Source organism: Rhinichthys klamathensis, unplaced genomic scaffold (genome assembly GCF_029890125.1).
Source record: "Rhinichthys klamathensis goyatoka isolate OS25496 unplaced genomic scaffold, OSU_Roscu_1.1 h1tg000968l_1, whole genome shotgun sequence".
In the NCBI taxonomy this organism is placed as follows: domain Eukaryota; kingdom Metazoa; phylum Chordata; class Actinopteri; order Cypriniformes; family Leuciscidae; genus Rhinichthys; species Rhinichthys klamathensis.
The window spans coordinates 140,454-265,435 of record NW_026607283.1 but is presented as its reverse complement, the minus strand read 5'-3'; the positions used below and the strand labels follow the sequence as shown (position 1 = coordinate 265,435).

At 39.0% G+C, this 124,982-nt stretch overlaps 1 protein-coding gene across 41 annotated transcripts; it reads left to right on the top strand.

Annotated features, from left to right (window-relative positions):
* Positions 1-3,336: 3,336 nt before the first annotated feature.
* adgrl2a (adhesion G protein-coupled receptor L2a) lies at positions 3,337-119,689 on the top strand. Of its 41 annotated transcripts, none has more exons than XM_056244363.1 (27): positions 3,337-4,013; positions 26,742-26,926; positions 49,792-50,005; positions 57,529-57,638; positions 64,292-64,306; positions 65,310-66,110; positions 80,354-80,647; positions 81,115-81,218; positions 81,744-81,929; positions 91,359-91,397; positions 93,016-93,199; positions 94,189-94,311; positions 94,908-95,113; positions 95,843-96,016; positions 96,836-97,045; positions 98,610-98,830; positions 100,582-100,648; positions 106,646-106,737; positions 108,456-108,500; positions 109,054-109,080; positions 111,591-111,759; positions 111,875-112,003; positions 112,982-113,078; positions 115,022-115,150; positions 115,803-115,820; positions 117,012-117,047; positions 118,576-118,716. In XM_056244363.1, exons 2-26 carry the CDS (start codon positions 26,818-26,820, stop codon positions 117,044-117,046), a joined length of 3,798 nt encoding a protein of 1,265 aa, XP_056100338.1. In that variant the 5' UTR covers positions 3,337-4,013; positions 26,742-26,817; the 3' UTR covers position 117,047; positions 118,576-118,716. The 41 variants fall into 41 exon arrangements, 38 of the variants coding, with proteins under 38 accessions (XP_056100338.1, XP_056100336.1, XP_056100339.1 ...); XM_056244361.1 differs by having other exon boundaries at positions 117,009-117,047; XM_056244364.1 differs by having other exon boundaries at positions 117,012-117,061; positions 118,576-118,715.
* Positions 119,690-124,982: the final 5,293 nt, after the last annotated feature.

The following is a 124,982-nucleotide window of genomic DNA, read 5'->3' as shown; positions in this document are numbered from 1 at the left end:
TATTAAATTAAGGAATTCATTAAATTTAAATGGATACATTTAATGGCCTTCAGTTCGTTGTGAATGAAATGCATAACATAATCTAACAACAGCGAAACTCAAAACAAAATCAAATAACTCAAATTATTATTATTATTATTAAATTGAGCCCTTTTATGGTTTTTGGTTCTGCAATATTATAGACTTTATTCATTTTAAAGATGATATCTGGATTGTATAAACATCAGATAATTGTACAGTTTGGATAAGACATTGAGTCACCCCGAGCTTCCTAATAGGTAGGGGACAACGTTATTGCAGAATGTGGTTTGTTGGCCTCTATTGTAAATAGTATGATTTGAGTCTCGCAGGTCATCGTACGGCAGTTGTATATGCTAATGTCTGGGCTATATTAATTTTAACTGGCGGACCTCAGAGAAGGGTCTGAGCTGTCGGCTAGTGCTGGGTCTGCTTTTACGCCACATCTGTTCCACTTGGCTGTGGACGTCTTTGCATCGAGCCTCCAAGTTCAGACGTAACACTGACTTTAAATTACAGTGACCTTAATAACAGTTGCTAAACCATTCAGCACTGGTTCGATTTGTTTCACAGATATTTGTTTTAGCAGATATCGTGTTTCGGAGAGAGAGAGAGAGAGAGAGAGAGAGAGAGAGAGAGAGCGAGAGAGAGAGAGAGAGAGAGAGGAGAGAGAGAGAGAGAGAGAGAGAGAGAGAGAGAGAGAGAGAGAGAGAGAGAGAGAAGAGAGAGAGAGAGAGAGAGAGAGAGAGAGAGAAGAGAGAGAGAAAGCGTTTGAGAGAGAATGCAAAATTGCGGGCGTAATACAGTGACATACACGTAACTGTTGAAGGCTGTGTTAGTGTTACATGTGGGAGAGTGGCATTTGTTTGTATAAGCCATTAGCTTTACAGGTCAGTTTATTTGACATTTGTGTAATCCAGAAACCTGTGGTCATGAAGGAAGTAGAATGTGAACTTCCTCTGAGGCTTGGGACTGTTCCTCCCGTTCTCTCCTGAGTAAACAGTGAAATTGGCGAGGAGACATTTGAGGAGGGGTGGTTTTACTTGATAGCATTTTGAATTTATTTAAAATAGTTTTGGGGGTTTATTGCAACTTTTTCATCTTGTTTCTGTCAAAAGCAGTTGGTTTTGTGGTCTGCATGAATTTCACTTGATTTAAAACGCGGAAAAAAAATATCGTTCAGTTTTCGCTTTCATAACTCAGGGGAGTCGGAATTTAAGTACCGACTTAATCTAAGATGTTCTCCTAAAATTCCTTGGGAGAAAAGGAAACGGTGGATGGCGCAGAGAACAACATTTGGGCATTTGAAGAATTTGATGAGAAATCTTTAAGCTTATTTTGAAATCTCTGACTTTGGTATTTTGGCAAACCTGAGGCATGTTTGTGATTTTCGTGTCCGGAGCAATTGTTCATAGTTTTATATCTTAAATTGCATGCCTGCCAACCTTTCAAAAATCATAACGCTCCAGTAACAACATCTAATTGTAGTTATAAACATTTCTAAAGGGTTTATGGATCTCTCTCTCTCTCTCTCTCTCTCTCTCTCTCTCTCTCTCTCTCTCTCTCTCTCTCTCTCTCTCTCTCTCTCTGTATAGGCTATCCTGGGGGATAATGCATAAATGACCAAGTTTAACAGAAAGTGATCTGGTGTGTGAAGTCCTGTGAACAGTTGCTTTCTGCTGGTATTGTGAATGTCAAATGAGGCACGATATATTTACTAACATACACATTTACGCTCGCAACCCTCATGTTTACTGCAATAAAATCAGTTTGATGATGAAAAATCTGTTTCCCATATCCAAAATGTAGAAACCACAGATTATAAAAACATAGAAATGAGAAAAACACAAGCACAGACCAATGTAAATAAAACATTACAAACAGAAGACTGGGAGGGTTGTTTGCTTGATATTTCAGAGGAATGTTTCGGGGGGAGTGGGGGGTTGGTCTGATGTGACATAGCAAAGACAGCTAAGCAGAGGAAAGCGGACATTTTCTGATGATCATGATTAGAAGAGTGTTACACAGCTAATAACCTGCACTAATCCTTATTTAAGCTACAATCTGCTGTGCTACATAACATAAAGTGCAACTAAAATGAATAGAATTCCTTCCTGAAATGATCAACCAGTGTTATTTTCATTAAGTCAATCCGATTAGAATACACCATAGTTCAGCTGAATTCGTATTCATGTGAAAATGACAAATATCTGTCACAGGTTCTCCTCTGCACATATTCATTTTACAAGGTCTGTTTCTTTCAAATCCACATGTGCAAAATTAAACATGACATTTTATGTTGCTTTCTAGGATGATTATCATTATTATTACTATTATTATTAGCATAATCTCTTCTCTTATGAATGCTTTTAAGATTCAATTACATTTCGTAGAGATTTAGATTTGTATGTACTTGTCACTTGGATTGTATTTTCCTGTTTGTAAAGTCTATTGATACTAAAAAGTTTATTTTCTTTAGTTTAAGATTTTGTTCTGAGTACTGAAGAAATAAATGCCATAATAGCAAAAGCATTTAATGAGCTTTTTTTGAGGAGACAACCCTAGCATATTTAAATAGATAAAATCAGTGGTGTGTAACAGAACTGATGTGTTATTATTATGTGTGTATGTGAGAGAGTGTGTAGTTGTGTAATGTGATTTTGCTAAACCCATCGCCTTCCTTTGACTGCAAGAATGCAACACACATGTGGTTTTACTTCAGCAAAACTATGCATAAACATCAGAAAAAAATATCAGAATGACCTTTACCACATCTGTTTTCTCTTTTGTCCCTCAAAATGGATCTATTACTATGTAAAGTTATGCATATGGAAATATAAGTGTGCACTCTTACACTGAGCTTCACCTGCTGTATGAGCGAAACAGAGAAATGCGCCCTCAGAGTTGCTGTATTTGACTGAAATATTGCTCTAAAGCTTTATTAAAGCCAGGTGTATGGGGGGATGTGATCCAGTTGCATGCTTCCTTACATGGCCTTTTCAACTCATTCTTTAACAGTTCTAGGATGTGCATTGCATTTAAGGGTCACTGACTGTGAGGATGGTCAACAAATGAAATAATGGTACGCGGTTGGTGAAAATGGCATGTATGCCCCTTTGTTCTGTGGATTACTGATCCAGTTGCAGCATGGCTACAGTCACTTTCTGATTGAGGCCAAGTGAGGGAAAAAAGGCGAAAATCTGCACTTTTTCTTTTTGATGCAAGCTAGAATTACAGTGAGAAAACATGTACTGTCATTGGCTGAACAGGCCAGCCTGCCCACAGCATGAGAGGAATCTTTCTCTATGAGGGGCACGTAGAGCAAATCCAATGGATAACGGCCAAAAAGTTGTATATACAAAACAAATAATGTGCTTTGCATCCCTCCTCAGCTCTGCGTAATCGTCTTCCGCAACAGCCTTTGCTTAAGTTGTACTCACGATAATATGGTTATGCGATCATTTTCTCGCCGACTCCGTATCCGTGTGATCCAGGAATCCAGCTCCAGGTTTTAAGTTCTGCTCTCTCTCTCATCTCGGCTCAGCTCGCACAGAGAGAAATCCCTCAGCCGCGGGCCGCTCTCTCTCGGCTGGAACGGGACTCAACAAACCCGAAGAAGACGCTCTAAGGACTGAAATAAATAAAGAGGACTGCTTTTGTTTGTTTATTTTTCTTGCGTTCTTTGTTGCTCTTTTTTTTATTAGTTGCCTTGCGAACAGGTCCGCGTCCTCTCTGTCTCTCTCCTCCAGCAGGACAGACGCACGGACTCTCTCCGTACTCGCATCTCTTCATCCCGGCACGGCGGAGCACAGGACTGAGCGCGGGTCTGCGGGAATGTGAGCGCTCGCACTGAGAGAAAGGCTCGGATGAGCGGAGCATGTGTGCGTTGTGCGCTGAGACGCGCTGCTCCTATCCTAAGACCTGCTTGTAATTGCCTCAACTGATTCATTAACTTTCCGTCTGATTTTCTTCAACTCTCCGTTCACTCTCAAAGGGTAAGAAGCTTTTTGTTAACGATCATAATGCGCGTATACTGATAAACCCTGTTGCTCTATAATGGATGATTATCAAGTTTGGGTTGGTTACTCAAACTTTCTGTGCAAAAATATATTAACGAGGAATTAATTATCCGGGTCATGCATGTTGTAAGGTTAGGCTATATCAAAGTGAGTATTTTAAATATATAGGCCTATTACATTTTATTTAAAAAAAAAAAAAAATTATGAGGAAAAAAAATATATATGAAAGCATTGAGTTCCAGTCATATGACTCGAAAAGAACAAAACTACTCTGTTCAGAGTAATTAAAATGATGGAAAGGGGGACCATGGCTAATTGAGAAATGGTTAATCAAAACACAACCAGATGTGGATTGATTTGGTCGGCTGCCATTTCTCTCTTTGTCTTATTTCTTTCTTTCTCTCACTCTCTCTTTGAATGGAAACTGTTAGTGTGGGAATGGGGGAGATCTAGGGGTCTTCAAATAAATCCCATAGAGATATTTCATTCCATTGAAAAATTCTTTAAAGGTGTCGGTGAAGTCTGCACACTTTAATTTATTGTCATTGCCTTTTGCTTCCTACAACAAGCATGTGGTGACCTACATCAACTGTTGAACTCACTAAAGCTTGACTTGGGTTGTTAAATTGAGGTCTTGTGTCTATAATTAAAAGCAATTTCAGGCTCTTTTTGCTGGTTTTTAACTCTTCAGGATGATTAATGTGAAAAGAATGGTTCAGAGTGCACCGACAGCAGTGATAGAGTGCTAACTAGGGGACTATAAGAAGAACCCAGTGCAGTTTAAATCGTCTGAACCTGACTTTCTCTAAATGTAACATCGGACACTTGTGAGCAGCCGCTGTTAAATTAGATCCTTTAACCCCACATTCATAATTAATCCGCACCCGGGCCCCTGGTGCCAACAGTGAGATGAGCAGAATCCGGTCGGTGGCACTTCTTTGCCCAAACACACTCTGAACTGCTCTGAAACGAACATCTTGCCGGGGCACAGAGAAACTGGCAAACTTTGCATTAGTATGCATGTTACATTGTAATTACTTAAGTAATGCTATTGTAATTAATGTATTATAATTATTTACGGTTCTGATAATTACACATTATTATTGTCATTATTGTAGCAATTAAATATAATAGCATATAATATAATGTAGCTGGACACTGCAATTTGAAATGTTATCAAAACACTGGGCAAATCACAATTGTTTTCGGGTAAACATTGCTGTAGTGTGTAAGACCCTACGAGTCAATGCATGAGCGCAGTGTTGCTTGAATTGCGGTGCATGACGTGAGAGACACTAAAAACTGAAGGGCGAAACATATCGAGTCACCTGAATGAAAATCTCGCCTGCTTGTTTCAGATCGGTCTAGACCTACATATGCTGTTTATGTTGACGGGAGCTGTGTTTTAAATTTGAGTTTATGATTCAGGCCAATCTAATGTTTTTCTTAATGTTTCCATTGTTACATTCGTAACATTGAAACATATCTTGTAAAATAGTATTTAACTAGAAAAAAAAGTACTAGGCTTATATTTGATCTCATAAAGCTACAAATACCCTATTTTAAATACCCAAGTCCTCCGAATTAGAACTTTAGATGAGGATGTGGAGTTTTACCATATGGCATGTGGTTTTTGGTCTGGATTCTTGCATGTCACCATTTGTGCTTTAAATAGACATTCTCTGACCAAATTTTTTTTTGAATTTGTATAAGTGTGAATGGACTCTGTTTGAAGCCGCTCCATTAGCATTTCAAAGTGGCCTGAGCTCTATTTGAGCCCTGTGCTCTATTAGCTTCAGCACAGGCCCGGAGAACAGGAGGGGTGAGAGGGGACCAGGGCTTGTAGTTCATTTCTCCTCGTCTTTGTGTTTGTGTGTGAAAACACTATCCCATCCTTTTCATTTCAAAGGAATATTTTCCTTGGCTCTGTTTCTTTCTGGCCCCCTTCCTGCATCAGAGAAATGAAAACAGCCAAACATGAGCAGGATTATGAGATCCACCAGAGAACTTGCCTAGGTATTTTCACTCAAAGCGGAAAAGTAGTGTTTTTCTATACGTTTCCAGTAATGCAGAGATGGATGAATGCTATAACACCTACACAGAAATTATTCTCACAATTGTGCAGGTTTATGTTTATGAGAGTTAATCTCACATAAAGCTCGGCAGATGTCTGATTATTCACGATTCACCTCGTCTTCATAGGGCAAACATTTTATCATAAAAATAATGTGGATTTTTTTTTTTTAAAGTCAGCTTTGAAAGTCTGGGTTTCATTGTGTATCCGTATATCAATCTGTTTTAAAAATTAATTTTGTTTTCGAGATTGCATAGGTCTACTTTGGGAGTTCTTTGTCCTCGACCTCCATATTAATGTCCTTATATATATCTCTTCTGTTCTCATTGAATAATATTCAGATTTATTTTTTTATTGATATATTTATTTTTGGCGATCTGGAAAATATGATTTGTGGCCCAGTGTCCTCATTTCAATGTTATGTTCAACGCCATATGGTTAATATCAGACACATGTGGAGAGCATTTGAATGGTTAAATGTATAAAATATGAGCATTTTGTCACGTCAAACTAAGTAAAAAAAAAATGTTTTTATATCACAGTTATGGCTTGTGGTATAAAGCTATAAAGCTTTTGTTCAAAATGTGGAATAACTTTTATTAGAGCCTTAGTACATGTTATTGTGTGCGTGTGTGTGTGTGTGTGTGTATGTGTGTGTGTGCGTGCGTGCGTGTGTGTGTGTGTGTGTGTGTGTGTGTGTGTGTTTTGTGTGTGTGTTTTGCACAACAGTGTAATTCCACTGACAGCCATTGTTATCCGAACATCAGAGCGTTTGCACAGCCGAATCAAATAATCGGACTCACTGAACAACAGATATGCCATGCAGCTTGTAGACTTGAACTATGGTTTCTGAATAGTGTTTAGAGAATTTAATGCCAAAAAAAAAGAAAATATAAAAAAATTAAAATTAAAATTAAAATAAAAAGTATGTGCTTAAGGAATTTGAGGAAAAAAACAAGTGGACCACTAGACATGCCATTTGCTCCATAGGGCAATATTGTTACTTTCGAGACACCGTGAAACAGGCCATATACGCTGTGGTTACCAAGCGCATAAAACCGAAAACACATTCAGTTGTGCAAGAATATCAAATCAGATGATTTCTTTCCCTGTTTTTGATTCAGTTGTGTGTTTACAGAGCACCCTGCTGTGCCGATAAACGCTCGCCAATTTGCGGGGAATAAACAGCCCTGTTACACTTGGAGTTTTATGTAAAGTGCTCAACTGCCTTTGGTGGGTCAAATACCTGCATTTTACGGTGGTTTTTATTTTACGATCAGTAATCAGTGGAAGGCAGGGCGCCTTCTCTGCCATTTTGTCAAAGCGTTTGTTTCTGCTTGCGAAAGGTTTTGTGTGACAGTGGGACGGCAGACTTCATACACAGGCTGCCATTTTAATCAGCTGCAGACTGTGGGCAGCACACAGCACTCTGAACACACCCCGACTCCAGTGTGTTCACACATGCAATCAGTCTCATTCATTTCAAAATATCTGTATATGTCATATAAATCATTTCTAAACACAAACAAATGTCGATTAAAAAAGTAATTGAGTAAAAAATAAAAAATAATAATGATATTTCAACATAGTATCACTTTAATTCTTCACTGTTAAATAATAATAGTAATAAGCCACTAATATTGACAGTAAGTCAACAACAAATAAAGTGGTGCCGGAGTGATAAGTTCAATCACTTTTTACATTCAATCATACTAAAACTAAATGAACTCTGGCATGTTTATTTTTATTTAAATGTAAATGAAATCCACAGCATGGTTCGTGTTATTTCGTTTTCAAATTCAGAACTACACATATTTAGTTTGGTGTACACAGGAGGCATGACTTATCTATCGCAGAATTGGTATTTAGGAAAAAAAATGAAAAGAAAAATTCAATTTCTCATCAGAGAGGAGAGGGTAGGAACCCAGGTACAGGGTAAACAGTATCTGTGAGCAGAGAGAGAGAGAGAGAGAGAGAGAGAGAGAGAGAGGGTGAGAGAGAGGTTTATTAGACGTCTGGTGGTAGGGAGAAGGGTTGTGTCTCGGATGGCTTACAGGGCCACACTTGAAAGGGCTTTTTAAGCAGACACACCTGTTATTTCAGTTTAAGCTGCAGTGTCATTCTCCTTTTGTTAGTTATCTATGGCAAAAACTTCTCCAAATTTCAAAGATTATAAAAATGCTAACTTTCAGAAGTTTCATGCTGTTTTTTTTTTTTTTTTTTTTTACATTTATTTATCATTTATTTACTAATTATTATATATTAATCTCTACCAAATAATATTAATCTTTACAGTTTACTTTTAACCTTACTTGTTTTACTTTAAATTGTCCATTAAAGGTTTCAAAAATGTCAATGGACATTTGGGAATTATATATGAATCTAATATTTCAGTTTTTTCGGTTAAGTGTCCGAACATTTCAGTGATGGTGTAAATTCTTATCAGAAAATACCGAAATAGAATAATGGTTAAGACATTTCCTGCGGATTCCACTAATCCTCAAATAACTAATCTAATCTGGGGTCAACAGTGAGTTGTTTCTTAAAAACATTCCGGGGTCAGAGGTCAGACTTATCTTGTGTGGTTCACCGGGGCAGATGTAGCCAATCACGAGGGTGTTCCTGGATCTCTTGACCTCCTGTTATAGATAATTTTGCTTTAAATTATCTTTCCACATGTTCAAAAACTGCAGCAGGTGCTGATTCAGCTGGAAAATGGAGCAGATGTATCAGAATGAAAGTGTGTGACATGAAAACGCTGATTGTTAAGGTGAAGGATATTGAAAAGATCTGAAATTAAAATATTGGACTTAAAAAAAAGAAAATGTTTAGCTGTCCAGACAAGAGACAAAAAAAAAAAAAAACTGTGGTCTGTAATTATGCGACGACAGCGCAGTGATGTTGTAGACAATAGGGACGGCGGGATTTCTGCTTGGGTTGAGTTGCTGTTCACCACTGGCTGATCTTTGGCATTTATTTATTTTTGTTCCTCCAGTGTTGTACTGATTAAGCTCAGGAATTCAAAAAGGATACTGTTCCTAGATCAGCACTTTGGGGTCGTTCCAAATAGAGAAAGCTAGAGAACTCTTCATTACGACTAAATCAATGTTGTTGCTACCATGCATTAATCTAAATTCAGATATAGAGATTAGCAGTTTATTAAGGTGTGAAACCTTTGTGCAAGCCAGAGGTGTACACTGATTGGATAATCAGTCTGCGAGTGACACCTGACATCTCCGCCTCCATTGATTTTCCAAAAGAGGCCATTGGCCACATTGCGTAAGATGACACATAATGAGTGGAGAATTTAATTCAGACCAACAGCCAGGTTGCAGAGCTAAGTTAATTACATTATGGTAGCAGTCATTACTCTTTACTCTAGTGCTGATGTGCCCAATACAAACAGCCTTCAAGTGTCTTTCGCTCTGACACACTCACCTGGCCGCTCGGGCTCAAATGTAACTGTCAGCGGCATTGTGTTTTGTGTGCTTATTTAATGCATTGCATCAGCCATGCTAGGCTGAGAAATGACAGCTGCAATATTTACTTCCCGAACAAACTGGATTCATGTAAATCCCTCTTTTTTTTTCTTTTCTTTTTTTTTAACATGACTGACATATTAATACAATACAAATCATCTGCTGAATGGTATCAGTGATTTTCATCCAACTAGATATGTAAGTTGATCTGACACCTCTTCAACATAATATAAAACCTGAACCAAATAATTTTCAAACATTACAGATTTTATTGTGAATGTTTATCAGTTCATATTATATATATATATATATATATATATATATATAGGTTGTCGTCTTCTTTCAAATTTAATGACTTCAGAATCTCTGGGGGGGGGGTCCTTAAAAAGTCTTAAATTTAGTTTTAGGAAATTTAAGGTAATAAAAAGTCTTGCATATCTTAAATGTTTGATTAATCTTCAAAATTCTACAATTGAATGAAATAAGTAGTGCTGCACATTCAGAGTCAGAATGCGGTGCTGTTGCACATTACAGGCGGTTTCATAGCAGTTCTCCATCAGTGAACACTGCACACGTCAAGCGATTGCTTATGATACTACTGTTAATGGATAATGACAATGCTCATGTAGATGGTAAATAGATGAGTGTGTATTTGATCTCCCTCATCTTTTTGAATGGCCAGCTTGAAGTAGTAATGCATAAACATTTCAAAGTAAGAGTGCTGGGGTATTTTTGACTTATTTAAAATGAAAGTCCCACATTATGCATCAAAGATTTTTTTTTTTTTTTTTTCTGGTTAAGTATTTTAGTGACACAGTCAATGATGTATTTGTAATTTGATTCAACAAAACTTTGTCTGGGCCACTCAATCTATATATATATATAATCAAATGTATTGATATATTGGTGCTTATATAGCAGTATAGAAACCTTGTATAGAAGGTTTAGAGTTAATTTAATTTAGTTAAGCTATCAAGTTTTGTTAAGTAAACGATTATGAGGTACGTGATTAATTTTGAGATTGTATGGGTTTGTTTGGTATGGACATACATTATAATTTTTTTATTTGTGCTGGTCTTAAAAAAAGGTCTTAAAAAGCGATATTTGTTTCTAAAACAACAACAACAAAAACATGCAGATACCCTGGACTTGTTTCACCTCGAAAATGACTTTTGTTTTTGGCTGATGTTACCGAGGGTCAATCCAAATAGCTATTAACCATTGTTTCAGTAATGCTCTTGGTATTCTAGCCCTTCAAAAATGTTGCCAATAGTTAGCAAATTAGTTTAATGTGATTAATATTAATGTAATAAATGTTTAAGGCAGTAATAGCAAGTAATGATAAGTTTGGAAAGTGAATATGGGATACATTAAAATGCTCTCAATGGTGAATTTGACCTTCAGCCCTCGTGTCCCAGTCAAAAAAAAAAAAAAAAGCCTCCTCAAAAAATTTGAGTTTGCATCCATTGCAAACTCGCATTCAGGTCTGGCACCATTCTGATGTGGAACACTCACTTTCATGCTCCAATGAAATCTCACTGGATTAAATCAAGTCCCACCCCCCATTGAAATAAAAACAAAGAACGGCAGACTAAGACATTATCTTTGAAGAAAGAACCGAACCGAACCAAACAGATTTAAAAATACAGTATATATAAATTTTGAGATCATGTTGAAATTTGGTCTTGTTTGAATTGCAATGTCTTCTCTAACATATAGTGTTTTTATCCTGAGAGACAGGAGTACAGAAGACAGGAAATGATGCGTAAAGAGAGATAGAGTGTGATCGCGTCTTCCACAATGAGCGCCAGTGCTCAGTGTGTCTTGAGCACGTGTTCCACCGGCAGGCCGAGGCTCGGACTGTAAAGCGTAGGATTAAGCAGCAGACGATATAAGCTGACTTCCTTTATTGTCAGGCTGACTATAATGACCACAATGCATTTCCAATGTAAACTCCTTAAGGAGGGGACACAGGTCACAGGCTGTTACAGGCGTAGCATGAAATGACGAAACAAGACTGAGCGGATGAGAAGTAAATATATATATACATGGACTTTTAAGAAAAGCATACATTTTTACACACCTTATATAACACTACAGATCAAATATGTGTATACAATCTCAACAGTTGCTGCCCATGACATTTTAATTATTTAAATAGCATTTTAGCCACATGGCAGTTTTGATATCTTTGGTTTGTCACACCTGCTGAAATGGCTCTGAATGCCACAAAACTGTGAAGTGTCAAACACTTCCTAATGGCATTTGCATAACTCACACATGCCTGGTGTGAATTTCGCCCCTGTTAACACACAAACAGTGGTGGGGCGTCTTGTCTCGCGGCACACACAAGAGAGTTATATGAGATAATCATAGATATCTTGCAGATATCTAACTGAATATCTGTAAAGAAATGATTCCAAAGAGGAGATTCAGTTTATAGTGCGTTTTAAAACACTGCAAACATCAAACGTGAAACTGTTGAGCAGTCTTTAAAAAAATAATGGCATCATTAAAAATACATTGTATATATTCTATAGTGTGGGAAAAATATAGATAGATAGAACATGCACATTATATATATATATATATATATATATATATATATATAGTAGTACAGGATAGTAGTATATAGATATATTGGACAAAGTGAGAACACACACACACTCACACACGTCTGGTTCGCCAGGGGACTCTCCATAGACGTAATGGTTTTTATACTGTACAAGCTCTATATTCTGTCCTCTTACACAATCCCTAGCCCTAAATCTACTCATCACAGAAAACTTGCTGCATTTTTACATTTTCAAAAATCTCATTCTGTATGATTTATATGCTTGTTTCCTCACGGGGACCTCAATTTAGACACACACACACACACACACACACACACACACGTTGGTGCACCTATCATGTACGTTCCATAGACGTAATGGTTTTTATACTGTACAAACTGTATATTGTATCCCCTAACTCTAACCGTACCCCTAAACCTACCCATCACAGAAAACTTTCTGCTTTTTTACATTTTTAATAAAACATTGTTTAGTATGTTTTTTAAGCCATTTTAATTACGAGGACTCAGGAAATGTCCTCATGAACCACATTTACGTTGTAATAACAGTGAAACACCCATGTCATTATACAAATGTATGTCCTCATAAATCATATACACAAGCACACACACACACACACACACTTTTTTTTAATGATAACTTATTTATTCTAAAATATTTAAATGTTAAATTCAAAAGTTACATAATGCTGACAAACAGAACAAAATAAAATCATTGCGTTTATAATTAATAGGCATATTTCTAACCGTCATTATCTCCCGGGATGGACAGCGCTGCTTTATCTTCATACTCTGCGAGTGTGTTTCTACGAGCCCACGGCCCAACCGGCCCCCTGTCACCACCACGGCTCCAGTGGCCTCTTTTGTTGTATTCTGATAAGATCTACTCAGTGTTTGCTTCACCAACCTCCAGTGGTGTGTCTGGTTACTTCACTGCAATTAAGAGAAAGGAAAACATGCCCAACCAAAGGGTGGAAACATATTTTGTGTGCGCGTGTGTGCGTGGGCTTTCATTCACAGGGTTTAATGTGATTCATAGATTATGTCACAGAATACATAAGGATGGAAGATGTCTTTTGTGGTGCGGTTGTATTTCCTATTGGACTTTCTGTCCGGCGCATGCAGCGAATCGCAAGCCCCATCAAAGCAATTACCTTTGCTAAAGCCATATTAGTCTTATAATTGGATAATCTTGTATTGCTTTGGCTTAATTCATTATGTTGCACCAAATGGTTTCCTGTCCTCAATAACATTTTAGACTCTCATGTTCTTAGAGAGAAACTCCCTTCGTCTCATATTGTAGTTTTTTTTTTTCTTTCCTGAAAGCACAACAGAAAAAATGAAATACCAGAGAATGTGAATAAACACATTAGAATCAGAGACAGTGACTGTGCAATGACTATTACTCTTTTCCAAAATCTACTGCGCTGCCTTGCTATCTACTACCTACATAGGCAGCTGTCTTCTTAGGCAGCATCCAACAGAATGGAACCTCATAAGACCATTTTGGAGTGCTCTACACAGGCAGCAGTTCTGAGGGGTTTTTTTTTCAAAGAGCTCACAACAAAGCATTCCTATGACGCCTACGTAGGCAGCTCACTAGGTTTCGGAACACATCTTATTAATTATTAAATAAGCACAAAAGTTTGAGGTCAGGAATGTGAATACTTTTCTTCTGCAAGAACCCATTAAATGGATCAAAAGTGACAGAAAATACATGTATGATGTTATAAACAGATTTCTATTTCATTTAATGATGTCTTTTGAATGTTCTATTCATCAAACAACCCTGAAAAAATGTTTTATGCTTTCTACAAACTGTTTTCAACATTAATAATAACAAGAAATATTTCCTGAGGATCAAATCAGCAGATTAGAATGACGTGACACTGAAGACTAGAGTAATGACTGCTACAAATTCAGCATTGCCATAACAGGAATAACTTTTTTAAATAGACATTTTAAATTGTGGTCTTATTTTACAATATTACTGTTTTTACGTTATTTTTTATCAAATAAATGCCTTGTTGAGCATAAAATACATATTTCAAAAACATGAAAAAAAACTCTCAGACACCAAACTTTTTAATTGTAGTGTATAAGTATAAAATAGTATATATTTAAGTGAATTGAAAAATATTACAATAAATGTTGTTTGAGAGTATAGGGAGTTAAACATTATTTTTTTAATTAATACATTATATATATATATATATATATATATATATAGGGAGTACATTTGAGAGTATAGGGAGTTAAACATTATTACTTTTTTAATTAATAAATTAATAAATGACATAACCTTGCAGCTAATGGTAGTCTCATATATAATCACTATAAAATCAATATTACCTCTGAAGATAATTAATGTTTTTCTTCTTCTAACACTACCGTTGCTCTCTGTTAACATTAGTTGTTATCTTTCACTGAAGGGCTAAAGCAAAGCTATATGCACTATACGATAGATGGGTGCAAAGACACGGAGCAACACTAAGTCTGCGTGAATGATGGATAAATAATTTAATGGCATCATTTGCATACTGTATGTTCAGCTCTTATTAAAATCTAAACCTACGCCTTGATCAGAGGGAAGCGCTACTTGTTATTTTTGACCTCTTGGTGAAGCAGGCTTCCTGAATTGATCCCTGCTTTCATACAGTTGCGCTGTCACCCCCAAGTGTGCTCATGATATCCTCCTTTGGACTCAGATTGTGGAAAATTACACTGAATGGCAGAGACCTTCACAACATTCCAGAGCTGAAAGAACACGAATAAAGAGGCTAGTGAGATAAAAACGACAGACAGAGAGAGGCAGAAAAAGGAATTTTCTGCATCTGCAGCCCTTCCGCGGGTGGCAGAAGACAGCTGAAATACTGCTAATCTATTTATATCGGGAAGATTCCTCGGGACACTAAAGGCTTTGATATCTGGACAGGTTCGGAGTCCATTGTAAGGAAGGTTGTTTCCCTGGACGCAGGTCACTTATATGACATGTCTCCCAAAAGAAAAGCATTCTGGCTCCACAAAAGCCATTTGAGGATTGCATGAAACGCTGCAGGAAAAGTTAGATGACATGAAACCCATCAATGTCACATCCTAGCGCCAGTATGCTATCGTATGCTTTTCCGATGCACCCCAGCTAATTTCTGAGGAATATCATTGTTCAGACCGCATCATTGTCCCAAAAAAATGAAGTGTAACTGTGAGGGAACTTTATAAACACAACATTATTGGACTGAAATGAGCTTAGAAGCAGCCCTGTATTCCTGCTGGTGTTGAATGTCCTACATTATCATTGTCAGATATTTATGCACTCTATTTAAGACATAAAAATCCCTTTGAAATACATGAGATAGATAACAGCATCTATGTGACAGTGAATTTGTCACAGTTGAATTGTAAATAAACAAAATGAGGTTGAGAAACCATTTCACAACAGTTTCGAAAACCTTTCCTGAAAACATTTCACAACTGGTATAAAATTCAAGCTTCAGGCCCTCCAGCAAACTGCTGTTCCCAATCCCATCATGCATTTATTACACTATAAACAGGAAGAAAATAGCAAGAAAACATGGTGTCATATTATGTCACACATTCTCTGCATGATTGCTGCCTGTTACGCGTGGGCTTGAAGGACCGACGGAGCACAAGACGATGAAGATACCGTTCATTCAGGCTAATATAGCATACAAACTCTTCAGTCACTCCAAGCTGTGTCTGTTTGACTGTTGTGTTAATGTGTCGATTTAACCTGTGTGAAAAACACAACCGCCATATCTGGTGGTTACATTCTCTGATCTGCTAACTAGCTTCTAAAAAAAAACAAGTTTTGCTACCGATAACAAACAGCCCTAAAGCCACTTCACAAGCCTGCAAGAATAGCAAATAACCAAGTGTCTGGGTTCCAAAATAAGATATTTCAGCAACAAAACTTTGGGAAAGTACAAAATTTCTGTAACCACAGTGACATGGACAGTACAGAAGATGTATTGATTTAGTACCATTAGCAACTAGGTGCTAATCTGTGAAATATTCTAAATTCACCATGGTAATTATTATTTTTATTATTATTATTTAGATGTGTAATAAAAATTACTATAAATATTTATTATTAATCAGTGCGGTCAAATCGATTAAGAACGTACCATACGATTAATCACATGTAACATAAAAGTTTGTTTACATATGTGTGTGTATATATAATTATATTTAAACAGTATATTATATTATATAAATGTCTCTCTGTGTATATATATATATATATATATATATATATATATATATATATACTGTATACACACACATAACACACATAACACACACACACACACACACACACACACACACGTCAGATCTAGATCAGATATCAGATATCAGATACAGATGTCTGCCTAGACCTAATGCATCACATTGTCATAATCATTAACATGCTAAAATTATTGTGAGGGTTGTCATGATTTAATTATTAATATTATTATTTTTGGAATTATATAATGTACAAGTCATGTATTTCATTGTCCTAACTATGTGTTTACAGTTTCCAAACAACATAACAAATTTCTCAACTATCAGTTTTATAATAATCCATTAATAACTGTAAAACCATTAGCATAGTCACATGACAAACACTTGTCAGGTAAATTGGCCTTTTCGATGTTTCGACTGAAATATCTAGAACTGACAATTAGCCCTTCAACTTCCTTTAAAAGTTTTAAAAGTGTAGGGGGGTCAAATGAGTTCAGTCTCAATCTAGTGTAAGGACATCTGCGTCTCAGCTCCTCTGCTCACAGTGTTAGTTAACACATGTAAATGAGGCTAACGATCCAGACACAATCTCTCATAGCTTTCTTCTCCTGAGCCTCGAGCCTAACAGCTCAGAATGAGATATCACCAAAGAATCACCACACAAATAAACCAGAGCCATATAAGAGACTGGGTTTGAGGCTCCTTCCGTCCACAGAATTTCCCCCATTCACTAGATTTAAAATGACTTTTGCTTTCATAATCATCAAGCAGTTACTGAAGTTTTGAAACCATAAAGCTGTGGATATGTATTAGACACTTGAAAGTTTATCATTTTTAACATATGGGCCAGGCAATTCTATTTGCAAGTCAAATATCTTCATCTTTCCACTAGAAAAAAAAAAAATATTTTTAGAGGTCTGAGAGATTGAAGTAATATAATAGAGTTCATTATGATCCAAACTGTGTTAAAATGAGATACAAGGGAGAGTATCATAATAAGATGGTGATTTTGAATGCAAAACCTGCAGGACCACAAGTTTGTCCTGTTTAACCACAGAAATGGCAGAGAGTCGACTCTCGGTGACTCTTTGCCAAGCATCCGACTGTTCCACTGAGCTTGTGGGAGGCGGGGGACGTAAAATGAAAGTCACTTCTTTCCTAAACTGTTTTGCCTTCTCACTCTTCAACCAAATACACACAGCAACTCGACACAAGAGAGACGCACAAATCGGCCGGCGGAAGGCAACAGTAAAAATTTGCAATTGTTTTTTCACAAGCAAAAAGCACCATTAATGGCATTAATTTTTCACGTGCAAAAACAGGTGCAAATTTGAAATCAAAAGTGAATGGCCTTGACGTTTTGATGGCGCCTTTGTAAAAGGTCAATATCGTAGCATCAGGTTTAGCATGAGGCCTTAACTGGTGGTTGCGTTGTCAGGAGAGATTTAGACCTGACACTTGATTTCTCTCCGGGAACAAACTCCGCCCTCCTTATCTGTCTGCCGATTTTTAAACGATTTACTGTCGAGCTTGTTCTCACCCTCACACCAGTATGCTTGCTTTTATCTGGAAAAGTCACACACACACACACAAAAAGTGTTTTTGAGGATTTAAGTGAGGCTTTTGCTAAGAATTTATATGTCCAAGAAAACCCATCTCCAGTTTTAGCTTGTTAACTTTAATTAAAGTAAGTGGTCATTAATTAAATGAGTTTGTGGTTTGTGGAGGAATCCTGAATCATCTATGTTAGCGTGTGAACTATCAGAGCTCGAATCATCTACAAATAATTTCCTCTCATAAGAAATCAATCAATCAAATCAACCTGCCCAAATCCATCATCGGTAGATTTCTGCACCACCCCGCTTTTAATGTCACCCATTCAAGACGTTCTTTTAATGCCCCTCACTTTATGTTTTGTGTTCACTTCTGCCATCTTAAAAATTAATCATCCTGTTGAATAATGGCTCACGATGGAGCTGAATAATTGATGATCTAGTGCTTAATAGAGGGACAGAGGAGGCGTTACGCTCACACAACTGCTGTTGTCTGAGAGAGACAGGCGAGTTGGATTGTGTGTGTGTCTGCATTAAATAATCAATAATCAAATGACAATGAAGGAAAGACAAAACACATATGAGTGAGTATATTTATCAAAGCTGACATGAAATCAAATTTGATAAACTTTTTTAATACATGTTCCTGATTTTATTGAGTACCCCATCAGCAAACATTATCCAAAAAAAAAAAAATGTTTGTCTTTGTAAATTTTTATCAAAATGTAAATGTAACTCTGAAACAAATTTTCATTTTGGCTCCGCCTCGCCAAAAAAAAAAAAAAATAAGAATAATTTTATATCACAGTTACAGTAACCAATTCTATTTAATAATCCAGTGACTTAAATACTTAAAAATTCAAATGGTAGTTTATTTTTTTTATTTTTTTTATTATTATTTGGAGCGCTCTAGGTGAGGTCAGTATGAATATATCTGAACAAATCATGCTGGATGACAGAACATGTTTGTGACTGTCCCTCTGTACACACACACATACACACACACACACACAGAGAAAGAGAGAGAGAGAGAGAGAGAGACATGCACGCATTTCCACCCTTCGCTTTTGCACCCTTTTGACAGCAGCAGTGCTTTCATTGCTTTTGCAGGGATTAAAAATGTATGCATTTTGTTGAAACTGAGATGATGAGTCTTTGAGAATAGCAGAAACCCTCTTGTTTTTTTTCTCTAGTCTCTCCTGATGTTTTATGACCTCTTACATTGGGTGGCTCTCTTTTTGTAGCATGAAGACAGAAGTTGTTTCCCTGTTTGCTCTCCTTGTGCCAGGCTGTTGCAAGAACACAGTGCTGTCACTTTCCATGAAACATGTTCAGAATAAGGCCTTCAAAATTAAGTTTCTTTTTCTTTTCTTCCTTTCAACAAATAGTCAGTAAAAAGAGTACTAAATATTAAACTAAACAAAATATTAAATATATAATATATTAAATAAATAAGCCATTTTTTGCGGTCCTGTTACTGAAATATGTGTTTAAATACAGCCAAAACAAGGTTGAAATTTAGCCTAAATTAGTAGGGGCTAACTAGTCATGACCAAATTTTGGTTTGTAGTCATTGATCTATTTATATTTATATTGAATAAAAAGAAAACATCCTCGTTTTCGCAATTTAAAACATGTATTTAACATGGTTGAATGGTGTAGCTCAACAATTGTAGTCAGCGCTACAAATTGTGTAAATTGTAATGCATTTGATTATTTACATGTTTAGAAATTGCCTAATATATGTTTATTTCTTAGAAGTCACACTTTTAAGTAATGTTACATTAAATGCAACCTAAAGGACAAAATCGTACAGTAACATTTGGCGAATGCAAAATGGGATTATATTTTTAGTTATTTAAAAGGATATAAAAAATTATGTATGTTAGACAATAGATTGTCCAATATATCTAATAGTTCTAATGAATAAATAAATAAACAAACATTTGTGCCGATAATGCTTTTAAAAAGGCATGGAACTCCAAAGTGTACCGTTTTCGTGTGAAGTGCTCTCTGCATTTTGCTGCCAAAGAAAGTCTGTTTCCCTCCCGTATCCCCGTAGCTGAAGGGGAAACATGGAGTGTCAAGGACTTCTTTCTTCTGATTGGCAGGTGCAATCCGTGTAAGATACCTGTATAATGGTGGTCCTCAGAATTTTTTTGACCTTCTTAGACGTCTCCCCATATTAATGTCACTCTATTACCGTTAAAACGGAGGCTTCTCAGGAAAACACGACGGGACTGAATCCTCCTTATCGTCGGCAACCTGAAAGGAGGAATTTGGCGCTATCAGTTAATGGAAATGACATTTTTAAATTTCATTTTCAGATAATCCACTCCTTGTCCACTAAAACATCAAAATTACTGTTAACAATATGTGAAGGCCATATTAAAACTTACTTACTCATAGCAGTCGAGTCCCGTTATAATCGTCTTAGAGAGACACCGTGCCATTTTAATAGGATTCCGGATGCGTTCGGCACGTTATTACGCCGGTGTGCATGTCATTTACTGTTGGAATTAGAATTGTGTGTATCGGAATAATGAATAGATGAGTAAACTACCCCCTTCCTGCAGAGTATGAATGTGGTGTTCGGTATTCTCTTCTAAAAAGGGGCTGTTCAATCTATTTCCAGAAACTTCTCCAGAAGCTCCAGCTTGTACTGAGGAATTTGGTTCTTCTCTGGTTCTGAGTCGAGTTCTCGTCTCTTGCTTGTGTGGCGGCTTGATAGAGGCCTTGATGACTCTGATTAATGGATCACAAGCATCTTCTTTCAGAGAAGGATGAAAAGAAGTTAAAAAGAGTGAGATTTCATTCACGGAGAGTGATTACCGTATTTCACCACCACTCAAAGCGTTATATACGCCTTTTTACCATGTCTGCATGCTTTCATTAAAGTAGTTATTCAGGTCATGGTCATGAGGCAGTTTTGTCACACAGGTTTTCATGTATCTTTTCCAGGTCTTAAACACAGAGCTAAATGGCTAGTTAAGATGATACATTTGCAGTTCTGGTGTAGAAGCCAGCTGTGCTTGTAAGGAATCAACACAGGAATAGGAACCGCAAGAAAATGAACGATTTTGTTTTCTTTTATCATTCAATTCTGATCCGATTCCGGACCACATACATGATTTCATGAACAAGTCCTTTAGTCAATTTAATGGAGCTGGTTCATGATTCGTGAGTTGTTTTTTGTTTGGTTTTTGACTGTTTTACTGTTGCTAACGGTCAACTTAACTTACAATGCTTTGGAGAAACACAGCCCTGTCTCTAAAGTTAATAATTCACATATCAGACTATCCATAACACTTCGTGTTTGTTGTTGTGCACAATCAGCGCAAAACACAACAGAAAGCTATATTGTCTATTGATTGTCTTTGTAATATTTCACATTGCCCAGGCTTTCTTTCTGATTACGTTTAATTTAGGCAGCAAACTAACAAAAAGATAAAACATAATTTATTTTGTGTTGAAAAGTGCTGCAGGATACACTGTATTTTAGTAAAGTGTCCCATTTGTATTCATGAAAGAGGTTTAAGAGCTATTAACGGATTAGTTTACCTAAAACTGAAACATCTCTCATTTTTTAATCACCCTTATGTTACAAACTATCTCTTTCTTTCTCCTGTGTTGCAAAAACTGAGAAATTAAGAAATTGCACTGGTCAGTCTTTTCCATCTAATTGCAATGAACGAAGACTGAAACTTTTAAGCTTCATAAAGAATGCAAAAATCCCCTGTTTCTGTCCCACACACACAAAAAAGAAAGCCAAATTTATTTGATTTGCTTTTCCTGACAATTTAGTTCATTATGACATATGTTTCCTCATTCATTGCTTGCACAATAGCATTTTGAGTTTTTTTTTTTTTTGTCATTTGCTCATTTAGTGTTTGACATTGCCGTCCATCTGACCTTAATACATCCGTCACCCCTGATATTATGATGTTTGTCCTCTGGTTTTGAGATGTAGACAAGCTGCATCGTCCAGATGGTAAAGGTGAATGTGTGACAGTGGAGTCAAATGGGATGTGTTCAGAATGACTCATGTGTTGCTGTGCATTAACTAGCCCACCCCTGGACCGCTGATTGATTTCCTCTAGCGTTTCTGGCTCAATGGGACACTGTCATCTGATCACTGACCTGATATTCTAGCACAAATATGCAAACATCGAAAACAAACTCTTCACTGGCAAATGTTCATGAAAGGGTATGTGTTGTTATTATGGGCCATTCTGTAAAACTGGTGACATTTGTAACCCTCATAAAAAAAATGAACAAGAAGTTACTTGCAATACCAATATTTGGTTACACTTTATTTTAATGTGTCCTTAGTGTAATTATACACTGTAAACAAATCTGTAGAAATTACAGTATTACTGGCAGCTGCTTGCCAGTAACTTACTGTAGTTTTAAATTGATGTTATTTACTGGCAACAGTTTGTTCAAAGTTAAATGAACATTAAACATGAACAAGTCTTTATCTTTACAGAATAAAACTAAAATAACAGCCTCATGCAAAGCATTCTGGGAACCAAAATCTGAAGGAAAAAAACTGAAAAAAGTTGATGAAGATTTCTGGTTCCCAGAATGCTTTGCATTAGATTGTTATTTTATAATTTTATTCTGTAAAGACAAAGACTTGTTAATGTTTAATGTTCATTTAACTTTGAACAAACTGTTGCCAGTAAATATACATCAATTTAAATCTACAGTAAGTTACTGGCAAACAGCTGCATAACTACAGCAATTTTTTTACAGTGTATATTTAAGTACAGAGTAATATTAATTAGGATTAGGTTTTGGTTTAGGGTTAGTTGCATATAATTTACTGTTATTACTATAGTAAGTACATGTAACATCTATAACAAGGACACGAGGTAAAATTACGTTAATACCCTTTCACACATTTTTCTAAATGCATGGTAATTGTTTTATCATTTCTTTGTCTTTCCCCCTGTTTCTCCAAATATATTCTAAATGTTCCAGATGTTGAATTTTTCAGTAATATTTAAATTGAAGCTTATGTTTTGTCTTTATTCGGTCGCTCTCTTTCAATTGTTATCTTTAATTATTATTAGAAAAATAAGTAGTGTCTCCAGGTTATGGGTTACAATATTAAAATAACAGTCAACTCTGTTACTTTAATACTGTTCTATTTTATACAAATAATAATAATGAAGTGAATGCTTTAAGGATGTGGAGGCTCTTCTTTTATAACTTTATCTTGTTTTACATGGGGACTGCCCTAAAATGTTGCCCTAATGTATTTTTATTGTAAACAACTGATAACTGTATGCATATTTGTAGAAATATGACTTTAAATTATATTTTAGATAGCACCTTGTAATTTCATGGCCTTGGAATGTCACTGTCAAATTGAACTGTAAAACTGGCAACCTTGTTACTCTGTTACATTTCTGAAGACATAATCTATGCCAACATAACAATTTAGCTAGATCATGAAATGGAAGATATAATCGGTCTGATGGAATGTAAAAAAAAAAAAAAAAAAAAAAAGTCACCTTATCTAACTGGAAAAGATATGTTTCACGAATTCCCCTTTATGAATATTTAGCTTGTCAGCTTGTGTGCTTTGTCCCGACGTTGGTGTGTTTGAGTTCTATTGTGCGAATGCGTGTCCCTGTTTATGGGCCCATTTTTTATACACTTGTCATATTCTTTGACCATCAATCTCATGGCTCTTTTTGTAGTTCATTGAAGGCTTGGGGGTTAATTCAGAGGTCAAGCGAGACTTGCAAGCTGTCAATCTCACATTGTAAAGTTTGTAAACCCCCCCCGCCCCCCCTTCGGCCTTGCCTCTTGTGCATTATTCCTGCACCCACCCCTCTGAAAGGATGGCTCCTCCTCTATTCTCCGGTGGGTCTCACTCCCGCTTGGCAGAAAGACGGCCGCATAATTACACATCTGCCCTTTGTTTCTCTGTTTTGGCATTAACATCTCAAACTGGCCTTTCAGCTCTGATTTTAACGGCTCTCTTTGCACCCGGAGAAGTGGAATGTTCTTTCAAAGTTCCTCTTTTTATATCATGCAACTGTTTTGTTGAGGAACCCTTAGTGTTGCGGATCTGTTGAAGCAGATGTACACAGCTGTGAAAAAGCCTTCTGGGTCTAGACCTCTCCATCGATCACAGCCCTTGTATAGCTTTGCTAGTTTCTGTGTAAGCAACACGATTCAGTGAAGCTTTCGGCATAAAACGGCAGCCCGGTTTGCTCCATAATCAAAGGAAGTGCCGTATCAAACATCCCGGCCCGGATCCTTTGAAGATGGATGGTTGCTGTCTTAATTTGTCATGATTAGAGTTTTTAATTTGATTTGCGAATACAAAACACACATAATGGCGACAACAGGCTTTCCCGCTGTGCGTTGGAACGGCAGTATTTGTTTGAAGCACTTAACAGGTGTGGATCGGCGGTCTTTTCTGCAGCTTAGGGAGATAAGGCCTCCCGTGGAGGGGAGAGACCTCAACACGTTTAATGAGGAGCGCGGGAGTCAGTCGGGCCGCCTTCGTCCATGGTTCAGCTTCTGGAGACTGATCAGCATGTTAACCGCTCACAGCGTGAGACGGAGATATGAAAGTACGGAGCTGTTGTCGTTGATTTAGTCGAACACCCTTTGACTATGTAGGGATCAACCCTCATCCTTTATGCATTTATTTTCCTCACTGCTAACTGCTGTGAGCCGCCACCACAACGGCTTCGCTAGTTTTTTTTTTACCTCTGCAAATCTCAGCACAGATGATTTCAGGGAGAAAACATACTCTCTTTCAGAACCTATGGGGCTCCACAGTATCACGCTGTTATTTTGCTAATGCTAATGCTAACGCTGCTATGCCCACCATTTGAGTCTTTCCATGAAAGGTGTATTGTTGGTGTCCACAATATTTGATGCGAACCAAACACAAACAAAATTTATTAAGTGTTTTGCCAGTTTAAATATATTAATTATCAAAATTAATTATAAACTTTCTATTAAAAATATTATTTGTTGTGATGTTTAACATGTGCATTCTACATGACTGTATAACCATATAATTTGTATAGTCATATATATATATATATATATATATACTGGCTTTGAAAGGGAATGGGAGATGAGATTTTGATTGGTTTATTGCACGTTACACCCAAAACACACCCATTACTCATTAAGAGAATAGGGACAACCTTTTTAGACCATGGGTTGACCATTTTTCCCGTCGTTAAACTAGCAAAAGTGGATTCGGACACGCCCTAAGTATATATATATGTATATGGTGTTATATAGGAAACTATTTTAACGATCTAAGCACATGGTCTAAGCGTATACAGCACAAGTGTACTTAGGTCATGTCCGAATCCACTTTTGCTAGTTTAACGACGGGAAAAATGGTTGACGCGTGGTCAAAAAGCGTTGTCCCTATTCTCTTGATGAGTAATGGGTGTGTTTTGGGTGTAACATGCAATAAACCAATCAGAGTCTCATCTCCCATTCCCTTTAAAAGCCAGTTGCGCTCGCGCCATGGCGGATTCGCTATTTACATGGCGGAATTTGCAAGCGGAAAAACTGAACGCTTCTCTAGCGAGGAAACGGATCTGCTCGTGCGCGAGGTAAAAGCGCAGGGGGAGACCATTTACTGGACAAAATGTACGTGCGTTGTGGACCCGCCTATAGGCGCATATTATTAACGTGCTCTTTAAATAACAACAACAAAAAAAACGCCATTGACTGTAGACCAGGTTTCAGTTGGCCAATGGCTCAGTCTATTTCAACAGCAACAGTGCGCCTGAACACACCTCGTTTTCAGACCAGCACGCTCATGGACGCACAAATGGGTGCAAATGCATTTGCTATTTAAACAATGTGGCGCAGGACGTGAATATGATAACTGCGTCGCGCTGAAACTAGCAAAACACACTTGCGTCGATATATAACAATACACGTGTGTGTGTGTGCTATTTATTACACACTACACTATTTATAGTCACATTGTTGACTCTTGAATACTAATGATAGGAGGCCAAAACCTTGATACGTTTAATACAATGCATTAGCATTTAGACATTCTTTGTCTGATCATACCGAAATGTACTATTCAGTGAATACTTCTCTCACCTCATAACCATATAAATGACAATCCAAGAAGCACAAATTCCAATACTTTTGTTTAATTTGACTAGACATGAGGAAATGCTCTGTAATGCAATGATGTATTAAAGGGTGCAGAGATATATTTAGTGTATCTTCAAGAAACCTAGGGGGGTGCACACACTGTTTTTAATAGGCTCCTAAGTGGCTCGTTACTGGAGTGACGATGTTTCCCATGAGGCTGTGAGTGTGTTTTATGGGAGGCCGGTGGAGGGTGTAAACATGCAGAGAAGGAACACATTCAAAATATGAGATACTGTATATGACAGAGTTCTCTTTAGCTGGAGAATATGCGCTGGGGGCTTTTGTGGACGAGGAACCTGCTTCCTCTCAGAAAAGGATGGTAGCGGAACAGGTTTGGGAGAAGAGAGTCAGATAAACGGTAACGACAGGCTTTGAGGTAAATGGCTTGTTTGTAATGCGGGAGGTGCTTTTTCAGGTCTCAGTCATCTTCCAATAGATGGTTTCTACACCTGGGAGGAAATCTGTGTGAATTTGCTACTGGAAAATAAAAAAATCTGTGGAGGAACTGAGGCGAGTGAGACTGGAGCAGTTTAAAGGAGGACGTTTTTATGCCGGAGGAGCTCTTCATCGACAGCCAAACACTGACAGTCCACTGTGGTTTTCTTGCAGGCTTGGAGGTCAATGATGGTTATCTCTCAGAGTGACTTTCCTGGATCGTTGTGACTACAGTGATTTCGACCCAGACATGTGGAAAGCGGCAAGTCCAGTCAGAGCCAGCATGGGATGTTCAGAATGGAAGTCTTTGGTCCTCTGTGGCCTGGTGTTCGTCTTGACGGTTGTACAGAGTTCTGACGGTAAGACTTTTTTTCCCCCTTCAAAATATCACAAATCTTCTTGTTCTCATCCGAATTAGTCATCGGTTTAATGCTGTTCTTGTGTTTATGGTGCTGTTTTTTTGTTCTTTTATGAGGTGGATGTTTGAAGCAGACACCATTTCTGATAGCTCAGATAAATAATGACTGTTTCCTTCCAGACAGATAGCCTGAGGTTCTTGGGAAGCTGTGTGCATTAACACAGAGCTTGCCTTCGTTTTCTTTTTGGTTAAATTAAAAGAAAGACCATACAGTGTTTCCGAGTTTTCCCTCATCTCATCTCCGTCTGTTTACTCTCATGTCCTGTTCTAACTATAGGCCTAAACCCTACAACTGCTCATTATAAACAATATCCTCAAGTAAACACGCCTCATTACACTCTGTCCCTGCCGTAATATCTTTTTAATGCATTTTTATAATTGAATTAAATGGGTTACTGCCATAGCCATGGCTGGAAGTTTCTGCTTGTGCAGAAACTTTGAAAGATTGATTGCTTGAGGGTTTGCTCCCTGTTTCTCTCGAGTATATCCTAGAAACTTCAGATCTCATCTTTCTGATTTCATTTCGTGGGCCGAACGCTGTCTATAAGTTCGGATGTAACTCATTTGTATTCCGTGCATCTTCTCAAACTACATTTTCTGGTATTTTATGAAGCTGAAATGCAAAGCAGTGATGAAGTATTGTGGAGCCGTTTTATTGATAGTATGTCTGCCATTGAATGCCATGAAATGTGGCATTGTGCTCTTATAGAAATGAATCAGGGTTGTATATGCTGAATGCTATATTAGTCTGAGCTCATAATGCTTATTTGATAATCGTAGCGATATTACTGCTTTACAAGAGTGAGTCATTTTATGATAAACCTTAAAACTGAAGGAAATGCCATAATATTATGGGACGGATTTTAAAGGCCTGAAAACACATCGAAACTACATGTTGTATAATATGCATAATGATACTTGAATAACACTGAGAATGACCAACTATCTTACATATTAATAATGTAAAAAAATCTTTGTCGGTGTCTTTCCTCAGCCGATAGATCTTTGTTTCATTCACATATGTGAATACAGACACTTTTACACAATCTTAATTTCAGTGTCAGAACATGATTATTAAATATTGTTGCATTCTCACTGCCACAGTTTTGTAAAAATGAAAGTGAAATTTTGGCCAAGCATTTGTGTCTGTATTTTCAGAGTAAAGGCTTTTTTTTTAGTACTTACTATAAAATACAACACCACTCATACTGACTCATTCATGTACAGTAATGTGGTGCAGGTTTATTGCCTGATAAATTAGCATCATTATTTACCAGCAATTACAGTTTTCTTTGAACACACTGTGACTGGCTTATTTCACGATGGGGCTAAGTAGTTCTGAAAGAAAGCTTTGCTTCAAATGTCTGGACAATTTGCCGGTAAGGATTGTGAGTAATATGAGCCGTTCTTTTTTTTTAATTATGGAAAGGACTGAATAATATCCGTCCGTGTCCTACTGCCTTGGGCTCATTCAGAAGGAATAGCAGGGAACCATGGCCTCGACCGGTGGCCACCCGCCTGTATTCATAAAAACACTTCATTTACATCTTAATTCATATCAGAACAGTCTCTGTGTGACTTCCAGACAGGAAAATCACACATTTAAGTATTAACAGCATTCTTGGCGGCTGTAGCCTTTTGACAAAATAGAATTAAAGATTGAACTTTTGATTTACGAAGAGCTAACTTTCACCTGCCTCTATTAGGCAAATATATAACCCAGTTTTTCTTCGAGTGAATAGTTTCCTTTCATGATGTCCTTTTTTCGTGGAAGCCAATTGGAATCTTGACCTATGATGCCTCCATTTCAACTGCGGTTTTTAACTCAGAATTGGAGATTTGGTCAATCTTTTTAGATATTTAAAGGTCTTCCCTATTGATTTTTTTTTCCGGATTCGAAACACGATATGCATAAATACAGGGCTGTAGGTCATTTGCATGTCTCCAAAGCATATGAAAATGTTTGGGCTGAAAACTCTCACCATTAGCAAGAGCTGAACGATATACACCGCATAATGTTCGAAATGTGCCAACACTGTACATCTGCACAACTGTCTATCTGCATGCTTTACTGTATAATTTTACAAAACCATCCTTTTATTATTGTTATTATGATTACAACTACTATTATTTTATTATGTTTTTAGTATTGTTACGTAATGTGAAACTATTTTTTTTTTTATTTGTTGATTTCCGTTCTAAGTTCTAAAAAATAACATTATCAGATTATCTCATATTAAAAATATTCCCAATATATTCCAAAATTTTCTGAAATAACATAAAAACAAAAACATAGGTACAAAAATATACCTTATAAAGTTATGAAATTACTTATACAATGGATTTTGGTCATATCACCCACCACAATTCTACAAATCCATCTCCCAAAGGTTAACACTCTTCCCCATTTAAGTGTAACCTAAAAATCACATTTTCCACCTCAAATGGGCCCCTTATTTGGACAGCTGCTGTCCCTCTTGCCTTCAAACTCTGACTGAAATGAGCTGTCTGTCTCTCTGTCTGAAACGAGCCGTCTGTCTTTCTGGCAGAAATGAGCCATCTGTCTCTCTGACTGAAATGAGCCGTCTATCTCGACTCTTTAAACACCTCAGTTGAATGTCTGCTGATTAACAGTAAAAATATGTCACGGGGACGTCTAGAATGGCAGTTCTATATATATATATATCTGTATCTGTATGTGTGTGTGCTTGTGTGACTCCACAAATATAAGTTGTGTGTTGCATCATGAGAAATGAAGGCTGGTTGTTTTAGTTTTTGTTGTTGTTTTTTTTTTTTGTGTGTGTGGAAATGCTCATATCAAGGTTTGTTGAGTTGTTTCTGTTGCTGTCTAGCTGTCTCACTCTCCCGGTCTTTCTCCCACCCACGTGTCTCTCTCTCATCTTCTGTCCTTTTCTCCATGTCTCTGGGCTGTTGGTCTCTCTGAACTCACACACAGACAGAATTAGAGCTGATCTTTCCAGGTTCTTTGATTGACGAGGTTGTGCATTTGTCTCCTCATGTGTCAAGCAAGTATTTTAGGGAAAAAAATGTGTTTTGTATTGTGATTTTATGTCTATTCTGGGGAATGTAAGTGAAACAAAAATAACAGAACTAGCTATTTTTTAATTATTTTTCTTGATCCGGGATCTAGATCCATTTTGGTAATGTTAACCCTGCTCAAAAAAAAAAAAAAAAAAACACCCTGCCTAAGGGATTTTGCTGGTCTTTGGTGGTTCCCAAGCACGGGCAGTTGAGAAGTGGCCAAAACCCTTCTTGAACCATCAAAATAGACTAGCCTAACCAGCTCAGCCAGTCATGTAGACCAGTTTAGGCTGGTATAAATACAGTGCTGGGTTCCAACTGATTACATGTAATACGAAATCAGTTTCCAAAAATGAAGTAATTGTAATTTGATTATATTACGTGTTAAAATACTCAGACTTACGTTTTTATTGATTACATGATTACATGTTAGTCTCATAATAGGGATTCCACAATATTTTTGTCAGCTGAACCTCTTTGACCTAATGTACTTGAATTACCCCCTGAGATTTAAGTCAATAAGATAGGTCAATAATACAAGTAAGCCAATAACAATAATGAAATTAAGTTCACTGTAATCTGATGTAGGTTAATGGTCACATGACATGCAGGTAAACATATTTTTAATCTTTAGTAAGTATTTATTTGATCTTTTTTTTAGTAGTTATTTAGATTTTTTTAGTAGTTATTTTTTTAATTGATTTAATCAAGCTTTTCATTAAACTCATGATCGACCAGAGAAACCCTGACGTAATGTAATTTAATATATATATATATATATATATATATTTTTTTACATTTACTTGATTTTTGCCTTTATTGTGAAAGGATAGTATAGAGTGGACAGGAAGCGAGATCGGGAAAGGTCCATGAGCTGGGATTCAAACCCGGGTCGCCCAAAGCACAACAGCGCTATATGTCGGTGTGCTGCCCACGAGGCTATCGGTGCCATCAACGTAATGTAATATTTAATGCACTTCATGTTGTTGATAAAGAATAAAATATATTTTCTTTTTCTTTGTGATTTATATCAATACGGTACAAGATTATCCTATTCAAATCAATGTGATAATTGAGTTAGGTCAAAAGTAATCTAAAAGTAATCCAAAAGTAGTCAAATTACATTAATTTAAATGTGTAATATAATGGATTACAATACTAACTAAAATTTTTGTCATGTAATTTGGAATCAGCAACCTACTCAGACTACCCAGTGCAAGATTCGTCACAGATTTGTTTCTTACTCAAGGGTCTGATTAAATTATGTGGATCCTGCTGTGAAAAAGCGCCATTCTCTTTAGAGACAGACAAGTGTGGACAAGCCTTTCACATGCCCCAAAATCCCATCTGTGCAGTTACTTTTTGCAAGGAAACATTTAAACTAGCGAAACTGATTATCTTTGAGCGGCTAAAGCCAATTCCCCTCAGCCTCAGCCCTGTGGCTTTTTGTTCATATCGACGTTCCGTCAATATCAATATATCTGAATTCGCCCGTATTAAGCTTCTTTATTAAGATCTTGGATCCAGATCTCGGATTCCTTTGTTTTCGTTTTTATACCTCAGACTACACAGCTCTCTTTGTGTCTTTCTTCTTCTTGTCTCCTGCTTTTTGTTTTTCCTCTTACCCAGGGGTTTTCTATCAGACTGAGGGATCAGACTTCCCATAATGCCGAGCGGCCGGGGGGTCAATATGCCCGCATTCGTCTTCACCGTCTTTCATCAGCCCTCCTCCTGATCTGTATGATAAGAAAGGAGAATAGTGGGTCGGGGGCAGACTGCTCAGCAAGGTGTGTCTGTTGTCCGACGGCCCCCTGCAGCCGAGCTCTTTAAATCCTCATTAGGATTTAACCGGGAGGAGACGCTGGTTTTAATGGATTAAGCCTCATCACAGCTGCCTCCTGATTGGTGTTTGTCATGCAAAAATCAAACAGGGCCAGTCACATGTTACTTTGTTTCCTGTTCTCCCCGCAAGGTCTGGATGATACAAAACATGGTGTTGTTGGTTTCTGTTAGTGAGCTTGCAGCATGGTTTCGGGATAATAGACTTGTGGGTGTGGATGAATCCAATGAGAAAGTGACTGAAACTCTTTCACGTTGTCAATTCATTCGCATTGTTTTGCATTTAGCCCTAATCACCTGCATAAAGCAGATTAACATTAGGAAGGCCTTTTTTAAACAGACTGAAATTCTTCGGGTGGCATTCAGTTGGGGAACACCTAACTAAAATAGGCAGCAGTAAAAACTTAACAACATTTTTGAGCCGTGCGATAGTGATAGCTGTTTTCCTATAATAGTTCCGGGCTTTTTTTTTAAAAGCTGTTAAAACACTGTGGTAATGTTTTCTATCATACGTTATTTTAAGCCTAAACTGAAACATCCCACAAATGTTGCAGTTTGGTCTGCTTTTGTTTTTGTGGGAAAAATACTACAAATGCCATTTAAAGAAAAACAAGTTGGTAGTTTGGAAGCTTGTTTCTGCCACAGAATAAAAAATAAAAAAGGTAATTGCAAGTTTTTATCTCACAATTCTGACTTTTTTTCTCGCAATTGCGAGTTCACATCTGGCAATTCAGACTCTTTTTTTTTTTTTCAAAATTGCGAGATATAAACTTGCAATTGCTTAAAAAAAAGTCAGAATTGCGTGATATAAACTCACAATTGAGTAATAAAATTGTGTGATATAAAGTCGCAATTATGAGTTATAAAGTCAGAATTGACAGTTTATATCTCACAATTCTGACTTCATAATACGCAATTGCGACTTTATATCTCGCAATTCTGACTTTATAACTTGTAATTGGAAGTTTATATATTGCGAGATGTAAACTTGCAATTGTGAGATAAAAAGTCACAATTATCTTTTAAAATGTTTTAATCTCTGGCAGAAACAAGCTTCCATAGTTTACAGAAGGTCTTATTGAAGTATAAGTTTAGGTAACACTTTATTTCGATCGTCCACTTTAGAGATTCTACCAACTATAAGTAACTTTGCAGCTACATGTCAACTAACTGTCATTAGAGCATTAGTAGACTGTCTGCTTAATATTTGCAAACACTTTATTTTGTTGGTCCCCCAACAGATATTCTACTGACTATAAGTAACTTGGCAACTACAAGTCAACTTATTCTACTAACCCGAACCCTAACACCTAACCACAACCTAACAATCTACTGACAGTCTACTACAGTCTACTAATACTCTAATGAGAGTTAGTTGACATGTAGTTGCAAAGTTAGTTAGTTAGTAGAATGTCTAAAGTGGACTATCAAAATAAAGTGGTTGCAGTTTGGTACTTATCATTTTAGTAGTCCAAATATATCATCCTCATTGGTTTGTGCAAGATAAACATTGCATGAATAAAATTAGTCAACACATGCCATTTCAAGCATTTATGCAGAAGACCTTACATTTTTAGACAACCGAAACTGCAGCATTTTCTTTTTTCAGGCACATTAAAATTGTGCTTCATGTAATAACATTTAATTTATCTAGTTATCTCTACACAAAAAAATAAGTTGAAATAACTAAATTGCTAAAAAAAAATTTACAGTGTATTCCGTCAATATATGCTGGTAGATAATAAACAGGTTCAGTGTAGTGAGGTACCTTTTGTTAGTTATTCAGGAGAAGCTTGACTGTAAATTTAAGTACTTCGAATTATTTGCAGCTTGGCAAGCTGCAGTTTCAAAAGTTGCTTCCTCAACACTGACGGCATTAGAGGGAAATGCCTGCTCTTTCATGGACAGTTTCAGCTGAGAAGACAACTATGCATTGCTTAAATTGACAGTGATGAAGACCATCTCTTATTACACGTTCCTGAGTGTTTGCAGGTTTTTATTGGATGTAGCCCACATGAGTCTCTGTGTGTTGTGTCTCTGGCTCTGGCTCTCTCTTATCTTGTTTGGTGTCAAGCTGGTTGGTGAAATGATGGGTACAGCAGCAGGAGGTCACAGCAGACCCACTGAAATCAGACCTTACACCTTATCTTCTTGTTAAAGCGCATATCAAATCTAAACAGAATTGTGCTGTGGAATATTTACGATTCGGCTCTCTGGCGCTCCTAGGACTGTTTCTCTGTAATGTGGTTGTTTAGGAGATCTTGGGGGGGTGATATCGTGACGAGAAACAGGCCCCTATTATAACCATCTTTGTTTCACTTCTCTTGCTTTTGTTTCGAGTCTGAAAGATTCGATCAGGCTGATGGATGAAGGAGAGAGATGGGGTTGTGGATTCGCCTCTGAGATGTTCTAGTCTCGGATCTTTGAAAACAAAGATGAAAAGATGCATCACTGTTACTCATCTCCTTTCTTCTGTTTTACTCCTGAATCTCTGATCATCGTCGTTGATCTAAATTAAAGATGGCGGTAGAGTGGTGACGCTGATCACACAGACTACGTCTTTCCCGCGTTGACTTTAGATAACAGGTCTCTCTTTCACTTACTGGAACTGAAGTCGTTTTAACAATGACGTGGATAATTCACCCCAAAAAGAAAATGCTGTTGCTATTAACCCACCTTGATGTTATTCTAAACTCATATGACATAGAGTGCAACAGTGCCTGCCCCCTTTCGGGAGTATTTTTTTCGTTTAATTTTTCCCATAGGGATTTAAAAAAAAAATCTTCATTAAAGAGTTATAACCCATGCACCAAGCCAATCAGCTATGAGGTGAACACTACAAACTTTGATTTGAAGCAAAAATGCTTTTGAAAATCAGACAAAGGTACAAGACTGTGTTGGCTACGTAATGGCTTTAGTGAGGGAAAGAACCTTGAAGCATTGTGAACAGCATTTTAATTGAATTAAAAATAATGGAGAAATATAAAAACACTTATTTACAAATGTAATCGATTAATCGCATCTAACATAAAAGTTTGTATTTTCATAATATATGTGTGTGTATATATTATTATACATATATATTATATATACATGCATATATTATGAAAATACAAACTTATGTTAGATGCGATTAATTGCGATTAATCGATTTGTCAGCACTAATATACAGTATATACATAAAAACAATATATTTAACGTTTATTGCAAAATATGCATATATTTACAAACACAAGTGTTTTGAGAGCGTAGAGAGATCAACTCGATTACGTCATGCGCAGTGCCTCATGGACGTGGCGGAGCTAAAGAGCTATTTTGGCATGCATTTCTTTTTTCGACTCTGATTGGTGCAATTTTCTGTACAGCATCATGAGTTTTGTAGTTTTTCACCAGGAATTCACAATTATTTTTCCCAATTATTTAAAAAATATTCTAAAATAATGCAGGCTGACGGCTTCAGCAGAAGCAAATACCACGGATTAACAACCTCATATAGTAGGTCTGTCTTTAAAGGTTTCATTTATTGTTCAAAATCAACTAACCTATGGAGAAAATGAATGGAGTGTTTTCTTCCAGAACCCAGCTGTTGCACTCTATTCTGTCTTCTGCAGAACACAAACAGACAATGGTTAGGATGGTCACACTGCTCTTTTTCATACAGTGAGCAGACACTATCAAGATGAAAAAGAGGGGGGAAAACTGCCTAGATTTTTTTGTCATAAAAGTTTAGAATGATGTGAGTGTCAGTAAATAAAAAAATAATAATTGGTGAAGTATTAATATAACAACAAATATAACATGAAAGTTGTCTTTTGAATAGCTTCATTCTCAAAGTGAGTATTTAAAGACTAGCTAAGCAATCCTCAGTTTCTTGCTATATAAATTAGGACAGTTCCCATTTGTGTGGCCGTCACAGCAGATGTTGCAGTCGTTCTTCAGCAGAGAGTGTATCAGTGATGTCATCTCAAAGATCGATGGCTGAAAATGTGCAGCAGATTCTGTTACTCACAGGGAGGTTTGTTCTCGCTAGTCCTACTAAATGAACTGTATCCTGTTGTAGTTTAAAAAATGCTTTGAGGTAGACACCCAGACAAAGAAACATTCCCAAGAACAAGATTAATCTAAAGGTCGGAAAGCTGGTGTCGTTACGTTTTACTTTGTGCCTTGTGCCTTGGAATTGAGCCTTTTACAAAAGGTTGATGCTGGTATTTGGGACATTCTGTAAAATCAGTCCCTTTTGTGTTTCTCATTAACAGTGTAAATAATTATACATTTAAAAAGAAATGGCTGACTAACCATTTAGGTTTTAAGCAAGGTTATTTTATATAGAATTTCATACACAATGGTAATTCACTTTACATACATGTGTCATGTGTACATATTATCAACCCTGTTACCATCATAAATATTCAATTAAGCAAATAAAAAATAGGCATAATCATTATATATATATATTTTTTTTTTAACTCGACAAGAACAAATACATTTATCCCCCTTTCACTTTATCATATATTTTGTGAGAAGAGGAAAGCCTAACCTGTCAACCCCATTACCATATATATATATATATATATATATATATATATATATCACTGAATAGTATTGGTATGGTTCTCTTTGTTAAAAAATATATTGAAGGAAGTGAAATGACCTTAAATGCAGACTAGCAAATGAACTATCAACCCTGTTACTTTTTAATGTAGATTATCGCCCATTTTAATATTAATTAATTGAGATTGTTTATTAACACAAACATATTTCTTAAAGGAATTTTTAAAATGAGATTTTAAAAAATGGAAAAGGAAAGTCCTTTTGTATTGTCTTTGCTCAATAATATGCATTTGGGATGCAAAATTCCTCCGATTTATGAGAACTGCACATGTAATGTTGTAATTTTTCCTAAGCACTTTTGAATGACCGAGCAAAATGTTTATCTTTCAGATGAAAAAATAAATTAAGAAATCACTGAAGGAGACAACTTAAGACTGTGGGTTTCAATACAAGGTTTTTACCAGCATTCCAAATGATTAAAAAAAGGTTCTGTTTTACTTAGTTTAAAGCTCAAAATTGGTGCTTAAATCCCATTGCAGTATTTGAAACAATATTTTAAAAGAAACACCTTGAATCTGGTTTATGTCCGCATGATTTATATAATCTTTCCTATAATGATAATTATTGAATATGACATTTTAATGTGGAAAAACTCCCAAGTTTATACAGCATTCCATGCTAGTGTATATATATATATATATATATATATATTAGAAATAGTTGAGTCTTTTGTTCAGTCAGTTTTCCTTTTGCTGTAGCATCTCAAGCATTCCGGGCCATCTGCGCCTCGTCTCTGCAGTCTGCAGAGTGACTGACTACATTCTGATATTTTTCAGACAGCGTCAGACACGTTTTCAAACACACTCATCCTTTCAGCCGGACTACAGCGGGGCTGTTATGTGCTGAAGAGTCTGGGTGCATGTGCTTTTACAGAAAAGTGCTCCAAAAGTTAAGAACCTCACATTCATACATTTAAAGTAATGTTGGCCAAAGCCAATTCCCATGAACTTTGTAAAACAGAGGCTCAAGTGCTTTCTTGTACCATTCAGACTGCAAACACGAGTTCTTGAATTTGATGGAGAGCCTATTAATCAACCCAGAGGATTTTTTTTTTTTTTTTTTACTTTTATAGCTCAGTTGAGTTCTTATGTTTTATTAAAGTATTAACTTTGTCTCCAATGTAAGTGAATTCCCATGACTTTTCTAGTTGTCTGTAATAGTAATAATGGTAACACTTTAGTTTAGGGTCCAATTCTCACTATTAACCATTTGTTTATTAGCATGCTTATTACGAGGATATTGGCTATATTTATTAGTACTTATATAGCACATCTTAATGCCTTATTCTGCATGACCTTATCTACATCCCTTAATCCTACCCAATACCTAAACTTAAAATTAGATTAAATAGTTAGTTAACTACGTTACTAACTATTCATAAGCAGTGATTAGGAGTTTATTGAGGCAAAAGTTGTAGTTAATAGTATACGTTAATAGTGAGAATTTGATTTGACCCTGATATAAATTGTGATAATAATAATAATAATATATTTAGATGTAATATCCATAGCTTTTTTAAAGTCTCCGTGTAGTCAATAATTGTATCCCTTAAAACTCATCTTTGGTCACCAAAATGACATATCTAAACGTTTTTTTCCTTTAAAAAAATTATTCATGCCTCAAAATAGCTTGAATGTACACTCTAAAAAAAATGGTTCTTCAGCGGTTCTTCAGGGGTTCTTTGCGGTGGTCATGGTGCTAAATAGCACCACTACCATTTAAAGAACCTGTTAAGCCCAATTTGGTTCTTCAGCGGTTCTTCAGTGGTTCTCCGTGGTTAAGGTGCTCTATCTATGGCACCTCTCAAGGTTCTACATAGCACCATTTGACAAAGATAAGTGCTATATGGCACTTAAAGTGGTTCCCCTATGATTACAAGCCAATGAACCACTTTTAGTGCTATTTAGCACCATTTTTGTTTACTCTACACCCTTGCCTCATTTAGTATATGCGGTTCTATGAATATGCAAATTAGCCACGCCTCCACTCACTCACACCAGCTCAGAGATCCGCTCGTTGACGATCACACGTTGACGTGATTGGTTACAAGGTAGTTTGTGACGTCAGAAACACCAGGGATTTCAAAACGTGTTTTTGAGACAATAGAGAAATACTCACCAATGGTGTTGACTTGTGAATTTGCACATGGTTTGTCTTAAAGCATATTAAAAACACCACATAGACATACAAAAAAAAAAACATTTAAAACTTGATGTTCACCACAGGGGGACTTTAATAATTTTTACATTTTCTTATAAAACGTATAAAGCTCGGAAAATAATCCTCTCTGAAGTCACAGTAACTTTTGTGATGGGTTTCTTGCAGTAATAAGTATTGGTATCAGGAGAGATGAACAAATATTATATATCATGAGCCATGAACACACAGTGGGCCAAATTGCTGCATGTTGAATGTAGCATTTTAGGTCAGAAATCCATACAGCAACACATTATAGGTCAGAACAGTAATCCAGCACATATTTTGTCTATTTCTTTCTCGCATTCATTTATTAGCACATTTTAGCCTTGGAAGTCTTTTGGAGGCATTTTATTTTGTACCGGAGGTGGTGTCATCTGTTTCTAAAGCACATTTTGTGAACCTCAAGGTCAAGAGTATTTAAACGGCATGCAAAGAGCTTCAAGCCTTTACTGAAGTTCACTTTTTTTATTTACTAAGCAAGTGACATTTCTGAGAGAAAGAGGTTTTACATAATAAAACACATTACTTAAAATAAAACACATTTTATTGAAGAATAATATAGCTAGAGCACTGCAAAAGCCTCTATGATTTTAGGGTGTTGTGGGTTGATGCCAGGGAGTCGCAATGTGGTTGCTAAAGTCTTCGGGGTGTTTTTTTTACACGTCTTTGCCGTTCCCAGCATGTTCTGGGTGGTTGTTAAGTAGTTACTGTCACAAATCAAAATAGCCTATCCCGACTCTTTATTTTGGACCCTTCTTTTATGTTAGTCTATTGGATATTCCACGGTTCGTTCTAATTCCAAACTATTTATATTAATAGTGATGGTTCACTTAGCAAACACCACAATTCCCCCCCCCCCCCCCCCCCCCCAACATGTGTATGGTTTTCCGAACTTTACTACATTCTATTTCATAAGGCATCTGTAAGCCACCATGGATGTGGTAACTCAGTTTTCCATTTGATTTTCAGTTATACTAGGCCGGGTGAGGACTTAGTCTAGTCTTTAATACAGTATTAGTGTGAATTGCAATCTTTGATTAGATGGAAAAGGTTTATTAGGATATCATGGACCATTAACTGCGTGTTACCCAAAAATAGAATATTCCAACATGTCTCTGTAAATGTCAGCAAACTCTTTGCCCTGGGTCTTTCTCTTCTGGTGTAGTTAAATGAGAATTCGAACAAGGCATATACGCACTAATTTCTGTCAGTGTGAGCAATTTAAAAGAAGCAGACAGATTCCAGGGTGGAATTATCTCACCGTATATCTTGCTAATGAATACCCATAGCTTGTGAACTTAAAACCATACAGCACAAGTGTCATATAGGCCTTTTTATTCTAGGTTGTCCTTGCATTTTTAGTGTCCCCTCGAGGGTTTTCAGATATGAAGCCGGGTGTGGAAGCCAGACGCTGGCGGTGCAGTTGATGCTTCGTCAATAGACGACTATAAAGGAAGAATTCATGACCTTGATACGGCCCATTGTGCTTAATTAAGTGTAAAGGTTGATTTACATGTGTGAGTCAGTGTGGAGGTTGTTGGTCTCGCTTGTGCCACTTAACAGCACTGAAGAACACAAAGACCTCCGAAATATGGATGGCTTCTTATATAATAGCTGGACTTAGTCATTCAAATGTGATAATAACTATCTTCTTTTTTTTTTCATTGTAAAACCACTTAGTTTCAAGAATATTTGATGCCTGTTTTGAGATATGTATATTATTTATATCACAAAGGTCTTTGTAATTAGTAAAAACATGCAAAAGAAAACAACGCTTATCCTCAGTCATCCAGTGAAAGTGACCGAGATAAAGTGTATAGTTATTGACCGGCCATGTGATCTGAACAATTTGGTCTCCATTAGGTGACCCGCTCCATGTAAAATAAAATGGCTACTAATATTAATCTCATGTAAGCACTATTAATTTCGTTATATTTAAAATTTCTTTATAGTTAAAATGTACTAAGTGCACTTAGTAAAATGTTTTGAAAATATTGACAAATCTTTTTAAAAGCTAGTTTACATCGCATGCCGATCTCCTAGAAATGTAGACTTGTTTGATTCATGTTGCTTTCATATGGTTTTCGGGGGAAAATATACACCATTTGTAAACAGTTTAAAATCAACTGACTAGTAATATGAGTGGGATTTTTTTTTTTTTTTATAATAAAAAAAAAAATAGGAACATGCTCATTTAAATTAAATAAATAATAATTAATTAATAGATAGGCCAAAAAATTGTGTCACACCATGCATAAGTCTGTAAAACGGATTTAATAAAAAAATGTTCTCGGCAGAGTTACGTAAAAAAAGGGGGACGGGCTGGACCTCATGCAAATGATAACAAGCTTGAAGCCAGTTTTACAAAGATGTCTCTTAACAATGTGAGAAGCAGCAGGACATGTTTTATAGTCCTACCCCAAACTAAATGACATAGTGTTTTTTTTTTTTTTTTTTTTTTTTTTACCAGTATGTACCTATATCAAAGAACCTCCTGATAGCCTGCCTGCTGTTGCCATGGAAGAGAAGGATGCAGATGAATTGGGGCAAATAGTGGTGTTGAATACCAATGAGCCTAGGAGCTGGTAGCTCACAAACACGTTTAATGCTTTTTTGCTAAACTACTGACACTGCGATTTTTTTTTTTATTGACCCAGTAATGGGACAGGACAACAGAAGTGGTCAGTAAGAGTGGGCGTGTTGTACGCAATCTCATTGAAACTCAATATATGGATTAATACCAGGCTTCAGTTTCCACTCTAGGCATTTGCCTAGTTAATAAAGTTATAATGCTAAGATTTGGCCACAGAATACCAAAGATGTTTGCTCGGACCCACGCTGAGGGTTGAATCCTTATCGTAGCTTACCGAGCTTCAATAAAAACATTTTTTTTTGTTCCCCACACAAATCTCATTCAGCCTTAGAGCGTCTCCCCTGTTGAGGATATTTGCATTGCCCTGTTGTTCTCCCTCTGGTGAGACCTGACTTCTAAAGACAACATGCCCTTATAAAGGATATTGCGGGATTATGGAAACCGCTCTGTGGGAGGAAGAGTCGTCTCCTCATTGGCGTCTTTGCCTTCCATAGATTTCTCTAGTATTTGGCTAGCAGGGAGCAAGAAAGCAACAAAAAATTGCAGGTATCAAGCTGCGTCTCCTGTGGCTGCAAGCTGATTCGGGGTATTATGGGTCCCTTTCCTCCTTTAAAACTCCCCCAGTAAGCAACGTCGTCAACCGCAAGTGTGTAATAATAGTGGCCAGCTTTGAAACTGCGAGCTCATTTACAAACAGCTGTAGCCATTGACAGGACAAAGCACAGTTCAAACTACATTAACAGGGCTTGGCAAGCATGATGAGGTCCGGAATCTTTTCGGTTCTCGGTGGGACAGCATGCCGTGTCAAGCTTGAATAACCATATTAAAACTCTTTGCTGTCAGCCCCAGTGGCTGTTCCCGGAAGACTACGAAAGCAGTTTAGATCACACCTCAACCTTATTGCAAATACCGAAACCGCTGCATTCTATTATCATACACGGAAATCGCAGAGCATAAGGGACTCTTCCGTGGGCTGTTTTCTTGAGTCTGGTAATATTTCTTTATTAGGTGACATGGTGACATGACTCATCTGTTTGTCATCTGGCTCCTCGGCGGTCGGTACGAGGGAGCTTACAGCAGACCGATGATGGTGATCTTTATCACTCGCGCTCTGTTCATTACCCCTTTGCAGTGACACTCATATCCTGGCAGATGGTCACTTTCCGATTGATTTGCCACGTTGGGGAGATTAAAATATTATGGCTCCGAAGAGACCGTCCGCTGTCCTCGTCAAATTAGCATTTTTGCCTGGCTGTTGCTCACAGAATGGGTCAATGTCACTCCAAAGGTGATGACGGAATTAGAGTAGGATCATGGGAATTGGGCAGCAGAGATGCAGGAACTCCTGATTTACCGTCACAGGGACGAAAGCTGATCCGGGTGTTTCCGGTAAGGATGCCTAGGACTACTAGCTGTGCTTACGGTGGGTGTAGCTAGCATATAAACACGTTCATACTTTTATAAATTTCTAAGTACTAAGTACCCACTAGGTACCCACCTTTTTTTTTTTTTTATAAACAATCTTTTAAATTGGGGGGGATGGAGAAACTTAAGACCAAGCCAACGCCTCTGTAACCTGGTTGCATCAGTAGTGAACTGAACAAACAAACCATGTCATTTAAGCAGTACTAAGACTAGCATCTAACTATATCTGTTTACCCGTGTTCACCTTTCGTCAAATCATTTAGCATTGTCAGGCATACATTAATGCATTAAAAATACTTTAAAATAAGACTTTAAGTAAAGTGTTACCACCAGTACTATAGGAGTGTTTCTATACTGGTTTTACCTCTGGATTCAGATTTCATTGGTGTTTTAAACCAAGTGGCGACTCAATACACTACCAGCTATTTTGTACAAAAGAACACAGAAATGTCCTCCATTTCGAAAGTTAATAAACCTTTTTATTTTGCTATCCTAACTGGGCACAATTATACGGTTAGTGATTTTATTATTTTTATTTTGCTATTGCAGATTAACTGCAAATTACTAGTTGAGAAGCACTGGATATAGGAGTTAAACTACTATCGGCATGTTTTAATGCAGTGTAATAAGATGCATTATCGAAACTTCTTTGCCCCGACATTGTACAAAATCTTGTGTAATTAAAAACACATGTATCGGTTTTCCGCAACGAATCTCGGTGGTACAAAAGCACCTTGTATGTATAAAAACATTTACACGGTAACAGAGCTCGACAAGGTTAAATGGGAGGTGTATTTGAGCCCTGATTAAAAGGCTCTCCCACCAGTTGCACCAAGCAGATCTGTGGAGTCGTGTACAGCAGTGCAACTGATAAGGTAGGGCTCTGAAAGGATTCCATTGTGTGTCGACGTGGGGCCTGTTCGCTGGAGTTCAGAGTTGGCTACCTATCTACCTGAAAGGAATTGAAAAGCGACCCTTGTGGTGACTGACCAGAATGACTGATAAGCCTCAGGGGGAGATTATAGCGATTATGGCACTGCTGGAGAGGTTGCCATGGCGATGAAATCGAGCATTCTCTTTAATATATTATTTACTGCCTCCGTTCCTGACCCACGTCATTTAATCAGGAGAGCTGGAGACCCATTCACTTTTAAAAGCACCGGTTCATGCACAGGAAGTTCACACACCTATGCCTGGGTTTTTCGCACAGCATAATACAGATGTTAAAAAAAGGACCAGGCTGATCATAAACTATACATGAAAACCAGCCCAACAGCCAGTTTACGCATCGCCGCAGGAAAGGCACAAGAGGCAGTCCACAGGCTGTTTCTCTAAAGCCAAACCAAACAATACAAAACACTGGATGACTCAGAATTAGTCCATAAAGTCAATGCATACAAAAAGCAAAAATGTTTTGACATGTCCAGACTATTATTAGACAAGCCATATACATGTGAAGCACTTCAAATGGCAAATGAGTGAGTAGTTGATTGAAGTTTGAAGACATTTGAATATTACGTTTGAATGAGCAAACTCATAACATTGGGAGTAGAATGGCTGACCCATCGCTCAGTGGACTTTGGTCATGTTACACAGGGCTGAACATGTCAAATTCAAGTAGCCAGTGGACATCACTAAAGCTTCTATAGAGGGAACTTTGGCTCCATGTCATTGAGGTGCAAATGTCTTTCAAATGGACTTTGTCCTTCCTGCTGTCTGACCACGAATGCTCATTGACCCTGACCGGCTAAAACCAGAGCGGAAATTATATAAACGCTCAACTTTGAGACAAAGGAGACGGTGGATACTTGGCTTTATTGAGATAATAAAGGAAATTAAGCAAGAAACGAGGATCTGACTTCCAAATCTCTCTATGCAGCATAAAACGTAAAAACCTTTTTTTTTTCTTGAAAGAATTATAATCCGTTTACAAACGCTATTGGGTGCTCTAATCTAAATTACTTTTCTTTCTCTTGAGCAAAATGCCAAATGTGGTTTCTTTAGTGTTGTCACTATGTTTTTCCACCCCTTAATACAACGTCTCTATATTTTCTAAGATTAAAAACAGAGGATTTTTGTCCTGTGTCTTAATATAGTCATGAGCCTTAATATAATATTATCTTTAATAAAACTGAATTTGTGCATTTTCTGAAGAAAATGTGAAAGGTGCTTGCCCATCCAAAACCGCTATAATATCGCTATAATTCTAGGATGTTTTGGGTGGTTGTCAAGGTGTTCAAATTGCTACAGAGTTGATATGGTGTTCTTGTTGGTTGATGGGGTGTTATAGGCAAAATCCAAAGTATAATAACTTAGAAAAGTATAAAGAAGCCAGATTAAATAGTTATATATATATATATATATATATATATATATATCTGTAGATATATATATATAACACTTTTAGGCCCGGTTTCACAGACAGGGCTTAGATTAAGCCCAGGTTAGGCATTAGTTCAATTAGGGCATTTAAGTAGCTTTTATTATCGTGCCTTAGAAACATCAACGCATTCTCACCCCAAGGCGTCACTAAAATGACAATTTTGACCATGCTTCAACATTCGACGCTTTAGGCACCCTTTAGCGTCAGTTACATGACGCGATCCTAGGGCGTCATCTTACTGACGCTTTACCTAAGCGTCAGTTAGATGACGCGGGTAGGTTTAGGTCTGGGGTAGGGTTAGGATTAGATAGCGTCATCTAACTGACGTTAAAGGTAAAGCGTCAGTAAGATGACGCCCTAGGATCGCGTCATGTAACTGACGCTAAAGGGTGCCTAAAGCGTCGAATATTGAAGCATGGTCAAAATGATTCCCAAGGCATCAGTTTCATGACGCCTAGGGATGAGAATGGGCTGGAAACATTACTTGTGTGCATCTTGAGACACAACAATAGAACTGACATATTTTACGATTTGTCAGTGCAAATTGCTTTCGACTAAAACAGCACAAACATCCATTTTAGTCTGGGACTAGGCTTAAGCCTTGTTTGTGAAACCGGGAAATAATAAAAGATGTATTCATCAATTTGGCACAATCCTCCAGAATTCAGTTTCTTCGTCATTGTGTAATTTCTTCACCCTTTGAACAATTTTATATGAAAAAAAAGGTTCATGTTTTCTGTAATATAATCATAATTTCTCTGTAGTCGTGGTTATATCAACTCTGAGTGTTCCTCTTAAGGCACACACACACTACAAAATAATCGGGCCGATTTTGGAACCAATACTTCCCTCCCGATAATCCTAGGTAACGTCCCAATTATCTTGATGATTCTACAGATGATCTTATATTATTTTCCTGTGGTGTGAGGTGTGTTATGAGTGCTTGGAAGAATGTTGGAGCTGCACCAAATGGTAAATATCCAACATCCTGAATATTTCCGATCAGAAATCCTGTTGTGGGAGGGGAACCCCGAGGACAAACGTGCACGGACTCTGTAGATTGTCACATGGAACGAAACGATACCCAATCAGAAAGCGAGCTGACGGAAGACATTTTCCCCCCTGAAAATGTACGGTAAAAAGCAGTCCAAACATTATTATCGCCATTTCTTCTGGCCCGTCGTCCGCCATGTTTGTTTATTCTAAAGTCACATTTGACCGCAAGAGAATTTGCTAGATTTCCCGCATTTACTGCCGGGAATCTCGTTGTTTGTGAAGGGAATCTGTTATTGTGTGTTGGGCTGTCTTGGTCACATCGTGGCACTTTCTCTATTGGAACATATCCACTATTGGAATAAATCTGTTAAATCTATGATTTATTTGTATCGTAATGTTTGTTGTTTGTGGTCTCTGACATTTTGAAGATTTGAAAAATATTTTAGCGTGGGCCAGCCTTTAAGCAGGTCATGAAGGACACATTTATCTACTAGAATTGAATAATCATTGACCTTTAGACTTTATCTGATGGTTTAATAGACTGGTTGTTGGGGGCGTTTGTCTTACACGTCAGGAGTAATGTGTCCTATATTTTCCCCACAGAAAAATCATTAACTCTGTTCATTAGTTAATCAACTGTTTCAAATCTGCAGGAAGAAGCTCCTTTACTGTCAGAAAATGTTAGTCAGACTGTAGTGAGAGATGTACGAAACGCTTTAAAGGCGTTCGGTTAACGTGGACTGTTTGAATGGTAACAAATATTTTACATTTAAAAGCTGTGACTGCAAGAAATTTGTTGTAATATATATTTCATTAACTTATATAATGTTAATGTTCCAGCCTACTTGAACTACTTTAATCTGCTTTGTAACATTTTTACAGTATAAAATCCCTCTTCACAGAATGAAGTCTTTTCCCCTTAATTAGATTTGAAAGTCTGTCCCATTTTTATTTCCCTCTCTCTCTCTCTACTGTATAGATTTGACCGTGTCCTGAAATATCTTCATAACAGCGTGAGTCAGCAGTGACTCCAGGCCTAATCAATTGTCCTGCTTTTGGAAAGCTGTTTATGAAGCAGGCTCCAGCAGACTACATGATGCATGAACTGCGCTGGTGGGCGTTTCGGGGATCTGGCAATGGGAATGCGTTTTAATATAATTCCCAGACACTCGAGAAGTACCGCGTGTTGTAAACTTGACATGCCAGGCCGCAGAAACACGTCGAAGTTTCTCATTATCGTCCCTTCCACGCCCTCAACATGCTCTGGTTTTCCTGGCGTTCTGGTGAAATGAAAGAATGGAGTGTGGTTGAGAGGATCAAATCTGCTGCCATGTGGCGGAACCGCAGCTCAGGAAAACGGAGAGTTTTAGCATAGCCGATCGGATGAGGTGAAAAGGGGGCGGGTTCGGTTGTGCTATTCCTGTGTAGTTGGAGTCAGAAGGGAAAAGGGCCGAGTGAGATAATGCAGGCCGGTCTGATGGACACCGCCGCAGCCCCATTGATCCGCTCAAACACCATTGTGACCTCGCAATCGAGTTGCATTAGAGTACGGTTGAATGTAGGCCAGGGGAAAGGGGCCATGCTTTAAATGTTAAAGCAAAAAAACACAGAAAAGACCTGAGCGAATAAATCATAATCAAATTGAATCACATTATCTATGTCAATTTACCTGAATGCTTCATGAGCTCTGTTCGCTTCAAATAAGCCAGCTCAGCCGACACACGACATGTCCATTTTTGAAAATATGCACACGTTAAAATTTTTTGAATGTTTTAAAATTAGTCTCTCTTATGATCACCAAAGCTGCAATTATTTGATCAAAAATACAGTAAAACAGTAATCTTGTGATTGTGAAATATTATCACAATTTAGAAGTTTTCTATTTTAATATATTTGTAATTTGTTCCTGTGATGTATTTTCAGCATTGTTACTCCAGTCTCCAGTGTCACATGATCCTTCAGAAATAATTGTTATATGCTGATTTGGTGCTCAAGACACATTTGCTCTTATTATCAATTTTAAAAACAGATTCCTAATATTGTTAAACACATTTTTTCAGGATTTGAACATTTTTGCAGTATGGTGTTCATTTATTTTAAATAGATAATTTTTTGTGTGACAATTTTAAAGTCTTTACTGTCACTTTTTATCAATTGAGTGCATTATTGCAAGCTAAAAAAAACATATTGATCTAAAACTTTTGAGCAGTATAGTGTAATTTTTAGAGAGAAAAAAAGTGTTTTTTTTTTTGTTTATAAAATGTTGGCAACAGATAAACAATACCAATATCTAATTAATACTAATGATATATGAATAAACAATACTTCACCCAAGTAATGTAGTTTTTTAGTTAGGCCTACGTATAGCAACTAGTTTATTGCCATTTTACAATGGTTTTGAATGCTGTTCATCCTCGAAACTATCAGTTAGCATTTTATGAAGCTTTACCTCTCACTGGTGGTTTTACAGAGTCACAAAGTGAATTGCATGTTGTTGAGCTGCACGCACTATAAAATGACATATGTGAGGTGGTAACACCTGTCATCAGTCAAAACTTGCTGCTGTGTTTCGTTTCCAATGGTCACAAGGAATGACTAAAGATTTGAAAAGACCCAGTGATAAATCTTGGTTCAACAGCCCTAGATTTGATTTCCACTGAATGGACTTTTTAAAGTCATTTGAATCCATTTTGCTGTCAGTGTCTTTGAGAACATCTCAGCATGTCAAACTCAGGGGGAAATGCTGTGGATAAAACGCGCAGTGACTGTGTTCTGACTGAATAATTACAGGAGAAGCTTCTCAGCAGACAGATTATTTTCCTCTTCATTTGAAAACATGAATGGAAAAAACATTCAGAGCCATGTTGACTTTATAATTTTACTTACGTGAATAAATCAATCGTACAGACTGATTTTAGATGGATTTTTACTTAATGTGGCCTCGTTTATACACATTGCTGGAGGAAATATAGATTAAACAGCAGTCTTTCTCTCACGTTATGAATCTTTCTAATAAATTATGTAATTTTTAACAAGACACATTTTAACACCATTTACAATCTGAGGAGGTGTGTGATGCAGCAGGCAAATAAAAATGATGCACCTAAGAAATAAACATTACCTCTACTGTAAGTTGTTTTCTTTGAAAAATGATATTTTGTTTGGTTTGCTTTTTACTGTAAATACACCTTCTAGGCAGATGGATATGCGTAATTCTCAGTCATAGCACATAATTGATTTTTTATACGTATTTTCTGGTGCATCCGTGCTGTGTTTTGCATGTGAGATTAATTTCTAAAAATAGAGCTATATTTAAGGTCAGGGCCTGTGATTGGCTGAATGTATATTTTGTGTTTGCTGCTCTGAGCTCAGTACCAGATTTCACTCTCACCACAGACATTTGATGCTCTTCACATTAGCAGAACATGACTTTTTTTTCACTGACTGTATCTCTCTTGTTGTCTGGCATTTCTCACCCTTCCATAAAATGGAGAGACAAACTTTTGTCAGAACTTATATAATTATTATAAATCATTATAAATGATCCATTATCTTACTCCTACTTTGATGAATAAAGATTTTACAATTTCAATAATATGATCTAATCACATTTTTTCCACATTGCAGTTATGAGAATGTTATATTTAAGCAAATGTACTTTTTTTCAGTGGAAAAAAAATGTATTTTTTCCCCGCTAAAGTTTCTCTCTATATTTCAGGGTTTAGCCGGGCAGCTATGCCGTTTGGTCTGGTGAGGCGGGAGCTGTCTTGCGAGGGTTATCCCATTGACCTACGCTGTCCAGGAAGTGATGTCATCATGATTGAGACTGCCAATTACGGCCGGACAGACGACAAGATCTGCGATGCTGACCCCTTTCAAATGGAGAACATCAACTGTTATCTGCCCGATGCATTCAAGATCATGTCTCAAAGGCAAGTTCTGTCATGCAAACGCATTTCCATGCTAAGATCTGTCACATTTTACTCTCCTTTCCCAAAACTCTCTCTTCAAAATGTGCCTTCTCTCTCATTTGGCCGTCTTTGATTACACAGTGCATGAATACGAGCATCTTCAGTGGCGGCGTGCATGAAGAACATTTCTCTCCACAATCTACACAACCAAACCAAACAGATCTCAATGCACTCATATCCGGTTTTCTTTTGAGCTTAGACAGTGTCGTACATCTGGAGGCTTGTGCTAAAAAAACAGGAAGTGATGTGTGAGCCTGGCTTTGATACGTAGGCTATTGCTGCGGGAGTGGCATACAGTTCCGCTCGGCTTATTATAAGAATGTCGTGATTCGTGGGGGAAAAGGTTTGAAAATGTGGCGTCTCAATTAGTCCTTTCAGCTGCAGGCAATTAGGCGTCTCAAGTGGGTGTTAATCTACACAGGAACTCTAGGCAGGGATTTGCCTCCGCAGGTCTGCAGAAGTCCAGATGTGAAATTGCATTGTTCTGCACTTTTCATCCTGATAGTTTTCTGGTCAATAATGAATCACCAACAACTTCACAATCTGTCATTGCTACAGTTACATTAATAATAGATTACTATACTTAATAATGGAAGCTTTCACTCAGTGCTACTTCATTTCTTTGTCTCTTTTTTTTACTGTTGATTTATATAGGCTTATATCAACTTAATTGATATAAACACCTCATGCTATGTCCCGTGGGTTTGTGTCGCCTATTAACTTGTTTAATAATGTGGACTTATATGAGGATTCGAGCAACTAGAGGAACTTTCTACATTATTTTGTGTTGGGCTTCTCTTGGTCTTTTTGTGTTTTGTTTTAAACATTAGACAATTGAGATATCGTTGAGAGCAGGGTTCAAAATAAATATCTGGCAACGTCAGAGAAGCCAGTAAAATGTATGTAGGAGGTGTATGTTTATCCTATATTGACGATAGAATTGTTTTTCTTTTACTTATATTTGTGACAAAATGGTGAAAATTTTTACGTTTTTTATGACTTAAAGGAACACTTCACCGCCGGCAAAATGGGTTTTCAATAAAACTAGCCTGGCTATACAGTAGAAAAGTGAAAAAAGAATTGGTGCCACCTGACTTGAGAGAACAGAGAATAAAATGTCTATTTGGTCCTTTTAACAAGTTGGTAGGAAAACTTCAACACCCATAATGCACTGGGCATGTTGTCATCTAAGGCCACTCCCACCAGTCTGCTATGGATATGCTTAACTAAACACCGCCTTTAGTAGGCAACACTTCTTTGCAAACATTTAATCATAATGGTGTCAACTCCTATTTTTCCAAGGTTAAACATAATTCAAAGTGTAAACGTTTAGTTTAGTTTTATTTTATTAAATATGAACGCCGCCATGGAAAATCTGAGAAACCTGCCTGTTTGTAGTCAACATTTCAAACTTTATGACCACAATGAAGGAGTAAACTGAAATAAACTGCTGTTTTGTCAGTTCCGCCAAACCCCCAAAACAAAACCCCGTTGCATACAGGTAAGAAAGCTGTTCAATTTTACCACAAAGTATAATCTATAGTTTTCACCAAATCCCTGGAGCTGACAAATTTTGTGTTTTTTAACAAATAATTTCTCTGTCCAGGTAACAAAGAGAATGAGTAAACAGGAAGTTATTGGGAAGACAGAGGGGGAATGAAGTTTAAAAATGTTGCAGACTGGATCACTCTCATTAGAACCATGGCTCAACAAGTTAGAGATATGTGTGCTGCGCTTTTTCCCCCCCAAATTAGCGTGGCTAATAAACGTATTATTTAACTTATAAGCACAGCTGTGCTCAAATTACTATTCACGTTTTGTGCATTAGCCCTTTAGCAACACATATGAAACAAAAGTTTTGTTGCAGGAATTCTCTTGTTCCTGTCGTCCTTGCTCTGCTAAGTACCCTGCTTTGGGGAGCAGGAGGGAATGGCTGCAGTGCTGTACGAGGGAAATTTGTTCTGTATTCACACCATTAATATCCGTGACAGAGGCGTCTGCATGGCTCTCAGAAGACCAGCGTTAGCGCACAGCCGTGTACGGCACTCCCACTGTACATATGGTATTAGTGAATACTTCGAGCATTGCAGATTAAGCTTTCATAAGTCACCGTAAATACAGGCTTCTAGAAACAACAGCTACACCTGTTTAAGAATTCAGAGCATTGGGAATTTGTTGGCCTGGTAATAAAGTATTAAATAAAGCCCATGATTCCTGATTGAATTAGATATGTGAGGTTCGGGCTGCTTTAATGCTATGAATAGAGGAAGTGAGGTTTAGTTCAGAACAGACAATAGAAATCGTGTTTGGTTTTTTAATATCAAAGTACTGCAAATATACTGCCATAATTTTGTTTACATTTCATTTCATTTTGGTTTGTTTTAATTTGTATTGGATGCATGATGATCTATTCTTCGGTCCTTTTCAGTTTGACTGTTTTCCCGGATTAATGTTTAATTATTTCGAACAAATCTGGTTCTTCCTAAACTAAAGATTCAAATAACAAGTGGTCATGTTTTGTGTGACATAAGTGAATGACTAGCTTATCTGCCATAACACTGCATATAATCAGAGAATAGATATACATAGATATAATGATAATATAGATCAATTTGTTTCATATTCAGATATGAAATTTTGAATATTGAGCAGTTATGTTCTTCCAGGCATCATCATTTTTTTTTTTTTTTTTACTTTATGTCATGTTACTGTGACAAATACAGAATCTGCTCGCCATCATCTTAGAAGTGCTTTATTATATATTGGTATGATGTTTTTATAGATCAGTCAAGAACTGTATCACTGTATCACTCAGATCACCAATCAAAGCGGCCTCCTGTCAACAATATTGTAGTCATATAATGAATTTGATTGATAAAGTCAAGTCACCTTTATTTATATAGCAATTTTTACAATACAGACTGTATCAAAGCAGCTTCACAGTGATAACATGAAAATAATACAAAGATAAAACGTGTGTGTGTGTGTGTGGTTCAGGTATAGTCTACGTTATGGGGACATCCCACAAAGATGGCAATATACGAACCTCAATATTTTCTTTTCTGTCTCCATTTCCTGGGCTCCTTAACTAAAACTTTCTAGATTATTTTATATCTAGTTTCAACAATTGTTTATATAGACTACACATCAGCTAATTTGCTTGAAATAACTGATATATCAAAGAATCTCATTTGTAATATATTTTGTATTTTATTTTGTGTGGCCATTTTATTACATTGGTGAAATCCAGATTTCCTGACTGAAAGATTTCCTCCAACTTACCACACTATTGTTTTGCTTTAATGAGTGACATTTCTACTGTAAATGTTGTGATATCTTGAAAGCATTGCTTCTGTGAGTTTTCAGAGTTTAGGAGCGAGAGATCTGTCTAATGAGGGGCGTCCTGTGAAACCGCTTAATGTGTGACTGTGGTGTGAAGAGCAAACACCAACTGTCGGCTAACAGGAACATTATGAGAAAGGAAATTTAGCATACAGTAGCCCCAAACAGTATTTGAACAGTTTATCCACATATTAAAATGTATAAATGTCATTATATAATATAAAATAAAATATCGAATCAAATAGAGTTTATTTAAGGCCGTTTTCAGATCTGTAGGTCGTTTGCTTTGTTCCAGAACAGGAACTTAATTTGTTACAATGTTGCATTTTCTTCTTAGTTTGATTTGCTTTCACAAGGCAACAAATGTACCAAAATGTGTTTATGCATGTCAAATCATGTGAGTAAAGAGTTTCCTCTGTCACATGCAAACACTCATACGAATGTAGCCGTCATTCCCACTGATTATATATATGTTTAAAATTATAAAGTCAACTTATGATGAGAGCACAGGTGCAGAAAGGTTGATTTGATTTGATTTGTTTTTAATCAAACATTAAAAACATGTGCAGATTAAGAAAACTATTAATCAGCATACAATGATTAATCCCATGTTGTAGCAAAATAAAAGGTGCGACCAAATCACAACTGAGAAAGTTGGTAGCACCAGTGGATCAGTACCAGTACCAGCACCAGTAAAACCAGTGGAAAAGTTAGTCTGGAGCCCTTTAGGAATAAATGGAGAAAAAAAAAAATGAAACCAAATTCTGGGTAGGCTTGGTTGAGGAAAAAAAAGCAATTCAACTGAACATATATATATATATATATATATATATATATACATGTGTGTGTGTGTGTTGGGTTGAATTGCTTTTTTTCCTCAACCAAGCCTACCCAGAATTTGGTTTCATTTTTTTTTTTTTTCATATATTCCTAAATAAACTGAACTAATGGAGAAAATGCACCAGGATCCGAAACAAACGCTCCAAATGAGCCAGGTGTGAAAACTCCCCTGGATGAAAGATAGCACACACACACACACACACACTTTTCAATCACAACAAGATTAGCTTTAATTAGTAAAATAAGAAGTATTTGGACACTTTGTGGTTGTCAAACGTTGGGATGAATGTGATGAGTTACACCTGTGTGGCCTGGATGGGAAGTAACTTCATAAATCCAATAAACTGGTATTGAAAGCTTAAAAGTAATTGCAAAAATGACATTAAGAATGACCTTTTAACACTACAAGAAATATAGCACCAAAAATAAAAAATATTAAAATACAATAAAAAAAAAATCAAGATGTGTCAATTCCATCTATATTGTATCAAGCCAAGTTTTCTAAAATAATAAAACGTTAGGCTTGTTATGCCACAATTTTGACTCAATAAGTTATTATTATTAATCTTTTTCCTCTTTTAAGATAATTTGTGATCATAATTTATTCACATGGCACATTATGCAAATGAACAACACAGTGTGACTGAATGAAATATGAATAGGAACAGTCTCCCTATAATACAACTACAAATAACCAAACAACCAATCGCCACATTATGGCACCAGCTTTGGCCGTGTGTTATAATTTTAGATCTATAATTCATTTATATGGGTAAACATGCTAATATTCTCATCTGTTACCACATATGAGTGCTCGTTAATAAAGAAACTCCCATATGAGGGACGTGTTTTTTTCAGCAAAGTTCGTGTCTATGTATAAATTTTCATCTTCAAACATTACCCGTGGGAATTCACAGCTGTGGACGGAGCAGCACTCAATTCCACGTGCTTCGCTGCTTTTACGAGGAAAAAAAATAAATTCTCCACTTGTTTATTAGCAAATAGAACATAAGACAAATGAATTGTCAGGGTCGCGTGCTGAGGTAAAGAGAAATGACTGCAGGAAGAGATGCTGCCCCAAGGCCAGGTCAGAAAAACGCCAGCAGGCTAATTCACCCCCGTGCTGCGCTTACAGTAAAACATGCTCTCTATTCCCAAACCAAAGACCTTTGTTTCGAGATTCTTTTCCTCTAACTTAGGACAATCACCCTACATTATTCTCAGAAATTGTGAGACGCAGCATACATTTTTGCATGTGAAAATCTACAATAATATTATGGTTCTGCCCAACAAACACCACTAAAAATATGTATTAGTGGGACCAACAATTCTAAAGGACCAACAATTCATTGTTTTTGAGTTGCTATATTCTTTAAAAAAAAAAAAAAAAAAAAAAAAAAAAAAAACATTTTGATGTTACATTTACACTATACCATTCAAAAGTTTGAAATCTTGAAGATGTGTAGTATTTTTGAAAGAAGTCTTTTATGTTCATCAAGGAGGCATTCATTTGATCAAATTTGTAAGTATTTCAAACTGTGAAATATTGCAATTTAAATTTGGTTGTGATGTTGTAATTTATTCCTGTGCTCAAAGCTGACTGTTCAGTTGGCGTTACTTCAGTTTTAAGTGTCACGTGTGAACCTTGAGAAATCATTGTAAAATACTGATTTAGTGCAACAAAAGCTGTTTTTAACAATGGAATTAATAGAAGAAATTCTGAAGGATCAGGTGATGGCTGCTTAAAATTCAGCTTTGCCGTAACAGGAATGGATAACATGAAAACACACACACACACACACACACACACATTTATATATAAACATAGGTCTTATTTTTGTAAGCAACTAAGTTATTTGTGGAACTAAAAAAAACAGCATTTAAAGCTTTTTTTGCTTTTAAATTGAACCATTATTTTTTATTGGATTCTGTTTTTTTTTTTTTTTTAAACAAGTATATTGATGATTAATAAAGAACTAGAGTGATTTGTAGAAATTGGGGAGGGAAAAAAAAACACATTTAAGCCTTTACCAACCTTTTTGGTTCTAAATTGAACCATTATTTTTTCAGGGAAATATGTAGTTGCTTAGAAGATTTAGCGATATGGACAGCATAGATCCAGACCTCAGGAACAACGTGACACAGATTGATGGACTATTACTGCCGCTACTTTTTCAGCATCTTGCTGTACACTGTGTCTCTAAGCCATGAGATCATTTCTGCACTTTATCTTTTATTGATGTGCTTAATTTTAGTTCCTAGAACCCACATAAACCACCTTCTGCATGACTTCCTGTTAAACAGGCAGTGGAGGGATGGTTAGTTCATTCTGAGTGAAATGGCATATAGGGAAAATGAATCCATCATAGGTACAATCAGCCTGGCCTCAGGGGGATTCATACAGATGTATAACTCATGTGCTGGCAGGTATGAACACTCATAGATGAGGCTGTTTATCTTTGTCGTTGGGCTGAAAAGGTCCACTTTGGCATCTATCCGCTCCGCTAATTCCCGCCGTCTTTTATCTGGTTCCTGCTCTGGGCCACCATCCCTCCGTCCATCAGCTCTGTCTGCAGGGTTGCTCTTGGTATGACGCGAGCCACAAGAGCAGCTATTGTATTCACAGCTGATTGATACTGGAATGTTCCGGGTTCAATACAAGTTAAGCTTAACACAAAAATAATTTAGGGTACGTTTACACCACAACGATGCACTTAGTCGTTTGCGCTTTTCGTGTACAGACAATACTATTGTCAAAACGCTTCACATGAATCCGCGAAAACAACTAAAACGGCTGAATTATGCATGCCAGGCTAGTAGTTTATGATGTCACTTTGTAAAGAAACACTATAGACTGAATGCACGTGGCGGAACCGTTTGCACAAATTCAAGGTTTTGTAGTTTACAGAACAGTATCGGTTTCAAAAATGTGCCCACAAAACGCTGTTGTCGTGTAAATGAATGGCCAAAATGCATATGTTTTTAGTTGAAAACGGTGTTGTGTAAACAAGTTAAAAAAGTTACTGTAACATTATGCAGAAATTATTCAAAATTGTAATTTTCCATGGTAATCAACATTACTCCAGAAATGCTGTTGCTAGAGCAAAATCCAGAACATTCCTTTAAACTCTGGGGCATTTTTGTGTGTGTGTGTGTGTGTGTGTGTGTGTGTGTGTGTGTGTGTGTGTGTGTGTGTGTGTGTGTGTGTGTGTGTGTGTGTGTGTGTGTGTGTGTGTGTGTGTGTGTGTGTGTATGTGTTTCACTCATCTGATTTCTTTGTATATTTCTCTTGCTCCGTTCAGGTGTAACAACAGAACGCAGTGCATCGTCATCACTGGACCAGATGTTTTTCCTGACCCCTGCCCAGGAACGTATAAGTACCTTGAAGTCCAGTATGAATGTGTTCCCTACAGTAAGTATAAGCCATCTTTTTAAATCTATATATATTTATGTTTAAGACTAAAAGCCTTTTTATGATTGTGCCTTCAAAAGTTTTTCTCCAGGATACAGTTTTTTGTCCTTGATAATACAGTGTTTAGAAAACATGTACAGTAGGCACTTTTACAGCATTTGCCACTGATCAACTAAAAAAGAGACTTTTTCTTGTCAAAAGTAAAATTGTTTAAAAATACACACACAAAAAAAAATCACACTCTTTAAAATGACACGCATTGATAATCATGTTCTCTGAAGTGATTGTTAAATATATCACTTTTAAGTATCGTTTGATTGTAGTATAAATACAGCTCTATCTAGAAGGCCCAACTTCTGGTGAGTCATTATTGCAGAAGTTTCAGACTCCAAACAGTGAAAGTGAAATGTAATTGAAAAGCACAAGGCAGCGGATGGATACAAGAAAATGTCCCAAGTCATTGAATATCCCTTGGGGTACAGTTAAAGCAACAATTAAGAAATGGAAAGAGTATGGCACAGCTGTAAATCTACCTAGAACGTCCTCAATAACTGAGTGACCGTGTAAGACTGGTGAGAGAGACCACCAAGAGACCAATGATTTACAAGCTTCAGTGGCTGAGATTGGAGACTGTGCATACAACAACTGTTGCCTGGGTGCTTCTCCAGTCAGGGCTTTATGAGAAAGTGCCAAAGATAAAGCTACTGTTGTTAAAAATAAGTCATATGACATCTTGACTAAAATTTGCAAGAAGGCATGAGGTCTCAAAACAGGTGGAAGAAGGTTGTGTGGTCTCAGTTTTTGAACGAATGTTCGTTAAAATAGCCGAAATACATTTTTACTCGTTTTTAGAAATGTAATTTGACATGGAAGTAATAATAACAATAATAATAATATATGTAAGATATGTATACTACTATTTATATTTATGCATTCAGCATATATATATATATATATATATACATACATATATACAACTTTTTATAGGCACTGTATTATCAATATCAGTGTTTGCAAGACTGTATACGTAGGCTATCTGTAGTGATTTAATGACCGTGATGACATATTTTCACAGTGTATTCTCATTAGTCTTCCTGCATTTATTTACTGTGCATACATGCAACCTGATTGATCTTATTGTTTTCTTGCTATTTAAATATATATAGCTGCTTTTGTCTTTGTAAAATAAAACGAGCACAGAGTGTCATGAAAACACCAAGTGTCTTTGATGCAGCATTTCATTTGCACCAAATCTAAGATTAAAACTTAAAACTCTATTCGTTTGCTGCCTTGCAAGCACTGCTGTTTCCTTCAGGATAGAAATAGTTATTCGTGATTTCTTGTGTTTTTAGTGTTTGATTTGTATCATAAAACCTTGTAGAGTGGATTAGGTGTGATTGTAGCGCACAGAGCTTGGTACAAAATGCTTTTTGCTGCCTTGTTTAAATTTGACAAAAACTAAAATGTAAACCATTTCAATGTGCTTTTCTCCCTTTGAATAGTTTGTTTTTAGCCGTCTGTAAACTCTCAGGATCATCAGAGCAATACATGAAAGCAAAGCAACATTCTCTGACGTCCAGTAATATAATCGCTCAGAGACAGACCAGCATGATTTCTTTGGCCTTAAAAATATGATTTGGCTAAGCATAGATATGCCGGTTTTATGCCAACTAATAAACAGACCTAAGCAGGGGCGTAGCAACCGGGGGGGACGGGGGGGACACGTCCCCCCCACTTTTAGATACAGGTGATTCTGTCCCCCGCATTTTTTTTTACTCAGCGCCAATATTTCCGCCCGTGTTCTCTGATTTGTTACTTAGACTTGAGTGAGCTAACATTCAGCCAATCACAGCGCGAAGCATCTATTGGCCGCGTCTGCCATGAGCTTTAAATCTTTTGTTGCTCTTGCGAATTTTCGTGTTTGTTTAGTCGCTTTGCTGTTTGGCCGTCTAATGCACCCCAGAAAAAAAGCAGAGGACTACATCATTTTTTTCAAACACACACTGTTACAGTATGTCGCGATGACATGAATCACACGTAAATTTTCCTTGTTATGATTTAACCTACTGTAACGCTGTAAGAAGTGTAAGACAACAGAACCCGTATGGACCTCGTCACGTCGCGCCGGATTGTGTCGAGTGTGTGTTAAATGCTCTCCTACTTATTGCTTTGGATAAAAGCGTCTGTTAAATGAGACATAACAGATTATTCCCAGCAGGCACACAACGTCATAAGACGTTGATATTTGGTCAAATTTTGGTTGCGACGTCGGGTGACCAAAATTCAATGTAAATTCAACATGTCAATGTTAAATTGATGTCCAATACCGAATACATTGATTTAGGTTTTATTGATATATTTTTATAAAATGTCTGTTGTATAAAATTACTGTAGGCTAGATGTAATCTGTTCTGTACTCATTGAACACTTTTTTTTGTCCAACTGTTAAGAAGTAAGATAAAAGTTATTGTTCAAGTGTAGGCCTAGTTTAACTGAAATATTGTAAATATCATAAAATATATTTATTTCATAAAAATAAAGTATATATGTCCACAGTTGTGTGAAAGTCCCAAGTCCTGCAATATTTTTTTATTTCGAGTATGATTTCACAAAAATAGGTTGCTGTAAACTATCATGGCATGTTCCCAAAATTGGCACTAGGGTGCTGTAAAATGCCAATTGCTATTCCATCTAGAATTTATTAGTATGAACATCACCTTTCAGTCCCTCCAAAAAAACGCGATTATGCGATCGCATGATTCAATGCATAATCAGCCAAAGTCTGCATATTTATGCGGGGGCATTTTTTTCAAATACGCCGCACTTTTGCCGTATAAATTGCCGATTTCCACGCAAAATATGCGGGGCTTGTATGATTTCATAATCCCCGCATTTTTGTTGCAAAAAAAAGTCACATATATCTTAGCAGAAAGTTGAAAAATGTTGCGTTTGCTTCACACGAGAGCAGCCGTTTCCCCCGGTTGCCATGGGAACATTATGAAGTGACGTAATTACTCGACATGAACATCATTGAAAAAAAAAATGAAAAAAAAAGCTGTAAAACAGGAAACATTTTTTTCATATTTTAAGGTCTGAAATAAAACAAGATTAAATATTCCAGCACTTTCTGTGATGTAGTATGTTTGCTTATCATAGGAAGTAATAAGAAATAGCTCTTTACATTAAGGTAGTAGCCTAGTGAGAACAGGGTGTTGGGGAATCACTTTTTCTCTCTTTTTCATCAAACCGCAGTCTTTGCAAGTTCCCCCAATTTCATCACATAAAATTGCAAATATCCTGCATATTCCATCGCCCGCATAATCAAGGATTTTTGCCCGCAACAATCACAAAAAAACTCTGCATTTTTCTGGAAGGACTGACCTTTGGGTCACATCACCACACCATTTTGTCCCCCCCACTTTTATAATGGCTGCTACGCCCCTGGACCTAAGATATTTTACGTAAGCGCTTGATTATTGTGTTTGCTTGTAAGAAACCGCAACTATACGACTGTCAGAAAAGACAAATGACTGCACATGGATCTAACATGAGCAAACTCCAAACAAACGCCTCACTTCTATGCTCAGATTTCCCATTACATTAAGAGTATGGATTGTTTTGCTCCATTAAACAATTAGATAGTAATATTATTCTCTGATTGAATTGTCTCGTCTTCTCAGAGAATGTTTCCAGAGACTTCACATACCAGACGGGGTCCTCTGCCGCACATTTCCCACCGAGATAACAAAGGCCCACTGGATTTTAGTGCTTAATATTAGTTTAGTCTACATCCGTATGGGTTACTGAAGTCAACATTCCACACACAATTTTGAAAGCTGTTGTTTCATAAAGTTTCATGTTTTTCATCTTTTCTCCTGGAATATCTGTGATTGTTCACCTTTTCTTTGCTGATATGCAAGCACCTTCACAGAATACGTTTTTGTGTTGTGTTGTCTTGTGTGTGTTTTTTTTTTTTTTTTGGTCTTAATGTCTTAATGTTTTTGCATTACCTCCTCTAGGCATTTCCAGGCGGTCCGGAACAGTTTTATTTACTAATCACAGTTTGACTCCATAGGACGGCAGAGCCCTCATGTCACCCTCAGGCTGCTGAATGCTGTTTTTCGACTTTATTATTTTCTTGACTTGTTTGGTTGCAACAGTGGAATGTTCATGGTGTTCTTTGGCTGATGGTATCCCAGAGAACAGGATTTGTCCCAGTAGTGGACTGCATACTTTGCGATCCAGCCAAATTGTATTGGCTGACTAAACTATAAATGATTTGCCTCATAGATGGATGTTGCCATGCTTTTCTTTTTTTTTCCCATTAGTTGTAACCTACCTCATTAGTAACCCGGAACTATAAGGACTAACTTAGTTCTTATTTTATTTATCAATGGGTAAAGGCTCAGATTATTTATATAATTATTTATTTATGTATTTATGTGTTTGTTTTTTTGTTTATCTATCCTTTCATTCGTTCATTCAAGCCTTTTTGTTGCTGTAATATTAAGAAACTGAAACCAATTTTATGGACCATTAAGATTTCTTTTTTTTTTTTTTTTTTTTTTTTTTTGCATTGATATTATTTTTAGGACAATTAAGCAAATTTTTCAATCAAAAATATTATACTGTAATGCATCCAGATGGGAGTTTTTTTCTTTGCAATTTTTATTATTCTCAATTGTGATTTACATTATACATCAGTACTACAATAAATTATTTTTATTACAGTATTTATTTGTTAAATCAGCATAAATTAAAGGCAGCACAACAACAAATACTATATCAATCATACATCTTGACACGTTGCAAAAAAGTGAAACAGTATACGTATTATTATCAATGGTCCTACTAACAAATCGAATTTATTTTCTGCAAAATGTATGTTGTTATATCTTCTTTGTCTCTTTTCTGTGTTCTGGAAAGGTTAATGAGATTAATTTAAATGCTTAATAGAGCTCATGTACAAAATGGCGACTTCAATAAAAAATAACACCATGCTTAGTCTCATGGACATTGTGCCCAGGGAATGGACACCCTTAGTAGATCGATCATAATAATACAAGAAGGAAATCTGAGAAATGTAGCTTTATATTGTTGGAAATGTTCATGTTTTGGATTTTGTAACATACTGCTGCTGAGGATGGCCTTCATGAGATAAAACTCCTGAAGACTGTCAAGATTATATGTGTATGTCGGTCTGCATTCCGTCTTTCTGTCTGTCTATATGTCTCTCTTTATCTGGTGCTATGGACAAATTTGGAAGGACAGTGTATTGGCCCGTACAAAACAATGACAATAAGAATTAAACTTGCATTGAATTGATCTTGCTAGCATTATATCCTTCTTGGCTAGTAAATTAGTTATTTGAAAATTATAAGCACAAAAAAAAAAAAAGCTATTTTAAAGCCAAAAAGATCTGAAAAATCGAAATAAGCTGTGTAAGCTAATTATTTGTTTGATGTTTAGAAAAATATGTTTAAGAGAATTATTATCCATGGAAAAAGCTGTCAGTAACATTTGGAACTGGCACTGTCAGTGAAACAGACACACACAAAACAAATCAATAATTTAAATGTTATAATTACAAATAATAAAAATTGCACTTCTATATTTCCGATGAAACATTCATTTTTTTACTCACCCTCATGATGTTCCAAACCCATTTTAATTTATAATATGGTTGTTATAATTATATTAATATTAACCCATATAAAAAGTTACCTTTTGAAGAAAATTCTGGTCTCTCATTTCAATATTATGAAAGTGAAAATGCTGTTAAACTCTATGACAAAGAACCACCATAAAAAGTAATGGAAGTGGTGGTTCATGTGACTTGTGTGCTTTATTTTATTTTATTTTTACTCAAAGCTGATGCACAGCTTTATTGTAATTGCATGAATAAGAATGAGATTTTTTTTTTTTTTTTTTTTTTTTTTGAGGGTGAGAAAATGGTTTGCATTTGGCTCCATAGTCTTTCATTATAAAAAGTAACCCTAGAAAATGACAGAAATATGATTTCCAAAGTAAGAAGCACCAGCCCACCAATCGCCCGCTGTCACTCTAATCTGGTCGAAAGAAAAAGGAAATGGCTTTTATGGCTTTTTAAAAAGTATGACTATATTTGACAAACTTTATGTGCATGTTGGAAATCCAAACAGGATTTGGTGTTCATAAAGCCTAGAAGGGCTGACAAAAACTCTGTGGTTGGAGAGGATCTGTAGAGATGAGGAATAGCTTTATTTTTCTGGTTTTGAGTTTCCCTCCAGCACAACTTACCATCTGTCCACCTGGAATTCAGATTTCCCTGGTCGATGTCCCTGAGTTCTTATGAAAATCTATACGCCGCTATCTAGTATTCAGCCCGTGTATTTCCCCGCAGCTTTCCCCCGACAACAGCAGATTGATTCGTCTTCAATGCCACATACGCTGTCCTTTTGTACTGTGACAGAACACCCTTTAACCTGCCTCTCTTTCATGTTTAAGGTGTCTAACTACGTTCTCTTCCTCCTCTGACAGCTGTAGCTCTGTGCATTATGCCCGTAACCTCATGACATGTTAACTGCATGTGATCATGGACATGATGGTTAATTCATTTTAATCTCTTTTTCCCCTTGCACTCCTTTCATTCTCTCTTCCAACGCTTAAAATAGAAGTGGAGCAAAAAGGTAAATCACTGACACAATCAGCTCCTTGTTTTTCTTTCTTTAATATATATATTTATATATATTTTTTGTGGTTGTAAAATCTTCCTGTGCCCACTCTTGCTGTTCTGATAGCAGGCAGTAGCAGAAAGGGTCTTATATTGTAGTAAAGGTCAGTGAACGAGCTGCAATCGGAGGGAAGCTTAAAAAAAAAAAATGATAAAGCACAAGTTAAATGTTAGCGGTAATGCCGAGGGTACAAATGCCCCATTTCCCCCTCCTCTTCCTTTCCTCCACACTCTTTTATTGCCTGTTCGAACCCCAGTCCCACTCCACACTCCCAGCATGCTCTGGTAACAGATTTACTCTAGACTTTACACTGCCTCTACTGTTTCTCGCTTTCCCTTCCTCTAATTGTCTGTCTTTATATCTCCCTCTCTCTATCTCTATCTCTCTTTTCTCACTTTACCCTTTCTACATGTTTGATTATTATGGCTTTGTTAAGAAGAAAGGAAATGCTTTATGCTGTAAAATCATTGCAACATTAGGCCCGTAGGAAAGATGTAAAAGCTGTGGAGAAACTTGTCTCAGGACAGGACTGTCTGTATGCTGCTCTTCTCTGCGTCTTTCTCAAGCCTTATTTAGTCGTCTGTTTTTATTTGCAGGGCAGATTTGTCGTATTCCTTCCTTTTTTCCCTTTGTGTTTGGTTGTGGTTTGATTTTTCCATCACTCCCCTTCAGTATGTCCAAGCAGCAGTGAGCCGAAACTGTTTGCTTATGGACACATAAAAACTGTTTTTGCTTCCGTTTAAGCTTCAGTAACCTTCAGATGCAGATTCTTCGCACCTTTTACTGCTTGTGAATGTGGGTAGCTGTTAGACCTCTTAGTGTGTGTTTCTGTTTTCACCGACTACCCAGTTATCAGAGTGATGTAGAGTCAGATGGCACTTTGCCCTCTGCTTTCAACTAGTGTGATCTGTGTAAGCTTACGTTTGACTGTATTCTGCTCTGTTCTTCCCATCACTAGTTTTTGTTTGTCCCGGAACTCTGAAAGCGGTTGGAGATCCGTCGTTTCTGTACGAGGCGGAGCAACAAGCGGGGTCGTGGTGCAAAGACCCCCTCCAAGCAGGAGACAAGGTTTATTTCATGCCCTGGACCCCTTACAGAACAGATACACTTATTGAGTACAACTCGCTCGACGACTTTCAAAACTCTCGACAGACTACGACATATAAACTCCCCCATCGGGTCGACGGCACAGGATTTGTTGTATACGATGGCGCGGTGTTTTTTAACAAGGAAAGGACTCGTAACATTGTCAAATTTGACCTTCGGACCAGAATTAAAAGCGGGGAGGCTATTATAAATAATGCAAATTATCATGACACCTCACCTTATAAGTGGGGTGGGAAAACAGACATCGACTTGGCGGTAGATGAAAACGGTCTTTGGGTGATCTATGCCACTGAGCAGAACAACGGTATGATGGTGATCAGTCAGCTCAACCCCTACACCCTTCGCTTTGAGGCGACCTGGGAGACCACCTACGACAAGCGATCAGCCTCTAATGCTTTCATGATCTGCGGGGTTCTGTATGTTGTCCGATCCACATATGAAGACAACGAGAGCGAGGTTAGTAAGAGCCTGATCGACTACATGTACAACACCAAACAGAACCGAGGCGAATACGTCGACATCCACTTCCCCAACCAGTACCAGTACATCGCCGCTGTGGAATACAACCCCCGAGACAACCAGCTGTATGTGTGGAATAACTTCTACATCCTGCGGTACAATCTGGTGTTTGGACCACCTGATCCAGCTCACGGTAAGCCCCGTCTCGAATCTGTCTTGACACACACACACACACACACACACATACATACACACAGTCCCTCTGGATATCTGTTTAAGTGGTCGTGAGATTTCAGCCACTGAGTTGGTATTCCTCTGGCACCCGAGTCTGTGTGTCAAATGTCACGGATGACTGATTTTTAATTTCAGATTTAATATGTGCTTGATGTATTCCGGAAACCTTTCTCGAGTGCAAGCAACATCTCAGAGTGAAGTGGTGGGTCTCAGCAGTAAACAACATCATAGGCGTTGTTAGCATATAATAAGAGACGCATCCCTTGGGGTTTAAGACAGAGCCATCCCTCCCCGGTGTTTAGACACTTGGGGCTAAACTCCCTCTCACTGTCTCACTGAGAAGGGTTCCACTTCCCTCATTGGTAAAGGGTTACCTGTCTGGACAGGTACGTCGGCAGCCTTGCGGCAACAGTGGCTCTCCCCCAACAGAGTGGATCTCGTTCCCTAACCACCTCAAAACAAACAACTTACACTTTTGCTCGCAGGCCTCTCAATGTGTCTGAGCTGAGAGATGAGAGATGGCTCTCCATTGAGACCGGACCAGTCCCGAAGGTCACGTCACCATAGCCTGCTTTTAATTTAGCTGTCAAGAGCTGGGAGAAAATGGCCATACTATGTGTCAGATCATTTTTACATTGAAGAAATAATAACTGTAATTACCATAATCCCGTCTCAGTCTAGAGGCCGAGATTCTTGCATTACTCCAGAAAGACTTGGCTAAGCATAGAGGTCAAACAACTTTACGCAGATTACTAGGGCTTAAGAATTTAAAATATTAGTGTCTTTCTTCAGCTGAGACCCAGTGGTGTGTGTCTACCTTACTGATGAATCTGCTTGTGCAGACACTGAACGCAGTAACTGTACCCAGGGCCATTGTGAAACTGTACTCGTAACGAGTGTACTTTGAATAAAGTATTTTGAAAAAAAAAAAGCATCGTTGGCTGCTTATAGCATCCAAAAGAACATAAAAGGTGCATTAATAACCAGCCATCATAGGTGTGCTTCTGGTTTGAAGCCTGCAGCTTTTTTAACTGACAAAAATGTCAAGGCAGCATCAAAGCCCTATGAAAAAAGTTCAATGAAAAAAAGATAATGTATGAATTGACAGAAATGTTTTATTATATAAATTATAAATTATTATTTATTATTATAAATTATAAATACACACAGTTTTAGTTTAGTTTTATTGATTCATATAGCACATTTAATAACAGCAGAGTCGACTATAATGCTGCACAAAAGTAAAATAGAAACTATAAAACAAATAACAGAATAAAACGAATTTTACCCAACAATAAAATAGTAAATAGTAAAGTATTATACAGCAAATTACTCCAGCCCATAGGCTGTTTTAAAAAGATACGTCTTGACTCTTAAGCAATGATTTAAAAACCTGAAGTGAATTAGCAGATCGTATATACAACGGCAAATTATTCCATATTCTGGGTTCTACCACAGAAAATCTACGATTGGCCTTCAGTTTCAAGCGCGTCATTGGTACTGACAACAGCAAAGTATTCGATGACCTTAAAGGCCTATTGGTCTGATGGTAGGACAGAAGATCAGACAGGTAGGATGGTGTCAAGCCTACCAGCGACTTGTACACAAACAATAATACCTTAAACTGAATTCTAAACTCAATAGGAAGCCAATGCAAACTAATCAAAACAGGAGTAATACTTTCCCTCTTTCTAGTCCCTGTTAAAAGTCTGGCCGCCACATTTTGGACCAGCTGAAGGCGAGAAAAACTAGATTAGGCAATCGCTAAAAACAATGAGTTTCAGTAGTCCAGTCCAGTCAATAAATTCATGAATAATGGTTTCCAGATCCCTATGAGGAATAGAAGATTTTATTTTAACAATCAGCCTGAACTAATTAATTATTTATATTTTAAATGTAAGAGCCGTGTCAAAAATGACGGACAGATTCCGTGCATGAGTACCAACAGAGTTGGTCACAGGAATAAGAAATTGTGTGAGGATGTTTGCACATTCAAGCCGTCAAAAAACCAACACTTCCGTCTTAAAGTCATTTGATTGAGAGAAAAAAAAAACCTTTTAAACTTCACCCAAACAATCAAACTGTGACTGAAGAGATATGTTTTCATCTGGTTTCTTTGGAAGATAAATCTGTATAACATTTGGACCAAAAACGGAACCCTGAGGTACACCACATGTGCATGCAACAGAGAAAGAAGTATAGTTCCCTTTCGTAGTCACTCCGAGTTACGTCGGATGACGGAGAATGGGGGTTTCGCTAGAAAGCCAGTCCTCTTCGAGTATTAAAAAACGAGCCAATGGCAAAGAAATGCCATGGGTCTGCGGAATTTGCATAATGTATCTCCGCCCCACCACGTGGGTATTTAAGGAGAGACACCTGCAACAGCAGATCATGTTTTCGCTTCGGAGCCAAAAGAACCTCTTCACTCCACAGCCACAAGACCTGAGTTTACAAGTGACTCACCTCTTCGAGACGAGCGAACTCTCCAGTGTTGGTGTGACGGCGGTACCCAGCGAGTCTTCACATTGCCTGCGATCTGTGCAGTGGTCTGCCAGACTTTGTGTTTTCTCCCTGGTCGCCTCAGCATTGCAGAGTTTCCTCTCCTAAAAGAGCTGCACGTGGCACGTCTTTTTAAAGATGTCTCGCCCGTGTTCTTCTGGTTGCGGTCGATATCTGTCATCTTCTGATGGGCACGAGCGCTGTTTTGTGTGTCTGGGCTTTGAGCACGCTAAAGCAGCGCTCGTGGATGACTCATGTTCCTTCTGTGGGAACATGACCATCGCAACACTTAGATTAAGACTCAATGATCTATCAGTGAGAGTCCCCGTGTCCACCACCCGTCCTGCTTCCTCCACGAGAGGTGGTAGTTCGGCTGGGGGACAGGGTGATCTGAGGGTAACGGTGTGGAGCAATCCGACGATGCGTCCTCGGACCACGCCCCCCTCCGCTGTGTTGCAACCCGCGAGTGCCGCGGTGATTCAGGCGGGCGCTTCTTCGGAAGCTCCGCGTGTTTCATTTGGCGCTCCAGAGGAGGACGCGATGTCGATCGCGGCATCACAAGGTGGGCTCGATTCTTCGGGAAGTGAGGATGCGGCTGCGTTGCCTCCCTCGGGAGTCCCAGCGTTGCCCGTGTCGGATCCCGAGATGACAGCCATGCTCTCCCGGGCAGCCGTGAGCATCGGGCTAGAGTGGAACCCTCCGCCCTGCCCCGAGCGCTCACGGCTGGACGATTGGTTTTTGAGTGCGGCTGCCGCCTCACGGCCTCAGCCAACCCCAATTCCTTTCTTCCCGGAGCTGCATGAGGAGCTGTCGAGATCATGGAAGGCTCCTTTGACCTCCCGTGAACGCTCGTCAGCTTTCTCCGCCTTTCCTCCCCTCGATGGCGCAGCTGCCCATGGGTACATTGGGATTCCCCCGGTGGAGCGCTCTGTTGCGATGCAATTGTGTCCTCAGAGCGCCTCCTCTCGTGGTAATCCTAAGCACTCGTCCAAGGCCTGTAGATTCTCGTCATCTATGGTGGCGAGGTCTCACAGAGCTGCAGGACAGGCGGCTGCTGCTCTGCATGCTATGAGCACCTTGCAGGTCTACCAGGCCCAGCTGCTCAGAGACATGCACGAGGGCAGGACTGACCCAGGGACGTTCGACGAACTGCGTGCCGCAACTGACCTCGCTCTCCGGGCGACGAAAGTGGCCTCACGCTCCCTGGGTCAGGTGATGGCCACTAACGTGGTCCAGGAGCGTCATCTTTGGCTTAACCTGGCCGATATGCGGGACACCGAGCGGACTCGTCTGCTCGATGCCCCCATATCCCAGGCTGGCCTCTTCGGCGGTGCGGTTGAGGACTTCGCCCAGCAGTTCTCAGCCGCCCAGAAGCAGTCTGAGGCGATTAAACTCATTCTGCCCCGACGGCCAGCTGCTGCCTCCACCCAGCCGTCGGTGCAGACGCCTCAGCCTGCTCGCCGCCGAGGGCGCCCTCCTGTGGCTCCCACCCCTCCCGCACGGCCCCAGCAGCAGCCTTCACCCGGGCCGCGTCGTGGAGGAAGCCGCAGGAAGGCGCCCCAGCCCCCTCAGACCGCGCGCCCCGCTAAACGCCAGGCTAAGCGGCGTTCCTGAGATGGGCTGCTCAGTGATGGCATCGGATCTTTCCCAGGAGGCGGTAGCAGGCCCCCTCCTTCCCCCGGTGGAGGGCCGGGGGAGAATCTTTTGTTCTCCACTCCCCGCTGCTCACCCACGGGTGGGCAGCACCCTATTGTGGTTAAAGAAAGAGCTGACACCATCACTAAGCACACAGAGCAGGATGGCAGTGCGCGACGCCCCCGTGCCTCGCCACTCTCGTCCTCCTCTGTCCCTGAGGGCGAGGATGACAGTGCGTGCCGTCCCCGGACCACACCGCTCTCATCCCCCTCTATCACCAGACCCCTGGCAGAGCAGACCCCTGTGGAACGCTGGTCCTTCCCTGGTCTCCTCTGTCAGGGCACGGAGCATGGCTGTGCACACGCTCAGGGCCGCTATGCCACCCTCGCCTGTGCCGGTCACTCCGCTTCGCTGCCCCTCCGGGGGGACGCCTGTGGCTCGGATGATTCCACTGGATCAGTTTTTGGGGGCTTGGTTAGAGCTCCCCAATCTGTCCCGTTGGGTCGCCCGAACTATCAGGCTCGGCTATGCGATTCAGTTCACACGGTCTCCTCCCCGCTTCAGGGGAGTCCGCTTTACTATGGTCGGTGGCAATGCCCCGATCATGAGAGCGGAGGTTGCTACCCTGCTGGCGAAGGGTGCAGTCGAGGCTGTCCCTCCAGCCGAGATGAGGTCAGGGTTCTACAGCCCCTACTTCATTGTCCCCAAGAAAACCGGTGGGTTACGGCCAATCCTGGTCTTGCACGTCTTGAACCGCTCCCTTCACAGGCTGCCGTTCAAGATGCTCACGGCCAAACGCATTTTCGAATGCGTGCGGCCACAGGATTGGTTTGCAGCGATAGACCTGAAGGACGCCTACTTTCATGTCTCCATTTTAACTCGACACAGACCGTTGCTTCGGTTTGCTTTTGAGGGGCAGGCATACCAGTACGCGGCTCTCCCATTCGGGTTGGCTCTGTCTCCTCGCGTCTTTACGAAGGTCGTCGAGGCAGCCCTTGTTCCCCTACGCGAACACGGGGTTCGCATCCTGAATTATCTCGACGACTGGCTAATATTAGCTCACTCTCGAGATCAGGTTTGCGAACACAGAGACCTTGTGCTCCGGCACCTAGCCCGTCTGGGCCTTCAGGTCAACTGGGAGAAGAGCAAACTTTGCCCCGTGCAGAGGATATCTTTTCTCGGTATGGAGATAGACTCGGTCGCCATGTCCGGGCAGCTTACGAGCGAGCGCGCACACTCACTGCTGACTTGTCTTCGACAGTTCGAGGGCAAAAGTGCGGTCCCACTGAAACTTTTTCAGAGGCTCCTGGGGCATATGGCATCCGCAGCCGCGGCAACGCCACTCGGATTGCTTCATATGAGACCGCTTCAGCTGTGGCTTCGCGATCGGGTCCCGAGGTGGGCATGGCATCGCGGTACGCTCAGAGTTCCAATAACTCCGACCTGCCGTCAGACCTTCACCCCGTGGCGGAACCTCAGCTTTCTACGGGCCGGAGTTCCCCTAGAACGAGTTTCCAGGCATGTTGTTGTCTCCACAGATGCCTCTGCCACGGGCTGGGGCGCCATGTGCAATGGACATGCAGCCGTGGGCTCCTGGACAGGACCCCAGCGCCTCATGCATGTCAATTGCCTCGAGTTGCTGGCAGTACGCCTTGCCCTGCACCGCTTCCACGCGTTGCTCCTGGGTCAACACGTACTTGTCCGCTCGGACAATACCGCGACAGTAGCGTACATCAACCGTCAGGGTGGTCTACGCTCTCGCCGTATGTCGCAACTCGCACGCCACCTCCTCTTATGGAGTCAGAAGCACCTGAGGTCCCTTCGTGCTATTTACATTCCAGGAGTGCGGAACCTTGCAGCCGACGAGCTGTCACGGCTCCAGCCAACCTCTGGCGAATGGCAACTCCATCCCCAGTCGGTCCAGCTGATTTGGGACCTGTTCGGGGACGCACAGGTAGACCTGTTTGCCTCCCACGACTCATCCCACTGTGCCCTGTATTACTCCCTGACCGAGGGCACGCTCGGCACGGATGCATTGGCGCACAGCTGGCCGCAGGGCCTACGCAAGTATGCGTTTCCCCCAGTGAGCCTTCTCGCACGTACTCTGTGCAAGATCAATGAGGACGAGGAGCAGGTCATTTTGGTCGCCCCATACTAGCCCACCAAGACCTGGTTCTCCGAACTGATACTCCTCGCGACAGCACCTCCTTGGCCAATTCCTCTGAGGAAGGACCTCCTTTCTCAGAGACGGGGCACCCTATGGCACTCCACGTGTGGCTCCTGGACGGGACGAGGCAGGTTTAAGTACCCTGCCACCTGCGGTGGCGGCTACCATCACTTCCGCTAGAGCGTTGTCCACGAGACACGTCTACGCGTTGAAGTGGAACCTCTTCGTCAACTGGTGCTCTTCTCGGCGAGAAGACCCCAGGAGATGCTCGATCGGTGTCGTGCTTTCCTTTCTGCAAGACGGGTTGGAGCGAAGGCTGTCTCCCTCCACCCTGAAGGTGTATGTGGCCGCTATCGCCGCATATCACGATGCAGTTGAAGGTAAGTCTCTGGGAAAGCACGACCTGATCATCAGGTTCCTGAGAGGAGCGAGGAGACTGAATCATCCTCGCCCTCTTCTCGTTCCCTCTTGGGACCTCTCAGTGGTGTTAAATGCCCTGCAGAGGGCTCCATTTGAGCCTCTGCAATCAGCTGAGCTCAAGTTCCTGTCAATGAAGACAGCGCTCCTGGTTGCACTGGCCTCCATCAAGAGGGTAGGGGACCTGCACGCATTCTCCGTTGACGAAGCGTGCCTGGAATTCGGGCCGGCATACTCTCACGTGGTCCTGAGACCCCGGCCTGGATATGTGCCCAAGGTTCCCACCACTCCCTTCTGGGACCAGGTGGTGAACCTGCAAGCGCCAGCCTTGGCACTGCTCTGTCCAGTACGCGCCCTCCGTGCTTACGTAGACAGGACACAGTGTTTCAGGACCTCAGACCAGCTCTTTGTCTGTTATGGTGGGAGACTGAAGGGAAAGGCTCTCTCAAAGCAGAGGTTGTCTCACTGGATAGTGGACGCCATTGCTTTGGCTTACCAACAGCAAGGCCGACCGTGCCCCCTTGGTGTGACAGCGCACTCCACCCGGAGTGTGGCTTCCTCTTGGGCTCTAGCGCATGGCGCCTCGCTGGCAGACATCTGTAGAGCTGCAGGCTGGGCGACACCCAACACATTCGCCAGATTTTATAATCTCCGAGTGGAGCCTGTGTCCTCTCGTGTACTCGCTTCAGTTAGCTAGTACTGGACCCGCTTAGGTGTCTTCGCTTGCTCGCCATTCCACTCCACGGACTGGATACGTGCGATATTTCCTCAGGTGAGCCTTCCTCTCTGAAGCCCTGAGTTCCTCCAGCACTGTTGACGCTGGCGCCAGTGTCTATTGCCTGTGCGCCGGCTAGGTGCCTCCGTGTGCATGGTTCCTCCTCTGAGCAACCCCCACATGTGTATTTCCACTGTAAGCCTCTTTGAGCATGTGTCTTTCCCTCGGCAAGCCACCTTGCCACTCCTGGAGTTGAAAGTTGCCACCCCACGGGCTGGTCACTCCAGTGTTCCTCCATATGAAGCCCCCCTCGGGCCATATGTGTATTCTTAAGTCCTCCCTACGTGTAGGCATGCTGCGGCATATCTCCCCTGAGATATGCTTCCCAGTGTACCTTGGTATTCCTGTGTTAAGTAGGACTCCTTCGTCCGTGCCTATATCACGACAGGGAGGTCAGACTTCGCAGGGCACTGGAAGACAGCTGTGAAGGTGGCGTGATTACACGGGGACCCCCATTCTCCGTCATCCGACGTAACTCGGAGTGACTACGAAAGGGAACGTCTCGGTTACGGATGTAACCCTCGTTCCCTGAGTAGGGAACGGAGACGATACGTCTACCTGCCACTTCCGCTGTACCGCTGGGTAGACGCCTGAGTTCAGTCTCGGCTCCTCAGCGAAGACATGATCTGCTGTTGCAGGTGTCTCTCCTTAAATACCCACGCGGTGGGGCGGAGATACATTATGCAAATTCCGCAGACCCATGGCATTTCTTTGCCATTGGCTCGTTTTTTAATACTCGAAGAGGACTGGCTTTCTAGTGAAACCCCCATTCTCCGTCATCCGACGTAACGTCTCCGTTCCCTACTCAGGGAACGAGGGTTACATCCGTAACCGAGACGTTTTCAATGGCTAAAGAAAAAAAAATCTCCCCTTAAGGTAGGATGAGAACCAAATTAAGGCTGTTCCCTTACATACAGTAAGAAAAGTCCATAAAAAAAGGGCCCAAAGTACTGTTAAATGAAGCAATTTTCTTGAGTTTTGATTTTTTCAAGTGGTTACCCGTATTTTGAATTATGTATTGCATTTTGCTTTGTTGTGTTTTAGGGTTAAAGAAAATGTTGGATAATGACTGTACATTGTATATCTAATTAATTATTGAGAAAAAGTTATATTAAAAAGTTACATCAACACTAATTTACCCAATATTTGTAAGTGATGTGTATATTTGTGCATTATCACATTAGAACATTAGAACATGCTAACTACAAACCATATAGAAATCAATTGAAAATTGAGCCTTCCATGCGCCTCACATGAGGAATGCTATTTTTTTTTCTCACAAATCATTCACTTATGAGCTTCAATTTCAGTTAAGACACTGCTTTAAAATGTGTCTATGTAGACCGTATACAGAAAGGCTTTGGAACAGAGCCAAAACACCTCTGTTATGACATTCATAATCATATTACTATCTGCACTACTTATTATATCAGACTTATTTTTGAGATCAGTATCTAGAACCATCTGAGTCATTTCTAGCAGCTTTGCTTTAGCCTGAAGCAATTGCTAACACTGAATTAAAACCATCGAACAAATTCATCCCTGCACAAGCAAGCAATTAAGTAAGAAATATCAACTCAATATCACTTCAGGTTCAAAGTATTAGGGGCTTAAATATAAAATTCATTGAACATTTCTCTAGGGTGTTACCTCGGAGGGTTCGAATCTTTCATTAAGGAAATGTTATCACATTGTTACCACAATGTATCCACTTGTGGTTCACACTTATGCGATGTGGCTGATTGAATATGCCGTGTATGTTCTGCCTCTCTTTTAGCCGCCTGTAAAGGAAGTAATTAGCTCTACAATCAGTGCTGATGAAGGACAAAAACATGCTAATTTCACTAGCATTAGCTCCTGTGCGGTGCGCGGGTTGAATGATACCACCCCCCCCCCACCCCCCATCCCCACTTGAATCTAATCTGCCATCATTTGTATACTGATGTGTTTTCTCTATTTTAGATGTGGTTATTATCTCATCATCTCAATAATCAGCTCACTCACACAGCCGTCAGAGTTGAGCTCTGTAGAGTTGATGTTTGCTCCACTTTACTTTGATAGCTGTGAAATTACCTTGATTTTGACACACTGGTACAACGGACCACTAGAGTATGTAAGACATTATAAGGCCTCTCCTTTATTTGAGGAAACCCTTCCCCTTTAAGTTAGATGGCAAGATAAGCTCCTCCTTTTGAGGGATGGAGCGATTCTAGGATTAATTGTCTGGCTATTTAGGGCAAATCACATTCCTGGCCTATACAGTCTTGCATAGCCAGACATTTGGAATACAATCTGGTCCACTTTGCAATTTATTCAAGAACTGCCCATTTTGAAAGGAAGAGACCTTGATCAAAATGTAAAGCCAACAACAACATTTTGTTTTGTTTTTGTTCTGTTTAGGGACAGGTTAATTTGAAACAATTAGTACCACTATAATAGATTAAGTTGAAATAAATAACTAGAAAAACAAAATAAAAACTCTACAGACTGTGCTGAAAATGATACCAGATTTATAACAGATCAGATTATACCATTAGATTTATTTGATTCAGAAAAACATAATTCCAGTTCTGCTTGTGTACAGTATATCTAGTTTACTTGATGCAACTAGCAGAAATACTCCAATATTACATCTGTAACTACATCAATGACTGCAGAAGGTCAGTATTAACTGTGGCTTATTCGTTTGCCGCTGTTTGGCTTAATTAGAGTTATTCATTTAGAAATTAAACTCTTTAATTTTGCTCAGACCGTAATGATCACATTATTCTGGCTGTAAATACAGTCAGGTTTTTTTAAGCTCTCCGTGAAAGGAGACCTATGCTTCTCTGGTCCTTTGAATTCTGACTCACTTCTTCTGACATAGAACAACAGATTATACCCAGCCACAGACACAAATAGGCCTGAAACTGTTTGGACTTTTCTAACAAATATAACATTTTGTTGAATGACCAGTGAAAGAAGAACTTTAACCGTCTGAAAATGTTGGTCGGCAATCTCAGGAGATCAAACACAATATTATAAGTGCTGTTTAATTTTCTTTAAATTTTCTATGAAATTTTCTATTTAATTTTATTGTTGTTGTGCATTTTACTTTCTGGTAATAAATATTAAATATAATTTTTTAATGTATAAAATATTATGTATTTGTTGAATGTATACCACACACCTGCCAGAATACTTGATTGGTTGCTTGTTTGCTGGCTTGATAGATTGTTCCTTCATGTTGAATGCAGGCATAACATATTAGTGTGATATCTCATAAAAAATCTAAATAGCATCATATGTGCCGTTTGTTGAAAGAGAAAATGATTAAAACTAGCAGCATATTCATACTGGGATCATAATGGGGAATCATCTTGATGCGAAAGAGACAGACAGCATTTATATTTGCCATCTGAATCGGGGTGGAAAACGCACATTACGCTGCTTGCCACTTAATCTCATTTTTGCTCGTCATTAATGGAATTAGTTTGACACTGATTGTGATAATTGCCATGTGATATTACACTGCTGATGGTTTGCAAAATGTATGCAGAGCCTGCTCTACTCCTGCCTGCAAAAATACTGTTTTGTGTTCAGAAGACCACTAATGGATTTGGCTTTATTTTAGTCTCACTTCTACTTCCAATTGGAGAGATTGTTCTGTGGCCTCTATTTTTGTTAAAGACCTTCCTTGGATTAAAAATGATTACTTTTGATACCACTGCTACAATATCTATTAGATGCCAATTTTCACCTTGTGAGCTTCACCTTCTCTCTTTGCCCACACATCTCAATCTGTGTCTAGGTGCTATTTTAAACCCCTCCTCCAGCCCAACCATTTACGCTTGTCACCAGCCCTCCCACATTTAGCTCCTCCCCAGATAATCAAATCCCGCCCCTCCCCCAGTTAATTCTCATTTAGCCCCTCCCACATGCCCAGTATAATGGTGCGTTGAGTTCCGACTAGGAAGACAGACATTGCCTAGCAACACGCACCAAAACGCCCCCTTTCCTCGGATTTTCCCGCTCGGATTTCGGACAACCGTGAGGACACCGAGCAAGAATTCTGATACGGAATCCAAGATGGCTGCGCCCTGTGTGACTTAGTATGAATTGTTTTCATTTTTTTTGGACCGCTTTGGTTGTTTAAATGAAGATTTTAATCACTCGTATTACTGCAATACCTTACTGCGTCCGTATCACTGCCTGTGGGTATGGGAATCGGTCTTGTTGTGAGTGCAATATTGAATGAAGCCTTGTTTCAAACGGGTGTCACTAACGTGGCTAGCGTTGCTAACAGAAGATAAACTAAAACATGAAATAAAGTGACAATTTTAGAAGTTCAAATGGCTGAGTTTTGATAAGCGCCTGGTACTCAGCCAGTGCTACCATAGCAACAGCTTTCCGGTTGGCGTCCATGTTTTTCTCCGACTCGGACGCACAAAACATACCAGAACTCTTGAAGTGTGAAAATGGCGTCATATCCGAGGGCCGAGTCGGTTCGTTGACAATAATAGAACGCACCATTACTTCATTTAGCCCATTTCCTTTATTAGCCACTCCCTCTCTTTTTTTTTTTTCTCACACTGAAAATTTAGTCATTTAGTCAGGTAAGTGTGTGTTTTCTGAATTTGCCTACATTTTCAGGACTGGCCAACAAATTTTAATAAACATAGAAATGTCTAGAAATTTGTTGGGTGTTTGGGTTAGGGAAAGGTTTAAAAAAGTATAATTAGCTCAATGTAAAAACAAAATAAGTTACTGGAAATTCCCCCCCATACTAGAGCTAGTACGTGGGGACTTATTAGCACAACTTAATTTTAATATTTGGTTTGAAATTGTTCTTCGCTCTGTTGCGAAGATAATATTTCTTCTTTTTTGACATTGAACTGAAGGTTCCTTTGAGCTTAATGGGAGTCAGACACATTTTCATTACAGCACTGCAGACGTACTTATCTTAAGAGAAACTGCCTTTGTTACAACAAAGAGAAAATTAATACCTCTACCCATAAATCAGATTTCAAATGTGTTCTGTAAAATAATAACATACATCTAAGGTTCTATGAGACAGCTGACTAAGTATTAATTTACTGCCTGCATGTTCAATGTTGAATGACACAACACAATCCACACTGAAATTAAACCTAAAGCACAAAGGACAATAGTGTCATACATCTTTCACAAAAAGTGCCATTGTACTAAGATGCTTTCCCCCCAAGCATAGTGTGATACTACTATTTCTATACATTACATTATTTGGACATACGTACCAATATTCTTTGCAAACACCATGGTACATAAATATGTTTATGTCATTCAGTACTATGGCACATAGCAAAGTACTTTGTATCAAAGTACCATCTGATATCTAAAGGCACCTATAAAGAATCTAAAATGCTTTATAGAACAGTGTCAGCTTTTTAGTACTTTGAATAGATTCTTGAACTGAGATGCTCTGATATCTCATGCTTCATTTAGCTCAACAATGTTTTTGATTTTTGTCAACATAAATGAGTGATAGATCTCCTAAAAACTCTGAAGTGTTACTCATAGATTATATAAATACAAATTATAGTGAAGTTTAATAACTGAAGTGTGTAATAGATCAAAAATGCATGCATATAGCTGTATTCATGATGTCTTCTTTTGGAATTGACACTGGTCTGATCAGTTGGCAAATTGGCTATTCTCTTTCTTAATACACATTTCTATTCACAATTCATCAGTACACATTATTCTGCATGAACAACTTTTTTTGGATCACGTAACCTGAGCATGGATAATGTTACCTAATAGACAAATAGTTATGGCTACAGATATAGTAAAATGGGTTTGCGAATTTGGTTTCCTGTTGACTTTAACAGGCTTCTCTCATCTGTAGTTTAATTCTGGAACAATGAGCTAAAGCTTGTTTTACAGCCATCATGACAAACAGACAGAATCTGGAGTGAAAACCCTATAATAGCACACCAGTCATGCCAACCGTGTCAAAACTCACACACATGGATGAAAACAGTAAAGATGGGGGTCTACAGGTAAAGACATCGCAGCTGTTTGTGCTCAGTTTTTATCTGAACCTGAGCTCTGGCTGGCCAGTTGAGACTAATTCACAGTAGGTCACATCTAACCTCAAAAAGAAAGCCAATGCAAAAGAACCAATGCAAGGTTCTTCTAAAGGAAGAACCAATGCAAACTGCAAATCATTTTGAGTTATCTGGGACTCAAACTCTTTAGTTCATGTATGAATGTCTTTCTGGTTATCATTATGTAACTTTCTAGGTAGGAAAAACGTAATAACATTTTTTAAGTGTGGCCTGCAAACTTTGCTCAGTTTACGCTGATCTGTGTACCATGTTTTTCTTGCCTGTGGCAATACATTAGTTATATATTAAGATTATGAAATATAGAGACAGGAACAAAGAAAGAGAGGGTGAGAGAAAATATACTGTATGTTCTCAAACAACTAAGCGATTCAGCTCTTAAATAAGCTCTTGAGATATAACAGAGCTTGAAGGTCTTGTAGGCAAGCTGAATATTTTATTTCATAATAATGATATTTTATTAAGCGTTATACAGTCAGAATTATATATCAGGATAAAAAAAATGCTGTATTTTTCTCCAGGCTTGATAAGACAATAAATGTTCAAGCAATAATAAAAACAACAACCAAAACATGTCATAATTTGCGCCAAAATAAACTAATTTTACTCATTATTCTTTTTAGCACCACCTATCCCAGAAGCATCCACAACACCAAAGTTACTAAAACCAACAACCACTACAACAACCACTACTCAGCCGAGAGGTCAAGTGACTACTGTTACCACTACAGGGACCAGAGCTGTTAATAAGACACCCAAATCACCAGCTGTACTTCCCCAAACCACCACACCACCCTCACTGGAGTCTTTCCCTCCACCTGAGCGCTTCTGTGAGAGCGTAGAGCTTAGGGAGATACTGTGGCCGCAGACGCAGAGGGGCATGCTGGTGGAACGACCCTGCCCCAAAGGAACTCGAGGTGGGTGCATGTACCTGTTGAAGTGTAACACACTGCAGTTCTCCGCTCGGGGCTCTTTGAATTGCTATCAGTCACACACAAGTTATTTTGATATGCGTTGTTGCCGATAGGCAAAGAGAAATGTGTCTATTCTCTTAGGATCGACTTCATCGACATTTGAATAAAGCAAGAAAGCCATGAGAGGCCAAGCGTTACTGTGATTTTGCCACATCTTGTTAACAAAGGTGTTTACTACAATTATTTGTAGATAATAATTCACGTCCATGTATTTATTTATTTATTGGTAAGTAGCCACGTAATAATCAAAATGATGTACAGTCAGTTGGTCCTTATTGGTAACTTCAAATCGTAAAGATCAAACAATACTATTTTAGAGCTTGAACAATATATATTGTACTTGCATACAAAAGACTATTAGTGCAAATGCAGCTAATAATAATGATAATGATGATGTATTTTTTAAACAGGCACTGCCTCCTTCCTATGTGTTCTCTCCACTGGGACCTGGAACCCAAAAGGACCAGATCTGAGCAACTGTACTTCCCACTGGGTGAATCAAGTCGCTCAAAAGGTTTGTAGTTCCAGAACATTTCTGTCCTCGCAGAATGAGGAGCAAAAAAATGTGGCAATTTTTAGAGCATAACATCATAAAAATAAAATACTCTCCAGTGCCATATTTTGGAGCTCATTCTTTCTGTTATCACTTGTTAAGACGAAGACTCACAGCCTTCAAACATCCAACAGGGATCCTACAGATTGATCTGGTGCACGTTTCAGTGTGTTCTTTTGAGTTAATGTGAGATGCTTCCTGTAAATAGAATGGATGTGCACAATGGGACATCAAACTTCCTACAGTACACCCACAAAAAAAAAAAAAATGAACTAAAGTTGCAGAAATGCCTTAGCCATTGAAACACAGGAAGTGTTTCCAAATGCTCTTCCAAAGTGTTACCAGTTTGTAATGATAGCTGGTATTGCTCGCGGGGGCTGTTGCTGAATCAGCATGATGATGTCATAATGGGAGTCAAGAGTCTCGTAGATACAAAATGATATTTTTCAGAGCCATGCTGTGAGGTTAATTTGTGTAATCTCTCAGATCCGGAGTGGGGAAAATGCAGCCAACCTGGCGAACGAGCTGGCCAAACATACCAAAGGACCCATTTTTGCCGGTGACATTAGCTCTACCATGAGGCTCATGGAGCAGCTGGTGGATATTCTAGATGCTCAGTTACAGGAACTGCGACCCAGCGAGAAAGACTCCACCGGCCGCAGCTTCAATAAGGTATTAACAAGATTTCATTTTCAACATGATGTTTTAATAAGCTGCAGCATGCCTTGGTCTCTTTCAGAGGCACTTTGCTTAAAGGACACTTGACTGTTAAACAGCATCAAACTCATTTTGTCACACCCCATTGTGCTTTTAGAGAATCAAAAATAGAATAAATGCACTGAACGAAGCGAATCCCTCAGTGCAATTTGCGTACTAGCCACCCGAAATGGTTTGTCTAATTAGAATTAGTGTGTCTCAAATCACGTGTGCATTCGTATGAATTTGTAATATAACTTGTTGTACAACAGAAGATGACTTTTTCAGTTGTAGAAAAATGGTGAGGCGTGTTCGAAGCTGCCACAGCAGTTTTTAAATGCATAAAATGTATGGCAAGGTTGAAATGAGGTGAAAGGATTAAGAAATAATGAATATTTAGCCAATGTATTTAGATGCAAACACAAAAGATACATGACATGAGGGGCTGTGGTTTCACGGCACAATAATATAACATGGCAATATGTCCTAATATTAATGCACTGTCTTACTGTACACTTGTATTTTCACTTCACCAGAATTGTACATATTTTAGTGCATTTTACAAGTATGCTAAATAGAATGCAGCTACAGTAACTTTCTGAAAGTAGGTCACAAGGAAATGAATGAAGCCAGTTATCAGCTTACAAAAAATATTCTCTGGATTTATATAAAACCTTTGCTTTGCATTGAAAATCCATATGTAAGACCACTTTATGTTCTTAACTGCATACCAACCCTTCTGGTTACTGGCCGATATGTAACATTTACTTCAATCATAAGTGATCAGCTTTGGGGGCATACATTCATCAAACATGAGTTTTAAAGATGTATGGCTCTATTCAGCAAGGCCTCTGAGCTTATATTTAATAGAAATCACTTGGTGGGGTTGGATATTAGTTGTTAAAGGAATCATTTATTCATAAACCCATTCCAAATCCATAAGACTTTTGTTCACAAATAAAGATATGTTAATAAAAACAGAGTTCCCTTTCGAGGGAACTCCAACTGCGTCGAATGACACTTTGGGGGAACGCCCCTCAGCGTAGCGCCTCTGAAGCATGAATGAAACTGAGCCGATCTCCGATTGGTGCAACGTCATGACGTAGTGTGTGACGACACACAGGCGGAACTATAAAGGCACGCCGGCAAAACAAAATGTCAGCTTTCTGTTCTTCAGCAAGCGCTATTTGTGACTGTCTGTCCTATTTATTGTTGTCTGTTTGAAAACTGAGTGGAAATGGCGAGTGTGAGCTTCAGAAAGTGTGTGCATCCTTGCCCTCGTTACATCACGGGCGGGGACACACACCGACTGTGCACGCATTGTTTGGGAATGCAGCACGCGCAGGCAGCTCTCGAGGGGGCTGCTTGCGAGGATTGTGATAAGATGACAATCCGTGTGTTGCGTTCCCGGCTGGCTATCTTCGACGAAGATGGTCAGCCTCGCGAGCCCCGTGGTGCGGTACCCGCGTCCGCTGAGGCGGTGCGGCGACGCTCTTCATGGGGCTCGCAATTGGATCTGTCCGGGGATCTCGAGGCTGCTGAGGCACCTTCTCGGGATTCATCGGGCAGTTCCGATGTCCTCGAGCCTCGCGCAGAAGCCCGGCTTCTTCTGCGCGAGTCGAGGATCCGATGCTCGAGCTGTCTGCCTCCGAGGAGGTAGACGTGCTCAGCATCGAGGGCGGGGATTTCGGGGACGACTCGCCGCCACGTGTCCCCGCGTATGAGGAGTTGGTGGAGGTTGTTTCCCGTGCAGTGGCCCATTTAAATATCACATGGCCACAAGATAAGCAGGAAGCGCATACTAAAAGTAAGCTGGATGAGCGCTTCCTGCAGCACAGGGAACAACCTCATCACCGGGGCTTGCCGTTTTTTCCCGATTTGCACAACGAGTTGTGTAAATCGTGGAAGAAACCGCATTCCTCTCGTGTTTCCAATCCCCCTGTGTTAAATTACAGTAACATCATGGGGGCACGAGAGAAAGGTTATGGGATGATGCCGCGGGTTGAACAGCCATTAGCTAACTATTTATCTCCCGAATCGGCATCATCCCTTAAAGCCCCGGTGCTGCCCACTAAGCCATGTCGAGACACATCTTTGCTGGTGGGCAGGGCTTATATGGCTGCGGGTCGGGCTGGTGCGAGTCTTCACACCATGGCTATGCTTCAAGCGTACCAGGCCGACCTTCTTAAGGACATCGATGAGGGCGAGGGTCCAACTCCGGAGGATATTGCGGAGTTGAGGAAGGTCGCTGATTTATCTCTCCGAGTCACCAAGGAGACGGCCCGCGCTGTCGGTCGCTCCATGGCGGCGATGGTGGTCTCGGAGAGGCACCTATGGTTAAACCTGACGGGCATCAAGGAGAAAGACAGGGCTTTCCTTCTTGATGCCCCGATTCGCCTTCTGGTCTGTTCAGCGACGCCATTAATACCTTCGTCGACAAATTTCAGGAGCCGAAAAGGCAATCAGCGGCCTTCAAACAATATCTCCCTCGCCGCTCGGTGTCCAAGGAGTCTGCCCCCAGTGGGCAGCCGCAGCCACAGCCATCCTCCAGCTCCTCTGCCTATAGACAGGCCCAAAAACAGAGCGTTGCGTCTAGAGCCCCCCCTCAAGGAGCCTGGGGGCCTAGACAGCGTGCTCAGGCGAAGCCTCAGCAGAAGCAGGGTGACCTGAGGGCCGTCCTGCAGGCTAAAAAGGCTTCGTCTAAGAGGTCCTAGCTGGTCTAGGATCTCTGCGGGCAGCCCCACCCGTGGTGGAACGACCGAGGTCGTCTCCTTCACGGAGCCCACAGGAAATCGATGTTGCTCTCCCGCCGTTAAACACGCTTCGGGACACATCGGTATCCAGCGAACGCAGGCTGCACTGTCTGCCCCACAGGCTTGCGGTCAGGCAGCATTCGCGTCCGCCCATCGAGAATCGTTTTCGGTTCAGCCCTTCCGGGAATCCGCTTCAGGGGGCCGAGAACGAATCCCGATTAATACCCGAAGCCAGGCTCGAGAGCCTGGTTCCCTTGGTAAAATATTTCGATGCATGGAAAAATCTGGCGGATATTTCTCCTTGGGCCCTGCGCACCATTCAAAATGGGTACAGGCTGCAGTTCAGTACCCGCCCACCCAGATTCAACGGGGTGGTCTGGACTGTAGTCGACCCAGTGCAGGGTCGGGTATTGGAACAGGAAGTAAACTCCCTGCTGGCAAAGGAGGCTATAGATCGTATTCCTCCACCGGACAGGGAGTCCGGGTTTTACAGCCGCTACTTCATAGTTCCCAAGAAGGATGGGGGGTTGCGTCCAATAATAGATCTCAGGCACCTGAACCGTTCTCTGAGGAGATTCAGGTTCAAGATGCTCACTATTCCCATTATAGTGAGTCAAATTCAGTCCGAGGATTGGTTTGTCACGATAGATCTAAAGGACGCATACTTCCACATATCCATCCTTCCATCTCACAGGAAGTTCCTGAGGTTGGCTTTCGGGGGCGAAGCGTACCAATATCGGGTTCTTCCGTTCGGCCTAGCTCTCTCCCCTCGCACATTTACCAAATGTATGGATGCAGCTCTGGCACCGCTGAGGCTTCAGGGCATCAGGGTGCTCAATTATATCGACGACTGGCTGATTTTAGCACAGTCACAGGAGCTGGCGGTTCGGCATCGAGATGTCGTCCTCGCCCACATCCAGAGCCTGGGGTTGAGACTCAACACGAAAAAGAGCGTGTTGACACCAGCCCAGAGAACCACGTTCCTGGGAGTGGTGTGGGACTCGGTCACGATGCGGGCACAATTGTCTCCCGCGCGGATCGAGTCCATCCTGACCACAGTGTCCGGGATGAGGCTAGGCCAAGCCATCACTGTAAAGCACTTCCAGAGAGTGTTGGGGCTCATGGCGGCAGCGTCCAGTGTCATTCCATTCGGCCTGCTGCACATGAGGGCCCTTCAGTGGTGGTTAAAAACCAAGGGGTTCTCCCCGAGGGGAAACCCGTTCCGCATGATCAGGGTTACGCGCAGATGCCTTCGTTCCCTATCTATGTGGAAGAAAGCTTGGTTTCTGTCCCAAGGGCGGTGTTGGGAGCGTCATGTCGCCGGAGAACCGTTTCGACAGACGCCTCCCTCACGGGCTGGGGCGCGGTCATGGACGGCCGCTTTACGTCAGGCCTATGGCAGGACCATCATGCCTCCTGGCACATAAACTGCCTGGAGATGTTGGCGGTGTTCCGAGCCCTGAGGGGCTTCCTGCCGGACCTCAAAGGTCATCATGTTCTTGTGAGGTCAGACAACATGTCGGTAGTGGCCTATATAAACCATCAGGTTTTTGTTGGCCATTACTTCTCTGAGGAGGGTAGGAGATCTCCAGGCGCTCTCCATATCTAACGAGTGCCTGGAGTTTGCTCCAGGCAACATTAAGGCCATTCTTCACCCTAGGCCCGGCTATTTGCCTAAGGTGCCGTCCAGTGCGGCACGGCCTACGGTTCTGCAGGCTTTTCATCCTCCACCTCACGTGACGGCAGATGAAGAGAGACTTCACATGCTCTGCCCTGTCAGAGCACTGAGTATTTACATTCAGAGGTCCTCTTCATGGCGGAAGTCGGACCAGTTGCTGGTGTGTTTCGGGTCGCCCAAGAAGGGGCTTCCCGCTTCAAAACAGACCATCAGCAACTGGATTGTCCATGCGATTTCCACGGCCTACCAGGTGTGCGGTTTGCCTTCACCTCTGGCCGTGAGGGCTCATTCTACCAGAGGCATGGCGTCCTCTAGAGCCCTTCTCGCGGGGGCCCCCATCCAGGAGGTCTGCGATGCAGCGGGATGGGCTACCCCTCATACCTTTATTAGGTTTTACAGTCTGGACATTCCGTCGACACCCGGCTCTCTTGTGCTCTCGTCCTAAGTGTGCCTGTGAGCAGCTTCACACTAGGGCAGGCAGGGCACGTTGTGGCGTAGTGGGTACTCGTTCCCCCAAAGTGTCATTCGACGCAGTTGGAGTTCCCTCGAAAGGGAACGTCCTCGGGTTACGACTGTAACCCTTGTTCCCTGATAAGGGAACGAGAACTGCGTCCCTTGGCCACGCCTTCCCCTGCCTGGGAGCGCTTGCTTCATCACGGAAGCTGACATTTTGTTTTGCCGGCGTGCCTTTATAGTTCCGCCTGTGTGTCGTCACACACTACGTCATGACGTTGCACCAATCGGAGATCGGCTCAGTTTCATTCATGCTTCAGAGGCGCTACGCTGAGGGGCGTTCCCCAAAGTGTCATTCGACGCAGTTCTCGTTCCCTTCTCAGGGAACAAGGGTTACAGTCGTAACCCGAGGACGATTTCTGTCCTTCCATTGAACTAAATTACAGATGAATCTAGTCCTCTGAAGGGGCACGACCACTTTATATGATGAATATATTTAATTTAGGATTTTATTCACATATAAACATTGATCAGTGTACATAAATGGAGGACATTAAATATGACCAATGGCAGCTCAACATGCTGGGTGAGAACAAACCTCATTGGTTCTTGCGCACCAAGCAAGTATATTTGAACTTAAGTTAATCATATTTCATGTGATATATGTATTTATGTATGTAGCATACACTTTATACTGTATACATCCGTTGATAAGAGTTTATATGTGGATAAAAGCCTAAATTAAATGTGTTTATCATTTGTCTCTTTAGAAGGCTTGGAATAAACTTATTGATTCATAATTATCACTATTTTATTTACCTTCATGATGATTTCAGACACTTTGAATACACCCTCCAAGTTTTGTGACTTAAAGGGAAAGTTCACCCAAAAATGAAAATTCGGTCGTCAATTACCCTCATCTCGTCTCAGACCCATATAACATTTGTTCATCAACACAAGTGAAGGTATTTTTAATAAAACTTAAGACATTTCTGTTTCCCTTTCAAAGTGGAACTCTACACTGCGTTTGATCAGATGCAATGGGGAACGCCATCAGCATGACTGAGGCACGCGTTTAAACATGACAATTTTACTGGCGGACGACAGTCCATGAGGTCACTCATGCGCCCATGAGTATAAGAGGGCGCCTGCAATGTACGTCAGCTTTTTCTCTTCAGGAGCCGTTTGTTTGTGTTAGCACATGTGAAGGTGATTATTATAGAAATTCACTCAGGCAAGCATTTAAGGTCCGCATTTTTTGACAGCTGATGACACATAACCTTTGGGTTTTCTGTTTGGGTGAGGAGCATGCACATTCAGTTCTTGAGGGGGCTGAATGTGCCCATTGTGAGAAATCTGAGATGAAGAGGCTCCGTTCGTGTCTTTTTTTTTTTTTTTTGAGGGAAATGGGACAAGCAACTGTACCCCTTAGCTCGGTACCCACGAAGCAGGTTGGTGACATGGTGAGCTTGTGGGGAATACGAGAAAGGCATGTGGTTATGGCTCACGACTAGACTAGATCTGGTTTAGAGGTACAAAAGGCAGTAAGTCACTCATGGATAACTCGACGAATGCTCTTCTCAGGCCATAAACGTCTTGCTCCAATGAGCCTTCCGTATCTGCCCAATCTTCATGCTGAGGTGGAGAGTTCTTGGAAGAGACATATGGCCTGTCTCCTTGATGCACCGATCTCGCCTTTGAAGCTTTTCGGCATGTCTGTAGAGACAGTAGTCAGGAAATTTAAAGAGGCAAGGGCGCGGTCAGCGGGCTTTTAGGAAATAGCCCAGGTCCAAATCTTTGCCAAAAACCTCTGCGGGACCAGGTCTGTCACTGTCTGAGGACTGGAGGCAGGGCCAGAGGGAGAGCGTGGGCACTTGTGCTCCTCCTCCTTCAAGGAGTAGAGCACAGAGGGGGCCAGACGCTAGGTAGGAAAAGGCAAGATCTGTGGGAAGCAATTGAAAGAAAGCGATTTAGTAGACAAGGTCGAATCGCTGAGGAGAAAAAAAACATCTTTCCTCCTTTCCTCTTCCCCCTCCTTATTCTGTCTCTAACTGTGGCCTGTGCTAATTGTCTTAGTACAGGCTACAGCAGGTCCTAGATGAGTACGGTGAGGGTTGAAGCAGCCTTGCTTAGCTTCCTTATGGCTACCTTTAGGACGATATAAGTGTCATTATTTCACAGCTAGCGCTTAGCAGATCCATTTGGTATGCTGTTCTTCAGGGTTGAGCATGGACAGAAACCTCCACCATTTCTGAGGGTCTTAAAATAGGGTCTTTGATCGATCTTTGAGAACCGGACGAGAAGTGGTATTTGCCTTTAAGCATCCATTATCATTGTTAGGCACCTTAGGAGTGCTGGAGTCTTGAGATCTGGGGTGAATCCAGGCAGGACGTAAGCACTTCCCCATTTGTATTGGTGCAGCAAATCTGAAGCTCTCCTGTGGATCCCTAGTGGTCAAAGATTTGTATAGAGGGTTATTAATTCTAGATAAAATAGATTCCTGTGCTTTCTCCCCCTAGAAGGTAGTAGTAGGCTAAGGGAACTAAAAATGCCTGGCCCACAAGGGGGGGAGGAAGGTTGAAAAAGACAGTGACTTCCGTTGTTAGTGTGCTTTTAAGCTTGGGAAATGGCCGAAGGGAATATTGCCACATGACAGTTCTGTGACCCAGTGTGCGCCAAGTCATTCATGCTATGCCCATTGTGGTAGTGCATAGACACCGCTAATGTGGCACGCGCTCACTCTGCATGGCAGAGTGGGCATTTGTTCCCTATAGTCTCTGTTTAAACGCAGTGTAGCGTTCCACTTCGAAAGCGAATAACAGGTTGCGACTGTAACTATGGTTCCCTGAGAAGGGGAACGAGACACTGCATCTCATTGCCATGTTTCAGCCTTGCCTGCACGTCTCCTGAAGACAAAGAAGTTGATGACGTACATTGCAGGCTCCATCTTGTACTCACAGGTGCTCCGGTAGTGACGTCATGGACTGTCGTCTGCTAATAAAATTGTCGTGTTTAAACACATGCTTCAGAAACTGGAATTCCCTATAGCATCTGATAAGACGCAGTGTCTCGTTGTTCCCTGTCTCAGGGAACCATGGTTACAGTCACAACCCATCCTTCTCCATTGAAAGTTTCAAGCTTCAAGCTTACCATATTTTTTTCTTAATACAAACTTACCATATTTTTTTCTTAATACAAAGAAAAATCAAATAAGTGGGTGAAGGTGAGCGCATATCTGTCAACTAAAGTAGCTAAAGCAAAGGCTGTACTCACTAAGGGAACATATTTTGCATTAGTTACTGCATATCACCTTTCCTTCAAATTAATTTTGAAGTTACAGTCCAATGGAAGGAAAGACAGCACACTAGCCTGATTGAAAAGAGTGCAGTTTGCTAGCAAGAGTGTCATTTGTCTCATGGTAGTCATGTTGATGTCAGCCAATATGATTTACATGAATGTTTTAGGACCAAAATCCTTAGTTTAACCTATCAACCAATACTCTAAACCTTAATCTAAAACTCTAAATTGTAAATCAAACATTTATTTTACTTGACCTCATGTTCACTGAACCATGGTCCTATCCCCTATTTCTGAACTCAACCCCTAACCCTAGTCCTGAATTTCCTGCATTAAATCATAACCTAAAACCCTATTCCTTACTCCAACACTAATACAAACTTTTAGATATTAAACCTAAACTTTACTTTTAACCTTTTTATTTTTTGCTTCTAACCTCCAACTCTATCCAACCCCAACCCCTTCTTTTAGTTCAGATTTAGTTCAACTTTGATCCCCAATCTCCAACCCAAAATATTGTTTTCCTGACCGTAAACTCTGTTATCTAACCTGGATCTCAACCTTCGGCTCTGACAAAGCACCAACCTTTCAAGCCTAACCACTATTTCTAACCCTCAGCTTTACTCCTAACCTGCAACCCTATCCAATCCCAACCCCTTCTCTTAGCTAAGCTTCCAACTCCAAATGCCAACCCTGATCTCGATCTTATTGAGTTGAACCACACCTTGATTTAGACAATATGCATGTGCATAATTTCTAATTATGCACATGCATATTTAAATTTCTACTAACCATCACCTTTACTCTTAACCTCTACCTCTTCTCTTAATTCAGCTTTCACATTCATTCCCCAACCCTGATCTCAATCCACACGGTGTGTAAACCACAACTAGATTTAGGAAATCTATGTCTGCATATTGTTTTGCATTATGTTTCATTTCCATATTCTAGATGGTTAATGAGTTACTGATTCTTTTTTTTACTTGGCAAGAGCACCTTTTGGTTTTGAAATCACCAGACTAAATTGTTGTTTTCAAAGCAAGGCCACTCTGTACACCCTTACATTCATTCGTTACATGATTTCATCATAGCAGATCCAACTGCTATACTGTGTTTCTGAAGTGCTTGTGGATTGGAGAACCCATTAGTATACCATCAACCTTTCTAACTGTGTTTCTTTGGTCTGTTTTTGTTCTTGTGTATGTCCTCTCTCAAATGAAAAAGCTTCAAAAGCGAGAAAGGACGTGCAGGGCGTATATGAAGGTATATCTGTGCTACGCTACTATGGTCTTCACTTGTTTCTGTACTCTCTCCTCTTCTTTTTCTGCTATTGTTTCTCAGCATGGTCCTGTGTCCCTTCATTCTCACTGTTGCCACAGCATTTCACTCCGCCAGTGTCTGTCTTCATTCCTGGGGGTTGAATATTTCAGTGGATTGGAAATTATGTGGCTGCAATTTTTATGCCCAGTTCATTAGTTGTATGTGTTTGTTGTTGGTCTGTTTATTTATTTTTCAGTTTATTTATTCTTAAAGTCAAGTGTTAATATTTGTTGACGTGTGCTTGATTTGCAGGTTGGCGGTGCATGTGTTGTTGATGCGCTCAACTTCTTCTTATTTGTTGAAAAGGGTAGATGTCAATTTGTGGTGCTTGAAATCTATTGATTGCTACATTGGTTTTTCCACACCATCTTGAGCTGCTAAAGATTTTAGACCTACCAAAAAAAAGTATGACAGAAAAGATTATGTAGAGATCAGATGAAAGGAATGATTCTGTTTTGGAAAGGCAAATCTGTTAAAACTAATTAAGCAACTGTGAAACCCTGGACTGTGACGATGCATATATCATCTTTTTAATTTTATTAGTGTGCAGGAGCAAAAAAAAAAAAACGATTTAGCATTAACAGTAGTTCAAAATGACCATACAAATGTGGTAAATTAAAGCTGTAAATGCAGTTTATTATCATATGAGTCAGAGCTGCAAAACCAATCGGATGAACAATAATTATCAAAGAGGCGACAAGTATGAATCGATATTTTAGTCTGGTGGTGCATGTGTGCACTAGCTCTGATTGATCAGTGTGAAAATGTAAGTCTGTGAGGTGTAATGTTTTTTTTTTGTTTTTTGTGTGTGTGTGTGTGTTTTGTTTGTTTTTTGTATAATTGAACCGAACATTTGGGGAAGCTGTTTTATTGATATTATAGGATATTATTGAAAATATTATGTATATCCAGCATAAAACCATTATCTTGAAGTGTATTTTTTTTAGTTGAAATATGTAATTTCTCTGTCATTAGTTGAACCAAACTGAATTGCCTAGTGTAGGGCCTCATTGTATCGAACAGATTGTGATTCAGCTTTCTGTCGCTAATGGTGCAAAAAGGTCACCTCACCTTTAAAGCAAAAATTAATAGAAGAAAGAAATTCTCTGTCAGTGTTAACAAGTGGCTATTTTCTTCATTTCAGATGTGTGCGTCATATTATCAAGACCTAGAGACATTATTGTGTTTTCATATTGAAAGCATGATCAAATGGATGATATTTGAAAATAGTGGTCTTTGCCTTCAGTTCTGATGACACAGAACAATGGTGTCTTTATCTTAAAGGACACATTTATAAGGTGTCACGACTGGCTGTCTTTCTTTACCGCATATGTGTCCGTTTATGAGCTCGAAGAGCCTTTGACATTCAGACAGACAGAGCATGTCGGGCACATTTCTGCAGTCTGTTTTTATGCGTGTCACCTGATAACTGACCTAAAACAAAGTGTGCATGTTTGCTTTCATTTGGGCACGGGCAGACAGCTGCTGATAAAGTCAAGGCTTTGACATTTGACCTTATTACAGTGGTTAGTGCTGACACAAGCGTCTCATTGGGCTGCAGGCTATCGTGGATACAGTCGACAACCTCCTCAGACCGGAGGCTCTGAAATCGTGGCGAGATATGAATACCACGGAGCAGACACACGCCGCAACTATGTTACTGGACACCCTGGAGGAAGGAGCCTTTGTCCTTGCTGACAATTTAATGGAACCGGCCATCGTGAAAGTACCAGCCAATAATATAAGTGAGTATGAGAGATGTGCAAAACTAAGACAACTGACAACATAAAAGGCTTATTTTGCTGCTGATCAGTTTGAGTTTTCAAATATGATTCAGCCGTGAAATTTTAATAACAGCATCCACTAACACATGGGTAGTTGACACAAAATACTTTTGGGAAGTTGACGTGTCCTGCAGTGTAGCATGCTAAACTCCATCTCGTACTATTTTAAATAGCATTTTCCTAATTCCTTTATTACTGTTATGCATGCAGCTTTTACGACCTCATATTAATTGAGACTCTATATGGAATATGTCTACTTCATTCATTTGCCACGCCGCAGGACCTTTTAAAAATGAAGCAAAGGCAAAAATGTGATTAAAAATGGTGTAAAAGTACATTTTGACCAGTTACAGGACCTGTCCACTTTCCCGTATACACTTTTATTTCTTATATACCTCTGGGAAATAATAAAAGACCAATGACCTACCAATCAACACTTGAATTTAGGCTTACATGAAAATAGGTTATGGGGTAAATTCACTTTTTTTCATTGGTATACGTTGCACCATATTTCAAAGTCATTATATTCAGCACAAACATGCCTCCATCCTATGTAAATGAGACGAATTACATATTGTGCCTTATTTAGAAAACTTATTTACAGACGATAATAGGGAATTTTTGTTGATCATGAGATCACTTAGTCATCAGGTGATGGAGAAGAGTGATATATGCAGAGATGTGGAGTAGACAAGCTCACTTTAAAAATGAAAAATAAAATGCTAGTAAAGTAAGCCATATTGCGGTAGTCTGCACTTAAAATTCAGAATAACGTTATGCAAATTGCTTTCAGCACAGATTTTGTGGGTGCGCTTTCATTGCTAACTAATTTGCATAATTCCATCAGTCAATCGAACAACTCAGATAGTGCATGCAAATAAACCACCCCCCTTATTTTTTTCTCTGTTTCCGCTTGGTGAACTAACATTTTGAAACATTTCTCTCTGCAGTTCTGGATGTTTATGTGCTGAGCACAGATGGGCAGGTTCAAGATTTCAGGTTTCCCCAGAGCGGCAGGGGTGGTATTTCTATCCAATTGTCTTCCAATACCGTGAAACTCAACAGTCGTAATGGTACGTTCCAGCCTACGCACACATATACGGTCATTGTACTCCATTAGTCCAGTGAGAATAAGAACATATAATATCCAATTGCTCCTGTCACTATGGAGATAGAAATGCTCTCATGGTCAGAGAAAGATCTGAACATTGATGTGAACATACTGCTCAACATATGTTGTTATCGACAAACATAACTGGGTCTGCTGTTGGGTCACTTTGATTTTTTTTTTACTGAGGTTAGAAACTTTTGTGGGGTTTATACATTTATGGGACTATTATGTTTTCTGGTATACTTGGGTGAATGCAAAATTCACCACAAAATCACATTTAAGATCATTAAAATTGAAATTTACAAACATACTTTACAACTTGACTGATAAATCATTATTTCTTTTTTGATTTACAGTAGGCTACTTACTGAGAACTGGTATTTTAAATGCCATAAGAATAATCTCACAATGCAAAATCCTACTCCTAATAAGCTTAATTATGCTAAACATTAATTTAGGGCTGAAGTAAAACCCAGATTTCTTCTTGACAGTTTTTGTGAGGCTCACTGACATAATAGACTGTAATGAGATGTAAGGTGTGCCGTTTTCTCTTTGCAGGTGTTGCCAAGTTGGTTTTTGCCCTTTACAAGAACCTGGGGCAGTTTCTAAGCACGGAGAATGCAACAATGAAGCTCGGCCACGAGGCTAACGGACGCAACCTCTCCGTGGCTGTGAATTCCGACGTCATTGCCGCCTCCATAAACAAAGAATCCAGTCGTGTATTTATATCGGAGCCTGTGATTTTCACCCTGGAGCACATCGATGTGAGTGCAAGCAATAAACAAACAAAGGGGTCGTAAAAGCAGCAGGAAAGCAAAGCAAGACAGCGAATAAAATAAAATAAAAGCAGTCTCAATTCAAACACCCTACAAGGTCACAGAGGGGTTTATTTAAGCCATCGAACATGAAATTAACAAAGTCTGAACCAATGATTATTACCAGCCTAGACCAAATTCTTAATGAAAACTAATTCGTTTGTCGACATTAGGATGTAAATGATGCAATTTCCTTTTTTTGGAGTGGAAAATTAACTCCCAGATTAGCTATACAATGCAGGATGAAATTACCAGAGGACCAATTATCATCTCGCTCTCTTTTAAAGTGTCAGGAACACTCCCAGAGGAGACCCGGCTTGATTTTTGCTCTCTATCAAAGTAATTGTGTGATTTCCACAGACATGCCTTCAAACCATTCTGCCCCCTGTTAGCACCTCATATAATCAATGGTCCCATGCTAGATTTCGCAGTCATTTAACCTTATTAGATTCTTTAGTCGTTTATGTGAGAACACACACTGCGCATTCAAAAGAGTGTTTGATATGGCCACCGTATCATTTGCGAAAGAATGAACGCCAACAGTCAGAGTGAATTACAATGCTGTTTCTCATATGTTTATGCGCGGGTGCCATTATCAGAGGGACAGCTACTAAATATCAATTTATTATCATCTGCTAACTCATGAGGAATGTTTCTGTCTCCTCCTGTCGATTACAGATGCAGCATTACTATAACTCCAACTGCTCTTTCTGGAACTACTCCGAGAGAACCATGATGGGATACTGGTCCACTCAGGGCTGCAAACTCATCCACGCCAATAAAAGTCACACCACCTGCTCCTGTAGTCATCTCACCAACTTTGCAGTGCTCATGGCTCATCGAGAGCTGCTGGTAAGATGTGATCTTCATAAATATTTAAGCTTTTGTCCGTGCGTTACTGTGAAACCCAGCTGTTATAATAGACACCGCCAACACTCATCTGCTTCTCTAAGCCAAACGCTATACGAACGGATAACTCGCTGGGTTGCAGACAGCTGCAAACCGCCCTATTTAAAAGTTTTTAGTTCACTTTTAGTATTAGTACATGTTCATTCAAACAAAAACAGTTCGAATTAGTTTTAAACTGTTAAAGGTTTAAAACTGACATTTTTGTTCCACTAGTGTTGCCAAATGGAATCGCAAAATCAAAACCATATAAAGTTGTCTAATCATGAAAATCGAATGTAATGTAATTGGCAATGTGTCTCGCTGTATTATCAGTTTTAATATTTTTTATTTTTTTGTACTTGTTTATTTTTTGGTTGTTACGTACATGTAAATTATTTGTTGGATGTTATATTTTGTATATCTTCTAGACATCAAGCTCTTTATTTCAAAAGAGAAAGGAAAATTCTGTAACACTTTATCTTAAGGTGGCGAAATTACACGTTACTACATGTACTTACTATAGTAATAACAGTAAATTATGCATAATTACAAGTAACTAACCCCAAACCAAACCCTAACCGTAACTCTCTAGTAAGTATATGTAGATAATAGTACTATATGTCAGATAATAGTACTTATCTGAGTTAGTACATAACTACGTCACCTTAAAATAAAGTATAACTGAAAATTGTTTTCATTAGATGCCCTCTATAATTTACTCAGTTGGTAAATGTGATCTGCATCTAAGGTTTCTCACTCCATCTCTGTTTGTTTGTTTCTCAGGGTGCAGATGCAGTGCAGGAGCTGTTGTTGAGCGTCATCAGTCGTGTGGGTATCGTGGTATCCCTCATCTGTCTGGCTATGAGCATCTTCACCTTCTGTTTCTTCCGTGGGCTACAGAGTGACAGGAACACAATCCACAAGAACCTATGCATCAACCTTTTCATTGCTGAGCTCATCTTCCTGATCGGAATCGACATGACGGAGCCCAGGGTAACCTTACCTTGAATGGATGTGATGTTTTCAGCTAGTCTCATGGAAATGTCTTGAGACGTGTCCACAACATCCAAAACAAATTTTTGAAGTTCCAGAGAATTCTAGCTGCATTTAGACACAATTATAGTTTTTCAGGCTTACTGGATGCTTGTGAGTCAGTAACTTGACACTTTTTGTCCAGCATTTATTTAAAAGATTTCTTTTTTTCTTCTTTTTTGACGCTTAAAACAAAAAATGTCAAGGTTGTTTAAGTGTCCTTAGATAGGAATAAAGAAAAAATGGTATTATATATATATATATATATATATAAAAAAAAAAAAATAGTTTCATTAATATTTTATTTATGAAATTATTTATTTTTTAATATAATATTTTTGAATACTAATATATCATGTCATATATATATATATATATATATATATATATATATATATATATATATAAACAGTAAAGCAATTTCCAAAGAATATGATAATAGGTAGTTGGTCCTCCCTTTTCATTTGGGAAGGCTTTGCACATTTTTTTTTAACATAACGTCTGGGGGGATTTTCCCCCATTTAAACATAAGATATACTATTACTATACATTGGCCAGGTTTCACAAACAGGGCTTAGAATAAGCCAGGATTAGGCCTTAGTTTAATTAGGACATTTAAGTAGCTTTTATAAACGTGCCCTAGGAAAAACAAAAACATTACTGGTGTGCATCTTGAGACAAAACAATGGCACACATATTTTTAGATATGCCAGTGCAAGTTGCGTTCAGTTAAAACAGCTCAAACATGCATTGTAGTCTATAGGACTAGGCTTAAGCCTTGTCTGTGAAACCAGGGGATAATGCGTTCAGTGGGGTTCAGGTCTGGGCTTTGTGTAGGACAGTCAAGTTCTTCCACACAAGTAAACAATTTCTCGTCAATTTATTTGCAAGGAGCATTATTATCCTGGAACAGAAAAGACCCCAAACTGTTGCCAAAAAGTTGGAAGCACACAATTCTCTAGACTGTCGTTTTATGCCATAGATTTAAGATTTGTCTTCACTGGTATTAAGGGGCTCAGCCAAAGCCATTCATTAGATGGGGGTCCACATACTTTTGGCTGTGTACTTGCTGGTTACATTATGTGACATTTTTAGAGCCATTAAATCAAAACTGTCATTGAAAGTGTTATAAAAGTATGAAACCAACATAAATATACATTGACAGTTTTTGTCTGGAATTTAGTAAAAGAAAAGAATGCATTTCACATATACAATGATTATATTTTAAATGTGTGAATTGAAATCATTTTTATAAACCCTTTGTGGGGCTTAAACTTTAAAATGTACATGTCAAAATGTAATTTAACTGTACATGGTTTGTAATAAAGAAATACATGTAAAATACAGAAATACATTTCGGAAAGTCTTACAAAACAGAGGCATTGCATCAAAACATTTTTTTAAAATGTTCTAAAATGTTAACAAAAAAAAAACATGAATGCATTTTTTTTTTTTACTTAGTATGTGCATTTCAAACTAGATATTCTAGTTTTTTTTGTCTTTGACCCTTGCGTTTGTCCCACAGATGGCCTGCTCCATAATTGCAGGAATACTGCACTACTTCTTTCTGGCGTCTTTCGCCTGGATGTGTTTGGAGGGGGTTCAGCTCTATCTGATGCTGGTGGAGGTCTTTGAGAGCGAATATTCACGCAGGAAGTATTTCTACATGGCAGGATACCTCCTCCCCGCTGTGGTTGTGGGCGTGTCGGCTGCTGTAGACTATAGGAGCTACGGGACCAAGAAAGTGTAAGTGAACATTTTCTTTGATTTTTTCTTTAAATGCAATGCTGTCTGCGGGAGTGTACCACACTCTAACGGTTCCATAGGTACCACACACACACACACAAAAAGTCTTCAGAGGATGCCTTACAGTACAAAATGCGGTTTCCAGGCAAGGCTGCATGCGTTAGTGTCTTTTGTTCAAAGAGTCTCTGGTGACCTGTTGTTTGTAAATGCTCTCTAACGGAGACGAGGGCCGCATGAGAAAGAGGCTTTTACGCAGATTAATGGCAGTGCTTCAGCCCTGCATGGGCTCTTGGGTTGCTGCTTATAACACATAAACAGGTGGAAGTGTGCCGGCCCTGCCTGCCACGTCACTGTCTTTTAATACTGAGCGCAGTGGTTTGCTTTAGGTTAGTTTATATTGGTATGGAAGTGATGCTTGTAGCATTGCATTTGTCTCAGATGTGTCTTTGGTTTCTTAGAGCGCTGTAACATCGACAATTTATATGATCAGTGTCTCCTGCTGGAAGTCGCACTCTAGAGAAACTGGATCCATTACAGGAAATTACGGTCTTTGAGCAACGTTTAATAAACTAATGCGGAATCAACCCATACAAAACATTGTAACGTAACCCTCACAAGCCTGTCTCAGTAACAGATATTATCCTCGGTGTGCATGTTTATTCCCACTGTTTTCAAAGGCAAGCATCTCTAATATGATAATTAAGGTGAAGGATTTGAAGTCCTAACCCTAAGGCCCGAAACATTCTCTATGCAAGAACATGAATGCAAAAACTGCTTGATGTCATGCGTTAATACATTCCAAGATGTGTCAGAATGCATTTCACACTATGATGCAAGTATCTGCTTGTTAAGTTTGATGTCATGCGTCACAGATTCCAGGTCCCAATGCTCTATCAGATGCCAAAAGCAAACAACAAACAGTGCTAATATACAGTCACAGTGTGACTATATACATATACGTATATATATATATATATATATATATATATATATATATATATATATATATATATATGGTCTTCTAGACTACATGTACATGATTTAAAAACACATTATTTATCCCATACTGTGCATTCCTGTAGTACCCCTTTTATTTCTCTTTAAAACCCACCTTTCTAGCCCAGTCTGATCTAATTGGTCAGCTGGCCCAGTCAACCACTTATATTGTGTCGGATATGTAACGTCACTTACCATAAACTATTATATTTATAGTATCTATGGCGTTGGTATTGAAAGTCCACCCATGTAAGTGTGTTTCGCTAGATATTGCGAAATCACTTATCCAACTGATCTCTGGGGACGGGCCAAAGCAGCCAGTAGGCGGGCATTATAATAGGTTAAACTGTCTTCTTCTATAGTAATTTTTCTTTATAGTCAATTCTCTCAAAAGATAATTTTGCTCAATAGTTGATCAGCCTTCCATTTTTCACCTGGTGAATGATAAGACAGACGAAAAAAAAATACATTTACGTAATGCAAAATGATGAGTGGTATCTAAAAAGGATGGGCTCTTTTGACCTGGCCCAATAAGCAATCACCAAGAACACCCTAGCAACCGCATGGCAACATCCTGGGTTTTACCCACAACACTCCACTGATTATGAGTTTTGCTTAGGCAAGCTTCTTTTGTTAAAAAAAAACATGTTGAAATTCTAGCTTTTGTCTTAAATAACAGGATTACTTGGACATGTTTTCTGTAAACTGCTTGCTTTTGTTGCATTCCTTTTACTGTGAACATGTCTTCTTTGCAGATGCTGGCTCAGGATGGACAATCACTTTATCTGGAGTTTCATTGGACCCGTCACCTTCATTATTATGGTGTGTTCAGTATCTACTGACCTTTTCGTGGCTTAAGATTGTTTATGTACATGTGTGTGATAGACTGCTGAATGCATGTGTCAGGTGAAAGAACAAGAAAGAGAATATTTCTGTACAGTGCAAGACTGTCTCCCAGTTTAAAAAGTAATTGACAGAATCCTCCTGTGCAAAAAAAAACCTTCCTTTGTTTCTTCAGTCTTATTCAACAGATTGCAGCCCATTGATTTCTGCTTAGATCGGTTCAGTCTCGGCAGACCCAGTCAATGCGGCCTGCAGAGAGGTTCGGAAATGCTGCTCTTCTAAGGAATCGTTTTGATACGATGCAGCTTTTTAAACGTGGCATTAAAGCACAACATTATCCTCAAATGATACTCAGCAGGGCGCTTTCAAGCTACACGGTCGAGACAGCCACCCCCCGGGATGCGTATTAAAAAAAACGGCAATGTCAAATAATGCAAATATAAAAAATATATCGTTTTTTCCTGACTCAACCTTTTAAAGAGGTAGATGATGACCCCCACTGACACTACAAAATTGACGCATCTGCAGTTTAAACGTGCTGTTATTTCCGAACTAAGAGATTAGAGCCTCAGACTCGATTGGGGAGGAAGTAGGCCTGAGAGAGACAAAGACAGAGAGAGTCTGCATGATGGAAAGACTAGCAGGTGGCATTCACATCTGTCTGGCTGTTTGTTTGCCCTCTAATCTCTGGATGAAAAAAAGTCATCTTCCTGAAAATGGAAGGACAAGTAGAGATGTTTGTGGAGGGTTGACTTTATTATATCCTTTATGGTTATATAAACAGACCTGGTGATACCTTCCTGCCGGGGTGAACAGTGATGGAAGCTCTGTTTATTGGAAAGCCTTTAGGTTTTAGCTGAGAACAGATTTAAAGACACACAGACGGTTCGAACACAGGTCCGTGCCGCAATCAAATTTGTAAGGCAATTAGAGAAGTGGCCTGAGACAATTGTAGAGGAAACATCCATGTCTGCTTTTAATAATCAAACACTATAAAATAATCTAGCAGTAATGTGAATTTTACAAACATTGATTTTTCTCTCCATGGTGTTTAAATGGAGTTTGTTTAATGGCATCCTAACCATAGAGTAAATTTAAGAGCAGACCAGGAAAAGAAAAAAAGAAAATTTGCAGACCTTTATCAGTTTATTCATGTGATCAGTGCAATTTAGTGGTCGACCAAGGCCGATATAATGTATGTCACACGTACCTCCAAATTTACTGACAAAAATAATCTGACAAAACGAAATGTGATTTGCCACTTGAATTTAAACAAATTGGAATAAGAGATTTCTCAACATTTTTGTATTACCATTTTACATTGAATAGTTAATTAAAAATAATTCTCTGGAGTGACAAATGTAAGAACAAATATTTAATATATTCTCTCAATTAATATGAGGTCACAAAAGCTTAATATTTATAAAGCATGCATAATATTTAAAAAATAATGATCAATTGGCTGTTAAGTAGTTTTAAATGGAATTTAACATGTCTGGACATGTTAATCTGACTTTAAAGATGCTGACAGGCTGTAGAATACTACAAACGATGCATGTTTTCGCAGCCACTCTTAGAGGAAGTCCTACAAAGATCTGCTTAGTTAGTTGCTACAGCGCTGGATGAAGCGTGATGTATGTGTTTACGGTGTTGCTGATAATCAGAATACGTGTTCCAGCCATCAGCGGCAGGGCGCTTGTGACCCTTTATGAAGCTGATTTATTGTTGCGTGCTCTGCTCGGACAGCAAGCAGGACTCGTAGTCCTCAGGCTGCTTGACAATGCTAGATAAAGCACAAAGACCAGAGCCTCTCAGGGGAACACGGGACCAAGGTTTCCCCTGACCTCCGACCCCTGATTCTCAGCAGATTGGCTTTGTCCTTGTCAATGAGAGAGCCAGTGCGAGTCTCATTATTCAGAGTTTCACCCATTTTCGCTGTGCAGAGGGAAAGAATGGTGTGATCCTGTTCAATTAGTTGAAGCCCATTGTGGTTCTCATTATACCACATCTATTTTCAGCGTCCTCATGCCCGATCCTGCAGCGATGTAGAGCTCCATGAATTTCACAGCTAATCTAGTCCTTTTTCCACCAATAGGGCGCATGAGCTGGTGTCTAATATGGGAGCGTTGCACAATTTTCCACCACAGAAAAGGCGATTCTGAGCCAGAAATGTTGGCTTTTCATTTGCTTTAAAACCTGCTGGTCTCAAACAACATGTGTGCGGTTGTATATCTTAACCAGCAAGACTACCTTCAACCCAGGTGCATTAGAAATACGTGCCTGTGACGTCATTTCGAAATACTGATATTATATTGCCTCTTACACTTTCATTGTCAAGTGAGTGAAATGTCCAAATGAATGAGTGGCAGCAAAAGCGTGTTCAGTTTTATCCAAAACAGATGATTGTGAATCTAGCAAAGTTTTATCACGTTAATTGTTGAACATTTCACAGCAGTTCAGAAATGAAATGTCCAGTGAGTGATGTCAAAAAATGTACACCAAACCCTATCTTATACCTAGCCGATTGTGTTAACAAAACAAAACGTGAGATAAAAACACGTTTGTTGAAGCAACCCTGCCATTTTAGCTATTTTCTTCAATTTTTTGAGCTTTTTTTTATCCTGACTCGTGTTGCACAAGACTTGTGTGCTCCTCATCTCTAGTTTATTTCTATACTGGGTGAGCTTCTGAGCAAGTTTACTATGCTAGAAAAAACATACATTTTGAGCTGGTTGTGTGATGGAAACATCAAAATGTATTAGTTTACAAATCATATGCTATTGTAAAAGCGCTTTGAGGACATGACGTAGTATTGTGCAAGGAACAGCACAAAAAATAAGTCTTTATTAATAAATAATAATCCCCATGCTCATCATTTGTGTGAAAAGGAGGAAAAGTTCTTGGCATTTTCCTGCTGCCTCTAGTGGTCATTTCAGCTGGAAACTGCTGTGAATTGTATATATACGTACTTTTTGGAGAGTGCAGAAATGTAAGTAGAGGCACATATTTTCAATAAGCCTAAGTTGAATATCTCAGTCAAATAGATTCACTTGAAAGACCATACTGGACCACCAGCTAGACCAGCACTGAACTGTATAAACTGGTCTGTAAAAACGATTCAGCAAAGTTGTTATTTCTAATTTCTTTAATTGATTCTATTTGATTCATTTATTTTATTTAAAGGACATACATGTCTTTATTCTTTTTTTATGTCTGACTAAAATGATTTCATTTTCAAATATAGTTTGTATGAATTCATTTTAACAAATTTGTTTTGGTCGTTCTATCAAAAGCAGCTTATGATGGAATAAAAACTCCAAGTAAGATTAACATAACATTTGGGAAACAAAGACCTTTTGTTTGTAGACACGTTATATATGAGTCTGTGAAAACCTGGTGGAAAATGCGAGCAGTTGTACTGAGAAAAGTTTGCGTATCCACCAGTCGAGCACTGGCTGAGGCAGGAGAGCCACCACCATTTTGGTAGAAAAGTGGTTTCTCGGCTCTGGGGCACCAGGCATATGAGATCCATGAAAACCAGGACATTGAGCTAATGAGTGGTCGGGAACCATTAGTGCGTGTGAGTGACGTTAAAACACGCTTGGACTGTGACACGTTTGCATCATGCAGACAGTTCCATCTGCACCTTAAATATTTAATCTGGTTCAATCGGAGTTCAAGACGCACACACACACGTACGGACACACACATACATCTATCTCCAGCGTCCCAGAGTGGAGTTGAGGGTCTTCTGCTTGGCTAGCAGTGATGATTCAGGAATGGGGGGGTTGTTCAGGAAAAGCTCTTTCCGAAATGGAGGAAGCCCATGGGACGGGCAGGAACAAGGAGCTTTAGGAGTGTAGTGGCTGCCTTGCTAGGTTACCTCTCCCTCTGCTGAGCGTCCTTACTTCCTCTCGTCTCATCAGATCACTGTCAGCGCTCTGGCGGCGTGAGAGGCCTTTTATAGCTCTGTGCTCATAAATTCGGGCGCAGGGGCCACAAGAACCAGGTATAATCCCACCACCCCCTCCTCTATCTCTCTATCTCTCTCTCTCTCTCGCCGCGCTGTCTCTGAGAAGCCGCGGTGCTTGATTGCACGAGCAGCGCGTTATTGATCGCCATCGCTGTTTTGATGGCAGAATGATGAGCTTGTGCACCCGAACAAGGAGCCGAACTGAAGAGCTTGTTTGAGCTGGTGACACCGCCACTTATGAGAGCGGCCACAAATGATAGACTACTACGTCCTCGTCTGTCTATGCTCCAGAAAATGGATTATACCAGAAAATGTTCCGTCACCACATAGTTGTCCCACATAGTTGTAGCTTTTGGGAAGTCATTTTACACAGTACGTGACAAAGTATGACCAATGAATTACTTTAGGTTGTTACAAAGCCCCTCTCACAGTGTGTGTGTGTGTGAGTGTTTGTCTTCAGTGCCCCTGAATGTTTTAACATTCGCAAATGAGGCAGATATACAGGAGACTTTTGTTTACTTAACTAAAAGTTTGGACAGAATTTAAAGTCAGAAATTTGACATTTTGTAGATCTAGCTAAACACCATTTCTCCTAAAACTGTCTTATTTCTTCGCTGAGCAAAAATCAAACTCATTTTAAGTAATATTCTTAGTTATTTATAGTCCAAGCAGGCAATTGCTAATAAACATTTATGCAACTATCAAAAAAATATATATATTTGTGTAAATAAATGGAAAATGCTTAGCTTTCAAAAGTGTAATGTTTATCTTTTGACATGAAACAGACGTATAGGAGATAAATTCTCAAAAATGTCCAAAGTGTTCAGAATGTTTAGGTGAGTAAATAATGTATTTTTTGTTCTACACTGAGCAAAGAATAAATGAATTTTGTCTGGCTTATTTACTATTTAAAAATTATTTAATTAATAACTAATTTAAGACTGAATAAGACTGTGTTTATAGCAAGTAGCCTACAATTGCAAGTCTAGCAGACAATTGCCATTAAACATTTATACAACTATCGTATTTAGCAGATAAAATCATTTCAGTTTGTTTTATTTGTGCTTGCAAAATGCATAGCTTTAAAAAGTGAGTTGTTTTAACTGTTCGAATCTGAAATCATTTTACATTTTATATCTAACATTCTGAACACTTTGGACATTTCTAGTCATTTATCTTATAATGTATTTTCTTGTACACTGAGCAAAGATTAAACTTATTTGTTCTAGGTTATTTACTATTTAATTAGAATATATTTACAAAATAATATGTTTACTTTAATAGCCTAATATATATATATGGACAATATATGTGGAATGCATGTGGTTGATAACCACAGAAAATATATTCGACTCTAAATAAAAAAAATGTAAAATAAATGTCCAGAACAGGAATATAATCAATACACAATTCAACCAGTCAAACTAATAAACACGCAAATCCCATGATGCTGCGTGCACTGTAACAGTTATAGTCTCGCAACAGTGATAGTTGTGTATTTTACATGTATTTGCAGTGCTGAATGATTCCCTGCTGCTTCCACTGAGTGTAACACTGTAAATATGCATTTTCACATACTGAGGGAGGTTTTCCCTCTGATGTTTTGCCACAAATGCGGTCCGTAGATGTTTGTATACGTAATAACCCAGAATATTCCTTAAAGTTATATTCTTTTCCCCTGAGGAAATCTCAAATATCCGTTTCTCCATGTGTGGTCTCTGAGGTTCTCTGAACTGTTTGTGTTTTCATTCTGCAGTTAAACGGTTTTATTGCGTTTTTGTATTCTTGTATTGATATATAGTGACACTGTATTTGGCGCCAGTCATCTTGGCTTTGTCTCGCAATATGCCAGATGGTTATTGTATTAGGCACTGGCTGAAGGGATGCTTAGATGGCTGTTTTCAATTAATGTTCCCAATAAAACTACACTTATCTAATCTTTTAAGTTTCGTTTTTTTGTTTATTAACAAATGTTTTTTTTTTTCTTTTTTGCTTTTGCACAGCTCAATCTCATCTTCCTGCTCATCACAATGTACAAAATGATGAAACACTCTACATCGCTGAAACCTGATTCCAGCCGGCTGGAGAACATCAAGTAAGTCTCATTGTTTTCCCCACGATATTTCAGCTCATGTGGAGTCAAAGTGTGCCGCCACACACTAAGAAGTAGCACCACTGCTAATCGAAAATTCAGAATGGGAACAGACATTGTTCCTTGCTTACATCGAATGTAGCGTCTACAACACTGTCGTTTTTGCTTGGATGAATTTAAGTGCATCGACTAAAGGGATTCAGATGGACTCTAGACAGATGTTATTCTCTTCAGGTGCACAGCGTCTATTAATGTGAGCGATGGCCAGAGAGGCACGTAATGATTGAGACAGGCTCAGTGCTGTTCCTCCTTTACAGTGACCACAAAACTCTTTTTGGAACAACTCCCTGTATTCAGAGTCTGCTTGCGGAGTGAATTCAGATGTGTGTGTGTGTGTGTGTAAAGACAGTGAAAGCACTTCCATGTGTTTCCTGTTGCTAAGAGGGAGATATCTTTCTGTAGCGGAAAAGAACAGAAAAAGTCTGCTGGTTGACCACACAACTCTTTTGGTTCTTTTTGCTGGCATGGCAATGCATGTCTTACTGGTTCTATTTGATAATGTATGACATATTTTTATTGTTTTGAAATTGTGATTTTTTTAAAGACGTTTTTAGTCTTTTCCCAATGTGTTTCCAATGATTATGGCGCATTCCAAGAAAAGCTTGTAAAACAATTAGATGTTAAAATAGTAGCTAGCTTGAAAATGTTAAACGTCTTTATCCCCTTTTATGGTTAAACATCAAAAAAAAAATATTTTTTTTAAATGAGTACTTATACCACACAATTTACAAAAACGTAACATTCTTTAATGTCAGGGAAGAAGTAACATAATCTGGGCCATTTTTACTGCAAGGAGGGTAGACCAATTTTGTACCCTTAAATTTGAGTGTTTACTGCATTCATCAAGCTCAACTATTCAATCTTGTTATTAAAAGATCAAATATAATTGGTATTTGGTAACACTTTACAATAAGGTCTCATTTGATAACATTATTAATGCATTAGCTAACAAATTAACAAAGAATTATATATTTTAAAGGCATTTATTAATTATTGTTAATGTTAGCAAAAAATAGAATTGTTCATTGTTACTAATTTTAAGAAATACAACTTTTAAAAATGTATTAGTGAATGTTGAAATTAACATCTATAAGAATAACAACTGATGTAGAAGTATTGTTCATTGTAAGTTCATGTTAACTAATATAGTTAAACAATGTTAAGAAATGTAACCTTATTGTTAAGGGTTTTAACTGTTTAAAACCAAGATTTAAAACTTAAGCCATGTCCCAAATTTTGGTAACAATTTTTTTTTACTTACCCATGGACCCTGTTCATGGAAATAGCCTTTATATGTTTTGGGTTTGATATATGGCATTGATTGCATTTAATGTGATCTTTCAAACTTAGCACACAACCATAGGGGCAATATGCATATATTATTAGATTTAACAATGATGCAAACATGACTAACACGTTAGACAAATATATTGCTGACAGGCATTGTGTCGGCCATATGCTGTCTAAATTTCTCTCCACCCATCACCACAGGGCGAGATGAAACAAGCCGCTAAACTCTGGGCTCATTGCAGCATGATGCATGTTCAGCAAGCTAATCTGCAGCATTTCGTTTCATTTCTCTGTTTCCCATTTCCCCCCTTTTTTTTCTCTGTCCTTTTTTCTCTTTCTCTGTTCTCTCTCTGTTCTCTTACCCTAACCAGTAATTATCGCGTCTGTGATGGCTATTATAATTCTGATTTGCCTGGGTAAGATTCACAGCACACCGTAACTTATGTCGCTCATAAAACATTACTGCCATATTAAATAGTGTAAAAGGCAGAGTACTGGCACATTTGGCCTGAGAGAACCATCTTTAGTCCCTTTACAATCCGAGATAGGGCAATGCAGCATCCGTAAATTAAATACACTTGGGTGTCTGTGAAGAAAAAAAAGAAAGAACGTTTACAGTGGCGGTAAAGTTTTATGAAAAGTCTTGTCATGTAATCATCAAGTGTGTTAAAGACAACATGAAATCAAAAACTGATAGAACACTATATATATTATTATTATTATTATGGAAGTTAAATACATTGTGATGCAGTTTCATGTTGTCTTTCAGAATTTATAACCTGGGCAGGGACATTTATTCAAATAATTTTGTTTTGTACACAGCTGAGGACATAATCTAACACTTTTTTTCTTTTGTCCAGCCTCATTTGCATTTTAACTTCAGAATTCTTACATTTGGACTTTTATGATAATCCAACTGATTTGCCTGATCTAATGTTGTCTCTCTCCTCTGCTGGCCATGCTCTCTAGCTATGAAGATAATAAACCATTTATCAAGTAAGAGCGTTAGCTAGACATCTATGCCACAGCTTCATGGTTGCTCCCCTTGTCATTTTCTTGTCTGTTTGCTGGGCTCTTCCAGAAGCGCCGTCTCTCTCTGTGCTTCTCATGCGCGCTTATCTGTTTGTCTGTCTTTCTGTGGCTTAACTTTCTTCATTTTTATTCCGCCTGGACCGTCTTAAATTGCTGTACATCTTAATTTGATACCCTCATATCCTCAAAATCTTAAAGGGATACTCCACTTTTTTTGGAAATAGGCTCATTTTACAACTCCCCCAGAGTTAAACTGTTCAGTTTTACCGTTTTTGAATCCATTCAGCCGATCTCCGGTTCTGGCGGTACCACTTTTAGCATAGCTTAGCATAGATCATTGGAGTGGACAAGACCATTAGCATTTCTAAAAAAAAAAATGACCAAAGAGTTTCGATATTTTTCCTATTTAAAACTTGACTCTTCTGTAGTTACATCGTGGACTAAGACCGACGGAAAATGTAAAGTTGCGATTTTCTAGGCTGATATGGCTTGGAACTATACTCTCATTCCTGCGTAATAATCAAGAAACTTCACTGCCGTACCATGAGTGCAGCAGGCGTAATGATATGACGCAGCGCCTGAAAATAGGCCACCTTCCTTCAACACAACGGAACTATTTTCAGGCGCTGCGTCATATCATTACGCCTGCTGCACTCATGGTACGGCAGTGAAGTTTCTTGATTATTACGCAGGAATGAGAGTATAGTTCCTAGCCATATCAGCCTAGAAAATCGCAACTTTACATTTTCCGTCGGTCTTAGTGCACGATGTAACTACAGAAGAGTCAAGTTTTAAATAGGAAAAATATCGAAACTCTTTGGTCATTTTTTTTTGAGAAATGCTATCTTGTCCACTTCAGTGATGTATGCTAAGCTATGCTAAAAGTGGTACCGCCAGAACCGGAGATCGGCTGAATGGATTCAAAAACGGTAAAACTCAACAGTTTAACTCTGGGGGAGTTGTAAAATGAGCCTATTTCCAAAAAAAGTGGAGTATCCCTTTAATTCCCATAAGAGTTTTTACTCTCCTATTACTCACCCTTCATGTTATCCCCTCATCATACCCTCCAACTCTTAGACCTCCTCATACCGACTCATACACTTCATATTGCCAACCTGATATATTCCTATTCTTATAACCCTCATATGCCAAACCACTCATACCACTCATTATGACTATTATCCATCCATTCGTCCATCCATCCATCTATCTTCCAAATTGTATTTAATGACCAGTATTGCATATTTAACTGCTGACTTTACATATATTTTACATTTAGATTACATTTACTGTCATAGCACTCACTTAAAGTTTATCTTTAATAACACTAATCATTTAATAACACTGTTAAATTAAATATTTAGCTTATGGCAAAATGTATATGCATCATCTATATGTCTACTAAGGCATTATAATATTGTTTTGTAAAAATTAGCTTTTGCATTTAAAACTTTTAAAAAATAGATTATATTGAATAGTATTATTTTATAAATTCTTTAGTGTGTTCTTTCTTTCTTTCTTTCTTTCTTTCTTTCTTTCTTTCTAGACACAATAGTATTTTAGGTTACATATTATTTTAAGGTGTCATTGTTATAGTGCAATTATATATTTATATAGTAATATTAACTACATGTACTTACTATGGGGTTAGGGTAGGATTAGAATTTGGTTGAGGGTTAGTTTTTATGTAATTATGCATAATTGACTTTTATTTACTGTTACTGCTATGGTAAGTACATGTAACATATGTAACAAGGACACTGTAAAATAAAGTGTTACCGTATTTTATTATTTATCATTTATCGGTTGCCCGCCATACCATGAGAATAACTATTGGCTTATCCGTATTGGACACAATTTTATAATCAAAGCATCTCTAGCTCTATCCGTTACGCTCCTCTTTTATAGATCTCAATGCGCTTATACCGACGTACCCTCAAAAAAATCATTATACCCCAAAGCCCTCCTATTCCTCATCCCTTCAAATCTTCATATTTTGGTTTCTCGTTTCATCTCTCATTTCTCCTCTGATGAAAGCAAGTTCTATCTCTTTGGTTCCTTAGCCAGCCGAGACCTGTTGTCAGCGCCTCCTCCACTAAAATGGACCAATCAGAGATGATTACTGCTCTTTCTCTTCCCCCTCCGTCTGAATGCAGCCCAGTATCATGCGTCTTTACCCAGTAGTGTGGCATGCAAAAAAAATCTCCACACTCCACTGCCTCAATACTGATTAAACCTTCTTTATGATAATCCCCTTTTCATATGGGATTGATTAACCTCTCAATGATATGTTCCACTGCATTTCCCATCTACTTGTGCCTAAGATGTCAGTCCAAATGATTTTCAGGACCCGTGTTTGATTTGTATTCTTTTGCTAATATTGTAGATGCAATGCTGTAATGATGTTTGTTCTCTGCTGGATGGAAATGTCCCTCTCTCACGCCTCATTGTTTCTCTTTTATTTGCTCTCTAAGGTCGTGGGTCATGGGCGGCTTTGCTCTGCTGTGTCTCTTGGGCCTGACCTGGTCATTTGGTTTGTTCTTCATCAGCGAGTCATCCGTTGTGTTAGCGTACCTCTTCACCATCTTCAACACTTTCCAGGGCATGTTTATCTTCACCTTCCACTGCCTGCTTCAGAAGAAAGTAAGTGCTCGCTGATACATGTTGTTCTACCAGAGCCGTGGCAGCGGTTGGTTTTAACGAGAAGTGCATGTTGAAAGTTCACTTGGAAAAAAAGAAACGTTCCTTTAAACTGCAGGTTCGGAGAGAGTACAGCAAATGCCTCCGACACACGTACTGCTGTAGCGGGATCACGACAGAGAGCTCGCACAGCTCCACAAAGACCTCAACAACGCGGACAAGCGCTCGCTATTCCTCTGGTACTCAGGTACAAACACTACTGACCCAATTTCCATTGTTTTCAACGGCTTTTAATGTGACGCTTAGTTATAAGACACATTTCCTATTGGAATGAATTGAAACTCTCTGAGTGCTTCCATCTGCTCCAGTACTGCAGCACAGATCTTTTAAGTATTTTTTTTTTTTTTTTTTTTTTTTTGCAGACATATTTTAGAGATTTTATATCAAAGTCTTTATGATGGATTGTATCATATAGTGAATCATACCGATAGTTGTGTATAATATTTGTGTACAATGTTTAGATAGGGTTCTGGTATACAATAATTTTTACTTTCTAAGCTGTATTATGATGTGCCAGCATCTTATGTAACATTTATGTTTAAAATATCCCCTTTTTAGTGGGATGAATAAAAAATAAAAAGAAACTATATACTTTTTGGAAATATATGCTGGTCTACATTTTTAAATAATCTAAAATCTTTAACTTTTCACATTGTAACAAAATACTGTGTCCACAAAGTCCCAATCAACAAAAAAACGTTTAATGTCAAACATAAAAATTCAATAACAGACAGATAGACAGACAGATAGACAGACAGACAGACAGACAGACAGACAGATAGATAGATAGATAGATAGATAGATAGATAGATGGATGGATGGATGGATGGATGGATGGATGGATGGATGGATGGATGGATGGATGGATGGATGGATGGATGGATGGATGGATGGATGGATGGATGGATGGATGGATGGATGGATGGATGGATGGATGGATGGATGGATGGATGGATAGATGGATGCCACTTAACTTGATATTTTGTTATACTGTAAATGCATGAATATCATTGGAACAGATAAGTACGACTGAAGTGTCCAAAAGTATTCACATACTCACTACATATGGGTCACTACATATGAGGGAAAAAAAGTCGATGTAACATGCACTTTTCCCTCCCAAAGATAGTGATCAATGTTTCACGGCTGTTTGTTCATCCAACAGAGTCGAATCAGAAGAATGTGGAATGACACAGTAAGAAAACAGTCTGAATCCTCTTTCATCTCAGGAGACATCAACAGCACATCAACCCTCAACCAAGGTCAGTCATACACCCAAACTCATTTCATCTCTGTTTCATGGAAACTTAACTAACAGACTGAGACTAAATGAATCAGTCATTCATGTTAATTAAATTTCTTTGACCATATTTAATAATATTCTATTTAATTTTACATCCAATTTAATCAAATTTCTTAACATCCAATAATTTTGGAAGCTCTGCACTAATGAACTCACCATTTTCAATTCGAATAAAATATCAAATGCTTTTAGTGAATTGTTATTTAATATATTTGATCTCTTTACAATCCTAACATTTTATTTTAAATATGATTGATATTTACGTAAAACAAGATGTTCATTTAATTGATAAGCTTGAGAAGAGCATGATCAACACATGCTCGAGTATCTATTTTAAACCACTCATATGTGATTTTAGTTAAAGTCAACATGAAACAGCGTCCGCAACCCTTTTACTAATGTGATGTGACATATTTGTCCGATAGCGAATTAATTAGATGGTGAAAATGGGTCTCTGTATGACAGGTGGTGGGAAGGAAGGGGGGGGGGGGGAAATAAGAGGGATTGGTGTCATCAGCTAAAAAGGAAAGTCGTTTCAGAAGCAAAGCAAGTTATTACATTTTGATGAAAGCTTATGATGCCAAACATTTTCTTTTTTCTTTTACATGGACCAATGAATCGTTTACAAAAACATCAGGAACTGATGTATTGAGAATGTAAATAGGGTCAACTTTGATTTCATGTTGACTTTAATGGAAAATGAAACGACTAATGTTCATTTAAAGACACAGAAAGTCATTTTTGGGCCTGTTTTACACAGCTACAGTAGTGAGTCAGTAGAAAATGTGCCCTCGGTCAGCTATTTCAAGGATTAAAAAAAAAAAAAAAAAAAAAAAAACTGTCATTTATTATTTAGCCAGGGCTGAAATGCATGTGATGAGAAGATGATGTTCAACTCTAGCTGACCTGCGGTAAGGTTGTATTATTCAGAGCCGTTTGCTTTGGCTTGCTCTAAAACACTCCGCATGCTTTTAATGCACGCGTTCAAGCACAAAACACAAAGGTGGAGAAAAAACAGCTATTTGTCTTTCTGTGCTTCAGTGTCTCTCTTCAGAAACGAACACAACAATGACCGTTTTTATTTGCAATATTCATATCACAAAAAAAATGAATATGGACAAAAATATATATATTTTGAATAATGTTTATCATAGAATATTTTAGCAGAGATTTTGAATTAGTAAGAAGTTCTGCCCAGTATAGTAGTTACATTTCGAATACAATTTTACTTCTTTTTTTTACCACTGACAAATATTCATCCATCCGTTTCCGGACCTGCTTGATCTACTGTATGTAGGATGATGAAGCCTATCATTGACAAATGTTGTTAACATTTACAATTGGTGATGTCCAAACACTTTACAATAAGGTTCATTAGTTAACATTAGTTAACTACCTTAACATGAACTAAGAATGAACAATACTTGTACAGCATTTATTAATCTTAGTTAATATTAATTTCAACATTTACTAATACATTATTCAAATCACAAGGTCTTATTTGTTAACATTAGTTAATATACTGTGAACTAATATGAACAAACAATGAACAGCTGTATTTTTATGAACTAACATTAACACAGATTAACTAATATAGTAACAAATGTATTGCTCATTGTTAGTACATATTAGTTAATGCATTAACTAATGTTAACTAATGAACCTTTTTTGTAAAATGTTACCATTTGATTTTATATTAGTAATTAGTTACAATGAAATTACATAAATAAGCAGCTATGCTAATTTAAATAAAATAAAATAAAATAAAATAAAATAAAATAAACATGCTTCCAGATCAAACACATCCATTTATTTCATCAATACCTTTATCTTTAGGACAAATTAAATAGACGTCTTAGAGGTCATAATCTTATTTGTCCTCTTCTGTTTTTGTCGCTTTAGGAATGACGGGCAATTATCTTCTTACTAACCCTCTTCTGAGACCACAAGGCACTAATAACCCCTACAACACCTTACTGGCTGAAACTATCGTATGTAACACACCAACGGTGCCAGTCTTTCACTCTCCAGGTGTGATTACTAATACACTGCTCTTTTTTTGGTTACGCTTCCTTTTACAGTCCTGTTACCCATGTACTTACTATGTACTTATTATAGTATAATTACTGGGTAATAACTAGGTACTAACCCTGAACCTACCCCTAGCCCCTGTACTTACCTTATATTAGCCAGTACTTTCTAGGTAAGTACACTGTAAGTACACGTAAGTACTGTACTGTAAAAAGAAGTGTTACCCTTTTTTTTTGCCCTTCTGTTCATGTGGTACTATGTAGCACTATGAGTATTATCAGAGTACTAGGTAGTATCAGACCCTCTGTGATGAGAAAACATTCCAATATATCAGATCGTTTAACATTTACATATAAAAACAGAAAATGTACCTTCTTGCAGACAGTTCCTCTTCTACAGGAATTGATCCATTGCTCAGAGATTAAAACTGTAGTTCTCAGTTTGTGTTTTACAGCACAGAGTAAAGCCATTTTTCCCTCACTATGAGACAATTGTGATACACACAAGATTATTTAATTTAATGTATTTAATATTTATATTTAAGCAAGCAAATGTACAGCAATTCAACTTTATTTTTTTATTTTTTCGAGTGACATGACACTGTTAACTGTTTGTGTCTTGTTTTCTCTTTCCCTTTCCTGCACACACTCAGTGACCTACAGAGAGACAAGTATGCAATCCGTTTTAAATTTGCCCATCAAATGTAATTGTTTTACCATTATTTTATCAGCACAACTCTTGCACACTCAGTGGCCATTAACAGATCATCCGCATATTGTCAGCACATGGTTTAGAAATCATTAAAATGAGGAAATGTTGCTCTCAATGAAACAATACTTTCATCACCTCTGCATTTACAACTTTGGGATGCTGGCACGATGCATGTACATTGCACACACAATTAATATTTTTCAAAGTCTAAATGTACACACATCATTCTGAATGGAGATTTTACTGAAAGCAGTCGCCTTCTCTCTTTGTTAAATACGGTCTCGTTGGACATTAGGTTGGATTTATTCAAAAAATTTCTTTTGAGTTTGGCTACAGATGTTGAGGCCAGTCTGTATAATGTGCAGTTAACGACTTTCTCTGGGTCAGAAGCAGCGAACACAGATTTGAATGTTCTGGTGTGATTTTGTCAAAGGTTTAATAGACACAGGAGAATCGCTGTCATTTGGGAATAAGATGGCATGGATGTTTGAATCGAGATTGCGATCATTTAACAATTAATCGTGCAGCTCTAATGCAAATTCATTTTTTTTTTAATTTACTTAATTTGTTAGCTAGAGTGTCCAAATAGTGTCCTTTTTGGGGCCACTGTATATTCTCTGTTACCCTCCACATCTCTCTGCTGTTTACGAGTTTGGTGAAGAATTCTGTCAGAGAAAAACCCTCATGTTACTTTAGCCCTTCTGTCTCAATATCCAGCAGAAATCTCTTTTAAACTCCCTTTCCTCAAATTACTGTCCCTCTTCTGTTCCCATCTGCCATCCGCTTCCTTTGTCTTGTCATTTCTGTGGAGAGGTTCTGAGAATGGCTGTGTCCGAACCGCCCACCGGTGGGCTCTCATAAGATTCAGTTAAAGATTATCGTAGCTCATGCAGACGGCCACCCATTTACCAGCGCGCAAATGAGCTCAAATTACCACATAAACTCCAGTCCAGCAAACAAACCCAACTGTGACATTTAACAGAGGGAAAAGGCCTTAATTGTGATGTTAATTTAATTTGCTAAATCCTTCGCTTGCGCTAACGTTGTAATTTTATTTGATTTTTTTCCTTTTTTCTGTTAGTGATATCTCATCATGTTTTACAATAAATCATTTTCCTTTTTGTTTTGTGTTCTTTTTGTTCATCAGCAGCGCTCAGGTCTGCTGGCCTGAACAGACAGACTTGATGTGAGTTGTTCAGAGTGAGTTTTCTCTCTCCTGTCTGTTGGATGCTTTCACTTTCATTCACTCTCTGTAGTGTGAAAAATGGCTGTTTGTGTTTTGGTTTTGTTTTTTTGGGGGCTTTTTTTTCCGTTACTTTCAAACTCTTCACCCCACCGCCTTAACCGTTTCAAATACAAGCTGATGTTGATGAATTCTGTGACTGTCATCGCTCTTTCATCTGTGAATACACATCTGTCATTCGTGTCTGTGATGTTTGAAGCCTACTGACTGATTTTAATGTTGTTTAGGATGTAGTTAAAACAAAAATGTTTTGAAATTGGTCATTGTAAATTTTTACAAATTGTTTGATTGAGGAAAAATTCAGAACCTCAAATTGGGAGGAATTCACAAAGAATGAAGTTGTGCCTGTGCCTGTCCATTCAGTACAGAAATTATGCAAATCAGGTATGGCGGGTCAGGCAAACCTAGATGAAGTGGATCTGGCATACTTTGCTGGGGCTGTAGAACTGCTGCTCCACAACGTTTATCCAAGCAGAACTAAACGCATTTAGCAGCTAGTTAAACTGGATTCCGAGTCATTCGCATAGATGTGCAACACTTATTCTGTATTTTTGTCTTGTTTTCCAGTACAAATAAGTAAACATTCTCAAATCAAGATACATTTACTTGAGAGGCAAAATGACAAGATATTTAGACTTGTTTTCTGAAAATGTATCAAAATTAAGTGAGTTTATGCTTAAAACAAGAAAAAAAAAATCTACTAACATGGTCGGAAAAATAAAGTTAATTCAAAGGGAAAACAAGATTATTTTTCTGACCCCATTGGCAGATTTTAAGCAAAAACTCATCATGGCCATGAATTAAGAATTTGTTCCCACAAATTAAGAATTTGTTCTCTCACTTTAGTAAATCTTGGCCACAAATTTGAATTAATTTGTTCCCTCATTTTGATTTAACTAAAACTAGGGAATGAATCATTACAATGTGACCACGATTTATTAAATTGAGGAAACAAATTATTATATTGTGCGCACAATTTAATTAAAATGAGGGAAGGAATAAGTCAAACGTGCTGAAACTGCTGATGTATTTGCAAGTCGTGGTAACGAATTGTTAAATTGTGGCCGATATAATATATATATATATATATATATATATATATATATATATATTATTTTTTTTGCATATCATATAAAGGGCTCTGTAATTTTTGGGATTTTTTTCTGAAAACAAGAATATCTCAAGTTATTTTGCTTCTCAAGTAAATGAATCTTGATTTAGAAATGTTTAGATATTTGTACTAGAAAACAAGTCAAGAATACTGAACAAGAAAATCACTTTCTGCAGGGAACTATTTAGTGAGTTCTACAGTCTCCTTACAGTTCTAAAGGCTTTCAATCTTTGTTCCCAGATTTTTAGCATTTCTGCATTTGACTCAAATGCAGGTCCTAAACAGCTTTAAACTTTTAGATTTTGTTTGTTTCTGATTATTGCGAGATCTAATGTTTGTCTTCCTCTTGTGTTGCTGCAGGACACTCGGTGACCAGCGGCAGAGATACGAACACGTTCGGTACTCTACCACTCAACGGCAACTTTAATAACAGCTACTCTCTTCATAACTACAGCGATGGCGTGCAGGTGGTGGATTGCGGGCTCAGTCTCAATGACACGGCCTTCGAGAAGATGATCATCTCAGAGCTTGTTCACAACAACCTCAGGGCTGCCGAGTCCCATATCGGCACCAAAAAGGGGGCGGGGATCATCAGAGAACCTGTGTTTGCCGAGACATCGTCCCTGGTGCAGGTGGGTGGGGACAGCGAGATGGGCGGTCTGGGACTGCACCACACGCATCCCCGCACGCTCGGTGCCCCTCTTATCCCCCAGCGAACTCACTCGCTCCTGTACCACACGCAGGAGAGAGCGAGGGCCGACATGGAAGCTTCTCAACCCCACAGCTACATCGACCAGCTCCCTCCTCCGGCCGAAACCGCCTTGCCCTCCCCCAACAGAGACTCGGTGTACACCAGCATGCCAAACCTTAGAGACTCGCCGTTCTCAGAGAGCAGCCTAGACATTGGCCAGGACCTCTCGCCATCCAAACACAGTCCGAACGAAGACGTTTACTATAAAAGCATGCCCAACCTGGGGTCAGGCCAACAGCTGCACGCGTATTATCAGATGAGCAGAGACAGTACCGAGGGCCTCATCATCCCCGTCTCTAAAGACGCTTGTGTCCCCGAGGGGGACGTACGAGAGGGACAAATGCAGCTGGTCACAAGCCTTTAAAACAAACTGTAAGCACCGCCCACCATGTACACAGCCCCGCCCATCCACCGATGGCAGAGTGGTCTTCCTTTTTTTAGCCTCCCACATAACTGCACACATAATGGAGAAGTACCGCTGCTCTCCAACGAGTTACAGGCCGGCCCAGACGGAATCTGCAGACGACTTATCACATTTTCTGTGCTGATTCGTGGCAGAAATTTGCAGCGAGATGCACACAAAGCCTATGCCTTGTTTTCAGTAAAAAATTATCGAAATATCTTTAAAACAAGATCAATTTACTTGAGTAGCAAACATTTGTAATTGGGATTCATTGAGAATTTTGTTTTGAAATAATATTTATTGAATATTTGTTATTGTTTTCAATAGTGCTTAAAAGAAGAAAGACAAATCTTAATTTAAGACATTCTTTCAAATATGTTTTTACTGAAAACAAGACAAAAAAAAAACATTAATAGGGAAAATAATTTTTTGCAATTATTAATTGTTACCCTATTATTTGTAGCTGAATGTAATCAAATTAGCCACAATTATTTAATAAACACACATACAAGGGTCACGTGATGTGTACAGTAGAACTTTGTGAATGAGGGTTTTATGCGAAAATCTGCGGTGTTCTTGGGTTGCAGATTCCATGTGGGCCTGGTAATAAGAATACAGTTTCACATAAAAAATAAAATGAAGCCAAAAAAAAAAAAAAGTCTTTCTCGTTCCAGTGCATACGTTTCTCAAAGGATGTACATATATGTTCACATATTTCTCTTTCGAATGCAGTTTTGATTTTTCTTTATTATTATATACAAAAATGGAATTTCCAGGACCTTAAGACATGCAGAGATTGTCCTGACTGAACTAAAGGAGTTCTAATCGCCCTTTACAATCATCAACAAAATCCCATATGACCACTAGAAAACAAACCCTAGGCCTTATATTTTCTCAATCATACACGGAACTGTCAAGGGTAATGCTATAAAATAGAACAATATATTTTGTTGTATTGATTGTGTAAAATAAATTGCTATAAAATAAATAATAACAACCCTAAGTATAAAGCAAATGAAGAGATTTTGAAAATGAGATGACTATGTAAAAATTTCAGAAGGTTGTTTATGATGATGCAATTGGTGGATGACCTCATGTACGCTGCAAAAGACTTTGAGATCCCTCTGTCCTGTTCATGAAAATGGGTTTACCACTTTGGATCAATTAGATTCTAATGTTCTCGTGCCTTGCACAAATTTATTTTGTACAAATCTGTGCAAAGCATGAAAAATGTAGTGACTAAAGGTCGCAGCTGAGCTTGGAGTAGAACCTTCTTCTTTAAGGACTATTACTGCAGCTGGGGTTGGATATTTATTTATTAAATTATTCTTTAAAAATGATACTTTTGTGAATATTTTAAAGCACTGGTCGGCATAGTTCATCTTCATAAGCATAATTAAGAAACCCATCTCTGATAAACATGTTAAAGAGCCCATCTCTACAAAGGATGTAAAGTTCGACACTTGTTTAACAATAAATAAATGTGAATTTTTGTCTAACTGAATGTTTAATGCCTTTTTTTTATTTACACACCAGTGATTAAAAATTTGAGTGTGTATTTACTTGTTTGTGTAAATATATGGAAACAGAAATACTTTCACTCCATTTTTAAACTGAGATAGTATTTCATTGCTCTTTTATCTCAGTGTTTTGGCATGTTTATGCTATATAAGCTGGTGATGCACATCAAAGTGAAAAGCACTGTAAGCTGATATACATAAACTGCAATATGAGCCCTCATAAACAGCCAGAGAACAGTTTGCTGCATTATACCTAGAGGGTAGTCCACAGGGGAACGACAGGTTCATTTACTGGTGAAAACTAGTTTAAAAACTTTTGAACTTGTCCCTCTGAAGTCCTGTTTCAAACTATTACTCTTCAGAAAGATTATTTCAAACTGCTCCTTGTAGCCTACTGCACCTGCTGACGTAACCTCTAAATTTAAATGACTACATTTTGTGTGATAATGTTACATTTTGGGAGTAACACAGATCAAATAGAGGTGGTAAAATCATGACTGGCGGCTGGTTCCTTCATCACAGCTAAAACAAATCTGCATTGCACTATGGGAAACAATGTTGCACACTGTACTCTGTTGTATATTGCTTGTTTTGGCAAATGTTGTAGATCAAATTTAGGCAGAATTAATGTAGGGAGATTAAAAGTAAAGTAAACATGTCTAGATGGTAGGGGTGTAACAGTGCACAAACGGACATCATCACAAGTGGTTATAAGAATTGAGCAATGCCAACCAGACCCTCAGCTATAGTTCCAAGTGCACAACCTACTTCCGGGGAGCAAGTGATTTTAGAATCCCATCCTAAAGACCGGGAGAGGCCTCAGGAGGACCCCATCCTGCTTGCTCTACCTAGGAAACATAGCAATATTATTGATCAACAATAAGGAGGGGCAGCTTCGCACACTGCCAACCGGACCCTCAGCTATAGTTCCAAGTGCACAACCTACTCCTAGGGAGCATGTGATTTTAGCATCCCATCCCAAAGGCCGAGAGAGGCCTCAGGAGGACCCCATCCTGCTTGCTCTACCTAGGAAACATAGCAATATGCTTCTGGTAGACCTTTCGTGAGAGCATCAGATTGGAGTGTTATAGCTACCCCTTGCTCTCCAATGCCGATACCAAGAATCTTCACCGCCAAACACTTTAGGGATGTCCTAAAGAAATAGTCGACATACAGTCATCTGACTATTAACTCCAGCATGAAAAGGAGTGGCCACTGAGAAAACAGAGCACTTTAACGGTCTCATTCTATTCTCTACCAAGTAGCTCTTATCGGCTGGTGGTCGCCCATTCTTACATTTCCAGCCAATGACAGAGAGTGGGTCGCTAGCTGTGACAAAGTCCACTTTTAAACTCTGTCCCATACCCTCAAGAACCATTAAGTAAACCTCTGGTCCAAGTGGAAAACCTCCTCTGGGGGAGCAAGTGATCTTAGCATCCCGTCCTAAAGACTGGAGAGGCCTCAGAAGAGAACCCTTTCCTCTTCACTGTTTGCTCTATCTAGGAAACATGGCAATGTTCTCAGTCCCATGTCATCAAAGGCGACAGCAGAGGAAGTGGGATGCTAGAGTGGTATTGCCCAATCTTCCTGTATTCTCTAGCCTATTGACGTGATCTCAAAGGCAGCATATAGCTAACACTTCTGCACTCCTAGTGCCGGAGGGGGAAGGGTGACCAATTATGGTGTGGGACGCAAGATGCATTATTTGCCCATAATCCACATTTATCACAACCTAATTGTTATAGAGGGAGCATATTGCTACCACCTCTGATCTCCCGGCACCCAGAAATGACACAGAGAGAGGCGTGGATGACGGAATTTCCCTTTCTTTTCTCCTTCTGCCCATATAAAACACTAAGGATACTGAAACTGCCTCTATACCCAATTCAATTCAGGGCACCAGATGAAAGAGTGGGACGCAAAAGCATGAATGGGCAATCTCTTCACCTGGGTCCGCTATTTATGTGCCATTAGGGAGGCGCATCAATAACAACCCCATGCTTCTAGTACTGGATAGGCGAGAAATGATATAGTGAAATGTGACTGACACATTCACTGCATCAACCCTATTGCACTAGGAAGGACAGCAGGTGAAAGAGGGGGACGTGACAGTGTTAGAGCCCAGCTCTAAACCTGCCACACTACACCAGGGACAACGTCCATAGAATCTCCATAACTCAAGCTTCTGGAGAAAATTTAAAGGGGTCATATAATGTCATTTTTGTACAAGTTAATATGAATCGTTAGGGTCTAAATGAAAAATTTGTAATATACTTTTATTAAAAATTCTCATTAGTATTGTAAGAAAACACTAATTTTACCTGGTCAAAAACAGCTCTGTTTTCAGCATGCCGTTTCAGTGCATTTGCCTTTAAATGATAATGAGCTTATCTCACTCCGCCCTCTGTTCTGTGGGGCGTTTTGCACAACGCACGTGGAGTGTTGCCTTGACAACAGTTGAGGGTATATTTTGGAGAAAGAATGGCAATGCGAGTTTCTGAGGACACATCTGTGCAACCGTATCAGTTTGAACCGCAGTCGGACCCGGAACCCGGCCGCAAAGAAGTTCGACAATTAAGGCTCGAACAGGACGTTTCTGAATGGTTGGTTAACGTGTAATGTCACTTTGATCTATCTTTGTATGTACTGGCAGGGTAGGGTAGTGAGATACGAACACTCTGGGCCCTATTTTAACGATCTGAAACGCAAGTATCAAGCGCGAAGCGCAAGTAACTTTGTGGGCGGGTCTTGGGCGCTGTTGCTATTTTACCGACGGGATAAATGACTCTTGCGCCCGACGCAAGTTTAAAAGGGGTTGGTCTGAAATAGCTTCATTATTCATAGGTGTGGTTTGGGCGTAACGGGAAATAAACCAATAAGAGCGTCATCCAACATACCCTTTAAGAGCAGGTGCGCATGTTGCATGGCGGATTGCTTTATAACAGCGGATTTACCAGGCGCGCGCCAGGAGCGGTTCACAGACGAGGAGACCGACGTTCTTGTCAGGGCAGTGAAAGACAGAGAAGTGATGTTGTATGGGGATGGGAGATTTTTTTTTTTAGTGGTTCTTGACGGACAAACTAATTTGTCAGATGTCCTTATATACATATGTGTCTTGCCACTATTGGGCAGGTCTGATCCGTCATTACTACAATTAGCCTGAAAAATGTGGGTAAATGTGTAAGCTAGATTTAGACCTACATTTTTTTACATCTTCATGGACACTAGGGGTGTAACAGTACATCGATATGGATCGATGTATCGATCAAACGTCTAACGATACGATGCATCGATACCACACATAAAATATCGATGTACGGTACCTTTATTTTGACACACTCCACATCCTCGCGTAACTTTTCTCCGCTGAAATAGACGCCTGACAAGATTGACTGAACCCTTTGTCACAGAAGCCGGTATTTTCCACTATCATCGCGAGTTCATGTTTTACAGCAGAAACAACAAGCCCCGAAAAGTCTGTTTTAGCAAATCAGTGCGCAGTATTCAGGTCAGGTGACAAGGCTGCTTGTCACTTTGAAAATACGCGCTAGCTGAGAGGAGTTTCGTCAAGCTGACTAAAAGTGATCGAGGATGGATTTCAGCGAACTTGATGAACCCGTGATATTCGGGGCGTAAAAGTAAAATAAAAGCTGAAACTTTGTCACGGAATCTTGCTAAAACAGCACGTTTAGTGGTGAGTGAACAGCTCTCTGTATTTTGTGTACGTTAATCACAACAACAAAGTTTGACAGGCGTCTAGCTATATCAGCTGAGGAGATTAGCGTTACAAAGATTAACCAAGTGTTTTATTATGTATCATAGCAAATACTTGGCTTTGTTTAACTCTGAAACATGAAATGTGGAGTTATCTGCTTTTGCCACACAATTGCCACACATATATACAATATATATATATATATATATATATATATATATACAATATATATATATATATATATATATATATATATATATATATATATATATATACATCCTTTCAATGAACTTTAATATAACAGAAGAGTTCATTTGCAAAATCAGATAACTGCGTTCTTGTTCATTTTCATATAGGCTATCATGTTTTTTTTTTAAC

Excerpts from the sequence above, each read along its gene's own strand:
- adgrl2a (XM_056244345.1), top strand. The coding sequence starts at position 26,818 with ATGTGGAAAGCGGCAAGTCCAGTCAGAGCCAGCATGGGATGTTCAGAA. Across the intron at positions 26,927-49,791 it reads GGTTGTACAGAGTTCTGACG|GGTTTAGCCGGGCAGCTATG; the intron begins GTAAGACTTTTT and ends TCTATATTTCAG. Across the intron at positions 81,219-81,743 it reads TGAATCAAGTCGCTCAAAAG|ATCCGGAGTGGGGAAAATGC; the intron begins GTTTGTAGTTCC and ends GTAATCTCTCAG.